The following is a 144,179-nucleotide window of genomic DNA, read 5'->3' on the forward strand; positions in this document are numbered from 1 at the left end:
AGTTGGCCAAAAATCAACTCCAAAAACTACCTTAGTATTCAAAACAGCATCTTGAACCCAAAATTTGAATATCTTCCATTTGGAATCATGGAAAAGTGCCTTCTAGGAACTTTTAGTATTTTGGAAGTAGTTTCTAACAATACTAAGTTTTCCAATTTTGGACTTTTAGAGAGTGAGTTATGATTTTTAAAAAAATGCCCCTAAATTCAATAATTCTTGGCCATTTTGTAAAATTTTCGCGCGGGAATATTTTCAAAGAAACCGGCCGTATATCAAACCAGTTCTTGGCCGGATTGTGATGTGTCACACTTCAGTTCATTTTCGATCAATCGTTTGGAAATTGATTTGCATGATTTTATACTTATTTGTTTCCATCCAACGATTTTAACGATGAAGATTAGATTTTTCTTATGATTGTTGAACCCCACTTTTAAGTCTCGATTTACAAGAAAATTTAGACTCATCCTCGCAATATTTTCTAGATTGTACATGTGTGCAATCTTCGTGATAATTGGGATTTATAAGTGATAGTTCATTATTAATTGCTCAGGCACATAAGAGGACCTTCAAGAGGATCCCACGATGGACGCTTAAACCCTCAAGAGGGCATTACTTCTTTGTTTACTTGGTGAGTGTCAAGTGTATGAGTACTTGATACATGCATAACTATTATAAATGATTGGAGATTTTGAAAATGGAGTCGAGTGTGTACTTTACCGCACTCGTTCTCATTTGAAATGAATGGAATGAAATGTATTGAATGATTGAATGAATGAAATGAATGATTGAATGATATTGAATAATTGAATGAATGAAATGGTATGCTATGGCTGCATACGTCGCTGGAGTGAATCTCCTCAATTCACAAATGTATATGGGGGATGCCCAACTCTCACTGGCTAACCTTGGACTCGAGCTGACATGGGTTTGGTTGGGCTCCTTGGTGAACCATGAGAAAACGTAAGTTTGACATAGTGAGAGGTCTTACTTGGCATACTCGAGCAGTATCGTCTCAAATAAATGAAAAGTGGGCCCGGTGTAGGGGTGTGTAATGGTGAACGGGGACATGGTAAGTGAATTTCTATGGACTATAATCTACCCGATTGACAGAGTGTCAACTCATGGAGGTTCTTGATCGTGCAAGTGGAAAATAGCTCCTGAGAGTTCCTATATCCTTGAATTGTTTCTGTTTACTCTTTTTGCTCGAATTGTCATTTACTTGAATATTATTGTTTTACTCATTAATTGGGATTGTTACTTGGACAATGTGTTTGCATGTGTATTCTTGGTCTCACGAGCAATCGCTCACCCGGTAGATTTATTTTCCTTAACAGGAAAGGACCTGGAGTGAATCTCGGAGAAACCCTCTGGATGTACTTGTGTATTAGGGTTTGGAATGCAATTGGCTGGATATTTTGGTTGTTGTATATTTTGAGATTTGATGTGTATTTTGGGAAATCCGATGTAAGAATTGGATAATCGCTGTATTTTGAACTGGTGGTGTAAGACTTGGACAGTCGGTTATAAAAGCGACTTCTTTTTAGTAGGCTTGTATCAATTGTTATATATTGTTAAACTTGAAAGTTTCCACACTTTCTTACTTTATCTTGTCGTGATGGCTAGTATGGTATTAAGATTGAATCGAATTGTCTCGAGTCCTGGCGAGAGTTAGGCAGGCTTTCTACGGATACCCTTTGGTTCGCCTTAGGGAGAAGTGGAGGCGTCACAGTTGGTATCAAAGTTTAGGTTTCAGATCTTTGTAGTATATCCTAAACTTAAAAGTTTAGGATGCCAGACTGTAGAACTGGTTGGAAAGTTAAGTGACCACTTATGGGAATGAAAATTAGAACCTAGGTTTGAATTAATAGACGATTGGGTTCTTGATCTTGTAAGAAACATGTGGGATAGTATGAGATGATCAAATCCAGTGTATTTAATATATTTGGTCACATTTAAGTTTTTAATTTTAATTATAAGTTACAGAAGGTAACGGTGGCATTGAACCGTCTCGAGAACGCATTACGGTGACCATGGCCGTGAACAGTCTAGGGGGGCTCGTTGGAGGTATAACCCAACTTGCCGAACTAGCACTTTATGTGATTTTCAAAGGACTTACTCGTGCCCAAATAATGGGGTATTAATAGTGACCGATCATCGAAAGTGCCTATCCAAGGAAACTAGGGTCAAGAGGATAATCGAGGACCGAGGACAATTGTCGATGCCCAGACTATTAGAATTTCTGAAGTGGAGACTGAGGAATTTAAGGAGCGTGGAAGAGACAAAGGCTCCTATTGAGTAGCTTCAAAAGCTGAAAACCGACTTGCAAGGGTAGTATACGGAATTAGAGATCGGACGAATAAGTCGATGGTTGGGTATGTTACATTGGTTGAACAAGTGGAGAATGACAAGATACTCGATAAGGGACATGAAATTAAAACTCCTAGTGCTGGAAATGAAATTGATCCTACGGAGGTAGTAGAGACTTTTGGCTCCGCCAATCACTAAACTAGTAATTTAAACTACTTTAATAGTGTTGCCAAAGGTTGACGGGGTGGTGCTCGCTTAAAGGCCATTGCATTTTGTATTTTGTTTTACTATGTTTCCTACCCCTTTGAAGCAATTAAACGTTACTCATGAGATGCTTGACTTTATTGCTTTATGACTTCAAATCTATGATTGGGTTGTACAAATCTGCAACTATTCCGGTGTCTTCCCTTTTATTTTCATTTTGCATGATCAAAGTGTCGCTTTTCAAGCTTCGTTTATGCACACTCATTTTATGTCATGCCTTTGTGAATGTTAAATTCATGAGCGGCTGAAAAAGTGAAAGAGGACTAAGGGCGAGGGGTTAAACAACCCAAGGTCAAGGGGATGATTAGGGAGCGACTACTGGACCGAACCGAAACTCTATAAATGAAGGAAAACAATCACGTAACTACTGCTATTGATCATACGATTGATGTCCTGGCACGGTTGGTTGAGCACTAAATCTCTAAACCAATCAACCAACCTAAGAACTAAGAAAAGTGTGAGGAATTGAGCAATTCTTGAAGTTCGTCCATCTAAACTCACGAAAAATCTATCCTCGAAATAGTGAGATTGATTTGAGAGAATACAATAAGGCACTAGTGAGAACAAGAGACTATGATTTCTTCTCGAATGACCTTGTAGATAAGTATTGAAGAGTGAATTAAGACATGAAACTTTTATATTAAGGAATAAGGTCCCCTTACCTTGTTGCGTTTGTAATTACTGATAGTAATCTCGTGGAGGCTTAAAAACTCGTCCGTATTAAGTAGAGAATAGTTAAAATTTGTATTCCGAGGTAACCTATAAGCAAAAGAATGAAAGAGTATTATGGCTCAAACTTCCATTATGAATAGCTACTTATTTGATCCTTTGATTTACCTAGCAGGTTAGCATTTGACTTGAACCAAACGGTAAGATGACATATTTGGGAGAGATGCGTAAGAAAGTGGACCTTCTTCGAAAGGAGGTAGAGTTTCAAAAGAAGTTGGCTGACTACTGGGAAGGACGGTAGAAACAAAAATATGCTGAGAAAATTGAGTTGCTAAATAAGAACGTAGAACTGGAAACGAAATACAAAGAAACTTTTCAAGCTGGTCAGGCCATTACTGCTCGTGCCACTTGTGGATACTGTGGTAAGCCCAACCACATGGAGAATGACTATCGGAAGAAATCGGGAAAGTGCTTGTATTGTGGTAGCACCAAACATCAGATTTCAAGTTACTCCAATGCCCCTAACAAAAGGAAGAAATACTCAACGGCCAATTAGGTTCGCTTCAAAACAATCGAATGCCAGATGAGAGTAATGAATACTAATGGCTGTGAAGAGGATCCAAGTAGTGGAGGTTTTACAAGTCGAGATGGTTTGACTTCACTCGAGGGATAGAGGTTATAGTTTTACCCTAAACTAGACTAGCACTTCTGGAGACTCAATCTTTTGCATAACGGAAAGTCTTTTGTTATTTTGTATCTTGGCAACTTGGTACGTTTTGCTATAATCTTGTTGTTTCCCTTTTTACTTTTGAAATGATTTGATAAATCTCTTCCAACTGGATGTACTTATTATGATTTTTATGACATATGAAAATTGATATTATGACTTACATGTATATTTAAACCTTGCCTCACACTTTTAGATTTATAATGAAACATGAACGATAGTAGATGTGATCGAGATCATACTTGAGAATATAAGCAACCCTGAGGCCTTGGAAGTGACCAGGGATCGGGACCAAAAATCGAGAATTTAGGGTTGAAGTTGGGATCCAATGTTTGATTGCCAATTTGATATATTAAAATTTTGAAATTTGGGTTAGTAAAAGGAAACATTTAATAGATTTAATGAGTTTAATGATTAAGGGACTGGATCTAATAATTGGGATGGGAGTTTGAGGCTATACATAGCCTATCGAGACTGGAACAATGTGACCATTAAGAACAACTATCTTTTGTTTTACATGGATAAAAATTCGATCAACTGTAAGGAATCGTGATACTATCCAAATTGGATTTAAAGTAGAGCTATTATCAGATGAAGATCCTAGAAATTGATGTGGTTAACACTGCTTTCAATTTAAAACATGGACACTTTGAATTTTCAGTACGCTCTTCGGGTTGACTAATGCACTAGTAGCATTTATGGACCTGATGCATTGGAGTTTAAACCGTATTTGGATTAATCTGTGGTGGCATTTATTGATGATATATCGGTATACTCTAATGTTTGAAAAGAGCATGAAAAACACCTGATGATAGTTTTACAAACTTCGAGAGGGTGCCAATTTTCGTTAAGTTTAACAACTGTGAGTTCGACTGGGAGAAATAGCCTTTCTAGGTTATACAATATCTAAAGAAGAAATTGTTACCGACTCAGATAAAGTGAAAACTGTTTAAGAGGAAACGACCAGGAAGTCCTACCGAAATTTGGAGTTCTTAGAGGCAGCCGAATATTACCGTTGGTTTGATCAAGGATTTTTCTAAGAATGCAAGACTTGACAAGTTATTTGGGATTCTAAATGTGAGGAAAAATTTTGAAAGTGAAAAATGTTTAATCAATGCACCTGTGTTAGCCTTACCGAGCGGAGGAGGTAACTTTGTGATTTATACAGATGTTTTCAAAAGGATGGTTTAGAATGTATATTAATAATGTAGCCTCTAGGAAGTTAAAATACCACGAGAGAAAGTAGCCAACTCATGATTGGAGTTAGTGGCTACAATATTTGCATTAAAGAAGTGAAGACATTACCTATATGAGGTAGACATGAGGCCGATTAAGTTGCCCTATGATTCGGAAGTTAAAATGCCAATTGGAGAAAATCAAGTTTTGATTACTAGTTGAATGAATAGAAATTGTGAAGTATAAGTTGGAAAATGTAAGTTAGTGATTGATCTGATAGGCTTAACCATGAAGGAATTGATCTGTAAGTGAATTTCGAGAACGAAATTCTCTTAAAGGGGAGAGGATGTAAGGACTCTCAAATTTTCTTATTTTAAATTCCTATTACAAACTCATTTAAATATTTATTTGGCTGTTTACTTTGAATATTTTATTCCAATCTTTTTAGACCCAATTATATGGAACCATGGCTTACATGTATTTTTAAAATGACTTGTTACCCAATTTAATTTATAAAAGCTCGTTTAGTGAGAATTTTAAATGCGCATTTGGAGATAATAATCGATTCGAGGGTACAACGAGCTTAGAAATTGAAGGCTTATACATTAGTTTTAAAATAGTTATTTTTATGTTTAAATCCTCAAGTACTAGATAGTTATACCATCGTTATAAGAATTTCTTAGAAATTTTGCGTTATCGCGCACAAATCGGAAGTGCGCGATTTCGCGCGCGCAATTATTTGAGGGATATTAGACCCTTATTTTTAAACTATTAAGAGTGAATAATAATAGTATGAATGGAAGTGCATTAAAGGTTTAGGGCACAAATGAAACAAATCCAAGAGGAAACGAGTACGAAACGCGCATGCACGTGCATTATTTTTTCTTAGTGGATTTGGAGTAATTTTGAGCCACATATTTTAAGCTTCCTTTAGAAGCCAATAACATCAGATTTCCCTCCCTCACATACACTCAAGCAGCTGAACCTCACAAGGAGAACAAGACCAGAATTTCTGCACCTTCTCTCTCTTCAATCTCTTGCCCAAATCACTTCAAAATTAATCATAACTTGCAAATTTCTTGGTGATCATCTTAAGCTAGGAGAAGAGCTGCATTTCCACAGTTTTCTTGGGCTTAAGGCGACCAAAAATTTCTGCTCTAACCATCTAAGGAGGTAAATGATAATCAACCTCTTGAATCTTGGTTTATATAAGTTGTATTGCACTTGTGAGCTCATAGATTCATATGAGTAGCTTTATATTGTTGAAAATCTTGTGAGTGGGCTATATGAAATCCCACAATAGCTTTGATGATCTGATTTGATGAGATTGGATGTTAATTGTATTGATTAAGTGTTAATTTAGTACAGCTAAGTGTTAAAAGTGAAAAGGAAATCAAATGAGGGGTTGCATGTTGAGGTGCCGGTTCTGCCCCTGCTTTGCCGCACCTGTTGGTTCAATTTTTTGTGGTTAAATTGACTTGATTTTGATATAGATATATTGTATAGATTGTGTGGAAAGTTTCCACCAAAAATCATTCAATTTGGTTGGAAAAAGTTTGAGATTTCGAAAATGTAACAAAACTGGAAACATAACCAGAGCCTCTCTGGCAGTAATTTTATTTCGGCTATAACTCTTTGCTCTAATGTCGAAATTAAGTACTGTTTGTGGCATTAGAAATTAGACATTTCCACTTTTCCAACGGTATAAATGCATGCCCTGATTCCACCTGAGTGAGCCAACCAACCTTGGAAAGTTGCCTGTTCTGTTTCTCGTCTGTACTGGAAATCCTATTTTGAGCTGTGACTTGATGCTCAAATATGAGCTAGTTGCGGAAAGAATTTTAAAATAATTCTTTCTAAAAAATTGTAGCCTTATGGATGTAGTTTTCAATTCCACTGACCACGCTCAATTCTGAGTTGAATTGAGTTATTTGTGGCCGGATTTCAAAGCTGTCTTCGTGAAAGAAAACCCTAATTCTGGACTAATTTATAGCTAATCTTGATTTGGGACTTGTTATTCGAAATCCTTGGTGTTAATCACCTACCAAATGTATTTTGGATGTTTTCTAGACTTTTTCTTCATAAATGAATCATGTTCGAGAAATTTTCATTGGCCAAATGTTTGAGAAAAGAAAAACGAAAGTGCAAGGCAGATTTGCCTTAGCAAATTATGGAACTTTAATGGTTTTGTTAACCGACTTCCCGAATGAGTTTTTGAATGAAATTTGATAGAGGAATAGCACTTATATGATAGTGTAATTATACTAAATTTGGTGCCATTCTGAGTCCATTTCAATGCTCAACTAAAGATTCAAAATCTATGTTTCAAACCTGGAAAATGGTCTAGCCGTCCTAACTTTTGGGTAACTTTGAGACGCCATATTTTGGTGCTCAAAACTCCAATTCTTGTTTTGCTTGTTTTGTTTTAAACTTTGATTATAACTCTAATTAAGTTCCAATTTTCAGAGGCTAGTTCGCATTGTGTGAATTTTACCGAATTTCCAAATTTGGCCAAAAACCAACTCCAAAAACTGCCTTAGTATTCAAAACAGCATCTTGAACTCAAAATTTGAATATCTTCTATTTGGAATCATGGAAAAGTACCTTCTAGAAACTTTTAGTACTTTGGAAGTAGTTTCCAATGGTACAAATTTTTCAATTTTGGACTTTCAGAGAATGAGTCATGATTTTTCAAAAAATGCCCCTAATTTCGATAATTCTTGGCCATTTTGTAAAATTTTCGCATGGGAACATTTTCAAAGAAGCCGGCCGTATATCAGACCAGTTCTTGGCCGGATTGTGATGTGTCATGCTTCAGTTCATCTTCGATCGATCGTTTGGAAATTGATTTGCATGATTTTATACTTACTTGTTTCCATCCAACGATTTTAACGATGAAGATTAGATTTTTCTTATGATTGTTGAACCCCACTTTTGAGTCTCGATTTACAAGAAAATTTAGGCTCATCCTCGGGATATTTTCTAGATTGTACATGTGTGCAATCTTCCGTGATAATTGGGGTTTATAAGTGATAGTTCATTATTAATTGCTCAGGCATACAAGAGGACTTTCAAGAGAATCCTACGGTGGATGCTTAAACTATCAAGAGGGCATTACTTCTTTGTTTACTTGGTGAGTGTCAAGTGTATGAGTACTTGATACATGCTTAACTGTTATAAATGATTAGAGATTTCGAAAATAGAGTCGAGTGTGTATTTTACCGCACTCGTTCTCATTTGAAATGAATGGAATGAAATGTATTGAATGATTGAATGATATTGAATAATTGAATAAATGAAATGGTATGCTATGGCTGCATACGTCGTTGGAGTGAATCTCCTCGACTCACAAATATACATCGAGGACGCTCAACTCTCACTGGCCAATTTTGGACTCGAGCCGACATGGGCTTGGTCAAGCTCCTTGGTGAACCATGAGAAAACGTAAGCTTGACCTAGCGAGAGGTCTTACTTGGCATACTCGAGCAGTATCGTCTCAAACAAATGAAAGGCGGGCTCGGTGCAGGGGTATGTAATGGTGAACGGGAACATGATAAGTGAGGTTCTACGGACTATAATCTACCTAATTGACAGAGTATCAACTCATGGAGGTTCTTGATCGTGCAAGTGAAAAATAGCTCTTGAGAGCTCCTATATCCTTGAATTGTTTCTGTTTACTCTTCTTGCTCAAATTGTCATTTACTTGAATATTATTGTTTTACTCATTAATTGGAATTTTTACTTGGACAATATGCTTGCATGTGTGTTCATGGCCTCACGAGCAATCGCTCACCCCGTAGATTTGTTTTCCTTAACAGGAAAGGACCTGGCGTGAATCTCGGAGAAACCTCTGGATGTACTTGTGTATTAGGGTTTCGAATGCAATTGGCTAGATATTTTGGCTGTTGTATATTTTGAGATTTGATGTGTATTTTGAAAAATCCAATGTAAGAATTGGATAATTGCTGTATTTTGAATTGGTGGTGTAAGATTTGGACAGTCGCTTATGGAAGCGACTTCTCTTTAGTATGCTTGTATTAATTGTTATATATTGTTAAGGTTGAAAGTTTCAGCACTTTCTTACTTTATCTTGTCGTGATGGCTAGTATGGTATTAAGATTGAATCCTGGCGAGAGTTGGGCAGGCGTTCCGCGGATACCCTTTGGTTCGCCTTAAGGAGAAATGGGGACGTCACACGCTCACTCTTGAGCTTTGGCCAAGATGAAACTGTCCTTAAGGATGATCCCAACTCAAGTATAGTTAAGCCCTTCAAACTCCTTTGAGTGTTAGATATTTTATCTATAAACATCAAGTTCCCTCAAAGTTTTCCCACCAAATTACCCAATCTTATTCTCCTAAAGTTCATTCCATCCAAATTACCCAACCTTATTCTCCTAAAGTTCATTGCTATCTATTACAACCTGAAAGTCCTTCCACAAAGCATTTCTAGGTTGTGCAACTTGGAAATCCTTATAGTTCACACAACAAAACAATTCCTTGATATAAAAGGAGACATTTGGGGGATGACAAACCTAAGGCATCTAATTACTAATACCACAACATCCTTGCCCAAGTGCCAGAAGCACTCCTCTAGCAGTGAAAACATTCAAACTCTATTTGCAGTTTCATCTTAAAGTCTTAGCATTGAAGCGTTTGAAAGGACAAAGAAACTTAAGAAACTTGGTATATGTGACAATTTAGGCACCCTTGTGATGCCCGATAGTAATTCTAGTATCTTTTAATGATCTTTGAAAACTAAACTCCCTTAAAACTTTGAAGTTATAGAGTGATAATGTGAACTCCAAGCTGCATGCCCTTCCTCCATCAAATAAATTTTTGGTGAGAATAACAAGATTGAGTCTGCAAAAGACAAGTTTAGGATAGGAAGACCATAGCCCTATACTTGGAGAGCTTTCGCATCTTGAGGTCAAGTCGAAGGACAATGCTTTTATGGGAGAGATGTGGCAGACAAAAAATGGTAATTTTCCTCTTCTCAAAGTTTTGTTCATTAATGGAGCTACAAATTTGAAATTTTGGGAGGTTAAACCCAATAGTTTCAAAGAACTCAGATGCCTTTTCCTCAAGCACTGCAACATACTTCTGCAGATTCCATCTGAATCCAAAGACTTGATGAACCTCGAGAAGATTGACCTAGAGTGCACCAACAAGGATTTAGTTTCTGTTGAATTTGTCTTTGTATCCCACATTGAAAATTTATAAAGAAATCTCTCCTTGTGGTTGTTATAGATATAGTAGGCTTAAGTAAATTTAAATGTGCTAAGGACATCAGCCCAAATGCCATATGCACTAGCCCAAAAGAGTTTTAGGGAGGCCCATGCTGTAGTTTGAAATAAGTTTTGGTTAGGCATCAAACCAAAAGAGCAAATTATATGCTTTTAGGCTGTTAAGTATTTTATGTTATTTAGTCTTTTTTGTGTTTTCAGTTTTAGGCGCCTTTGAACCTTGGAATTATTTCTTAGGTTTTGCACTCTCACTTTTGTACTCTCTTTCTATTATAGTAAATCTGCTATCCTTTCGCTCATGGACGTACGTTAGTTCAATCGAACCACATAAAATTTTGTTTTTCTCTGTTTGATTTATTTGATTTATTATTATCTTTATTGGGTTGCCAAGAATTATATTGTTCTTGTTGATCAATTTCCTGGGACTAAACCTACTAAAGTGGTATTAGAGTTTCAGGTTTTAGGTTCAGGTTTGGTTCAAATTTTTTGTTCTTGATGACAATAACAAACTATCAATATCAATTTTGAGCTTTACAAAGTGAAGAACAAATTTTTCGTTGGAGTTCAATTGGGTTTTGAAGAAGAGCCATTTGGCCCGTTGGAACTCGTTGAGAATTTTGTAAAGAAGGTGGAGCAAGATTACTATGTTCATGACTTTTAACTCGTTGGGATATATTGAACTTTTTGTGAGTTTTGGCCCGTTGGGACTTGTTGAGTCTTTTGTATCTTGGTTCGTTGGTGGCTTGTTGAAATCTGTTAGGACCCTGGTGGCTTGTTGAGATCCATTAGGACTTTTATGGAGAAGGTTGAGCGTGTTTGCTATTTATCTACTATTTATCGATGTTGGATACACATCAAGGTGGAGATTTGTTGAGTTTATCTTTATATCCCACATCAAAAGTTTACAAAGAAATCTCTCCTTGTGATTGTTATAAATATAGTGGGTTTAAGTGAATTTAAATGTACTACAAGCATTAGTTCAAGTGCCGTATTCACCAATCCAAGAGAGTTTTAGGAGGGCTCACATCCCAGTTTGAAAGGAGTTTTGGTTAGGTATCAAACCAAAAGAACAAGTTATGGGCCTTTAGGCCGTTAAGTATTTTGTGCTATTTAGACTCATTTGTGTTTTCAGTTTTAGGTGCCTTTGAGTGTTGGAATTATTTCTTAGGTTTTGTATTCTCGCTTTTGTACTCTTTTTCTATTATAGTAAATCTGCTATCCCTTCGCCCATGGACGTAGGTCAGTTTGATAGAACCATGTAAAATTTTGTGTTTCTTTGTTTGCTTCATTTGATTTGTTATTATCTTTATTGGGTAGCTAAAAATTCTATTGTTCTCGTTGGTCAATTTCTTGAGACCAAACCTAAGAGGGTTAAAGAATCAAGGCAGCAAAAGATTAAGTTCAACATTATCCTCCAGAATGGTAATTGCCAAGTAAAGATGCTATGTGGTTGCTTCTTTTGAGAGGTTAGTTAGACAGTTCTGACTTGAACTGCTGAATCTATTTCTTAATGCATCATCTTCTATGAGATTGAAAAAAAATGCATTTTCTAGGATTTCATGTTCACTGGCTTTGTTCTTCAGCTCCATAGGATGAATTATTAAAATCGAGATGCTGAAGATTCAATTCCTTTGGGTTCTTTTCTTTGTTCTACATTAATAAAGCCTATCTGCCTATCTCTTGCCAACAACATATAGCTGCTATAATCTCTTTTGATAATTTTTGTTTCTATATCTTTGATAATGTAAAACTTTCCTTTCACCAAGTGTGTTGAATAATGTACTGAATCAATTAGTTGGAAAGCTTTTAAATGAGATGGTTGGTAAGAGGAATCTTCCCTATTTATCTAGAAGGTTGAAAATTAAGGAGGTTGTTGGTAAGTATGGTTGGAAATCTTCCCTATGTATCTAGAATAATCATTTACAATTATAAATTGACCTTGTAAACTCCAAAGCAATAGAAGAGTGAAAGAAATGAAAGAAAGAAACATTTGAAACTAGTCTTGTTTCTAAATATTCTTCTCAAATTTTGACCTAATATCTAACAAAATTGGTATCAGAACCAAGGTTTCATAACCTTAGTCATCCCCTAAAACCAGAAAATTTTGAGAAATTTCTAGCTATACAAGATGGCTAATAATACTAGTGATGGTCTTCCAATTTTCATATTCTTTGGTGAGCACTATGATCATCGGTACATAAAAATGAGAACAATTTTCAAATCACAAAATTTGTGGTAATATGTAGAGAATGGCTATAGAGAACCGGAAAGTGAAGAAGGTTTTACTAATCAAGAAATAAAGGCACTCAAGAAGCATAGGAAGACGGATGTAAAAGCTCTTTCACACATCCAAAAAGGTGTGAGTTTGGATATTTTTTTCAAGAATTTTGGGAGCCGATCATGTCAAGAAAGCATGAGAGATTCTACGAAAAGAGTTTCAAGGGAATCTCAAGGTAAATAATATTACTCTTCGGACTCTTAGAAGGCATCTTGAAAATTTGATGATGAGTGATGATGAAACTATTCAAAATTACTACATAAAAATCACCGCAATTGTAAATAAAATGAAAACCTTTGGTGAAGAGATTACTGATAGCAAAATAGTTGCAAAGATTCTAGTTAGTTTGCCATCAAAATTTGATCCAATGGTGTCCATAATTGAGAAAACAAAAACTATTTCTTCAATGAGTGTTCAAGAGTTGATGGGATCCTTGAAAACTCATGAGAGAAGGTTAGCTAGACATGCCAAAATTGAAAGTGCTTTCCAATCATAATTGAATTTCAGCCCTAAGACCAATGAACGAGAGCCATCTTGTAGCTATCAAAGAGGTGGAGACTCACAAAGAGACGGTAGATATGGCCGTGGAAGAGGCAAAGGCAGAAATTCAAGAGGGAGAGGAAGAAACAACCTTCAAAGAGGCCTTAATGCTGAAATTCACAACCTTGCAGCTATTGTGGCAAGACCAATCACCTTGAGAAAAATTGTTGGTACAAAGACAAGCCAAAGCACTACTATTGCAAAAGATTTGGCCATATTAGGAAGAATTGTAGATACAAGACCAATCACCAAGCATAATTTTCACAAGACAAGCAAGGAGAAGGAAACTTATTCTATGTTTGTCACATGGCCATGAAGTCAAGAACAATATGTGGTACCTTGACAGCGGCTATAACAATCATATGACAAGAGATAAATTCGTTTTTCTTGACTTGGATGAATGTATAAAGACTGAAGTGAAGATGGAAAATCGAGTCATAGTTTAAGCACAAGGATTGGGAACAATTGGTGTCCAAACCAAGGTATGAAATTCATTCGTGATGTTTTATTTGTTCCTAATTTAGACCAAAATTTATTGAATCTTGGACAAATATCCTAAAAAAAAAAAAAAAGCCTTGGGCAGCTTCTTGAGCATAAATATGCACTTAACTTTGATGATTATGAGTGCTAAATCTATGACAAAAAGAATGGTAGACAGCTTGTGATGAAAATCCAAATGCAAATCAACCGAAGTTTCCTAATCAAATTCAATTATAGTAGAAATCAATCCTTGAAAGCACATGTCAATGAAAATTCATGGTTGTGGCACAAGAGGTTCGGCCATTTAAACTTTCATAGCCTTAAAGTGTTTCAACAAAAAGGGATGGCATATGGCTTACTAAGAATTGAGGAGAAATATGAAGTTTGTGAAGGTTATGCACTTGGCAAACAACACCGGCAACCATTTCCTAAAGGAGTTGCATGACAAGCCAAAAAGATTTTGGAACTGGTTCATATGGATATTTATGGACCTATGAAGACAACTTCTCAAGGAAGTGACAAGTATTTCATCATTTTTATTAATGATTTTCCAAGAATGACTTGGGTCTATTTCATGAAAGAAAAATCTAAAGTGTTTTCAATTTTTAAGAAGTTCAACGGTCTTGTTGAAAAACAAAGTAGCTATAACATCAAGAAGTTGAGGAGTGATTGTAGCAAGGAGTATGCATTCCAAAAATTTTGTGCAGATGAAGGTTTGAAAAGGCAGTTGACGATTGGCTACACACCACAACAAAATGGAGTCTCAGAAAGAAAAAAAAAACCGTGATGGAGATGACAAATTTTATGTTACATGACAAAGGCTTGCCAAAGGAATTTTGGGCTAAACCCATTTACACAGCTGTATATTTGCTCAATCGAAATCCTACAAAGGCAGTGTGGAATCAATCTCCAATTGAAGCATGGAATGGAAGTGTAGACACCAAAATTTTATCAATTTTTTATATTTTCTTGAATTTTTTTCTATTTAGGTGGTCATTTATTTTTATGCATTTGAATGTCTATTTTTCTTGTTTTTGTAGGATTTTTTCGTCTAAAAAAAGAGAGAGAGAAAAGAAAGAAAGAAGAAAAAAATCATAACAAAATCTACGTACACACTCCACTCGTTTCCTTTTCAACCAATACATTATTAACCCATTTTAAAACTCAATTTCCCATTCCACTTTCTTTTTATTTGGTACAAAATCCATCATTTACCAACCTAATCACACAACTCTCAACCCCTCAACTCCCTCTTTTTCTTTTCCCCTCAGGACAAGAAACAACACTGACTCACAAGAAAAAACTCTCCCTCTCTTCTCACTTTCACAACGCAGCACACCATCACACACTAACACAAAATCATTCCCTCTCCTCTCTCTCAGACACACCCACACATACAAACACTTACACAAACAATTCCACACCACAACTCTCCTCTCTCTGGACTCTCCCCCTTTCTCTCAAAAAAAAGAAGAAGAAAATGTGGAAGAAAACAGAAGAGAAGTGTTTCACTTCAAGACTTCTTTTCCTCCAAAACTTGGTCCTCACGATTGGAAGTCCCTCACCGTTTCATTGAGGTTTTTTTTCTTCTCTTGCATTCCCATTTTCATATTAAGTTATCTCTCATTGTTCAACTTTCATTTCATTTGTTTGATAGAGTGTAATGGTTGTAATTTGAATTTATGTTTCTGTTGTAAGGACATAAACTAATTGGCTTTTGTTTTCATGCACATGCTTATACGACCTTGTCCGTTTCCTTTTCTTTTGTCTTTGTTTTTTCTTTTCCCTTTTTCAGCCATGAATATTTTTTGCTTCTTTTCAGCATTCATATTGTGCATGGGTTTTGGTTGAATGGCTTTATATTTTTGGGGATTAATTCTGACTAATTGTTTGAAATGGGTTCAAAATCTATTACGCTTAACACATGTTTGAAAAAATGGCTCAATGAAAACTAAGTTAAAGAAGTGAATTTTGCATGTATATTTTTGCTAAAATAAATGCTTATAACTAGTTCATGGTCTGAAGACATTTTTTCTCAAAATTTCAAATTTTTTAGCCTTAAAAGCACGAAATATTTTTCTTCATTTAGGGTTGTTTTGCCTTGATTTATTGTTTTGTCATTTTTTTTGGATAAACTAAGGCCATAGCCGCACTCTTGAATCCATAAGGAGTGATTTTTGGTGAAGATTTGAGTGATTTTAAAAAAATTAAACCTGGTTATAATTTGCTATTTTGACCTCTTTTCTTTTTTTTTTTTTTTTTGTAAAAGCTAAGGCTGGAAATAGATTCTACGTGAAAAATCGACTGGGAAGGTGTATTTTGGTGAATTTTTGTGAACGGAGAAGTCGCTAGTGACGGCGTCACTGCCGACATCCGCTATGGTTACTGGCGAGAAGTTTGATCTAGCCAGAGAAGGAGAAGAAGAGAGAAGGGAAGAACAAGAAGAAAAAGAAAAGAAAGAAAGAAAGAAAGGGAAAAAAAAAGAGAAGAAAGAAAATGAGAGTGGGTTGGAAATTTATTTTTTCATTTGGGCTTGTGTTGTTATTTCTTATTGGGATTGTGATTGGGGTTTCTTGTTAAACCCAATATTTTCATTATATTTAAGCTTTGCAATTTTCATTGGGTTTCCTTGCTTTTTTATGGATTAGCTTGCGTTTTTTCTTTTGGATTAGAGTAGTCCAGTCCAATGTACTAAAAATGATGACCCAATTTTGTTTCTTTATATTTTACCCAAATAAGAAATCAAATTTTGTAATTTAGCTCATAATCTTTTGAGTAATTTTATTGTGGCCCAAAAATTTTAGATTTTTCATTTTGGTTCTTAATTTAATAACATTTTGGTCCTTGAACTTTATTTTTATTTAATTTTGACCTCTTAATTTTTGTAAAATTATATTTTGGCCTCAAAAACTTTCTAATTTTTACAATTTAATCCTTAATAGTTTTTTATTCCTCAATTATAATTGTTCCCTTCCTTTAGTTGTTAATTATGCTTCTCTTGCATGCATTTAAATTGTAATCTTGAGTGTTTTGAATTTATTTATATTTTTTTGAACATAATAATGTGAATCTCGTACATTTTTTATATTTTCAATTAAATTGGTGCCATGATCCTTTTGTCATTTTTGAGTATACATAAGGCATTTTTACCTCATTTAGTCACCACTTCAAAAGAGAACTACCCTTATTATCATTTAAATTTTGATTATATATTCTTATGTGCTCGTACGTACTCCTATATGTTTATATGTTTTTATATGTTTTTGTTATTTATTTATTTTAAATTTTATTTAATTATTTAATGTTCATTTGGTTAATTTTATAATTATTTGGGAGGTATTTAAAAGCCTCAAGATGCAATAGATAGGTAATGTTTTTGCAAAATACTGTAGCTAGATAGGCCAATGTAATAGATAGGATAGATAGGTTTATTTTATTATATTTTTCTATTTTAAATTGTAGTTAGTTAGGTCTCTCATTGTAATAGATAGGTTTTGTGTGCTTATGTATCTTACATGCTTATGTGTTTTGCATTTAGATATTATGTTTATATGTTATGTATTCTATATGCTCTTATGTGTTTACTTGTTATTCATACTTTACATACTTTATTATAAATAATGAATGAATGACGTCACCACACTAGTCCAACTTTAGTTATAATTTTTCCTTCTGCTTCTTTACTAGTCTAATGTTAGTGAGAATTTCTAAAAGTGGGTTTGTCCAACGCTAGGCCCTTAGGTCATCCATATGTTAGATTCATGTATTGTGTGTTATTTATTCCATTTCATGCATATTTTTTTATTTTTAGGATCTTTTCTCATTCACATGATATTTCCTCTTATATTATTCCCTTACCCTCTATATATATGAATCATATCATTTAGAATTGCATATCATTTAGGAAATTAGAAAATAAATTACTTCATTTACTTGTTTAGGTTAGAAGAGCCACTTTGCGGATATGGAAAGTAGGTGATTATAACTCTTTAACTTAAATATCCCATTTACCTTTTTATAAGAAAGAAAATTATATTATGAGTTTTTGTTTCCCATATCCATTATGTTACATTCCTGTTTCTTTGACCACTTATATCTATGTATATAATTTAATTTTCTTTTCTTTGACTCTTATCTTTGCATACTCGTGACTCCTTCAAGAAATTATTTTCAACTTCACAATTAATGGATTAGTACCCATTATATTTTGAATGGATATTTTGTTCATTTCGATATCTTATTTAAATTTAGGTTTACATCCATATATGAAACATTCGAATGCGATAAGTTTAAGGGTTATATTAGGAAAATTTTGACTAAATCTCACAACTAACTTAGACTAAATTGAAAGGGTGTCTTAGGTTTCAGCTTATCAAACCTTTGCCTTCCATTTCTTCAACTGTGATTCCTGAACTCATCTTCTCTCATTTCAAAGACCTGGAGTTGTCATAAAGGGTTTTATTTTATTTTATTTTAATTTTTGTAAAAATTATTTTGAATGATTTGGTACACTTAAACTAGATTCTAAGTGGTGACTCTCTTTTTTTTAAAACCCTTTTATACTAAATTTTGGGTTCCAAGTGTCGCATTTTTAAAGTCCCATTTTAGGCCCTTTTCACTTACTTTACTTTTAAATGAAAAAACACTTTTTTGGCAAAAACTTTTTTCATCGCGAAAAATGTGACGCGATAGAAAAGAAGCCATCAATGAAACACTTGAAAGCCTTTGGAAGCATTTGCTATGCTCAAATTCCAAAAAAAAAAAAAAAAAAAAAAAGAGGTACAAGTTTGATAAAGTAAGTGAAAAATGTAGTTGGTTATAACTCCAAGTCTAAATGTTATATATTATTTAATTTGAAACCTAACAAAATCATTTTTAGTCGAGATGTTGTATTGGATGAAAATGCTGCTTGGAATTGGGATGAGAAAAAGATTATGAAGCAGGTTGTTTGGCATCATGAAGAAGAAAGAAAATTCAACAAATGAAGAAGAAAATGGTCATGATTCAACACCAACAAGCAGTCCACCATCATCTCCAAGTTCAAGTTCAAGTTCTCCAAACTCAACTCCAAAGAAAATTAGGAGATTGAATGATTGATGCGAACATATGATCCAACGATTCATGTTCAAATCATGCAAGTCATGGATCCATTGGAGTTCACCAAATCCGAATCCCTTCCAACATTTTAGTTCATTTATATTAGTTAGCCTTGTCATTGAACTTGTTGTCGTGTGTTTAATTAATTCCAGCAATGGTTTTGATTAACTAGAGTTAGTTGGAGTTAATTGAGTCATTATTTTAATGGCGGCTAGGTCATGTGGACCAATGTTGGAGCCAAATTAGTGTTAGGTTAGTTGAGCCGAGTTAGGATTTAGAAATTAGTTAATTGTTTCCTAGTTTGATTAGGATTTTTGAATCTTTGTAACAGCTATATAAAACCTTCAAGTCCAAACGTTTTTTATGTGACCTGATGAATTAAGAAAATTCCAACAAACACTTTGTGTTTCGCGAGTCTCTTGTCCAAGAGTTTCAAATTTTTCATTTTTCAATTGATTTATCAATCTAAAATACACTAGATTATGGCGTCATTCTACCCTTCTAACACGGTCTCGAGCTATCCTTAATCGTTTAGAATCTGCTATCTCAAACTTTGATACCATAATTCTAGATCCTTGGACTTTTCTCTTATAGGTTTTGTCACGAGGTTGGCAGGGTTCGTATCAGTTGGTATCAAGAATTAGTTGAAAGGTATCAATGTTATATCCTTGTTTTCTTTAAGCTTCTATGGTTTCTTGTTTCTTCGTATTCTTGATTGTTTGTTGTTTTAGGTCTTTCCTGATTCATATCTTGTTTTCTAGTTTTGATTATTGTTAAAAAAAAATTCTTTACTGTTCATCGTACCGTAGCGATTACTGTTCATCATACTATAGTGATTACTTTTTATCGCTGCTGTTCATCCCAAAATTGCTGTTCATCCAATTCAATTTTCTGTTAGTTGTTAATTTTCTTTGTTCGTTGTTTGTGTTTTGAGTAAAAAAAAATCTATTTGTACCTAGGGTTTTTGAGTTGTTGTCATAATTTTCTTGAAGAAACCCAAAGCTATCCTCCTGTGTTCTTGTTGCAAAAGGGAAAAAGCACACTGACCTTGTAAAAGTTCTTGGAATCTGAAATCAAAACTTGGGTTTCTTCTTGATTGTTCAAAGCAACAATTTTGAAGTTCTTGAAGCTTTATTTGAGAATTCTTGAAGCTTGTTCAACCCCAAATCTGTCTTGTTCAAAACCAAGAAACCGTGGGCTGTTTGGGATAAATCTTCAAACCATTTTTTCGTCTCTTAAATTTCGGAACATACCTTCTTGAATTCTTGGGAGAATCTTGAAGAATTTCTAGGTTTTGGGGACCAAAATTTTGTTCAAAACCAAGCTGCAAATTTCCAGTCGCTAAACACCTAGTTCATCGAAATTCTTGGCTATTGTGTGTGTGTGTGTATATATATATATATAATAACACAGCCAGGATTTTAATCCATTAAGAGACTAGAATCACACCTTATTTGTGTTTTTGATAGTCTCCAATTTAGCTGAACTAAAAAAGAAAAGGAAACAGCGGCATATACTAATCCAAATCCCATTCGGATTATAAGTTGCTAAATCTGATAGCTTTTGAGCCAATTCCTTTTGGGAAAATTCATTGATTCCAGCCATATAATCCTTGTTATGTTGGGAAAAGGAGTTTAATTCCAGATTATTCCAAGAATTTCCACTGGTCACTTATTTCCTAATTGTTGCAACATGTTCAAGCGTCAGTAAATTCCTTTGCATTTGTTCTTGAGTCATAACTTTTATAGTTTTTTGAGTCATTTGTTTCAACTCATATTCTAGTAGCTCCAGACATAAATTGTCCTTAAAGTCCAGAATTTAGTGTCCAAATTCCAGCCAAGTACATTCAGGTAGGAGTTTCTAGGTTCCAAAAAAAATTATGCCAAGTTGTATCTTGTTGTTTCAGCTTCAATTTGATTTGTCTAGCCATCTATAGCTTGTTTTTGAACCCTTTTTCCGGTTTATATTCGAGTTACATGGTTCAAACACAAGTCCAAATCAGTTTTGGATTACAAGAGCCAATAGGTTTCCTAATTTGAGTCAATAGTTTCCTAATTGAGTCTTCCTTGTTCCGCGTCGTTCTTGTCTGAATTAAACACCATCTAGGCCAGGTTTTTTAGGTTCAATTTCCAGCAATAATTCATGTGTCATTTGTGTCTAAATCAGGTTCAAAACCCGCACCAAATTAGCATCAAATCAGTTCGGTCTTGACCAAATTGCTTAGAGTTTCATCGAGTCTTACTAGAGTTATTCTTCCGCAAGTGAATCTGTGAAATTTCAGCATTCTTTTTGTACTTCTGAGTCACTAAAATCAGTCCAATTGGTGTTCAAATCTCAACTCAAAGTGAACCAGATTCATATACGTCACTTCCTTGTGCGTTGTTGGCAATAAGTCATTGAACTACTTGAGAAATTTCTGATTTCTTCAAGTAAGGAAATCAATTACTTAGATATTTGCTTGATGAGATTATTAGAGTGTCTCAAACACTTGAGCGATACACGAGTGTGAGTGCATACGTGTGAGGGTGTGTTGTGAGGAAATCTTTTATTTGTTTTGCTAACCATTTTTGCAGGTTAAAGATGCCCACCAAAGGAAGTTTCCAACAAGTTGAATTTAATCTTAGTATGGAGGATATGATGGGTGAATTTAAGCAGATTTTGCATGAATCTTTTGAGCCTCTTCATAGACTCCTTAACTGAATGGTGAATAAGGATATCAAGAGGAGGGGTTCTACGCAATTTAGTTTTCCAATATCCAATCTACCTCTTCAAAGTCAGCATATTCAAGAAGAATGGAGGAGGTTCATTTGACAACTAAGCATGTAAATACATCATCCATAGGTGAAGGATTTGGGAGCATATGGGAGACTTATCAACATCTCCTACAACAAAAACTTGAGAAAGAGCAAGTTAAGCGTGGTAATGAGATTGTGAGTGCATATGAGGTAAAAGTTGAAAGAAGTGAAACAGAAAAAACTTTCAAAGAAATTGAGTGAGGAAAGGTCCACAAATGGTTCGGCCATAGTAGAAAAACAAGAGGAAAATAAACATCTATTGCAAAATCTAAGGATGTGAGGAGAGATTCTTATTGTACTAACTATCTTAACTTTGCCTTGTCTAGTGTTTCTTATTTTGTGGAGGTTAAGCAAAGTGCAATTGCATTGATCTTACATTGTTCCATTCCTACATCCATTGGAGAATTTAAGAGCTTTCAAAGAGTTTGTATCTTAAGTGTGGTACCTTGTTGCTAGCAACATATAATCAATCCCTCTTCTCGGGCTAGTTTACTTGTTGATAAGCCAAATGTTGTTTCAATGGGCGTAACTACACTTGAGATTTGTTCTAACCTTCTTTGTTATTTCGCTAATGATATTCCATCCTTTCTTAGTCAATTTTCTGGTTCCTTACCAGCTGATTATGTTGTTCAATTTGAAGATTCTCAAGCTACCTATATTGATCTTATTCTATCCATGCGAGATAGGCCATACCAACGACAACTTGTGGTGAATTTTGTAACTTTGCACAACTAGATTCGGGATTTTTCTAGTCTCATTGAGCATCACTATGAAGATCCTTATCTAGTGAATGCGAATGGTAAGTTGGTGAGTAGTTTCTACCTACGCTTTCTAATTGTGTGATTTATTGTATAGGTCCAAATTTGACATTCCATGATAAAGGCCTGATTAGAGAGCTTTGTGCTACAACCTAGAATTTCCACAAGCTTTATACGAGATGTTTCTGGTCTTGGAGGATGTCTTTGTTCAAGAGCATTATGAGGTTGTCCAAACGACATGCAACGTAGCTCGTGGCAATTCAACTACTTCCAACGCTATTGCATTTTCTCCAATCCATCGATTTATGGGCAAATCGCTTTCAAGAGGAGGGGAATGATGTGAACATAGGATCCAATGATTTATGGTCAAATCATGCAAGTGGTGGATCCATTGGAGTTCATCAAATCATCCATCGGAGTTCATCAAATCCGGATCCCTTCCAACATTTTAGTTCATTTATGTTAGTTAGCCTTGTCATTGAATCTTGTTGTTGTGTGTTTAATTAATTCCAGAAATGGTTTTGATTAACTAGAATTAGTTGGAGTTAATTGAGTCATTACTTTAATGGTTTAACCAGCTAGGATCATGTGGACCAATGTTGGAGCCGAATTAGTGTTAGGTTAGTTGAGCCAAGTTAGGATTTAGAAACTAGTTAATTGTTTCCTGGTTTGATTAGGATTTTTAAGTCTTTGTAAAGGCTATATAAAGCCTTCAAGTCCAAACGTTTTTGAAGTGACATGATGAATTAAGAAAATTCTAGCAAACACTTTGTATTTCGCGAGTTTCTTATCCAAGAGCTCCGAACTTGAATATTTGAGAGAATTCTTAAGTTTTCAATTGAATTATCAATCTAGAAAAAAGCACTAGATTGTGACGTCATGATACCCTTCTAACACGGTCTGAAGCTATCCTTGATCATTTAGAATCCACCCCCTCAAACTTCGATATTATAATTCTAGATCCTTGGGCTTGTCTCTTACAGGTTTCGTCATGAGGGTGGCGGGGTTCATATCAATGATGTTTATGCAAGTTGCAATTTTTGCATTCTTGAACCAGAAAATTTTGAAAAGCACATGTAGAAATGGATTGGAGAAAGGCAATAAAAGATGAAATTTATGCAATTGAAAAAAAACAAGACTTGGAAGCTAGTTGAAAAGCCTCAAGACAAGGAGATCATTGGTGTTAAGTGGATTTACAAAGTCAGCTGAATCCGGATGGTTCAATCCAAAAGAAAAAGTCAAGACTTGTTGCTAAGAGTTATTCACAGTAGCCTGGAATTTACTACAATGAAACATTTGCACTGGTTGTAAGATTTGACACAATTAGAACTCTCATTGTTATGGCAGCCCAAAAAGGTTGGAATCTCTACCAATTTGATGTTAAATTTGCCTTTTTGAATGAAGAATTGAAGGAAGAGGTATATGTTCAACAACCTCAAGGTCTTGTCAAAGAAGGACTAGAAGACAAAGTGTATAAGTTATAGAAAGTATTGTATGGATTAAAACAGGCTTCCAAGGGCTTGGTATAGCCAAATTGATTCTTACTTCATGGAGTTAGGATTCAAGAAGAGTAAAAGTGATCCAACCTTGTATGTGAAAACTCAAGGTAGCTCAAACATTTTCATTGTTGCTTTATATGTCGATGATTTACCTTACACCAGTAACAATAAGAAGATGATTGCTAATTTTAAGAAAGACATGATGAAAAGATATGAAATGAATGATATGGAACTGCTACATCATTTTCTTGGTATGGAGATTTATCAATATGATGATGAAACCTTTATTTGTCAAAAGAGATATACTAAAAATATTCTTGTAAAATTTGGCATGGCTGATTGTAAACCTATGGCCACACCACTTGTTGTGAGTGAAAAACTTGTCAAAGAAGATGGTGAAAAGAAAGTTGATTCTACTTTGTATAGAAATTTGGTGAGAAATTTGCTTTATCTCATAGCTAAAAGGCTGGATATCGTGTTTGTTTCAAGTTTATTATCAATGTATATGAACAATTCCAGTCAATTACATCTTGGAGCAGCCAAGAGAGTGTTAAGATACATCAAAAGGACATTCAACTCCGGCATCAAATTTAGCAAAGGTGCTACTTTAAATTTTCATGCTTATTGTGATAGTGATTGGGGTAGATGTCTTCATGATATAAGGAGCACCTCAGGCTATTGTTTTTCTCTTGGTTTTAGAGTATTTTTCTTGGGCATCAAAGGAGCAACAAAGCGTGGCACAATCATCTGCTGAAGTTGAATATCTATCCGCAAGTTTGGCATCATCACAAGCCATTTGGTTAAGGAGAATTCTTGTAGACATTTGTGAGAAGCAAAAAGAAACTACTGTGATGTTTTGTGACAACAAATTAGCAAATAACAATGTCAGAAATCCAGTTTATCATAGCAGAACTCACCATATTCCTATCAAGCACCATTTTATTCAAGATGCAATTGAAGATGGTGAAGTTGAGCTGAAATTTTGCAAGAGTGAAGACTAAGTTGCAGACCTCTTTACCAAGACATTTTCAAAAGACAAGTTCAACTATTTTCGAGAGATGCTTGGAGTTCAAGAACAACACATTAAGAGGGGAATTTGTTGAATAATGTACTGAATCAATTAGTTGGGAAGCTTGATTAATTATTTAGTAAATGAGATAGTTGGCAAGAGGAATCTTCTCTATGTATCTAGAAGGTTGGAAATTAAGGAGATTGTTGGTAAGTGTGGCTGGAAATCTTCCCTATGTATCTAGAATGATCATTTACAACTATAAATTGATCTTGTAAGCTCCAAAGCAATAGAAGAGTGAAAGATACAATTGAAACTAGTCTTGTCTCCAAATATTCTTCTTGATTCTTGGCCTAATATCCAACAAAGTGTATCCTGATGAAGTAAGGCTATAGATCCCTCAGCCAATTTAGTGCGACAAAAACAAGTGTGAGATGGCACTTGCTTCTTGCCATGAAACTCAGCTACATTAGAGTCTTATACTTTGTTCCTGTTTAGAGCTTGTGTTTTCACTTCATAAACTTGTTTACTTGTATTGTTAAACGTTAAGTTGGGTTGAATGTTGCTTTTATGTCTCTTCCCCTTGGATTAATTGGTGAAGTTGGTATAGTCTTTCTTTGGAAACAAAGAAGTGTACATAGTAGAGAAAAGTTCCAGGAGTTTTGCTTCTCTGATTAATGATATTTTCCTTTCAAAGATTCATGTGTTTGGATGACAAGCTCGTGAGGACAGATTATTTTTCACCTAGTGGTCATAGCAATCAAGTCATTATCTATTCAACTATTTTCTTTCTGAACAATTGCACTAGATATTTTGATAGTATTTCACCGTACTTTCTTGAGGCATTGTCAAAGTTAGACTTTGTAGGTAAAAAGATATCATATCATGTTTTAAGCATTGCAGATACTTTACAAATCATAATAAACGTGGACTTTGAATTCCATCTAAATTTTATGAGTGAAGCTTTACAAATCATAATAAATGTGGACTTTGAATTCCATTTAAATCTTATGAGTAAAGCAAGCAACAAGAAGAAGAGAAATATATACACATATATACTCGCAAATTGAGAGCAGACGAAGAAACTTTAAAGTGAAGGATTAAGACAAAGACGCTCTCCCTAAAACTTTTTAATGTTTGTTCATGTTAGTTAATGAGAAATTTATTAAGTGGTTTATTGTCTTTTGATGGATCATTTCTGAGAAAAGATATCAGAAAAATGCAATTGCAATTGCGAAAAATTCTGACAAGTTCAAGATTAGGTCAAAGAAACTCCTTCTCTCTTTTTTGGCGCAGATTATTGGAGGAGGGGGTTTGGGAAATAATAACTTCATGAGATGCAAATTGATTTACATTTATCATTTGAAGGAGCAATTGGACAGTTGTCGTATATAGTTGACCTTTTTCCCTGGATAGTAACTTGCCATATGTAGATGACTTTTATATCTTGAGCTTTGGACTTGATTCGTGCAATGATGTGTATTGTTTTTGTGGAGTTATATTCCCTTGCAATAGAAAAGTAGATATTCTATATCATATTGAAGAATTGCGATCCGTTAGCCGTTCCAATAATTTCCTATACCTATATAAGAAAATATCTTCCTTGTGCATTTCAACTTTAAGTTTCAACCGGCCTTTTTTGGATATTATTGTCAATTGACTGGACAAGTCAGACGTATTGAACTCATATTGTACAAGTTGTTAATGCAATGGTTGCTGTTAATATGATTATTGTAACCATGATACTTCCAATGTCATAACCGATTGTGATCTAGGCTCCTCTTATTACTTTGATGGGTTCCATAAGTGTTTCTTAATTATTTAGGGACTCACAAACAACTATCAGATACTTAACATCTCTCACTTATGTGACTTAAACGGCCACTAGTTTCAACACCCACTAACTTATTAAATAGCCTCTTAATTCCTCCATACTTGCCACCCATGTCTTTCCTCCTTCATCCCTGTTTGCTACAGATGACCTTCCTTCCTTTTCTAATCTCCCATTTGCTTTTATGATTGGGTTGAAGGTAAATATGTTGGTGCAACCACTTAATTCCTCTTAATGGCTCCAATTATTAAACAGCCACTAAATAGTGTAGTAGCTCCACGTTTCCCACCTATGGCTTTTCTTCTTCTTCCGCATTTGCTACGCATAGCCGTCCATCTTGTTCTGTTTCTCTACTTTGCTTTTATGATTGGTCGCTATTAAATATGTTGCTACCTATAGATTTTTCTCTATGATATGTTTGGTCGGCAATATGGAATTTCCTTTGAATTGAGGTGAGTTTGGTATAAAATTAATTTTCCGTTTTTCGTTTTGGCTTTTGCTTTCAAAAAAGAACTACCATGCTTTCTTGTGAAATTTCCATAACTTTCTAACTGTTTAGTGATGTTGTGTGTATTGGCAATTTATTAGTTCATTTCTGTAGATGTTCTTTAGAGTATGCTTTTCATCAAAAAGATCTAGGGATTCAAGATTTATGTTAAATAAACATTTTATCTCATCAAATGTTTCAAGATATTGGGAATTCTATAGTTCATTGTTTATTGTAAAAAGCAATTATATTTACATTCACCCTTTCCAATAATTCAAAAATAGTATCTTAGTTCTAGGGTTTCATTCAAAGTTAATTAATTTTTTTTGTCATGCAGCTTCAAACTCTTCTCATCAAGAACAAGTTTTATTGATTTCTTTTTTAAAAGGTTAGTTCATTTTCTACTTTTCTCCAAACTTGCTGGAATAAGTTGTTTTAATTTTTACAAAAAGAGTTTGTGGAATGTGTTTGCCATAGAATTCATGTTTGTTTGGAAATCTCCCTAAGTTTACAATTTATGCCTGTTTGGAAATCTCCTTTTGTTTACATTGGAATTGAGTATTATGTGCTATAGTTAAAAAATCTTTTGCTCTTTCATTGCTCATAGATTTCATGATATGTGTACCTACATGAAAGCATAAGCAATTGGTTTTGTAGTTGTTCCTTATTTTTTAACAACTACAGTTCATTCGGTAACGAAAAGTGGTTAATATTTGTAGGCTAAATCCATTATCAAATATACTACAAATAAGCTTGTGTTTTGGGATTCATTGTGTTTTAGAATTCATTCAAATTGTCCAAGTTTGTGCAAATCTCAAGTTCCAACCACTTTTGTTAGTTCACCCAACTTTTCCATAGCAGACTACTATGAATCAGAACATTGATGCTTCTAAAATATCCGACCGAAAAGTTCGGTTAATGAAAAAGCTAGACAAAGATATGCCTCTTTATCTAAGAAGCAGAAGAAATTCGACGACAAAAATTCCATGATACCTATAAAAGTAAAAAAGACAAAGACAAAGACTACTTGTACCTCCCCAATAGTATTGAGAGGAAAAGGTATAGCGTTATATATACTACATTATAATGAATATTCAGAGACCCACCTATGTCTATAATAAATTCCAACAAGTATAGCTACATACTAAACTACCTTTTCCTCTATCTTCATGCTCAGATGAAGAGCATACTAGTAAAAAGCAACTGTTATAGCAGGCTTTTCGCATTCGTGAACCTAATTGTGGTCATAAGCAGCACAGTGAGACAGGTTATTTTTGTAATCCCTTCTCATTTAGGCTATTGTAATGCCATATAGGCATAACATTTTTACAATCTATTTAGTTCTTGGAAACAAAGTCGATGGTAATCAAAGACAGAAGGAGCATGTGTCAAAATTTTCAACATATCTCAAAGGTCAACCACGTGTAATTAAAAAGATTTTTAATTCACAAATCCTTATACTATATAAGAACGAGTTTAGGACAAATATAGTTTTTGGATTTCAACCGCAAGGATGGGGCTATTTTGGGAATATGAGAGTGTTTAAAGTATAATTGGAGCATTAAGTACAAGTTATTATAGCTTTAATTTTGCTATAATTACTTATATAACCTTTCAGACATTTAAGCCTAGGGGCAGGTTTGGTAAGTGACAATGTTTGGTGCCAAGTTGCATAGTTATTAAACCCGGCCCGGCCCGGCGGTCGAACCGGTCAAACCGGTGGACCGGTCATTGGACCGGGCCGGGTTTGGAATCAGATCGTTTGTGCAAAGAGACCGTTGACTTAGTCAACGACCCGGCGGTCGAACCGGGTTAAACCGGAAACCCGGCCGGTTTTGGCCGGTTTTGTCACTAACCGGATTTTGTGGAAAAATTATATTGCTATTGTTGGAACTCGAACTTCGGACCTCTACCCCAACACTACTGCCTGCTTACCACCAAACTACTTCCAAATATGTTGATATAGTAGCTTTATTATGATATATAAATGTTTTTTCAATTCTATCTTTTTTTCTCTAAAACAAATTTATTTGGAATCTTTTAATAAAAATTTATTACCCTCCCAACTCTATAAGTTATAAAATGGATTCCAAAAATAACATATTACATAATTCATTTAAAGACAAATATTATTTTTAATAAATATTTATACTTAAAATTCATAAATAAGCTAGATAATTACACTAAATATAGATAAAATTTTACACTTGAAGTTTGGTATATTAATAAATAACTTTATATTTGATTGATTCTTATATGAATTAATTATTTTATAACAAATTAAATTAAATGAGCTTTTGTTATGGCATTATTTATTACAATTTATATCATATATCTTATATAAATAATTATGAAATATAATATTTAAATATATGTAGTGACCCACCGGTTCAACCACTCACCCACCGGTTCAACCAGTAACCCGTTGACCCACCTCCTTCGCGGGATTCCTTCCCGGGTTGGGTTTAATAACTATGCCAAGTTGAGTATTATGTACAACTGAATTAAGCTTGTGTTTTGATAGAATTACATAAAAGGCCTTTTAATTATTTATTATACTAACATCCCAACCTTCCAATTTCCTGAAGCCTTTCTCATCCGTTAAGGAATTAATTGGATGTTTAAATAATTGGATTTTAATTACAATTAATTGACCTAATTATTACCTGAACAACTATTATCATATTTATGCCCCATGTTCAGCCAATTGCCCTAAATGACCATCACCATAGTTATGCCTCCATGATCAACCGATAGCCTTTCTTCTTTTCCCGTTTCATCTCTTTGGTTTTATTATGGCTATTAAATATTTGGTGGAATGCATAACTTTTTCTTTAAATTGAGGTGAGCTCTTTGGGTTTGAGGTGATTTTTTTTTATGATTGGTTTATTCAAGAACTCCAAATAGTTTGCTTTCTAATACTTCTAATTCCCAAAAGTAACTAATTGTACTATTTTCTGGTTCTTGTATTTATGGAATAGGTTGAAGTTGGTATCAAAACCTGGCTTTGTTGCATATATCTTGAATAAGGTTAGCAATTTTATCACCTTGCTTAAAATTCATTGAATGAAGTTGTGTAGAACTAATTTTTAAAGTAGCGGAACTTATTTGTTCTTATAAATTTATTACTTATAAGTTATAGATGTTAAGTCAAAGTTTAATTAGAACAGGGTATAACATGAGGGCATTGCAAAAGCAAGCTGGAGGACGACCTTGAGGAAGTTCCTCCAATCTTGAAGAAGATTGATTTGCCTTTTGGAAGCATTGAAGCTCGCACCACATTAGATCCAACACACACATGCTTAGTTTCATATCCCATCTTCACCTCCTCAGCCAAGTGGCTAACATCAAATATTGCATTCATTAGACGTTCTGGTATGCTGTGATTTACCACCTACATGCGCCGTCACATACTAGATATCACTCAAACTAAACCATGTAAAAGCATGATGTTTTTTGACAGTTCTAGAAAGAAGGGAGTCTGAATTTCTAGAATTCCCGATGTCTTGCTGCTACGAAGTAGGAATCCAAATTCCCAAGCGAAAAAGAAAAAAAGAAAAGGGAATGATCCGGTAGTTACCATGAAGAAGCATCAGTCTTGACATCTTCTTCCAAAGTCTCAGATAGCTTGAAGATGCTAATCAGTATTGTTGAAAATAAGGTATGAAAAAATAATTATAAGGATTGAAACTTGAGGTTCTGAGGCAACACGCTTATGGGTGCGGGTGTTGCAGTAAGCATAGCAAGAAGGGATGGGATCAAGGCCTGGTGATTCTTTAGTTTAATGCTTGACAAAATTTTTGATGGTTGAATAGAACTATTATGCCATTTTATATTATGGCTAATGTATGGTTCAAGTAGTTATTTTTATTTAGTTTTTCATGTAATATGATTTGGAATTCAACTTGTGTGTATTTTAATTGGAAATTTTATCACCGTAAAATTTATTAACTTAGAATTTTATCCTTCAGTGAAACTAAAAATGAAAATTAATCATGCTATACAGTACTAAGATGTAATTTGCGCTCTATTTGCTTTCCATGTTATGATCTCGTTCTTGTATTATGCTATTTATATAATTCCAAATACAAAAAATTTACTTTTTTACTTTGACAACTCGTTTTGCGATATTATTTAACATGCTATCGAAAAGAATTTGTAGTAGAACTTGATGAGTTTAAATGTTTTAGCTACAGCACCATTTTGATTGCATTCGATTAATTCATTTACTCATAATTGTATACTGTACATTGATATATAATGTTTCTTGATTTGATTGAAACAACTATTATCCATAGTTCAAACAAGTTAATTAAGTACAGTTGCTATATTGGACACTTATACAAGTAAACATTGGAAAATATCATTAAGCAGTTTCTACCATAGCTTGCAGTTCGAATTCATATGAGCAATTTCTTTTGATTTTAGTTACCATTTTCTACAATTTCAAATTTAGAAAATATTATTTGCACCAATTTTTTATAATCAAGGTAATTTCAAATTAGATCTTTAACAATTACGCAGATTTGAACTTATTTATGAGATTATGAAGAAATGTCCCTAGCTAAAAATACCAAATCTGAATCATTTCTACAAAACTTTGAAGAGACCACTTAAGTTTCTTATCTATCTATCATTTTTGGGCATTATTATCTCTATAAGAAACATGTAATTAAGTCGCATTATACCCACCAAATTATATAAATAGTTAGTCTAAAATAAAATAATTTTAGATTAGATTGGATGCAAAGTGATTGATGGATAAACTTGACTTGATAATTCAACTTAAGCTTAAGTCGAGGGAGAAATCAGAAGCATTGATTGAGAGATCTTTCACGAATATATATATAGATTCAGGAAATGAGGGGTCCAATTGATACTTTTAAATGTTTTATCATCTTGAATAAGTTTTAGAAAAAACTTTTGGATACTTTTCAATTGCACTTTAAGCATTCTTACATTTCCAAACTACCCTTATCTTTGCGGTCGAAATTCCAACATAACTTTTGATCATAACTGATTCTTATATAGTATAAGAATAAGAATATTTCATTGCACATTATTTTATTGACTCACTATGTAACTTATAATTTTTCTGTTAAAATAACATGATAAATCATCATACTTTAGTTCTTATACTACAAAATATTAAACAATAACTATTAATTATCTTCAATCACAAGTACCAAATTCCCGCGCGTCGCGCGGTCTCTCCCTCCCTAATATCCAAAGATATATTAGAAGAGATCTACAAAATATATTAGTTAACATGCTGTGGAAAATCTAGAGGTTCTACTTCTACAGCTTGACGAGCAAAAAAGTGTCAGCATTCTGAAGAGACCCGATCTCCAGGTTTAGTTATTGTTTTATACTGCTAAGTTTAATTATTCTTTCCTCTTGTAACAAACGTTACCAACCTAGATTTCTCCTTAGCTACTAGCTAAAAGTGATCACTTTATTTTCCGATATTATAGACCAACCACCCATATGCAACTACTGCTATAGTTTCTTTCTAAAGCAATGGATGATCTAACATGTTAGTTAAAAAACTAATCACCATTGTTGATCATATAATAGTGGTGATCCCGTCAACTTTATATAAGGTGGTGAAGGGAATTGAGGCGTTATCTTCGATAAGCTTGGAAGCCGATAGATTACCAGAACAACAAAAATGCAAGCATTGCGGAGCTCAAAAATTATATTCTGAGTCTGTAAACTTCTGTTGCTCGGATGGAGAAGTAGTCTTAGAAGAGAGTAAAATGCTGGACATATTAATAGAGCTATTTACTAGTGGAACTGAAAAAGCAATTTGTTTTAGAACCTATGTAAGAACATACAACAGTACGTTCACTTTCACCTCTTTTCTAGGTCTTAAACTTTAATTGGTGTGATTTTGGATGGTTTTTGGTCTTAAACAAGTGTATTTCATAGCCCTAAAATACACTTGAACATTCTTCGATTGGCTTTCAAGTTTGTCTTTGAATTTTGTGTTTTCAGGGGCCGATTTTAGATATGTGTATGGCTCATGATTAAAGCTAAAGTGAGCACCTTATTAACCTAAGTTTTAATGATCAGACCACGACATCTTGTCTTCGTTACTTTTAGGGTTTAACGGTGGGAACGAGCATGACCCAGAGTCGAACGTTTAGCTTTGGTCTACTTTAAAAGGTGAGTGTTCCTTGCATGCGTGTGCTTTAAATGACTATGTGAAATGTTGTGAATGTTGCCGAAATGTTAAATGCTTTTCAATGATTGCTAAATGGATTTTTGATGGGCCAGTGTGTACTTTATCGTACTCGACCCAAGCAAAAGTGAATTTTCAATGATTGAATGCAACTTGTGCATGAATGTAAGCCTTTTGGCTGAACTGGGCCCTTCCTCTTCGCTGCCAATCGATTCGAGTCAGAAGCAAACTCGGTCGGGCGACTGATGACCCTGGGACAATGTTTGGTATACTCCAGTATTACTACGAAATCTGGTGGAGAACTGACCCGTGAATTCAATGCAATAAAATCAATGAATGAATGACATAAACACTGAAAGAGTTTTCACTTGCAAATATTTTCTAATGTCAGAGGGATAAGGAAAATAGTTGGCGAATAAATGAATGAATGGCTCCAAGTGAGCACGTATCCTTTTAATGAATGAATGATTGATTCTTGAATGACTACTTATTACTGTGCCAAGTGTGCAAAGTGTTAAGTGTAAATGTTCCCGTGTTTACCTGCTTGTTTGCTTGTTTGGGAATCTCACTGAGCTTTTAGCTCATCCCATTAGTTTGTTTTTCTTACAGGAGTGGAGGTTGGAGCAAGCAGCCATGAACTAGTGTATATAATCTCTTGTACTTGTACTTTTGTAGATGTGATGTATGTGGAATCTTTAGAGATGTAATCCTATGTTTTACTTTTGAATTGTAAATTAAATTTGAATTGCTGGTTGAAAATGAAACTTTTATGTTAATTTCGAGGCCTGATCGGCTATTTCGAGAACGTTAGTGAGTGAATTTTGGCGAGAGTTGAGCAGGCGATCCGCCAAATCCTTGGGTATATCCTAGGGGGAGGTGGGGTCGTTACAGGTGGTATCAGAGCCACTTCGTGTGGTCTCTACGTAGGGTGAGTTTGGACCAAGTGGTGTTATGGTCTCTATTATGTGAATGAGTAAAGGATTAAGTACTCTTCTAGAGCATAAGCTGTGAATCATGAACGTTATAAGTATAAACCCTTATCATGATACTTGGAGAAGATAGATATGTATGTCAGGTAGGAATCTCTAATATAGGTGATTTACTCATGGGACCGGTCGGCTCAAGTTATGAATTATCCTATTTTTGGATTCTTGTGCTTGAGTACCAAAGAGTTGATACTTTTATGATGGTTACGAATGAAATTGAGGTAAGTGTGGAAGATGCGATTAGGCCATCCTTATATGAATTATTTTTGGATCAAAAGAGTAGGTTGTTACCTTGGATTGGCATTACTAATGATGTATTTGAATTTGTACCTATAATTGAAACGGTTTGTACTTTGACTAATTTGAGATTCTTGTGGATGAGGTAGCACGAGTGAATGTAGCCAAGGGAGGTCAAGGGTATGCAGTCCCTAATGAACTTAATCTTGAGTCTGAAGTAGGGCAACCTACATCCCAGGGAGAAGTAGAATCAGTTGATTCGATAATGCCTAGGTCAGAGATTTGAGAATGCAGGATGTAGGTGTAGGTAACTGGGATGACAAGCCATTTCTTGTTCTACTACTGTATGTATGCTGCTAGTGACGTCTCAATACTAATGTGTATAGTATCTGTTTTGTTTTTCGCACTTGGTTTTGATCAAGTTGATATGTAAAGTATCATTGTAACCTGATGAATGAACTTGGAATGTTATAAATGTACTAAGTGCATTTCCCTATCTTTGACTATGTGATTTAAAAATATTTTTCTTTTTCTGTTATAGTCAATTTATTTTGTATATGTGTGAGAACCCGTAAAACCCTAATATTTTCCTAGGGTTTATTTCCCCTTAATTGCATGTTTTCTGCATTTTCTGGCTTAGAAATATTTTCTTAGTGGATTTTATGAGCAATTATAGTTTTAAGATGATTTTTCTAGCATTGGAGAATTTTTAGAAAATTAAGAGTAAATAGTGGACGTGGGACCCACTAGTGCGAAAAGTTCGGAAAAATTCGGCCAATAAGGTTAAGTTTCGGATACTGTGTAAAATTTATCGGGTGTTAAGGGATAAGTAGAGTATATGAAGTGATTGATGTGAGAGAGAAAAGAATGATAAGATTGCATTTAATAGAGTGACACTTGTCACTTTCTTATTGGATACCTTTTATGAAACACTATTCACCTTTTGACATTTTTTTTTTTTACTTTTGACCCAACTAAGTAAATATCCAAAAATTCACCAAAAATCACCATTTTTCTTCTCTTGTTGGCCGGCTCTCCTTAGCTCAAGAAGGAAGGGAACTTCTCCATTTTTGCAAGCTTCCATTTGGTCCAATCTACCACAAACCAAAGCTTAGAGTTGATTTCACTCCATAAAAACTTTCCTTCTAGTGTTAGTAAGTAGTTTGGTGAGATTTGGTTGAAGGCCTAAGGTGGTCAACATCCCTCTCTCTCTTGGTTCTTGGTAAGTGAAGCTTGAAACACCCTACTATCTCTAATGATGCTTATTTTGTGCTTAATGGAGGCATGAGAGGAGTAATATGTGATTTGTTTCTTGATTGGGTTTGTTTTGGTGAAGTTTTCATTTTATTGAGAATTTTCTGGTTTAATATGAAATGAAGGTTGTGGCTTTGCATGATGAATGGTAATGGTTGATAATGACTCTATGAGGTGTATTGGATAGGAAAATGCAACTAATTTTGGATTTGGATGGAAAATTGGAAAGTTAGGGTTCTTGAAGCCCCAATTCTGTCCGGTTTTAGATCACTGTGTTAGAGGCCGAATTTGACTTTGCTCAAAACATGAAAGTTGTAGGTATTGATGAGGTTGATGTGCCTGCAAAATTTCAGGTCATTTGGATTAATGTGGAATGAGATATGATGAAATTACTGTAGCTGTTCTGCTTTGGACAGAATGCGAAAACTGCGATAGTAATTGGCCATTTTGACTGGTATTGGTTTAGATTTTGGAGTTGGTGTCTTCTGATGAAATGTAGTTGGATGACTTAGCTAACTTATGCCTTTGGAATTTCGGCATTTGGACTTGTATGGACTGAGATATACCGATTACAGTTTTTTGTGTTTTGCGAACCTGTTTTAGGAATTCTGGGTTAGTATTTGGCATTTTCGACCTAGTTAAGCTAGGAACTGGATTGAGTGACCTTCTACATTGTTGTAGCCCTGTTCCATAGCTTCGAAACGGTGGGTCTTACACCCCCAACCGATATTTGTAGTGAGAGTTGTACCATTACCGCATTATGACGGCAAAATCGATTTTCTTATTAAGGCTTAAGTTAAAGCCCTTTCTTAATTTCTGGTTTACTATCATGCTTATTTGTGCATACGAAACCCTATTGGGGTTGTGTTAAGCATTGTTATATGACTCGTTATCGAGTTTCATTGCATTTGTTGCGTGATTCTAGGGCGTGACGGTAGTTCACGGCGGATTGGTGACCACGGTGTATGAAACACCACTTTCTCGCTTGGTGAGTATACTACTCACTTACTTGCTATAATGTGGCTTTGTGCTATGTGTATTTGATGCCTTGAAGGCTTAATTGGTTATTGAAAGTGATTGAGGTGAGGGTGTACTTGACCGCTCTCACCCCTTGTGATTTTCTTCATAGCTATCTACTGTTCCACTGAAATACTGCATTTGTTATATGAGATACTGAATTCCATGCATGGAAACTGAATTGGGTTGTTTGGACGGTTGTCCTACTACTTTACTGTATCACTGAGCTCAACCCTGTTTGGTAGTCAATTGAATCGAGCCGGCGAGGGCTTGGTCGTGAAGATTGAATTGCCACGGGGACTGTACTGGGGAACCTTGTGGTAATGAGACCCTTGGTTCCGGTAAACTCGAGTATTACCAAAAATATTACTGAATGGAGTGCGGGCCCGGTTGGGGTATGTTGGGTGGAAGGAATGGAAGTAAAGAGTTGTCTACGGTTTGGTATTTTAACATTGACGGAGAGTCAATGAGGTTGGTTCAAGATTGCAAGCGTGGAAATGGGCTCTTGAGAGCCGACCGTATCCTTTTACCGTTTTGCTTCATTGCTTATTTGTGCACTTTAAATGAAGGTTCATTCTTATATGACTTTGATTGCTTATTGGGTGGTATACCACTGGGCTTTGGCTCATTCCGTGTTATTTGTTTTCCTTACAGGGATATAATTGCTTTTGAAAATGGACTGGATAGTCAATTGCCATACTGAGCTTGTAAATGTCTTTTGTATAGCTCTTGAAGTGAAACCCTAATGTATAACGGGTTCATTTCCTTTTGATAGGCAAATCGAATGTGTACTCCTTAATGAATGGTTTTGGCATGCCATTATGGTTGTAAATGTTGATTTCCATTGTATATATATGCTTGGCTATGGTTTAGATAAATTTCGGCTTCCGGTTTTTTCATTTTTTTATTTTGTGTTTTGACTTGTTTGCGCGCAATGGTATGTTCCGGAACGTTTTAGATTGACGTAAACCGTACCGTTAGTCCTGGCGAGAGCTGGGCAGGCAGTCCGCTAACCCCTTTGGTTCGCCTTAGGGGAAGGTGGGGTTGTCACAATATGTGCTACATAACCTTTTGAAAAAAAGAGAGAGAGAAAGGTATGGAGAGTAGACGAAATCAAGGATGAGGGGCTAGTCGGGGATGTGGGGTTCGCCATGGACGTGGCGATAGGCAAGTACAAGAACCAAGAGAAACAAGAGACGCGGCGGCAAAACAGTAACAGGAACCAATGACTGAAATAGGGGATCAGGTAGCGACGGTCATACAACAAATGACTGATATTTTGGCACGACTAGTGGAACAACAGGGTCAGGCACCTGTTAACCAACTTAGGGACCCTGAGACAAGAGAGAATAGGGCCTTAGAGCGTTTCCAAAAGTTTTCTGCACCAAAAATTCTTGGAGGGCCTGATCCAGAGATAGCTGAGTATTGGTTAGAGGTTATGATTAATATTTTTATCACCTTGAATTATACGGAGGAAAGACAAGTGGCATTTGCCGTCTTTCAGTTTGAGGGACCGGCCAGGGTATGGTGGAATATTATTAGGACAAAATGGAAAAGAGAATAGACGGCATAGACTTGGGTTAATTTTATGAGAAAATTTAATAAGAAATACTTCCCACCTCTGATCCAAAAGAAGAGAGAGGATGATTTTATTAGGTTACGTCATGGAACCCTAAGCGTGGCCAAATATGAAACACAATTCATTAAATTGTCCAAATTTGCTCCTGAATTGGTAGCTACGGAGCAAATGAAGGTGAGGCGATTTGTACAGGGTTAAGTGTGGAAATGCAAGAGGCTTTGGCGGCTGCGCAAATTAATACATTCATAGAAACTCTTGAAAAAGCTCAAAAACTTGAAATTGTGAGGGGGCAAGTGAAGGCTTTTCATGCGAGAAAAAGGAGTACACCTACTAGTGCACTTGAGGAATCTAAGGAAAATGTAATGCCCTCCAAAGTAAGAAGAGCAGACTTTCAGCACTACTCACCATGGATATTAGGACAATTAGAAGAAGGTTCTACAAGAGGAGTTCAAATAGGAAAAGAGCAACAAGAGGGAATTTTTCGAGAAAGCCAAAAAGTGGCTCTTCGTTTGACTTGTGGATACTGTAGAAAGACAAATCATATTGAGGATGAATGCTAGATAAAGGGGCGAAAGTGTCTGATTTGTGAGAGTAGCGACCATCAAATTAACAACTACCCGAAGAAGCAACCACGAGAGAATAATGCTCAACAAGTGGATAGAACAAAATCTAGACAAACTAATGAAAGAGAGAACTGACCAAAAGTACCAGCATGGGTATATGCCTTAAACAAGCAACAAGTTCCGGAGTTATCTGAGGCGATGGAAGGTAAAAATTTCGAAAACGAAATTTCCTTAAAGGGGAGAGGGTGTGAGGACTTAAAAAATTCGTTTATATTTTCTTAAAATTCTCTTTTTATTTTGAATAAGTTAATTTATAATTCCTTTACCACTAATTTACTCCCTTCATAGTTGTATTAAATAATAGAGTTGAGAGTGTTATTTTTACTTTTAAAGTTAGAGTAAGCTAGGATTTTAGCGCATTCGTGTAGTGTGATCGATTGGTGAGGTGTGTGCACTAAATTTAGTAGATAAGAATGGATATTAAGTAAGAGGAAGCATGTGATTATAAATTGCTAAGAGTAAGTTAGTGAACCATAAGTTAAAATAAAAGTATAAGAGAGTTAAGAAAATAGGCTTGAATCGACGTGCGCCATTTGTTACCGGTAGAGAACACCACTTGACCAATACTTTATTTCCCTAATCTCCTTGTTTTTACTTCATTTTTCCTTTCCCTAATTTTTTTCTTAGGATAGCCAAAATTCTTGACTAGAAAAGAGGGGAAAAGAAGGCAAAATAAAGGAAAATTGAGGGAAAGCCAAGTGTTAGCAATTAAGGCATTCTTTGACCAATGTAACCTCTAGTAGTCATGATAGAAAGGATCATAACTAGACACCAAGAATATCTGCTAATGCTGACTAGCGCGGAGCATGTATACAAAATTAAGTTCAATTCACAGTCAAGTTTTATATTTATAAATTTTCAAATATCCCCTATGCGATTTTCTGCAAATATACTAGTTGAAATTAAATATAGGGTATTAACGGTTGAACCCACATGGAAGAATGGACAACTATCGGCACTAATAAAACTCCTCTATTATTTAGATAGTCAACAAATTGAAGAATATAAAACTACACTAAAATTGCAAGAAATAGCAAATGAAAATTCCTTAGGTCATAGTATCCCTAATTACTTATAAAAATGCAATATTTGGATCATTGAACACTACTACCTTTGCTAGCTATGGCGTAATTTCCTTATGCATATGAAACTTACTCTCGTAATGAATCAAAAATACTTATAACTAATCCATACATACTCTCGTGGTTATAAAATTAGTTACAAGTAAATTACCTATATGAAATTACATGGACCAAAGCCACAAAAATCATAGAGGAGCATCTCTACTCTTGTGAGTGTACACTTTAGGTTTAACACTTCCTTGAACTAGTATTAAATTTCAATTATTATTACAAATCTAACACCTTAAAATGATCACAATTAATAGCCAGTTAATTATGATTAGAAAAGCAAAAGTGTTAAATAATTTGCTCAAAATAATAGCATCAAATAGCCAAGAAATCAACATAATACAATCATAGAAAGTTCAACTAAAACTTAAGGCATGAAACTTTAGAAAGACATAATGAAATACAAATCCAAAACTTGCATATTAACCATACGTAAGAATTCAATACAAAAGATGAAGAGTTAGAGAAGAGAAAACCCTTGTCACATGAGTTTCATCTTCTCCTTTTTCATATACATCTTAATCCAAATCTAATCAATATAGAGGAGTGGATACCACACACATTACCACCTAAACTATACTATAGTATACTAACCTAAAACTAAAAAAGTGTAAGAGCTACATTTTTGTGGTGTATTCTTGTACTCTCCAAGCTCTCCAAAAAGAAAATACAAGCTCCTATTTATAAAGAAATCTTCAAGTGTGAACATTGGCATCAAATGTCAACATTTTTTGCTCCAAACTAAATCACATCATTATTGAAGAAATAAAATCAAGAATTATTGTTAGAATCTCATCTTTACAGCTGCAAATAAGATGCCAATCGTCCCTCAGAAGGTGTGAAAAAATGGATGTGAAAACAAGTTGCACAAGTGAAAGCCATAAAATTTGACTGGAATCCCTCCAAAATCCAGCTGGATTCCTCCCCTATTTTTTTTTTCTAATTTGTTTCTTATTCCAACTCACTCCTTGAATTCCTCCAGCAATTACTCCAAAAATCAATCGGTCTTTTTGGAGGGATTCGAGTCGACTTTCTTTTTTGACAAGTTTTTTCATTTTCTTTTTCTTGTGACTCGAACAACCCTTGAAACTCACCATCCTCATGAACTTTAGGACTCTAACCATGTTTAACACAAACTCAAGATTTTGAAAGTCTCAAGAGCGCTTAGTGGTACGATAAGAAACCTCAGGAGAGGTTCCGAAATTATCGCATTCTAGGGTAGCGTCTTCTATATTGAAAGTTCTAGAGACTACTGTCGCAATAAGGTTTGTAATAGTATAAGCCCACTGTCGCACGCTAGATTAAGGAATGAGAAAATCATTTTATGTGCCACTTTATCCTCTTTGAATAGTTGGCTGATGTTGATGCCTACACTCAATATCTAATGTTACCATGATTTTTAGTGGGGATAGTTTCAAAAACCGCCCTTGAGGGTTTTAATAATTTTACTTGGCACTTTCAAACTTTAAAAAATCCCATCTAGCTCCTCTAATTTAAAATTTTGTAATATTTAAAACCCATTTCAAAATATAATATTAAAAAATTCTTTTTGAAAGAAAGAATACAATTTCATTCCAAATTTGTCATTCTCTTGTGACTTCTTAATTGCCATTACATATCAAATTTACCTCTTATTTTTTGTAAATTGATCAATGTAGTTCTTTAATGAAAATTTAAAAGTTAAAAGTTATTAACATGATCAAAAAACTCTTTAATAATTTTTGTGCCATTGGTTCGGATAAGAAATGTTAAATTACTCAAAATTATGAATGATTTATAATACTCTTAAACATAATCCGCAATAATTTACAACCATGATAATATCTTTTAGCACCAGCTTAAAAACAATGCAAGAAAGTTTATATAATTTTTAGCACGCTGTATTTTTTTTTCAGTTTTCAAGCCGTCGATTTGAACCAAAAAAATTAGGAAATCCAAAAATATTTAAACGATTTATAGAACTTCTTAAATTAACTTAAAATTTTTTACAGTAACGAAAATATTATCTTTGTGATCTATAAAATCTTCAAATAAACTTTCAAATGTTAACTCTTTTTATTTTTTAAAAAAATACTCTATTTTTTTCCATATAGTATAAACTTTCATACTTTTTATTTTTATTTTTCATTTATTATTAATATCCTCGTGTGTTTGTAATAAAAGTAAAACAATAAAAGGGCAAATTTGGAATGAAACTATATTTGCTCTCCCAAAATGAATTTTTTAATATTATATTTTAAAATGGGTTTTAAATGATACAAAAATCTTAAAATAAGGGAGGCAAGTGAGAGTTTTAAAGTTTAAGGTGTCAAGTGTAACTGTCTAAAACCTTATGGGAGGTTTCTAAAATAATTCCTTTTAAAAGAGTTGTTGATTTTATCCTTCTCAAGTCAAGACCGCACTTGGACTTCAAAGGAACCCTCATTTTTATAGAAATTGCTCAGGCATCAAAATCGGAGTTGTGGCAATATCATTTGTCAAACAAGTTGGAGAGCAGACTGGTTGAAGCGCTGAACGATCTCTTCGGATCGGAGGGGTTACCACCACCCCTAGAATCATCTCTTGTTAGGGGCCTTTGGCCCGCCCTTGCACCAACAAAAAACAAAAAGGGTACTCATTCAAATGCAGCTAATACAGGCTTTTTGGGGGGGGGGGGGGTTGTATTAAAAATGTGAAGTTGCTGTATACACCAAATTTTTGTTAATTTTTAATATTTTTTAAAATTTTTTCTATTTAATGGATTATTTATTTTCTAACATTTTAAGGTGTATTTTTCTTATATTTGTAGGTTTGTTTTAGAAAAAAAATAAAAGAAAAACAAAATCAGTTTTTGGTTAAAACAATAAATAAAAAAAAAAGATAGTGGAGGCATCATGATGACCAACGGAACAAAAGAAGGGAAGGAGAGAAATTTTTGCAAAGAAGCTCCTGGCTCTCAACGGATGAAAGAATGAGCAACGAAGCAGAAAAATGGCAGAGAACTCCCCCACCTTTCTTTCTCAAAAAAAAAAAACACATCTCTCGGCTCTCTCCCTCACAGAACAAAAAGAAAAAATTCTCTACCTCTTGACTAAAGCTCCCAACGGAAAAAACAGAGAAAGAAAGCAGAGAAGAAGAAATTTGCAAGGGAGGCCCTCACTCCTCTTTCTCTCGGCTAGAACACAGAAAAGAAGGAGACGAAAAAATTTCCTCTCCCTCTGCTCTTTGGCTCCCTCAATTTACTATCTCCTTCTTTGGACTTCCAGAGAGCAAAAGAAGCATAAGAAGATAAAATTGCAAGAGGCCCTTAGCTTCAACGGACAGAAAGGGGGAAGAAAGACAAATTTTCTCCGACTCGCTCTCGCATCTCTCCCTCTTTCGGACAAAGGCTACGGATAGAAAACAGAGAAGGGAAGAAAAAAAAAATCAATCTCTCGGCTCTCTCTCTCAGATTCTCTCTCCCATTTTTTAACAAATAAAACACTCACTCTCAGGTAAGGGTGTAATCGAGCCGAGTCGAGCTCGAGTATAGCAATACTCGAGCTCGACTCGACTCATATACACCAAAGCTCGAGCTCGACTCGAACTCGAGCGAGCCCAAAAAATCGATACTCGAGACTCGACTCGAAAAATTTCCTTTAGGCTCGAGACTTGACTCGATACTCGAGGCTCGAAAATTTTTTTCATTTTAGGTCTTTTTACAATTATGTTATTACTTTTTTGTCATTATAGGATTTTATTATAAAGAAGGATATATTGTAAATTTCATATAACTTATACCCATAATGGTCATTTTATAATTATAATACATATATATTATTTAAATTATAAATATATTATTTAAATAACTCCGGCTCGTCGAGCTAGTCGACTCGACTCGAGTTGGGCTATTTCGACTCGAAACTCGACTCGATTTTCATTTGAGCTACTCGAAACTCGGCTCGAACTCGGTTGAGTCGTTGACCGAGCTACTCGCGAGTAGCTCGACTCGCGTACATCCCTACTCTCAGGTTTTCTCTTGGACAGGGCAAGGACAATGAAAACGGTTAAAGGCTCGTAATTTCATCAAGTTTTAGTCAAGAGACTACAATCTTCATTGAGGTATTTATTATTTTTTTCCAGCTTTTTCTTTTCTTTAATTTATTAGATTAAATACATGTTTTGATGCTCATTTGTCCCCTGATTTCGTTTGTTGTTGTTGCTATTAATGTTATTGAAGTTTTGGGATAACCCATGAATAAAAATTTTAAACAAAAGAGAATGGTTTTTATATATGCATGTTAATTGTTTAAAAAATGGAAAAAATGAATTTTAGTGGCTGTTTTGCTTTATTTTAATCTCTTTTATGTTGTTTTCTTGTCAGATAAAATCATAGTTATATTGTAGAAGTTGTAAGGAATGTTATAATATAATTTTATGATTTTTTGGTGAAAATTTGAGTGTTTGAAAAAAGTAAAACCTGGTCTGTCTTTTGTCATTTTTGATACCTTCGGGTCATTTTTTTGTAAGAAATAGCTCTGCAATTGAAATCTACTCGAAAAATCGAGTGAAAGTGTGTGTTTTGATAATTTTTGGTGATCGAAAAAATCGCCGGCAATCAGCAACGGTGGCACCGTCGGCACAGCTATTGCCGCCAACTGAATGTCGCAGGGGAAATTTGCGGCGGAAGGAAGATTCAGATGCTTTGCAATGATTAATCTGGGATTTTGCATTTTGGGCCTTCAATTTTCATATAATCTTATTGTGGCCCGAAAATATGAAAAATCGATCAATTTTCCCCCTTTAAATTTTAAATTTCTTTGGTTTGTTTAATATGATTTTTGAACAGATTATTTATGAATTTTAGGATGAAATTTAAGGTTTAATAATTTTGATAAATTTATTATTTTGATTGAGTTTGGTAAAATAATTGGAGTTTTCGGCCTGAGGTTTGTTTGTTTGGGTTTCGGTATAAAATCTGATTCATTTTCAGTTGGGTTTGTAAGAGTGGGTTTGGTTTATTTGTTTTGGGTTTTTGGCTTGGGTTGGAGGTCAAAGCCCATCTGTTTTGTTGGCTAATTTTGGGTCGAAATAAGAGATTGGCCCACTCCTTTAGCCTTGGACTTTCGGTTGGGCTAGGAAGCTTTCGGCCTAAACAAATAAGTAAAATGCCCCAAGTGGTCTGTTGGGTTAGAAGGCCAGAAACGAATTTGTACTTTAGTCCCTGTACTTTTACTTTATTTTATTTTAGCCCAAATACTTTAGGTTTATTTTAATTAGGTCCCTAATGTAATTGCAAATAGGTCCCTACACTTTTCTTTTATTTAATTTTAACCCCAAATCCGTGTGATAATTATAATTTGACCCAAAAATTTTATTAATCTTTTTAATTAGATCCTTGATAGATTTTATTTCTCAAATAGAAGTTGCTTTTCCTCTTTAATTATGAATTATGTTTCATTTGAATGTTTTAATTGATTGATTTCATGTTTATTTCATTTATTTATGATTTATTTGTCCATTGATTTGGCGCCTTAATCATTTTGTTCATTTTGGAGCCTAAATAGAGCCAATTTCATCGCCACTTAGTCACCACCTCAAGAGAGGTTACATCTTTTGTTATTTTAAATTTCTTTTATGCGCTCCAACGTGTTTTATGTGCAATTACATGTTTTGAGTGTTTTTCTTTTATTTATTATTATTATTCGTTTTTAATTTCATTTATTTAATTTTGATTATTTGAGAGGCATTTAAATGTCAAATTATAATAATTAAGTTATTATTTCATTCTTTACCCCTTTAAATTGTAGTTAGGGACCCCGAATGTAATAGTTAGGTCTTTATTCGCTTTTATTTATTTATGTGTTTGCATGCTCGTGTGCTTATATGTTTACTCGCTTTCTTAGGATTTTTGCATCTAGATATCATGCTTACATGTGTATGTGCTACGTGCTCTTATGTGTTTATTTGTTTTAATTTATTTCTTATTTGTTTTACTATGTATTATAAATGCATGACGTCACCATACTAGTCCAACGTTAGTTGTGACTTCTCCCTCAACGCTAGTAAGGATCTTTTAGAAATGGGTTAGTCCAACGTTAGACCCTTAGATTATTCATGCATTAGATTCATCTTTTGTATGATATCCAATATATTTCCATGCATATTTTATTTTTTAGAATTTTCTCATTTGCATGATATTTTCTATTATATTATCCTCTACCCTATGTGTTAATCATATCATTTAGAATTGCATTTCATTTAAGAAATTGTGGAATAAGTTAGTTCATTTGCTTGTTCATATTAGGAGAATTATTTTTGAACATAGATATGAGTGATTATAACTCTTTAGTTTAAATACCCCATTAATCCCTGTATAAGAAAATTACGTCGCGAGTTCTTGTCTCCCATATCCATTATGTTGCATTCCCTTTTTCTTTGATCGCTTATATCTATGTATATAATTTAATTCTTTCTTTTTTTTAATTTCATCATTTGCATACTCGTGACGCTTTCAAGGAATCATTTTGACCTTCGCAATCAATGCGATTGATATCAATTAAATCCTTGAGTAGATATTTTGTCCTCTTCGATATTTTATTTTTGCATCCATGTAGGAAACATCCAAACTTGATAAATTTATAGGTTAGATTAAGAAAATTTTGACTAAACCACGCAACTAACTTAGACTAGGTTGAAAGGGTGCCTTAGGTTTGAATCAATTGAACCTTTGCCTTCCCTTTCTTTAACCGTGACTCCCGAATTCATTTTTTCTTGTTTTCAAAGATCTAGAGTTGTCGAAAAGGGTTTTATTTTATTTTATTTTATTTAAAAACACTTTTTGGGTGACTTAGTACACCAAAACTTAATATCAAGTGGCGACTCCTATTTTTTCTTAAAAATCCTTTTAGACTAAATTTTGGACACAAATTGTCGCATTTTTAAAGTCCCATTTTAGGTCATTTTTTCACTTATTTTTAAATAAAATCACATCTTTTATAACACACCTTTTATTTTTCTCATCGTGAAAAATGGGGCGCGACAGTAGCTCTCGAATTGTGGTGAATTTTAAATTTGGATATAACTTTGATGCCTCCAAATCTTTATTTTCGAGGTCAAAGTTTGCAGTTACCCCCCTTTCACAAATACAAATATTTTTTTGTCAAATCACAAATACACTATATGTAGGACCAATAGTGGTATGTTCTCGGGGACAGGTAGACCCACAGACAAGTAATTGACAAATAGTCGTTATAAACTATAATTTAGAATCCTAAAAATCCCAATTCAACAACATAAAGATTAACCATGATAAAAAAACTACGGCACGTTTTATTGATTCTTAAAAGTTCTTTTTCTAAGTTTTTAATACAGCTAGGTTTTTAATACAGGAAGGAGGATTTTTAACTTATTCTTGGAAAGGTTCACAATTTCTTTCTCGGAGACATGAATCTTTTTAAGCTTTCGATTCATCTTCTCCTCCCAAAGTTTAATCAACTCAAGTTGAGATAATGTGTTTGTTGACCGCCGAAAAATGACAACACTATTGCATGTTGTTGGGTCATTTGCCACTCTAATGGTATAGCTTCCAATGTCTTCTTCTTAAATAAATACAACTACGAAGGAGACAGAATAAATTCGTAAATATACTGAACAATTTTTATCAATCTTCAACACCAGAAAATAATAATCTTTCCATCGCAAAATCTTGGTCAAGTACAAAAAAAAAAAAATTTGTGTAAAGACTAGAGGCCTTGAAAGCGAAAGATCTTCAATTTAATTTCCCTCTTCTGTTTTAACTTTACAACTTATCGCATGAGGACGTGTACTTTTCGGGCCTACCACATGGTTCTCTTTATATTGACTCAATGAGCAAGTGTTAGCGCTTTTCTTGACTGACTTGCATGTTTATGGTGTTACTTTTTTTCTGCTATTTTTTTATCCACCTTTTCTAACCTTTTCTATCCTTATAATAAAGGGTTAAATGGTCCAACCCTAGTAAAACAAAAAATGTATCTTCTTATTTAGGTTTTATTCGAAATTATTTGAAATGTTGTCAAAAAACTATCCTCAATTTGAAGTAACTACCATAAGTACTCCTTCTACATCTTAACGTTCATAAATTTCTCGACCAAATTATTGTTCTTAGTCTCAAAGAACAAGAATTTTTTTGGATAAATTACATATAATCCCCCTGTAGTTTTGCATAATGCCAAGTGACCCCACAAACATTTCAAAATAGTTACATAATCCCCTTGTGATTTTATATAAAGTGAAAAATGGATGGAATGTATAATCAATTATAGTGATAACACCACATATGTTCTAAAAGTGCGTGTCATGAAATCATAATATTCACTTAACCCCCTATGGTTTGCATAAATATTCACTTCACCTAATGTAGTTTTTAATTTATTCACATAATCTCCCAATGGATTTGTATAAGGTAATTAAGTCGTCATTTGATTTAACATTTAAATAAGGGCACTAGTAGCATTTCAACTAATAAAATTACATAGGTTATTTTCAGTTAAAATTTTAGTTTACATGAAATCATAGAGGAGTGAAGTGAATATTTTGAAATGTTAGAAAAGTTTCGTTATAATAAATGAAACCACGGGAGGCTATTAGTAATTTACTCTTTTTTTAAAAGAACTTTACACATGGCCTTTTCATACACTCTCTTAACCAATTCTTCTTGAATAAGTTGGCTAGCAGGCAAAGTATGGAATGCAATTCTTTAGGGGTTTAAATCATTTTACTTTCAGTTAAATCTTAAGGGTGTGCACTACGCAGTAGTGCATCCCTTTCATCTAGACGTGTGCTTCTATTCTTCTAGGTGTTTCTCTTCCTTTAACCTCTCATGGCCTAGTTGAACCTTTGCCTTCCCTTTCTTTAACCGTGACTCCCGAATTCATTTTTTCTTGTTTTCAAAGATTTAGAGTTGTCGAAAAGGGTTTTATTTTATTTTATTTTATTTAAAAACACTTTTTGGGTGACTTAGTACACCAAAACTTAATATCAAGTGGCGACTCCTATTTTTTCTTAAAAATCCTTTTAGACTAAATTTTGGACACAAATTGTCGCATTTTTAAAGTCCCATTTTAGGTCATTTTTTCACTTATTTTTAAATAAAATCACATCTTTTATAACACACCTTTTATTTTTCTCATCGTGAAAAATGGGGCGCGACAGTAGCTCTCGAATTGTGGTGAATTTTAAATTTGGATATAACTTTGATGCCTCCAAATCTTTATTTTCGAGGTCAAAGTTTGCAGTTACCCCCCTTTCACAAATACAAATATTTTTTTGTCAAATCACAAATACACTATATGTAGGACCAATAGTGGTATGTTCTCGGGGACAGGTAGACCCACAGACAAGTAATTGACAAATAGTCGTTATAAACTATAATTTAGAATCCTAAAAATCCCAATTCAACAACATAAAGATTAACCATGATAAAAAAACTAAGGCACGTTTTATTGATTCTTAAAAGTTCTTTTTCTAAGTTTTTAATACAGCTAGGTTTTTAATACAGGAAGGAGGATTTTTAACTTATTCTTGGAAAGGTTCACAATTTCTTTCTCGGAGACATGAATCTTTTTAAGCTTTCGATTCATCTTCTCCTCCCAAAGTTTAATCAACTCAAGTTGAGATAATGTGTTTGTTGACCGCCGAAAAATGACAACACTATTGCATGTTGTTGGGTCATTTGCCACTCTAATGGTATAGCTTCCAATGTCTTCTTCTTAAATAAATACAACTACGAAGGAGACAGAATAAATTCGTAAATATACTGAACAATTTTTATCAATCTTCAACACCAGAAAATAATAATCTTTCCATCGCAAAATCTTGGTCAAGTACAAAAAAAAAAAATTTGTGTAAAGACTAGAGGCCTTGAAAGCGAAAGATCTTCAATTTAATTTCCCTCTTCTGTTTTAACTTTACAACTTATCGCATGAGGACGTGTACTTTTCGGGCCTACCACATGGTTCTCTTTATATTGACTCAATGAGCAAGTGTTAGCGCTTTTCTTGACTGACTTGCATGTTTATGGTGTTACTTTTTTTCTGCTATTTTTTTATCCACCTTTTCTAACCTTTTCTATCCTTATAATAAAGGGTTAAATGGTCCAACCCTAGTAAAACAAAAAATGTATCTTCTTATTTAGGTTTTATTCGAAATTATTTGAAATGTTGTCAAAAAACTATCCTCAATTTGAAGTAACTACCATAAGTACTCCTTCTACATCTTAACGTTCATAAATTTCTCGACCAAATTATTGTTCTTAGTCTCAAAGAACAAGAATTTTTTTGGATAAATTACATATAATCCCCCTGTAGTTTTGCATAATGCCAAGTGACCCCACAAACATTTCAAAATAGTTACATAATCCCCTTGTGATTTTATATAAAGTGAAAAATGGATGGAATGTATAATCAATTATAGTGATAACACCACATATGTTCTAAAAGTGCGTGTCATGAAATCATAATATTCACTTAACCCCCTATGGTTTGCATAAATATTCACTTCACCTAATGTAGTTTTTAATTTATTCACATAATCTCCCAATGGATTTGTATAAGGTAATTAAGTCGTCATTTGATTTAACATTTAAATAAGGGCACTAGTAGCATTTCAACTAATAAAATTACATAGGTTATTTTCAGTTAAAATTTTAGTTTACATGAAATCATAGAGGAGTGAAGTGAATATTTTGAAATGTTAGAAAAGTTTCGTTATAATAAATGAAACCACGGGAGGCTATTAGTAATTTACTCTTTTTTTAAAAGAACTTTACACATGGTCTTTTCATACACTCTCTTAACCAATTCTTCTTGAATAAGTTGGCTAGCAGGCAAAGTATGGAATGCAATTCTTTAGGGGTTTAAATCATTTTACTTTCAGTTAAATCTTAAGGGTGTGCACTACGCAGTAGTGCATCCCTTTCATCTAGACGTGTGCTTCTATTCTTTTAGGTGTTTCTCTTCCTTTAACCTCTCATGGCCTAGTTGAGCCCTCGCCAATACAGGTTAAAAGTAGTATTTAGATGTTGTCACTTCACAAAAAAAAATGTTAGAAAAACAATAAGAAGAACAGTACCATTGGCCTCCCCACTGCCATACACGGTTATGTCCTCCTTCTCGTGGTCATGTGGATGAAGCAAGTAATTGACGGAGTATGCTCCAAAGCAATTTGCAGACACAAACGTATATGGGATCCCTTCTGCTTCAATGGCTCTCTTTATTTTCTTCTTCTTATTTAGGAATTCTTGAAAGGGAGGCAGCACAGTTCTTCGATCTTCTTCGCATCCAAAATCTGACGGTAGAAACCTCTGACCACAGGAAACCATTAAGGTCTAATTTCTTGAGCCCATTTGGATTGCAATAATTTGAGAGTTTTTGTATAATAACAACAACAACAACAACAATAATAATAATTTGATGCCTCTACATTCAAACAAGTTAAATAGACAGATACATGCATGCATATTTACCTGTGTGTGTGTCTGAGAAGTTTTGGTAGGCATCGATTAGACGAGACACATACATACCTTGTGAGTGAGACAAGTATTGGTGTGCTCGTAGCCACAGATGAAATGAGAAACTGGCGCTACCTTTATGTTACCATCAACTTTGATGGCCTCAACAACAACAACAACAACAACAACAACAACAACAACAACAATAATAATAATAATAATAATAATAATTTGATGCCTCTACATTCAAACAAGTTAAATAGACAGATACATGCATGCATATTTACTTGTGTGTGTGCCTGAGAAGTTTTGGTAGGCATCGATTAGACGAGACACATGCATACCTTGTGAGTGAGACAAGTATTGGTGTGCTCGTAGCCACAGATGAAATGAGAAACTGGCGCTACCTTTATGTTACCATCAACTTTGATGGCCTCAATAATTTTCAATTGGTCAAGAAGGACATGCTAATGCAGAAATCACAATATCAACTTCTTTAAGAACCGACACTAGTTTCTCATGCTCATCCAATTCACACTTCAACAGTAATGCAAAATTGAAGTCATACTCACCCGATATGGTTTGTGTGTATACTGCATAGAGTATATACGCATATCTATCAGAGGAGAGACATAATTCGATGCAAATGATATTGTTGCAATTACCATTTTGATTGTATAACAAAAAGGGTAAAATACACTTTACCTTCTGTGATTAATCAATTTCTCACATAAATCCTCTATAATTTCAAAGTCTAAACACAACTTCCTCATGATTTAAACTAAAATGGTAAAATGACGGAAATGATCCTTTATAATGGAACCCACAGAAATGTTGAGAGTACTTTTATTTAAAAACTAAAATAGTTAAAGTGATTAAAATATATAAATATAATATGTATGACACTGGGATTTGTATTTTACCACACAACCCCTTTATGGTTTATTGTTTATCACATAATCTCCTTATGATTTTCAAAATATATATGACCGGTATTTTACATATACGTACAAGTTAAAAAATCAAATTACACTCGTTCATTGCAAGTATACAGGTCAACTAGTAGTTTAGGGTATATATATCGGGTCGATTCCACGAGAAAGAGTGAACAATTACCGGTATTACTAAAGTTTCTCTATTATTTAGACTATCAATGAATTATAACAAATTTAACCTACTGAAATTATACAAAATAACAAATGAATGGTCCTTAGGTTATGGTATCCCTAACTACTCATGCAATTGCCATTTTTGGATCATTGAGTACTACATCTAAGCGAGTTATGGTATAATTTCCTTATGCATTTGAATCCTACTTTTGTAATGAATCAATTATACTCATAACTAATCCATACCTATTCTCATAGTTATGAAATTAGTTACAAGTTTATTTCTTCAATGAAATTATATGAAATTAACCACCAAAACCCCATAGGTGCACCTCTACTCTCATGAGTGTACTCCCCATATTTAGGACTTATTGAACGAATGTTAAATCTCAATTTTCATTGCAGAAATAACACCTTAGATAATCACAATTAATGGTACCAGATTAATCATGATTTAAAGAGCTAAAGTGCTAAATAATTTACTCAAATCATAGCAGTAATAGCCAAATAATAAGCACTAACAATCATAGAATGGTCAACCAAATCCAAGGCATAAACTTTAAAGACATATAAATAACATAAATTCCAGAACTTGTATATTAGCTAAACTTGAAATTAAGTACAAAAGATAAAGAGTTGGAAAGAAATGTAACCCTTGTCACATGAATTCATCTTCTTACCTTCTTCATCCTCCAACCTCTTCTTCATCTAACTAATAAATAAGAAAGATGAACTAACTAGTTAAAACTATCCTACACTAAAGAAATGGAAAAACTACAATTCTGCACTCTTCTAGCTTCTCCCGTATGATCCTTCCAGACCTCCCAAATGTCTCTGCATATAAACTACTCCAAAGCTCATTTTCCACTGGTCAAACTTTCCACACTTGATTCCCAAATCTGAAATTGTTAAGATAGTCAATAACAATTGTTTTTGACTTGAAGATAAGCCACCTTTCTTGCCCTTTTGTCTTCTAAAGCATGTGTACCGAATTCCCTTGCAACTTATAGCTGGAAAGTAGTATGAACACTAGAGAAATGGCTGAGCAAATTGCAGAATTTCGGCTACAAAACGCGCCTACACAAAACGTGGCTTGCAGTCGTGTTTTGTCAACTTGTGTTTTCAATTCTGTGTTTTTGGCTTCACTTCAACTGCAATTGTCTCTATGATGGAGCCCGAACTAGCTTTTGTACAAAACACAAAAGTTTTAGCTCATTGAATTAGCTTTCCAATGCTTCAAAATATAATCCAAATTGGAGCTTTGTAGACTGAGATATGACCAAAATACTAACACCTGGTCAAACCCCTGTTTTCAACTTTGGACAGCAGTGTTGAATTTTGGTATTTCGACTTTTTGACTGAGTAATAGGCTGAATTGGATTCTGATGTCTTTATACCGAATTTAGATCTATCTTTTTATCTTTAAAATGGTATAAAGATCACCTCAATCCAATATGTATAGCTTCTTTTATAGTCAAAATACGAAAATCTGTTTGAGTTGTCAAAGCTGACTTTTCTTGATTTTTTTTGTCCTCAAATTGCATTTCTTCCTTTTACACTTCATATTTTATTTTCACCACTTTAATCCATCATCAATCATCCAAATATCTTCTCAATGCATTTCATTTGATGATTGAATCATTAAACCTACAAAATATGAAGTTTTTACCATAAAAATCAATAGAAATGCAATGTTAGCCACTTTATCATAAAATGTAGATTTTTAGCAAAACCTTAGTTATTTTAGTTATAAAACTAAATAATCAAACCAAAATTAACTAATAAAACACACTAAATATACGTAAAATATATTCTTATCAAATACCCCCACACTTGAACCATTGTTTGACCTCAAGCAATGAGAAATACAACCCACAATGATCCAAAGATTTAAAATAAATATATGTGACATTTCAACTTCATTTCCTCAAAACAAAGTAAATAACTATTATGCAATCATTCAATAACCTCAAGTACTCATAACATCAAGTAAAGAAGAGCCAATTATTCTATAATTATAACAAGTTTAATTCAATTTCTCATCCTTACTCAATGTCACAAGCAAGTAACTTATATGGTCAATAAAATGCTTCCTAAACCCATGATCATCTTCTTATTTAACTTAAAGAGGGATTTATTTATATAATATAGCTAAATATTACTTAAGTTGTGAAAGTGTCTTTTTACGCGAGAATCGACATTTTTAGATGAAAATCACCGGTTACTCAACACTTCACATACTCAAGTTGCTTTGCATACTCTTAATTCAAGTACCGTTTTACGCGAAAGTCGACATTTTTAGATGAAGACACCAGGTTACTAAGTACAAGAAACATTGGAGTAGAACAAATCTTATTTTCTTTTTTCTTCTTTTTTTTTTTATTTTTTCTCCTTTTTTTTAACAGCAAAGATAATAATAATCTCCTCAAAAGAATAATCATGAGAAGAGTATTGTACTTATTGACCATATTTATCACTTAACTTATAAAATCCAATAAAGAGAAGAAATTTCATTAAATATGAAAAAAATAGGCATAATTTTCTCCATTTTACAAGATATATTTTCCTACAAATGCACAAATTATAATCACATAATAGTTATTTCCAAATTAAATGAGAAGAGAAATTTCCAAATCACATATATTTATCTCAAATGTAGAAGGAATTTGAACTACTAATTGTATGAAACTTGTTACCCCTTTGGATAAAATTGAAAAAATTTGAAACTTTTTGGGGCAAATTCGCAAATTTGGACAAGAAAAAAAATTTGAATTTAAACACAATTCCAATATTTGCAACCAACAAGTTAATCACATACAATGTATAATCTCAATTTTTCCCCCCACACTTAACATGCACATTGTCCTCAATGTGTAAAAAGGAAAATCAAGATAAAGAAAAGTAATACTTCCCTGTTGTTGTGATTGAACATGAAGCTTCAAGATCCATTGTCCATCTATCTCCCATGCTTCATGAATTCCATTTGATAACCATTAGTAATATTAACCTCAAGATGAAAAATGAAAAACAAAAGTGATAACAAAGGTCTAATAAACAAAATGGTGATCTATAACTTCAAGCCATTGTTTTGGTGATGTACCTATATAAAATACACATTAAACTACTCAAGGTACAAGAAAATATGAGGAAAACAAGAAAAAGAGAATCAAGGAACATGCATTTTTCTTAAAAAAAATGCTCATAAAACGCGACTCATCAAAACGCGCCATCAAGTTGCGTTTTGTGAAGTCGTGTTTCTTCACAAAATTTGCAGCATTGAAAACGCGACTACGTGAGAAAACGCGACTTCAAGTCGCGTATTTGAAGGCGCATTTTTGGTTTCTGAACAAGCTGGAAAACGTGACTTGGTAGAAAACGTGACTTCCTGTCGCGTTTTGAAGGCGCGTTTTCTTCAGTAAGAGTGTAGGATTAAAAACGCGGTTATGGGAAATGCGACTCCAAGGCGCATTTTTCAAGCTAGGTGCATTTTTTTCTGTGAATTTTACAGAAATTCAATTACAAATGGTACCTCAATTACTCAAAATGCATCATAGATCATTTATTTGCTAAAATACTCACTTCATGCAATGTAAAATGATCAAAACATGTATTTTAACCCATTCTAATGAATCAAAAACAATAATTACTTAAATCGAGGGGTTGAGTTCCTTGATCAAACTTCGCCTTTTTCATTTCATTTGGTCACTTTTGCTTCTATTTCCAATACTTACAAATAAAAATAACAAAATAATTCAAACATATAATTTAAACATAAAATCACACCAAAATAACATAAGGTACTAAAACATTGGATTGCTTCCCAACAAGCGCTTTTGTTTATAGTCGCTGGCTTGACTATTGAACCTCATTTTTCAAGGAGGCTTGGTTAAAGAATAATCCACTATTTTAGGTCGTGGTCGATCAATAAAAGGTGGTTTAATGACAAAAGCCACATACTCTAATGATATGAGAGATGGAAGTGACTTACTTATTTCAAGTGTTTCATAGATATTACCTTGAATATGCACCACTTGAGAACTTACCAAAGGAGATGCCATGAGAGTATCTTGGGCAGCAATACCCTTAGAACCTATACCTTCAATGCACTCCTCAAAAGGGGTGGAAAATGAGTCATTAAAACTCACTTCTTGAGGTTCAAAATTATCTCCAAAGGTACTATTATGTGAAATGAATATTTGCTCATTGAAACACAATTGAGATTCATCATTTTTATCATTTTCACATACAACATTCCTACCATTCATGCTAGGATCATTTTGCAAATTATTAGAAGAAATAACTTCACACAATGCATTCAATTGCTTATGTATTCTACCAAAGTAAGAAGCTAATTCATCTATCCTTTTCTCAATCCTATCAAAACGGTCGAAAGTCACATTAACTAATTTTTCTATAGCTAACTCCCAAGATGGCTTAGAATCATTAGCTACTCTTTCTATTGCCAACTCCCAAGATGGTTTTGATTTATATTGGACACATTCAGGCTGATAATCATAAAAATATGAAGAATTACTATAAGTACATTGATTATCCCAATCATAAGCATATGAATTACACCAATTATATTCATATTGATCAAAACAAGAATTGCAATGTCTAAATTCATCAAAATAGTCCACATTTTGTGCTTGCTTAAATATATTAGTAGCATGATAACCTTCACACAAGTCACAAATCATAAAATTAAAAGCATTAACATTCCTCTTTTGCTCAATTTCATGCATAATGGTGCCCTTTTGAACTTGTAACTTATAACATCAAATTTATCCTTTAAGCACTTCAAACCATTTTCAAAAGACATACCTTTGATAATTTCTTGGTTACCTCTATTGAAGGAGTTTTGCACTTGGTAACCATCCATTGCTGATTTTTCACTTCTCATGCATTGTCTCCCTATATTTTCTACTCTCCTTGATCCCCTAAACATGTCTTCAAAATAACTCAAAAACAAGTTTAGTCAAGAAGAATATATAACTCTAACATAAAAAAAATACAAAAACTCACAAAGACACTAAAAACAAAAATTGAGACAATAGACACAACAAACACAAGAAAAACAAGTTAAAATGTCTAAATTAATAAAGTTGCTTTTAGCACCGATATTGACAAATCTTCCCCGGTAATGGCGCCAAAAACTTGACGGGTATTTTACATATACGTACAAGTTAAGAAACCGAATTACACCCGTTCACTGCAAGTATACAGGTCAACTAGTAGTTTAGGGTATATAACGGGTCGATCCCACGAGAAAGAGTGAACAATTATCGGTATTACTAAAGCTTCTCTATTATTTAGACTATCAATGAATTATAACAAATTTAACATACTGAAATTATACAAAATAACAAATGAATGCTCCTGAGGTTATGGTATCCCTAACTACTCATGCAATTGCCATTTTTGGATCATTGAGTACTACATCAAAGATAGTTATGGTGTAATTTCCTTATGCATTTGAATCCTACTTTCGTAGTGAATCAATTATACTGTAACTAATTCATACATATTTTCATGGTTATGAAATTAGCTACAAGTCATTTCTTCAATGAAATTATATGAAATTAATCACCAAAACCCCATAGGTGCACCTCTACTCTCATGAGTGTACTCCCCATGTTTAGCACTTATTGAACTAATGTTAAATCTCAATTTTTATTGCAGAAATAACACCTTAGATAATCACAATTAATGGTACCAGATTAATCATGATTTAAAGAGTTAAAGTGCTAAATAACTTGCTCAAATCATAGCAGTCAAATAGCCAAATAATAAGCACTAATAATCATAAAAAGTTCAACTAAACCCAAGGCATAAACTTTAAAGACACATAAATAACATAAATTCCAGCTCTTGTATATTAGCTAAACTTGGAATTAAGTACAAAAGATAAAGAGTTGGAAAGAAATGCAATCCTTGTCACATGAATTCATCTCCTTGCCTTCTTTATCCTCCAATCTCTTCTTCATCTAACTAATAAATAAGAAAGATGAACTAACTAGTTAAAACTATCCTACACTAAGGAAATGGAAGAACTACATTTCAGCACTCTTCTAGCTTCTCCCGTATGATCCTTCCAGACCTCCCAAATGTCTCTGCATATAAACTATTCCAAAGCTCATTTTCCACTGGTCAAACTTTCCACACTTGATTCCCAAATCTGAAATTGTTAATACAGTCAATAACAATTGTTTTTGACTTGAAAATAAGCCACCTTTCTGGCCCTTTTGTCTTATGAAGCATGTGTACCGAATTCCCTTGCAATTTATAGCCGGAAAGTAGTCTGAACACGAGAAATGGTTGAGCAAATTACAGAATTTCGGCTACAAAACGCACCTACACCGTGTTTTGTCAACTCGAGTTTTCAATTCTGTATTTTTGGCTTCATTTCAACTGCAATTTTCTCTATGATAGAGGCCGAACTAGCTTTTGTGCAAAACACAAAGGTTTTAGCCCTTTGAATTAGCTTTTCAATGCTTCAAAAATCATCCAAATCGGAGATTTGTAGACTGAGATATGACCGAAATACTAACAACTGGTCAAACTCTTATTTTCAACTTTGGACAGCAGTGTTGAATTTTGGTATTTTGACTTTTTGACTGAGTAATCGGCTGAATTGGATTCTGATATCTTCATACTGAATTTAGATCTATCTTTTAGTTTCAAAATGGTATAAAGATTACTTCAATCCAATATGTGTAGCTCCAGATATAGTCAAAATACGAAAATGTGTCTGAGTTGTCAAAGTTGACTTTTCTTGATTTTTTTTGTCCTCAAATTGCATTTCTTCCTTTTACACTTCATATTTTATTTTCACCACTTTAATCCATTATCAATCATCCAAATATCTTCTCAATGCACTTCATTTGATGATTGAATCATTAAACCTACAAAATATGAAGTTTTTACCATAAAAATCAATAGAAATGCAATGTTAGCCACTTTATCATAAAATGTATATTTTTACCAAAATCTTAGTTATTTTAGTTATAAAACTAAATAATCAAACCAAAATTAACTACTAAAACACACTAAAAATACGTAAAATATATTCTTATCAATATACATGATCCCTAGGTGGTTAATAAATAATTTCAAACTTTACATAGGGATACTTTTGATATTTTAATTAACTCCATTATGAAATGCAAATTTCATCACTTTGACACTTTAGTCCAAATCAAGAGGGGGTCATATATAATTTTTGAAACCACAGGAGGTCATATGAAAAAGCACTAAATTACAAGGAATAAAGTTTATTTTACCCTAACAAAAATGATAGGGATAATTTCAAAACCTTGAGTTTCTGACAATTTCAGATAGTACCTTTCTATATTAAGTCAATTGTGATAATGTTCGATTTACTTTTAGAAGGTTAATTCTATAGATAATTGAGTTTGGCGGGTGCATAAAATGCATATCTTGAGAGATTAGTCCCACTATGATGAGAAAATCCTATTCTAGGTTTGCACAAACCTAGATCATATTAATAGGAATGTGAAGAGAGAATCACACTATTGAATGTCAAAATTCCAGCTACGTGCGTGGTGCCCGACGATATGCATAATCTACGGTTGTATGTGATGCAAACAATATAATGTGGAATTCTCCTTTAGTTTCCTCATCCTAGATACAGGATTCAGTTTACCCAAATCCGATTGTCGTTCTCCACTTGAACCACTTCAACCTTCCTCGTCCCCTGTTAACAAAGAAAGCATGCAAATCTATCATGTAAAAGAATATTACCTTGAATATTGTGACACCCGAAGAATAGAACTCATTAAGCAAATCTATGTTGGGGGAGGTAGGCCTGGAATATACATAAGTTGGATATCCCAAATTTGTGCTTGCCTTCACCATGTAGCTACTAATATATCCAGTCCCCTCAAAGATGAGGATTTTAGTACTCTCATTTCTTGCCATTTTCTATCTAGTATTGCTTCAATCCCCAAATTTTTTTTTCCAGAGAGATTGCTGCAGGGAGCCACAATCAGTTCCGCTAATGCTCATGTAACTTAAAAGAAGGGCTAATTTGAAAATACTGCATCGATTGCAGCTTATTTCATAGGATATGTCCAATGAAAAGACTCACATATTTCTGGATAGTGGTCCACATATCCCATGTTTGTCTTGTTAGGTTTATAATTAAAGAATTGTATCCTACATTGATTTGAGAAATGAAAAAAGGGTGGTTAATAAGTAAATAAGGGAGCGTGACCTGATAGTTTAAGTTTTTGGATCAAAGTTAGGTTTCTGACTTATATATTAGGTCTCTTTGATAGATTCTCTCGAGTTTTATCCCTAACAAATGGTATCGGTGCTTCTAGTTACGAGACTCAATTACTTATTGGTAAGTGAATTTTTCTCATAGTTGGACCGGTAAAATTTCTTCTTGGTACTGGATCAAAATGCCAAAGAAGTTTAGCTAGTGTTGGACCAGGTGCACTAGAGGTTTGGTAGGCAGTCCGGTTGATGTTAGACCAATAAGCCAAAATACTGTATCAATTCGTGTTCAAACCATAAAAATAATAAATATTTGACACCTAAGGGGCTACATTGATTGAAACTCAAATGTTAAGGACCAAAAATATAAAGTCAAAACTTTTGACTAATGCCAATTTGATTTTGATGGTTAGCTAATTAATGTGATTTGCATTAAATTGTCCTAAATTTTTTACCACAAACTTTAGGGAACTATATTTATTTGGTCAAAATATTAAGAACTAATTTGATCCCGCATGCCAAACACTGGGGATGAAATTGCATTTATTCCCTCTTTTCTGTACCTATGTCGGAATTTGCTGGACCTTGGCTCATCCAATAGCTTTTAAATCATGGAAAAAAGGGGTTGTTGATACACAAATATTGAGGAGGGAAGAAAATCACTCAATTGAAGTGTTACAAATATATCAGTTTTGTTTGATGCGTGCCAGAAGCAAATTCTAAACAAGAATGTAAGAAAAAACCACAGCATATAAGTGTCTCATTCTCTCCTCCGAAGATAACAAATTTAGGTTGCGATTTATCAAAAATAACATATGTATCTGGAGTTAGCATTGCATGTTGTACCGTTAGAAAGACAAAAAAGAGAAATTTTAACGTGCACCTAAAATCATGGGAAGCTGAAGAAGGTGGAAGCTAGGGCTTGTGCGTGTGTGTGTGTGTGTTTTTTTTTTCCCATCTTCATGATTGGAATGTAAATGTATGTGGTCAATACTTCAAACCTATTGTATCATTGAATTTATACAGGCCCAGACCCGGATGCAAATCCCAATAGATTGGAATAGAAAAATCATGCCCAACCCATATGGTCTTGGTGCCCACTGGATTTCCTGGATATTTTTATTGAAAGCTATAAATTTAAAAATTATATGGCAACAGATTAATACATGTAACAGTAAATATGGATAAAATCAGATATACATAAATCTAATCCAATAACCATTTTCCAAAAGCAAAATTAAAATTAAAAAGCATTGCAGGTAAGAACTAAGAAATGAAAGTATAATATCGATTGCTCTTACAAAAACTTCATCCACACCCAAACCCTGTCGAAGTGCAATTAAAAAAACACTCCAGGACATTATTACAAAATCTATTAAATATGATAGGATTACCCAATTTGAGATGGAAAAAGTTTATGGACAAAAAATGTTACACTTGTAAAAGTTGAATGACTAATTTGAATTAAAAAAAAGTGTTTCAAATTTCAATGACCAAAATAAGATTTTTTTTAAAAGAAAATCCATTGACTACTATGCTCTTTACCCTTTTTTTTCCCATATTTTTTTACCCGCATGATGAAGTCCAGACAGCCCCAGAAGCAAAAGTTCAAAAAAGATCAAGCATAGTTAGCAGCTAGCAGCTAGCAGCTAGCAGCACCAGTTTCCACTGTATTCGTTCCCACACAACCTTCCAAACCACCATAAAAAAATCCCACCAAAAAAATTAAAGAAGAAAATATAAAAACAAAGAAAAAAGAAAATGAAGAAGAAGAAAGAGTTGAAGAGGGAAGGAGTTTGCTCATGGAGTCATGGTTGTTGCTATCGTTGTTGCCGGAACTCATCACCAGGGAAGCACAGTATGTTTGGGTAGTAGATTATTTGGGATAATTTTGTAAAACAAAAAATTACTATAACATTTTTTTATATGATGTATAAAAGATAAAAAAATGGTTGAAAAATATATTGATGGTGCAAGCAAATAAACTTTGGCAGGTAATCTCTCTTCAAACAAGTTGAGAACTGTAACCTTTCTATTCTTCCTCGGTTTTGAATTTGATTCTAATCATATTGGAAATATAAATGTGGATTATTTTTATTTTTGTTCTATTTTTTTCTTCTTTCTTGTCTACTCATGCCCCCTTGTTAATTTTTTCAACGAATATCTTGCCGTTATTATCTGGTAACATGGATTGAATTAACAGCTATTAACATTGCTAAAATGCTATTTTATATTTATTAATTAACAGTGGACCTCAATATAGTCATGGGGCAGGGTCTGAATTTTGATTTAAATCCACAAAAAATGTGATGGGTTTGGGCAAAACTTGAACTAGTGATGGCTAACGACATGTGGGCCATACTATAATTTTTCCATTACAACCACCAAGGATCTTTTTTGTAACTAGATATTATTGCACTTTAATAGCTTAAGTTACAAAATTTTGGTGTAGTGTTTAAATCAATTGAATCCATGAATTTGCTAACTTTTTTTTGGATGAAAAGACATTTACATCCCTAAATTAATTTTTTTCTCAAAATACTCATATGCATTAAAAGGGCTCTAAAGTCATCTCAATTAGGGGTGGCAATTCCTGACACAACCCGAAAACACGATACGAACCTAACACGAAATTAATGGGTTTGGATTGAGGTTTCGGGAGTTCGGGTCAGAATCGGGTCGGACCCGATGAACCCGAAAAAAAAACAGGTCAATTTCAGGTCAACCCGTGGTGACCTGATATGACCCGATGTGACCCGTTTACGAATTAAAACTAATTTAATAAACATTAAAATTATTTTATCTAACTAAACTAAATCATTCTTTTTTTCCAAAGACATTAATTACTTAGTCCTAAATGAATTTATTTAACTTGTGTGAAGTTAAAATTATTATATTTGGACAAATAATATATTATGTTATTTTTTACTTTTATGCTGTTTTAATTTATTTTATATTTGGTTTGGGATAAAACACTTTTATGGTGTTTAATTTATTTTAGATTTGGTTTGAAATTATTTATTTAAATTTTTATTACTTGATGATGTAATTAATTTTGTGAAAATTTGATTTTATTAGAAATTACAGTGATAAATTAATAAATTAAAATTAAGTTTCGGGTCATTTCGGGTCGACCCGCCAACCCGAAATTTTTGGGTTCGTGTCAGGTATCCTGACCCGTTTCGGGTTGGCAGGTCGGGTTCGGGTCAGCAGGTTTCTTATTATACTTAAGCCTCAACCCGACCCGCCAACCCGAACCCGACCCGATTGACATCCCTAATCTCAATCCATAATATTTTACGAAATTCTTTTGGGTTTTAAGTTGATTTGCATAGTACAACAAAAATCTTGATTACCAAGGTACTAAATTACTACAAATTACAATCCACCCTTATATGGAGGGCCATCAAAGGGGTTTAAAGATTTTTTTTTAACTTTAAATAGTTGCAAAAATAGACGATCGTGGGACTATAACATTTTTTAAGGTATTTTTCGAGTTTCAAAGTGTAAAATTCTCTTAACTTTTCAAATCTGCAGTATCTAATTTTGTTCTTTAGATTTGTTCGTATCTATGTATAATTGTTATAATTTCGGCCATTAGCGTAGATTTAACGAATGACTTGTTTTTATCAACAAAAAAAGGCATCAAATAGTTGTTGGGCAAGAGAAGTGTGCTTTTGATTGTGTTATGGGCAGCAGAACACAAACTTCCAAAGTTAGAAAAAGTTAGCATGTGTCAATCTCCGTTTTTTACTTTAAACTCAAAACTTTAGTAGTGAATGTTATGATATCAGAGCTGGTGAAAATTCCATAAAGATCTGACGAATGGAAACATACAAATTTGGAATCTTCAGGCTACAAGACCAGCAGGTACGGAGAAGAATTATGACCAAGGTAAGTTCTTCTATTTTATAACAATTAACAAACTGATGCACTTTCGTGAAATATTTGAAGTTTGCTCAGATTGGAGGGGATCAAAGGTATATCATAGTCCCACGTACATGCATGTTTCATAAACTGTCATACATAAATTACAGATAATGTGTAATGGTTCAGTGCATGATGAATGTTATACGAATATTTCTGTGCTATTGCAGTTCTGAAATTTCAGTTCAGCAAGCGTCACTATTTTTGTTGTAACTGTTCCTGCACAAATGACTTTACACGTGCATGAAATTAAACTTCTTAGCTAACATTTTGAAAAGTAGATACCAATGACAGATCTAATTTCTAAATGGTCCAACGAAACTCGAGAAATTAATTTTGCAACTTTGGTAAAGTAAAATCAAGCTTAAGAACCATTTTGCATAAAATTTCGGAAAGGTGAAAGAATGACACAGAATCCTAGTTGCATAGATGACATACTATCAGAATTTCTGATGCAATATTGTCGGAAACAAAGTGGTCGAATAGATGAGGTGTTGATTGCTATGAACATTTGGTGAAAAACTCACTTGAATCCAATCCATTACTGTCCTGAAAGTATTGTTAATCTGAGGAGCAAAAGACATGGAACTTAACTTCACTGGTTGGGTATACTTTCTTTCCAAAGAAAGACAATACCAAGGAGAAAGTACATCAGAGGGAAGCTTGCAAGTCTACTTCTGAGGGTGGCTTGGGGTTCAAAAGTTTGAAAGATTGAAACAAAGCTTTGATGATCAGGCATATTTGGGATATATTTCATAAGAAGGACTGTCTGGATTATGCGGGTGCATGCTTATATACTGAAAGGCAAAAGGTTTTGGGCTATTCAACCAAGTGCCTCCTCATCTTGGAATTGGTGCAAAGTATTAAAGTTGAAACCTCTTGCCAGGAAATATATCCAAATGGTAATAGGAGAAGAGCAGAGAACACACTTGTGGTATGATTGGTGGCATCCTCTTGGACCATTACTCCAAGCGTTTCCTGATCGCATAATTCACTTGTTTAGGAGCTTTGCAGATCATGGTTCACCGTCATGGGTCGCGGTCGCATCGCGGTCTCGGGTTGTTCTACATCCATCGCAGCATATCGGTTGATTATCGGGTGGTACGCACATTATAACACATGAAAGTTTTCAAAAATTTTAAAAAAATTATTAAAATTAGAAAATACCAAAAAATGCATAATTTTAAAAAAATATCCGAGTCGACTCAAAGTTGACTCGGATATATCGGTTGATATTATGTATCACGGATTCAAATCGATCAATATCGTCTGAGTCAGAACGAGTCGTCGCGGATATGGTAATATCCATAATTCCATTACAGTTACGATACGTATCGGCTGATATGGCGAACCATGCTGCAGATGCAAAAGTATCCTCCATTATTCAAAATGGATAATGGGTTTGGCCTACTGATAGAAGATACACAGCTGAAGTAGTGCAACTAGTGAATGCTACACCGCCTTTACTTGTTCCTATGCCTGACCCAATTGATACTGCTGTATGGACAGCTGATTCTAAAGGTTGCTATACTGCTAGTTCTGCATATAAGCTGCTCACCACTCTTAGCCCTTCTGTTTCTTGAAGTAAATTGGTATGGGGAGAGAAGCATGTTCTAAGGTACTCTTTTATTCTGTGGTTGGCATGTCAAAATGGGTTATCAACAAAGGATAGCTTACTAGCATGGGGATGTCAGTATACCCTACCTCTGTTTGGTCGTGTGTACTGAGGAAATGAAAGATAAACAGAGATCCTAAAAGCTGGAGTGAGGAGCTGCAGTGGATGGTCAACCATGGCTCTCAAGGGATGTTTGCTTCTTGTATGAAACGTGTAGCTTTTGTTGCTACAGTATGCTGTTTGGAGAAGTAGGAACCAGAAGATATATAGTAGCCTTCAAATTTCTCCCTCTGCTGTCAGCAATCAAGTAATTAGAGAGATTCGCAGCATTGTGCTAGGATGGAGACCTATACCTAGGCTTCAGCAAAATCTGGAGGTATGATTGGAATTTGGAGTTTCCCTTGCTGCATTTGATCCCATTCTTTTGTAAATAATATAGTTTAGCAATAGAGTTGGATTACTGTTCAATCTGTGATATAAATTGGTATGGGAAGCCCCCAATCTTTGTGTAAACTCAACAGCTTATCAATAAAAGTATGAAGCGTACAAAAAAAAAGATTCAAAGTTCACACCCCAACTTAAAAATACAAGGAAGCAAGACTATGGAACTAAACCCAACCTCCCAACAGGAAGAAAATATGAGGTTCTAGATATGATCCAGCTGAGATTCCATGCAGAAACAAATACCTTCTCACCTTGTTCTTCTAGCACACATTTCGCCAAGAGATCTGTGGCCTTATTTTCATCGCAATACACTTGTTGAAAAGAAAATTTGACATTATCAAAGATATTGAAACAAAAACAATTCAAAGAGGTTATATAGTAGCTGAATGTTGCTGGCCAGAGCTAGGCAGATAGGCTTTATTAAGGCAGAACAGAGAAGAAAACATGAAGAAGATAGATGCTTCAGCGCCTCCTTTTTAAGAATTCATTCAAGGGAGCAGAAGACAAAAGCAGGTGAGCATGATATTCTGCAAAACAGGTTAAATTTCAGTTTCACGCACGATGATATTGCATTAAGAAATAGATTTAGTAGTGTAAGTAGAAATGTTTTACTAACCTGTAAAAGAAGCACTTACAGAACATCGTTAGTCAGCGATCACTTTTCTGGAGGATAAACACTGAGCTTAATTTGTGGCCTTGATTTTTGAATGTCCTTGGCAGATTTAACTAGCCACCTATTGGTACGCTCCAGGTCAATCCTTTCAAGGTTCTTCATGTGTTCAAAGTCGGATGGCATCTGCTCAAGAGATTTGATATGCTTGAGGATAAGCCATCTCAGTTCTGGGAGATCATCTGCTTTAACCTCCCAATTCTCTAGATCTGTGTCTCCAATGAACAAAACTTTGAGAGAACGAAAACCCCCTTTTTCTGTCTTCCACTCTACTCCCACAAAAGCTTTATCCTTTAACTTGAGAACCTCAAGAGACTGGAGCCCTCCGAGAATAGGCATATGATTATTCCATTCCAGACCGGTCTTATGCAGACTCAATCTTTTTAGGTTTTTTGGAAATTTATCTGGTTGAGGAAGGGCAAGCAGCTTGGACTCATCACTGTGTAACCTCAAATTTTCAAGGGAGCTTAGTCTGCAAAGACATTCAAACAAATCAGAATCACCATTGGTCTTCACTAGAGTGCCTAAACTCCCACTTATACCAAGCTTCTTGAGTTTCTTAGTCCTTTCAAACACTTCCTTCGTGAGACTATGAGACGAAATGGTGGACAAAGTTTGTAAGTATTCACTGCTGGAGGATTGATCATGACACTTCGGCAAGGATGCGGTGGTATTAGTATGTAGAAGCCTTAGCTTTGTCATCATCCAAATGTCTGCTTGTATATCTAGGGTTGGTTCAGTTGTGTGAACTATAAGGGCTTCCAAGTTACGTAAGCTAGACATGCTCTTGGGTAAGTTTTTGAGGTTGAAATTGATGGCAATGAACTTTAGGAGAACAAGGTTGGGTAGTTTGGTGGGGAAGCGGCCATGGAAGTTAATGTATATGGATGAAATATCAAACACTCGGAGTAATTTGAAGGGCTTAAATATACTTGAGCTGGGATCCTCGTTATACTTAGTGTCATCCTGACCAAAACTCAAGAATGATCGAACTTTATCAGCAGGTTGTCCTCCAAGAATATACTCCGAAAATTGAGCGTTAATGCAACAAAGTCGACGGCTGGAAGATGGATTGGTATTCTTGTGAATTGCTTGGAAAAGATCTTCTACTTTGGCCGTCTTCTTGCAGAAGTCACGCAGCGTGTCATGGATGCGACAAGTCTTTATCTTACCACTCAAAGTTCTCTTTCCCACAATCAATAAATTCCTATCAACCAACTCCCCGAAATATTGCTCTGCCATTCTCTCCAGACTTGCTGTCTCGTGTTGGGGAATAAACCCTTCAGCGATCCACAATTGTAACACTTTCCAGACTTGGATCTCCAAATTCTCAGGGAAGACACCAAGGTAGAGAAAACACGGTTTGACCTCGTGATGCAATTTATCATAGCTTAGTCTTATGTAACGATCAATCCGTTCCACTCTTTTTTTATCAACTAATGGAGGAACTTCATCAAGCACATCCTTCCACCAATTTGCATCTTTTGGATTGGCTTTAAGGATACCTCCTGTCACCACTATTGCTAGTGGTAGCCCATCACACTTTTCCAGAATCAACCTTTCAATGGGTTTCAGTTCCTCTGGACATTTATTTTCTTCAAAAACCTTCATCCTTAGTAATTCTTCAGCCTCTTCTGGCTTCATAAATCGCAATTGGTAGGGTTCACACTTTGGTGAAACATATTTGGCAACACGCACTTCTCGAGTAGTTATTATCACCCGACTACCATTGTTGTTGTCTGGGAAAGCACCCTTCAGATTGTCCCAATGTTCTCCCTCCCAAACATCATCCACCACAACCAAATACCTGTACTTTAATCCATCTCGGACCTTGTTAACTAAGTCTGCCTCTGACATGTTCTGATCCGAAATACTGATCTTCAATGACCTTAGGATACTAAGAAGCACTTCTTTCTTCTCGTATTTTTTGGTAACACTAACCAATATACGAGTAAGAAATTCATATTCAGTGTTTTGGTCAGTCAAGATCTTATTTGCAAGTGTCGTCTTTCCTAGGCCAAGCATGCCATGAATTGACACTACTTTTAGCTTCGACTCACTTTGTTGTGCTGCCTCGGATGTGCTCTGCTCCTCCGCCTCAGATTTGACAGCAAGAAGTTTCAATACGTCATCAGCTGCATCCTCAAAGCCAATGATTCTGTCTGCCTCTGGATAGCCTTCAAGCTAGTAGCATGAATACAAAGGAATTATCAGACAGTTGAATGCAAATGACAAGATCAAACTAACCTTTAAAAACTTATGCATCTACATAACTACTGATATGGAACATTGACCCCCAGGTCCGAGGCCTGGCATGATATCTCAAGAAAAAACTACTCAAGAAATTGCTTTGGGTTCTAAATTGCAGTAGTTAATCCTAGTCTCATGTAGTACTTTTTATTATTACTACTATTATTGTTATATTCTAGTTGCATTCGAGTTGTGAGATCATGCGAGAGAAAAGAAACCTGTGGACAAGATTTCAGATGAATCTGCGCTGGATTGCATGAGGAGGCACGCTGGATCTTGAATTGGATTAGACCTAGATTTGTTATGTGCTACTGACTCAATTCAGCCCAAAATCTGGCTCTCAAGTACTGGATTTGGGGCTGGATCTTATGGCAACCAGTGTCATAATTTCATGCTAGTTTTACGTTTTCTAGAGTTATTTGTTTCCTTTTTATCTTAGACTATTGTAGCATAAATAGGGGTTTATTGACATCAGACTTTTGGCAATTATATGAAATAAACTCCTTCGGCTGTTGGCTTTTACCATGTTTCTTAGGTTTGCTCAAAACTAGGAATCTTATTGAATATTGTATTTTGGGGAATGATCGTGTATCGCCCTTGAGGTTTGGAAGGAGTACGTTCGTGTACACCTTTCCTAGATCTACACCTTCGTTCATCATTTGTTAGTACCAAAGCAAGGTTTCTTTCAGGATGGCCATTGAAAGCTTCACAATAGCCTAGATCCCTTTGACGCTCATTGTGATCATACGGAACGTGTTCTTCATGAGCTTTCTGAAAAGCTTGAAATTTGTAATTCAAGTGCCTCTTTTTACATCTCTTGAAAATTTATGCATACACAACAATGTTGCAAATCAATAACTATTAAATTAAACTTAACCATAAGCAAGATATCAGGCAATATACAAAGCACGTTCTCTTATGTTAGTATTGTTAAAAGCTGAGTTAAAAAATTTGAATCAGCAATACTTCTCTGGCATCCACTGTAAAGTTCTGTAAGCTAAGAGTAAATTGGATCAGGTTCAGAATATCATACAATCTAATCCCTTTAACTATGAGTTACAGCAACTTGAAAGTACCTTGATTTCTAAATATTCTGAATTGCAGACTATGGAAGAGTAGTTTGTTCAAGACAAATCTAGAATCAAGTGCCTTGCTGAAGGGGATTGAAACACTTCATTTTTTAACAAGTCTGTTATTTAACATCAAGCTAGAAATAGGATTGCGACATTAATGATCAGCATGGTAAACTTTTAACTGATTATGGAGATGTCAAAAGGAAGCTATTGAGTTTTCTAAATGCCTCTTTACTGATTCTTTTCCTTTGAATGAGTATCACCATATGCTATTACAAACTGTTGCAGCTAAAATGTTGACAGATAATCAAGTGGTTCTATTAATGGCTCCAGTTACTGAGGAAGAAATCAAGAAAGCATTGTTTAGTATGAAGGAGGGTACTGCTCCAGTGTGGATGGTTAAACTGTTGATTTTTTTGTGAATAATTGGAGTCCTGTAGAAAGTAAATTTGTGGAGACTGTTCTATTTTGTTTTCAGAATCAGTATATGTAGGATCCTCTCAATTCCACCATTCTTACCTTAGTCCCTAAGGTTGAGACTCCTTTGTCTATGAAAGATTTTAGGCCCATAGCATGCTGCAATGCACTATATAAATGCTATTCAAATGTCTTAACAGAGATGTTGAAAGCTGTGTTACCAACTTTGATTAGAGCAAACCACAGTGCCATTATTAAAGATAGATCAATCACCTAGATGTGCTTTGAAGATTGACTTAATGAAGGCATATGATTCTGTCAAATGGGATTTTATTCTGAGGTGATGGAATTTATGGGGGTTTCGTGATCTTTTTAGAAGTTGGGTTTCGGAGTGCTTCACTACAGCTCAATTCTCATTAAACCTCAATTGTTCATTAGTGGGATTCTTTAAAAGTAAGAAAGAGCTTAGACAAGAGGATCCTATATCCTCTGATCTGTTTTTGCTTGTGATGAAGGTGTTTGCTGCTTTGTTGGATTTCAAAATTAAGGAATATGGTTTCGATTTTCACCCATAATGTTACAAACTGCAACTCTCCCATTTATGTTTTGCTGATGACCAGTTTATAGCTGCCCCTGATAAGTCCATGAATGTGATAAAATAGGTACTGCATAGTTTTGAAGAACTCTCTGATTTTAAGCCAAATTTGAAAAAATGTGAGGTTTTTATGACAGGTGTTTCTGAGCAAAGATGCTCGTCTATCTGCTCCTATTTGGGAATGAAAGAAGGATATCTCCCTGTGAAATACTTGGGTATTCCTCTTCTCTTTTCTCCACTAAGGGCAGTGGATTGCGATTGTTATTGAGAAACTTGCAGCCATGATTAAAAGGTGAATAACCAAAAGATTAACCTATGGTGGAAGGCTGCAATTGGTAAAATCTGTTTTATACAGCATTCAGATTTATTGCTGTTCTGTCTATACTTCTACCGGCTATCATACACAAGATTTAAAGTATCCCAGCTGCGTTCTTGTGGTCAGGGGCCGCTAATGGTAAATATTGTGCCAAGGTCTCTTGGTTGGATGTAAACCAGTAAAGGAAGGTGGGCTTGGACTTCGAAGGTTGGATGTATGGAACAAATGTCTAATCCTAAAACATCTTTGGTCAATTTATTTAAAAAAAGACATCTATGGATTAGGCGGGTTTATATGCATAAGATTAAAGATAAATCTCTTTGGGAGCTTGAAATTCCAAGAGATACTTCTTGGTGCTGGAGGAACAAAATTAGAACTTAGAGGCTTGGCAAAACCATTTATTAAATACATTGTCAGAAATGGCAAAGATTTTTTCCTGTGGCATGACTTTTGGCATCCTATAGGCATGTTTGCTAGATATGGTTTCACCTCATACTATTGCAGCTTGTGAGAGTTCTTTATCTGCTAAGTATCTTCTATTATTGTTGATGGCAAGTGGGCATGGCCTGCTGGAAGGAGGAGAAATATTGAGATTAGGAGATTGATTGAAGCACTACTCCTCTATTTCTCCCTAGAGTTCATATGTCAGATCACATGCCATGCGGTGCTTCTGGTTCCTTTATTGTGAAGCAAGTCTTTGGTGAGCTGCAAATCAATGCCACAGGTCATGCGGTATAATCTAGTATGGGGTAAGCGATCAATTCCAAGATTTTCTTTTGTGGTATATGTTGAATGTGTTTTTGTATCCCACATCGGGAGTTTAACAAAGAAATCTCTTCTTGTGGTTGTTATAAATATAGTGGATTTAAATGAGTTTAAGTGTACTAAGGCCATCAGCCCAAGTGCCATGTGCACCAGTTCAAGAGAGTTTTGGGGGCCCGCGCTCCAATCTGAGAGGAGTTTTGGTTTGGCATCAAACCAAAAAAGCAAGTCATGGGCCTTTGGGCCATTAAGCATTTAATACTATTTAGGCTTTTTTGTGTTTTCAGTTTTAGGTGTCTTTTAGACTTGGGAATTATTTCCTAAGGATTTTGTACTCTCTCTTTTGTACTCTCTTTCTGTCATAGTAAATTTGCTACCTTTTCGCCCGTGGACGTAGGTCAATTGGATCGAACCACGTAAATTTCGTGTTTCTCTGTTTGATTTATTTATTTTGTTATTGTCATTATTGAGTTGACAAGAACCCTATTGTTCTCGTTGATCAATTTCTTAGGACCAGACTTAACAAATTGGTATCAGAGCTTCAGGTTCCAAATTTAGATTCAGGTTTTGGGTCATGGTCAGATTTTGGGTTCTTGATGATAATAACAGATTTTGGGTGCTATGGAGAGTGAAAGAAAAAAAATTTCATTGGAGTTCAGTTGGATTTTGAAGAAGAGTTATTTGACCCGTTGGAACTCGTTAAGGGTTTTGAGATTAAGGTGGAGTAAGATTACTATGTTCATGATTTTTAGCCTGTTGGGATCTGTTGAACCTTTTGTGAGATTTAACCCGTTGGAACCTGTTGAGCCTTTTGCATTCTGGTTCGTTGGTGGCTCGTTGTGGTTTGTTGGGATTTTTTGTGGTTCATTGAGATCCATTGGAACTTTTATGGAGAAGGTGCAGCTTGTTTGCTATTTGTCTGTTATTTGCCGATGTTGGATACACGCCAAGGTGGAGATTTGTTGAATGTGCCCTTGTATCCCACATCGGGAGTTTAACAAAGAAATCTCTCCTTGTGGTTGTTATAAATATAGTGGATTTAAGTGAGTTTAAGTGTGCTAGGGGCACCAACCCAAGTGCCATGTACACCAGTCCAAGAGATTTTGGGGGCCCGGGGCCCCAATCTGAGAGGAGTTTTGGTTTGGCATCAAACCAAAAGAGCAAGTCACGGGCCTTTGGGCCATTAAGCATTTAGTGCTATTTAGGCTCTTTTGTGTTTTCAGTTTTAGGTGTCTTTTAGACTTGGGAATTATTTCCTAAGGATTTTGTACTCTCTCTTTTGTACTCTCTTTCTGTCATAGTAAATCTGCTACCTCTTCGCCCGTGGACGTAGGTCAATTGAATCGAACCACGTAAATTTTCGTGTTTCTCTGTTTGATTTATTTATTTTGTTATTGTCATTATTGAGTTGACAAGAACCCTATTGTTATCGTTGATCAATTTCTTGGGACCAGACCTAACAGTATAATCCAGTATGGTTATCCTACAAAGGAAGATTAGTTACAAAGACTAGACGCCTATATTGGGGGGATAATCATGGATAGTTGCTGTGTTCTATATAAACAGGTACCAGAAACTGTTAATCATCTATTTTCACATGTTCGTATGCTACAAATATTTGGTGAGCAAGTGCAGAATTTGAATTTGATATATAGAAATGCATATGCTTGGGATACTGAGTTGTCTTGGCTTAGCTTTCATTGCAAGGGGGACAGGTTTGTTGATCAAATTATCGAATTGTCTCTTGCAGTTTTTGTCTATCATATTCGGAGAGAGCGCAACAGGAGAGTTTTTTGCTAGTTGGGAGAAACCTGCTTTCGTCATCCTACAATCCATCATTCCTTAAGTTCAGCAGCAATAGCTTCTTGGAGAAAGATTAAACCAACAAAGCTTAATTGGTCTATTAGCATATCTTGGAATTTTGATCAGTGCACATTTCTGGCATGGGTTTTTGTTTCTTTACTTAGTATCATTTGGCATTGGCTGCAGTTGCTGTAAATAGATGAGAGTCGTCATTGGTAGTATAGTTAGTGCTGCTGGTTTGGCTTGTGCCAACCTTGATGAGATTTCTCGGATTTTTCATGACAGATAGTTACTAAAAAGCCTTGCCAATTAAAAATCTATAAGAATCCAGATATATATATATATATATATATATATGTATGGCTTTGATAGAATTAATTGTAAAATGAAGGCAGAATTAATTGTAAAATTGTAGTAGTAACCAATTTAAGCTTTTTGCCGCCCAAAAAAAAAAAGGAACAACTAATTTATGCTGTACGTACGTACCTGATTGTCTTTAGAAATCGCATTATTTATTTTGACCCCTTCTATCAAGACAGGGACGCAGCTCCTGTTATCACTCCGCGTTTGGTCGACCCTTTTACTCAGCTCTTGGATGGTTTTCCCGATGCTCTTAAGATCACTTAGGTGTTTTATGCTGCCAACCGCTTTACGGACGAAATTCTTTTTCTTGTACAGTGACTCTTCGACGATGTAGGTTTCAAGAACATCTTCAACTTCGTACACCCGCATCCTGATCTCCTCCGCCAGTCCCATCAGGATGTCGTCTTTGTAGTGATCTTCAGTGTACTTAACCATGAACTTATTCAAGAGACGGAGGTTTTTGGACAGATCATCGATTTTGTCGTAATTGCTGCTGATCAACTCCCGATTTTCTTTGATCAGCTGCAGCAAATATGGTATGATACTTCGTAATACAGCTCTTACAACAGCTGCTTCCATCTCTCACCAATTTTGATTTCTGTGGAAGAAAATTGGTTCTTTTGATCAATGCATATATGGAGAGGATCTAGCTAGTTGTGAAAAGTTGACTCATATGGACAATATTTTTACTGGCTAGATTGAAGCGGACTTCATCGATCAAACCGGAGAGTGCACGGCTAAGTTGTAGTCCCTCTGTCCCAGTAGCTTTGTCACTTTTGGAGAATTGTTAATTTAAGAAACACTAGTAATAAAGCACCAGTAATCGTCATCAGTAGCTTTGTCACTTTTATAATTATAATATCATAAAATATAATGATTCTTATGTATTAAAATTTATCTATAAAAATTATTTTAACAAATTTAATATTTTCATATTTTCTATTTAATTTTTTATCTTCTTTAATTAATTATCCTTAAAACCATTGGTTTAAAAAGCCAAAAAAAAAAAAGTTCACAAAATGTTATATCTACAAATTCATATAAAATCTCTAGAGAATTTTTTACAAATGATGATACATTGGGTTGTTTTCAATTTAAAATAATGGTTTTAACGATAATTAATCAAAGAAGATGAAAAATTAACATTTAAAAATATAAAGATTTGACAAAAGTATCAATATTTTGAATGATATGTATAATATTTATACTTCTAATTACTCCATTTTTTCCCATGACAAACAAATTTTGATAATACCACTAAATTGTATGATTTTTTATTAGATATATGAACAATTTTTATTTTTCTTTTAGAGTTGGATGACTTAAATTTGTATGCTAAGCAAAAGTTAATTATTTGCCAATCACTGGGGTTGGCTCAATGACCAGCGTAAGGTTTTTAGAGTTATTTCTAGTTCAGAATTTGAATCCTGTTTACGACAGTTGGGGATGGCAAGGGTGTGGGGAGGGGTAGGAGGGCAAAAAATAAAATAAAAATAATTGTCTGTTTAAAATATTGGTTGCATGCTTTACCATTATTAGTTTGAATGTTATGTAAGTCAAATTTGAAATTCTCAATATGAAGTTGTATGCACTGTTTTTTAAAAAGTGAAGTGATGTATATTCTTTGAAATTGAAATCTTTGTATTTTTTAATGTTATTTCTGTTAACAATAGAGTCTAAATGATTCACCACATATAAATTTTTTCCATGTAACTGTTCCATTTTCTAGAATTGAGATTTCATTGGCAGAGGTAATTGAGTTTTTTTAATTTTCTTTTATTTTTATTTTTTGGACAAAATCTAACTTAAAGGACAAACAATAAAGATTTTATTGTTCTAAGAGCACCTTGTTTTGGTATCAATAATAATATTTTTGAAGATTTAAAAATTTAATTAGGCTATAACTAATCAATAATTTTTAATTGAAACAAAAAACTCAAAATAGAATGCAAAACAAAACACATTGGTTTGGAGTGTTATTTTTTTTGTTGTTTTCATAATTCAAATTTAATTAAGATTACAATTTTTTTCCTAGCTACTACAATTATTGTTATTATTAAAATACAATAAATCAATTATTAGGGAGAATGTTATTTTGGACAAATAAAAAACTAAAATCAAATCATATTTAGTCTCTAATGCTTAACATTCTATCTTGTCATCACCTATTATTTCTTCTAAATCGGTAAATATGATATAATGAATTTTAATCATCATAATAAATTAAAAAGAGTATAATGTGAAACTTCAATTATTAATTAATAAGGGTATAATTGAAATAATAAAAACTAAAATCACAAGAATAGTTACACTTACACTCTAAAATACCAAGACACATGGTACTTTTTATATAGTAATGATAATATTTAGGCCTTGGTTCAATGATCACCGAGAGCCTCTTTAAAGCTCTCCTGATTTTAGCGATTCAATTCCCGTCTAATGCATCACACTAGCAGTACTATGCTTCTTATTTTTTAAAAATTCAGAAAGTGCAATAGTGCGCTTGTCTGATTTGATAGTTAACCTCCCAATCATCATACAACCCTATTTAGACTCCCTCTTTCTCATATGAGTAGAAGTAGGCTAGATAGGATTTGGTGGTTCACCTCCCAATCCTTATACAAAGCCTCTTTAGACTCCTTCTCCATAGAGTAGGAATAGGTTAGATAGTTGATGTTGTAGGAAAAAAAAAGGTTAGACTCCCTCTTTTTTTTTTTTTTTTTTTAAAACAATTATCTATTTTTTATTAGAAACAGAAATTGCCTGAGGGGGGCCTGGACCGAACCTCAGCCAGCGAACGACACATTGAAATCAAATGACTGCAAACTAACCCAAGCGACTAGGACGACGTCGCACCCGAAAGGATGGATACGACATCCTATCCAACCTATACTCTCCCCTAACTAAACGTGGCAGATCCTCCGTCCTCTCAAAGATGCTAATCTCATCCATAGATTTGCTGCACCCTTCTTTTGCCAATATGTCCGCAATTCTATTGGCTTCCCGAAAGCAATGTTGGACTTTAAAAGAAGAGGACGATGCAAGGCGAATATGCTCCAGCTCCTTATCAATGGACCATGGCCTCCTGCACTCGTTGTTTAAAACCCGTACCAAGACCAACGAGTCCGACTCCGCCAATACCTGTGTGAGACCCTGCTGGGCACATAGTCGTACACCCACTAGCATGGCTTTGGCCTCCGCTTGCATACTTGTCTTTGTGCCAAAACCCACAGAGAAGGCCAACATTAGCCGCCCCCTAGAGTCACGTATTATCCCCCCTCCTCCGCCTATTCCTGGGTTGCCCATCGAACAGCCGTCTGTGTTGAGCTTGACCCACCCTAATTGAGGCGGAATCCACTGAACTTTCGTGATTTGGAGCACGGCTCGTCTCAATTCCACCTGCTCCAAGAATAGTGGCCAAAACCTGATCTCTTGTAACTCGCCGTACTTAATCACATAAGCATCCTTCAGGTCCTGAAAGATGGCGCGACACACCCCATGCACCTCTACCGTCACCCCTTGGAAAACACTAGAATTCCTTGCCTTCCACAGGTGCCAACAAATCAACACCGGGGTTAGACTCCCTTTTATTTTTAGCATTACTATCAGAAACCTCCCTTATGATTTATGCTAATATCACTTAGCACCCTATAGATCTGAAAAATATCATGTTCCTCCCTTGAAGTGACACACTTTTCAAACTTGTTAGCCCTTTTGAGCAAAAGCAACAATATAAAGATGGAACAAAGGAGAGATGATAAGTTTTTTCCAAAAAGTCACAAGTTTCTTCTTACTTATGGTATTTGCTATTGAGATATGTTGGCATATTAAATTAAGATTAAATAATAAAATTTTTATGTTATTATTTAGTAGTAGTATTTTGGTCAAGACAAATTTTAAATAATTTTATTGGAGTCAAATTGTAGTTGTTTTAATATTTAAGAATTGATATTGTGTTATGTAATTTATTGTGATAGCCAAGACTTATTTACCAAATCATCAAAGCTATGTACAAATCTTATTATAGTCATAAGTTGAGAACAGTGAGGAGTGAAAGTTTGATAGACTTTTATCCCTCTTCTCTCATACATATTCATATATATATATATATATATATATATATATATATATATATATATATATATTGCTTCTCCATATATATTGATTTTATGAAATTTATCTCCTATAATTTTTTGATGACACTTTGGGCTCTACATCTAGTATTAGTGTGAGAACCCTCATTTTTAAAATACAATTTTTTCAAACTACATGCCTTGCACCAAGATTTAAACCACCTCTTATATGCCCTAACATTATATTTCACAATGTGTTATAACAAATCCCTTGTATTGACCCTCACTTTAAAACACAATTTTCTTATTTACATGCCTTATTATAAGATCTAGACCATTTATTATATGCCCTTATAAAATATTTTCTACATGTTACAATAATTTCCATGTATAATGTTCCATTTTATTTTACTTGAAGTAAGAATATTTTCTTGAGCTATATTAAATTAATGCACCACTTGTGTTTGTCCAAGTGTTCTTTTGTTAGTGGTAGCAAGTTATGTGAGTGATGAGAGATGTTAATCGTGTATTGGTACATTTGGAAAGTTAAGTAGACCATTAGTCAAAGATTAAGAAAGGTTTGGTTAAGAAAAGGGCCATGTGGCAAAACCTTGACCATAGACTTGTTGACTAAGGATTAAGAGACAAAATAAAAACTTAGCAAACCCTTTCTTTTCTTCTCATGTTGGCCGAATTTCAGCTCAAGGAAGAGAGTGAGAGAGAGAGCTCCCAAATCAGGTTTTCTTACCTAAACAAATCAAAGACCAAAATTCAAGAGAGGAATTTAGGGTTTGCAAGGAAGCTTTCTTTGTTTTTAGTGTTGAATCCCAACCTTGGAGCCTCTACTTGGTGGATTTCTTGGTGATTTGAACACCGTGTAAGTAAGGTAAGTACTCTTTAATTTAGGGGTTTTATGTGTTAGATCACCTACTATAAGCTCTAATCATGAATTGCAAGTTGTTGTGGTTGGAATTGGAAGTTAACCCCTTGAATTAAACAAGTAGTGGATGAATTGTTAGTATGCACACCAAGTGTTTGATGAAATGTTCAACCCTTATTCATGTATGTTTATGAGATATTGATATGCTTTAAAACCCTATATGGTCAGATGTAATACTTGGGATATGCAAAAAGTGAAAATAATGAGAAGAGTGAAAGTTGGGAAAGAATTAAGTGTGCTGACCGAAATTTGTCCAGCTTGCTGTCCGAATTTTGCCCTGATGTTTCATGCATATTTTGGCTACAAATGTGAGTGATATATGTTGGGTTATGTGTGTAGAGGTTGTCTACAAAAAATTAGCCAATTTGGTTGAGTAAATTTTGAGTTGCAAGCAAAGGGACAAAACTGGACTAGGTCCAGAAACTTTCTGTCCAGCCATGTTGTAAAGGCTATAACGTTTTGCTCACTGATCCGAATTGAGTACCGTTTGTGGCATTGGAAAATAGACTCTTAGAGCTTTAAAATGGTACCTGGCTCATGTTCTGGTTCGTCCCGAGCAATTCGTGGCAAGTCGTGGAAGTCGGCTACCCGTGCGGTACTGTTCATCCGAGGCAGTCCAGAAATTTCTTTTGGTTTCTTAATTTTGAGCCACTTATGTTGGGATTTTGGAAATGATTTCTTCTAGACAAATTTAGCCTTATGAGCCTAGTTTCCAATGCAACTGACGGAACCTAATTCCAACTTTCCCACAATGAGAAATGACCATTTTCCCGAGGCTGACCGGGCGAGATAGTTTAACCCGTAATGAAGTCTTTGAGCTTTAGTGAAACTTTTCTCTTGCCAAACTTTTATGTACATACTAGACTTATTTTCCATGAACTTTCACCGTGGTTTAGACCCTATTTGCATGCCGGATTAAGTAACTTAAGCTACTCACTTGGCCTCTTACTGAACCTATATTTTAGTAAGGAACGAATCCAATCATTAATGTTTTCACTCGTTGACCTAGGTTTGGGCAACGACGGTGATCGTAACTGAGACGTTTGACGTCGATTATTACTTTTGCTTGACAGGTGAGTGTTCCACTACCTGCTACTTGTTATGTGAAATATTTGTGTACTTGAAAGTATTGAATTGTTATTGATTGAGCCAAACACTGTTTTAATTAAAATTGAGGCGAGTGTGTACTTTATCGCACTCGACCTTCCTGGTTTTTTTTCTTTTCACTGAGCCTCTACTTACTGAATGAATTAACATGAAATGAGATATTGCTATACATGACTGTGCTTAAGTTGCGTGGATGACATTCCACCAACTACTGTTACTATTTGGGTACCCAACCTCATAGGTGAATCGGTTGTATCGAGCCAGCAAGGGCTTGGTCGAGAAGGCCGATAAACCTTGAGGACTGTTTACTGTTCACTGGAAATCGAATCTTGCTTGGAGGTCCCTGGTGAAGCATAGCCGTTGTGCTTGCTTGTTGTGTTGTCCAGCACCACTAGTGATAAAATCCTCGGCTTGATACTGTTTCATTGGAATCCTTGAGCATTGGAAACTCGGATTCCTGGTATACTCGAGTATTACCAAACTATTGTTTATGGAGTACGGGCCCGGTGGGGGGTTGTTTGGTGGACGGAGACTGGTGAAAGTGGTGTGCTACGGACCTATATACTATTACAAGTGTTGACGGAGTGTCAACAGGAGGCAATTATGTTCAAGCTCAAGTGGACCTTTGGCTTTTGAAAGCCACTCGTATCCTTGAATTGAACTGTGATTAAACTGTTATTTTACTGTACGGTGTTTAGTTGGCTATTTTGTGATTTTATGTGGCTATGTGTTTACTTGTTTACCTGGAACCTCACTGGGCTTTAGCTCACCCCATTCCCTTTTTTTTTCTTAACAGATCGGGAAGGGATTTGATCGAGGGATTTCTTAGCTTTATTTTGCCGTTCTTGCGTTGTGAGGTTGTAACTTTCGTTTAAGCAAACTTGTAAGCTTAAATTCTTAAGGGTGATTTATATTATGTAATTTTGAGTGAAGCGTGGTAAGTTGGCATGCGATGATATGTGTACTAAGCTGAATTGTTGGATTAGTGATTATGTTTGAGTTAGTGTTTCAATCCCCTGCATTGTCAAATGTTACATTCATTTCATTGATGATATTAGTACTTTGAACGACTGAGTCCTGGCGAGAGTTGGGCAGGCAGTCCGCTGATATCCTAGGGTTTGCCCTAGGGAGAGGTGGGGCTGTCATAATTAGAACCATAGGTTTGAAATATTGATTTCGAGGTTTCTATAAACATTGAAAAATTGTCCAACTATAAGATTAATCTTGGATAGTTTCCACTGTCAAAACTAGCACTTACATAAGAAGTAATGTGAAGAAGCCCCTTGATCGAGTTAGACAATAAAGTTGGTCTTGAAGTATCTAGTCAATGAAGATTGGATCATAAGATTGATCCGAAAATTATTATAAAGATAGATATTGAAGAAAAATCCTGTTGTTGAATTGTGATTATTAAAATCGTAGAATGGTGAGTTATGAACGAATTAACATCAAATTATACGACAAAAATAGTCTATCTAGATGTATGGATTATTTTAACGATAAAAGTGTTTGAAGTTGAAGCAGAAAGTGATGCTGCTAGAATTTGCAAGAAAAGATTATTGTTCATGATTGTGTTGAAGAGTGCCTAATTTAAGAGAGCCAATATTAGCATATTAATTAAGTTTACAAAATAAAGTTTCTATGTTATTATTTAGTAGTAATATTTTAGTCAAGTCAAGTTTTTAATAAATAGGTTTATTGGAGTCAAATTATGGTAGTTTTATTATTTAAGAACTGATATCGTGTTAGGTAATTTATTATACTTGATGAGATTTGTATCTCTTTTACTGTTTTCGAGAAAAGATTCGTATTGATTTTGGTTTTGTCATGTGCAAGTTTCTACTTCGCTATGCCACTGATTCTCGCAGAAAACTATCTTATGGAAAATTTCTTCAAAAGATTTTTGAGTTTTACAAAGTACCAATTCTAGGTGTTTGTCCCAAAGAAGCATCTTCTTATGCCTTTACCAAAGGATATTTTGAAAGGAAAAATCTTGTCTTTAAGGATAATCTATGGGCTTATAAGGGGGCATCATCTAGTGAACATAGGTCTAAGGCTGCACATGATCCTTCATTTGTCGCACTCACTTCCATTCATCCCAGGAAGTCTGCCACTAAGGCATCTTCCTCCTCCAATGATGAAGTGATTGAGCTCCTTCGTGAACTCAAACAGCATGTTCTTCTTCTGGAACATGGTCTAATGCTCACCATGTCCTCTGAGTATCAAATAGCCTACCTAGACAAAAAGAACCTCCTTTTCCCCCACCTGTGGTTGAGGATGTTTCACATGGCAAAGAGCCACGCCCCACTGATCTAAGTTCATCAATTCCAGACCCGAACTCATCAACTCCTGTGACTCCTCATGGCCCTTCCACATCAGATAAAGGCAAGGCACCAATTGAAGAAGCTACTGAAGATGATGAAGAAACTGAAGAGGAGGACCTCTCCCAATATCAGCTCTCTCGAAGAACACCTGGATCCACATAGTTCACCGTTTAGGACATTTGCATTTTGTTTGTCTATTCCATGTTTACTAGTGTTTGTGGTGTTCAACAATGAATATGAAGATGTTCTTTTAGTTTTTTTTTGAAGATTATGTCTGTAATGGTTATGAATATATGGATGGATGTTTAAGTATTTTGAATGATGAATGTGTGGATGTGATGAATATTTTTTTTTGTTATTGGTTCTCCGTGATATGATTGATGAATGTTTTTGTGGATGTGATTGATTACCCTTTTGTGATGACAAAAAGGGGGAGAAGGCTGGATTGGATTGATTGATGATTTAATTGAAATTGAATTGGCTGATGGATTGAATTGTAAAATGTTGGATGTTGGCTGCTTAATTGTTATATATTTGGATTATTGATTAATTCGGTTGGGTAGCCAAGTGAGGGGGAGTTTTTCAAATTTTTGCTCTATGATCCACTAAGTAAGGGGGAGTTGTTGTCAATTAAGAAAGGGGGAGTTATTGCAATCATTAAATCTCATTTCAAACCATTGTTTTGTCATCATCAAAAAGGGGGAGAATGTTATTCTTGATTTTGATGATCACAAAGTACTTTGAAATGTTTATCTAACTCTCTTCAAATATAAGTGTTTTTGCCTATCAAAAAATCAGGTACGAATATATCAAGAAATGAAAATCAACCAAAAGAAGAAGCAAAAACAGGACACTCATGTCGGACGTCCGAAAGGAATCTGTTGGACGTCCGAAAGGATAAAGAACATCAAGAAGGAAGCTCTGTCGGACGCTCATAAGGAAGCGTTGGACGTCCGGAAGGATCGGACGCACGCCTCGGACGTATATCAACCGCGTCGGACGTCTGAAATATTCCAAGATGACTTGCCAACTCTCTGCCAGCGATCGGACGCTGATGCTGTCGGACGATAAAAACGCATCGGACGTCCGAACTACAACTTGGCTGTTTTCGGACGATAGGTTCGGACGATGATTTGGTCGTCGGACGTCCGACAGCCCCAACGGCTAGCTGACTCTTCATCTGTCTTCTATCCGTTGGAAGCATTGATGAAACCCATTTTTGGTCCCCTTTAAAAACAAACTGTTCTGAACTAAGAAGGGACTTTTACACACTTTGTTTACAAGATCTCAAGAGATATTTTAGCTAGAAAATAGTCTCCAAAGCTAGATTTGTTCTCCAAGTGGTGTGAATTTCTTGTGAGCATTTCTCTTGTGGTTGAAAGTTTCATTAGTGTAGCTTTGTTGAGAGTTATCTGAGTGATTGTAAAACTTTTTAGCTTGACTAAGTGAGGCTTAGGGCAAGGAGGAAGTGCTCCTTCCATTGTACATCTAGTTGATCATCTTTCATCAAAGAGAAGTTGCTCAACCTAGTGATTGGTCTGCAAGTTTGAGGAAAGCTTGATAGACAATCGGTTTGATATTCTATCTTATTTTTTTTTGTTTAATAAAATTCTCATTGCTTATCTATACTTGTTTTTCTACTCAACATTGCTCTCTTCTTCTAATCTACTTGGTTGATCATTACTAGAAAAGAAGGTAAATTTTTATTAAAGAAAAAGTGCATAAATTTGATTAAAATTTTAATCAACCTAATTCACCCCCCTCTTAGGTTGTCTTTGGGCCTTACAGTCTGGATTTGGATCTACTTCTATTTTCTGTATTTCTCTTTTCAGATCTATCCCGAACAAACAAGTCATTGGCTTGACTTCCACTAGTTTCCCTAGTAATTTCTGATAGGTTATAATTTGTTACTAAATTTATAATTACTTTTCCCTTGATTTTTGCCAAATATCTTCTTATTTGATAGATTCTATTTATATTTGGTATTTTATACTTGTTTCAGGAGCGGGAATGAAAAGTGTTTAAATGAAGATTTTCTAGCGAAAAACATCTGATGGTTGCACGAGGGCGCGCCTAAGTTCACTGCTCAAAGCTGAAAAGTCGGGATTGATATTGGGCAATCTCTAAATCTGAATCAATTTCCTAATTTGATAGCTATCAGGACCTTCCTGATTTCGCGGGATCATTCTCAAGTGATTGGGAGAGGTTTTAGGAAATTAAATTGTGATAGAAATCTTTTTAGGAATTGGATTGGTATTAGATTACCAATCAATTACGAGAAACTAAGAAAAGGAAGCCGGATCCCGCGTGATGAAGAGTTCGGCCAACAACACATTCGGGATGAGTTCTTTTAAGAAGCTACAAAATAGGAATGGATAGTTACTCTTGTCTTTTACTTTTTCTTTTTAGCCGACTTTTACTTTTCTTTCTTAAAGGAATTTGCGGAGACAACAATTGAAGGCTTCGAACAGCTTTTTCGCATGGTTGTTCTCCATTAATGGAGGACTAACCTCCTAATTCTAGTCAAGGGGATAACTGAAGATTCGGTTCAACAATTACTGTGAGATCTAAATTATTTTAATTGCTTCCTCCATTTATTGGTATTCATATGTTTTCTGCTTTTAATTGTTGTTATAGCTATCGTGTATGATTGAATAGATGCGCAATATTTAATTATTCACGTATGCTATTATGCTAATTAGGGGTAATTGAATCCGTAATTGTTCGTTATCTCTATCTAAGTAGCAAGGGACAGTTGCTTGAGACAGTTATTGTTTGCACAGTTATTGTTTGGACAGAAAATTCAACAAGGGAAGATGTCCATACTCGTCGAGTAAATCAAGTAACTGTCTCATCAATTCAACAACAAATATCTGAATTAACTTCAGCTATTCGACAGTTGGCTGTAGGGGATTTGCAGCAAGCCAAAACATGTGGTATTTGTAAGGACACGAGCCATCTCATGGATTGGTGTCCAATGCTACAAGATGAAGGAGTTGAACAAGTAACCATGGCTGGCAACATGCAGTATGACCCTTACTCTAACACGTATACTCCGAATTGGAGAGACCATTCGAATTTCAGCTATGGAGGTAACAAGCAGCAAAATTCTTTGCCCAATAAGCAACAAGGTTTTCAGCCATGGTACTCCTCCAAATCTCAATCTCATTCATCAAAATGCTGACATGTCTTTGAAGGATATGGTCAAGGCATTAGTTGCCAACACCATGCAACTCCAGCAAAATGCCACTCAATACCAACAAAAGACGGACACAAGCATAACAAACATAGAAAATCAGTTGAGTCAGATGACTTCTACACTACATCGTTTGGAGTCTCGAGAAAAAGGCAGACTTCCATCTCAGTTTGAAGTTAATCCAAAGAATGTGAGTGCCATGACCCTCAGAAGTGGAAAAGAAATTAAAGGGCTTACGGTTCTAAAGGATAAGGGTCAAGATCAAATTCAAAAAGAGATGGAAGATGGAAGGCATGAATTGGCATCTACACTGACTGAGCAAATGGAATTCTCCAATTTATGAAGAATTGCCCTCACAGACCATCATCGATTTTAAGAAAGATGAGGATGTAATTATCCTGACAAGTGACATAGAACTGCAAGAGTCTTAAGAAAATGGATCTAAAGATGCAATTGAAAAGGAAGTTGAAGTGCAAGAAATGGAACCCCAATATCAAATTGTTCAAGTGGATGAATCAAGTGAACAATCTCCCAATACGGTGACATCTCCTCTATTCTTTAATCAATATCCTCCTGACTCTTATTGTTTAATTCCTGTTAGTGAGATTGATTTTATTATACCAGAAGATTTTGAATTTCATGATAGGAATAAGTTAGAGTTGCGATGGCAAAACATCTTGAACCAGCAAGAACGCGTGATGGAAGAGTGAGTGAAGAATTAAGACGCTTGTTGTGAGAACCCGTATTTTGTATTTTCTAGATTTTATTATTTTTCATGGCTTGTTTTCTGCATTTTCGTGCTTAGGAAAAATTTCTAGATGATTTTAAGGAGCAGATATAATTTTTAGATGATTTTTCTAGTATAGAATAGGTTTTGAGAAATTAAGAGCGTATATCGGACTTGGGACCCACTAGTGCGAAAAGTTCAGAAAAATTCGGTCAACTAGATTAAGTTTTGGATACTGGAAGTAATTTACCGGTGTGAAGAGATAATTAGAGGATGCTAAGTGGATTGGTATAAGAGAGACAAGTTAGATAAGCATTTAATAAAAGGTGACAAGTGTCACCATTTGAGTGGGTTTACCTTAAGACCACTATTTATGGTCTTACCAATTGACTAAATAAAAAAAAAAACTACCAAAATTTCTTCATTTTCTCTTCTCTTGTGGCCGGCTTTCTCTCTCAAAAAGAAAGAAAAAAACTCTTTAAGTTTTGCTTCCATTTAGCTCAAATCCATCCAACCAACTATTGAAACTTGAAATTTCTCCATAAAACCTCTTTAATTAGTGTTAGTGAGTTGATTTGTGGGGTTATTTGGAAAGCTAAGAGGACCTATTGCTCCCTCTCTCTTGTTTCTAAGGTGAGTTGTGAAGAACCGCTTTCCTTCCTCTAATGATGCTTAATTTGTGATTAGTGGTAGTATAAGGTGCAATATTATGGATTACATCTTGATTTGTGGTTGAATTAGTGAAGTTTTCTATTTATTGGTGATTTTTCTGTTTTAATATGAACATAATTGTGTGGCTATCTATGATGATTGGAAATGGTATGTAATGACTCTAGGAGGTGGAAAAAGTGATTAATTGCAACCAATTTCTGTTTGGAAGAAAAGTTGACAAGTTAGGGTTTTTGCGAAGAACATTCTGCCCAATTTTGTAGTTCCTAGTTAGAGGCCGAATTGGCCTTAGCTTAAAACATGAAAGTTGTAGGGAATGACATTTTAGAGGAGCCTGAAAAATTTCAGGTCAATCGGAGTAGTGTATAATGAGAAAAGTCGAAATTACCCTTGCTGTCCTGGTTTTATCCGAATGTAAGAATTGCGCCTGTAATTGGTTGTTTTGGCTGGAATTGCTTTGGAATTGGTTGTTGAGGTCTTCTGATAAAATGTATCCATGTTTCTAAGATTTCAAGTGGCTTTGGAATTTCTAGATTTGGACTTGTGTAGGCTGAGTTATGATGTTTACACCAGAATGCGTTTTGTGAATCTGTTTTTACGGTTTTGATGTAGTATCTTGCATTTTTGACCTGGTTGCACTCAAAACTGGGTTGAGTGACCTTCTGTAATGTTGTAGCCCTGTCTTTTAGCTTCGAAACGGTGTATCATAAACCTTCATCCGGTAATCGTGGTGCCTTTGGTACCGTTACCGCAAAAAGAGGTCAAAAACTATTTTTTTCAGGGCCAAAGCTAATTGCATTTCCGAATTTTCTGGTTTCCTCTAATGTGTGTGTATGCTTATGGATCCCTATTGGGGTCATATTTGGCATTGGATTATGACTCGTTATCGAGTCTCGTTGTACTTGTTTGCATGTTTTAGGGCGTGACGGTGGTTCACGACATTCTTGTGACGGAAGTGCCTGAAACCGCATTTGCAAGCTTGGTGAGTGTACTACTCACTTGTGTGTTAATACATGGCTTTGATACTTGAACTTGGTGCTTTGAATGTTAATTGCTTGAAGTGAAAGTGTACTTTGTCACTCTCACTTATTGTTTATCATGTTATTGGAATGTTATATGAAATGCTACATGAAATGAAAGTACATGGCTTGGTGTCGTTTGGACAAGCATCCAACGACTACAATTGTTATCCTTGAGTTCAACCCCATTGGTCGTTGATTGAATCGAGCCGGCGAGGGTTTGGTCGTGTCAATTAATGTGCCTTGGGGAAGTGTTATATGGAATCTTGTAGTATGAGAGACTCTCGATTCCGGTTTACTCGAGTAATACCAAAGTGCAAGTGTTTGAAGTTCGGGCCCGGTAGGGGAATGTTAGGTGGAAGGAATGGAAGTAAAGTGGAGTCTACGGTTGGTTATTTTTGAACATTGACGGAGAGTCAATGACGTCTGATCAAGAAATGCAAACGATGGAAAAAGGCTCTTGAGAGCCATCCGTATCCTTTTATCACCACCATTAATGTGTGCCTTTGTTTACTTTTGGTGAATTGAAATGAAAAGCTTTATGATTACATGAACTTGGTTGCTTAAGTAATAGTATCTCACTGGGCAATTAGCTCACACTGTCCCTTTTGTTTTCCTTACAGGTATATGACTACTTTTGGAATGATTCTTGCTAGTTGGTTGCCAAATGAGCTAAATGAATATCTCTTTTGTATTATATATGAAGTAGGACCCTAAATGTATCTTTAGGGCCGTTTTCACTTTAATTTGGCAAACCAAACATGTAGTAACTTTTGGATTACTTTTGTATGCCATTGTGGCTTGTAATTGTAAAATGTCAAGTGTATATGTGTTTTTAATGTTTGGTTGGGTTCTGACGGGTCGGTTACTATTCATGGCCGACTCCGGATTTCATTTTTATTTATTTTGGGTTATTTTGCCATTTTGACTTGGTTACGCGCGTTTGTAAGTTCCGGAACGCAATAGATCGCTCGAAACTGCACCATTAGTCCTGGCGAGAGCTGGGCAGGCAGTCCGCTAACCCCTTTGGTTCGCCTTTGGGGAAGGTGGGGCTGTCACACTTGTTTACTTGCTTAGTGCCATCTACTACTCCATGGAAGACCGTACCTTGTAGGTTCAAAGATTACTCTATTTACGAGGGATATCAGGACTACATAGAAGATGAAACACTGAAACGATCTACACAATTTTATCCTCCGTGAATAAACATGGCAATGTCTAGCCAAAGACATTAAAGAAAGGCGCTACTTGGGAGGCAACCCAAGGCCTTTATTTTAGTTTTCTTATGTTTTTGGAGTTTTTGTTAAGTGTGAGTTGCATTTAGTGATTTGTTACTTTTATGGCAGGAAGCTGGCAGTTAGACGTGCCCACGCTAGGTGGTCACGCCTAAGGAAGGAAGTTTTAAATTGGCGGACAGAAGACTACCCAACAGTTAGATGTGCCCACGCCAGATGGTCACGCTTAAGGAAAGCAATTTTTATCTGCGGTCAAAAGACTCTATAGTAGTTAGGCGTGCCCACGCCAAGTAGTCACGTCTAAGGAGCTCAATTTTTGAAAAATGGTCAGAAGACTCTCTAGCAGTTAGGCGTGCCCACGCCAAGTGGTCACACTTAAAGAGCTTAATTTCAATGGGTTGGTCAGAAGATTCAAGGACAGTTAGGCGTGCCCACGTCTAACGCAGTGGTTTCAAAAAAAAAGTTTCCTTTCCTTTCTTTTTCTTTTTCCTTTTCTTTTTATCTCTTTCGTTCTCTCTTTTCTTCTTTCCTCCCTTTCCTTTTTATTCCTTTCTTTTCTTTTCCAGCTGCAAGACCGCAACCAAAGGACTTCAAATTCCACTGCCACTGTTGCGTTGTTCAACCTGGGTCGTCAGTTCCGGAGTATCGCTGCTCATCGCGCATAATTCTTCGTCATCTATTGTGAGCCACCTGACATCCTTAGCTGCCGATCATTACCTTCATCGTCATCAGTTTTGCCATCGAGCTCTACATGTCTTGTGCCTCTCACCTACAGCTGTGCCACAACCCCCCTTTGATAATTAGGGAAGTTTCGTTGTCCCTTTTTGCTTTGAATTTTATTCTTTATTGCTTACATTGGGGACAATATAAGATTTAGCTGTGAGGGGAGTAGTATATTGGCATTTTATTGAAAAAGTGCAAGTGTAGGCATTTTTGTTGGAATTTTTTGTTTGACTTTGTCGAATTTTGTTCAATTTTTGCCTATCTTTGTGCATATTTGTGATTATTCCTGATAAACGATGGTTAGATGTCTCAAAATTTTCTATTGTTAAGATTTTACACTTTAAGGTGTTGAGTATGATATGGTTGAGTTTAAGGGTATCTCTTTGGTGAATATTTAAGATTTTGTGACTTTTACACTTTTTGGTTAACTTCTCTAAGTATTGTAAATATTTGTCTAACATTTTTTTTGTGCAAATTAGTTCAACTATTAATCTTAGTTCTCCATGTTTAAGAAATGAAGCGGGTTGGTGTGATTATTGATTTTAATTCAGTGATTATTTATGAATAGTATTCAGCTATACTCCGCTACTATCGTTGCCTAGTAACTGGAGGTCTTCACCATAAGTGTCGATTTTCGCGTCAAAAAACGACGATAACTATGAATATGTGATTTTTAAGCGATGATGGCTAAGTAACCGGGCTCCTTCATGTGGCCAATGTCAGAGTTCGTGTCAAAACGCTTGAATGGCTAAAAACTAAACATTCCCCCTGGAAAAAAAAAATTAATCAAGTGTGGGGATATTTTAGGAAAAAATGTGTTAATAGTGAAAAATATGGAAGTGTTTGGATGAATTGTTAACCCGCTGATTCATAAATTTTAATGTTGAGATTTGGCTTAATAATCGAACCATTTGCTTATGGATGCTGGTTGAATATTTTATATCCTTAGATTAGTTAGTCATAAATTGAAAGAGTCCTTCATCTTGAAAGCTAATTGGAGAGATATTTTTTGAAAATTGCCACTAATACTTGACATGTTTTAATTGTATCTTGGCAATAGAAGATTTGGGCAATAGCCATTGTTTGAATTTGATTGCTTGATTTGTTGTTTTCATGCTTGAGGACAGGCATGATTTAGGTGTGGGGGAAATTGATAGGTTATAATTTGTTACTAAATTATAATTATTTTTCCCTTGATTTTTGTCAAATATCTTCTTATTTGATAGATTCTACTTATATTTGGTATTTTGTGCTTATTTCAGGAGCGGGAATGAAAAGTGTTTAAATGAAGATTTTCTAGTAAAAAACATCTGATGGTTGCACGAGGGTGCACCTAAGTTCACTGCTCAAAATCGAAAAGTCGGGATTGATATTGGGCAATCTCCAAATCTGAATCAATTTCCTAATTTGATAGCTATCAGGACCTTCCTGATTTCGCGGGATCATTCTCAAGTGATTGGGAGAGGTTTTAGGAAATTAAATTGTAATAGGAATCTTTTTAGGAATTGGATTGGTATTAGATTACCAATCAATTACGAGAAAATAGGAAAAGGAAGTCGGATCCCGCGTGATGAAGAGTTCGGCCAGCAACACATTCGGGAGGAGTTCTTTTACGAAGCTACAAAATAGGAATGGATAGTTACTCTTGTCTTTTACTTTTTCTTTTTAGCCGACTTTTACTTTTCTTTCTTAAAGGAATTTGCGGAGACAACAATTGAAGGCTTCGAACAGCTTTTTCGCATGGTTGTTCTCCATTAATGGAGGACTAACCTCCTAATTCTAGTTAAGGGGATAACTGAAGATTTGGTTCAATAATTACTGTGAGATCTAAATTATTTTAACTGCTTCCTCCATTTATTGGTATTCATATGTTTTCTGTTTTTAATTGTTGTTATAGCTATCGTGTATGATTGAATAGATGTGCAATATTTAATTATTCACGTAGGCTATTGTGTTAATTAGGGGTAATTGAATCCGTAATTGTTCGTTATCTCTATCTAAGTAGCAACTGGCGTAATTGAGTTTATGTCAGGGGAAATACGATCTAGTTTAAACAAACCCTCGTAGCGTGTTTGTTAGTTAGGATTAGGCCTTTCTAATTATTAATGTAGACTAGAAATTAAATCCTACGGTCGTACTTAGGGTTGTTTTCGGGTTAGAGAAATAGTTAACGGTCGTACCTTAACTATCGAGAAATTAAGGAAATGTTGGTTGTTTATCGCGTGCATGACAATTATAACTAATCTATTAATAAATGTTGGAATTATTTGTGAATCGATGATCAGTGCATGAACTATTTTTGAAGTGTATCCTTGGTTAGAGCTCTCTTAATTATTTCTTTTAATTAATTATTTTCTGCAGTTAAATTATTTAGTTAGCTTTTAATTCTAAAACCTCCTATTTGTTTTGACTCGAAAAGAAACAAATTTCTCTCCAGTCCCTAAGGAGATGACTCTACTTGCCACTGTCTACTAGGTAGTGAATTTAGTCAGATAATTAATTCTAGTATATCGGATTAAGCAAACTCTTCGGGAACAGGGTAAATCAAGTAACCCATTGCACACCTAGAGTCCTTGTTCCAGTACTTAGAATTAATTATTGACTGCTTTTAGTGGTAGTTAGGTTTTATTTATTATTATTGCACAGGTTCGGCACCTGTCAATATCCCTATCTATCTGCTCTTTGGATTTTAATGCAGATTTAATTTTTCGATACGAAATTGTTCCCTTTCCATAAATCATAGTATCACGGAAATGCTTAAAGAATTAGGGAATGGAACACAAAAGTAATAGGGCCTGATCTTTATCATCAATTTTTGAATCTATATTCTCCAAATCCATAATAATGGAATCGAATTTATCAAGATGTAAGAGTATAGATTTACTTTCAGACATCCGAAACATATACAAACTCTGTTTCAGATATAGCCGATTCTCGACTGTCTTATTCATATACAAGATTTTCAATTTATCCCACTTAGTCTTGGCCGAAGTCTCCGTTGCTACCTCCCGTAAAACTTCATTGGAGAGATTCAAAATTATGCTGGATCTAGCCTTCTTATCCATATCGGTGAAAGCCGCATCCTTTACATCTTCTGGCTTGTTTTCTATGACGCCTCGAAAGGAGGGTTTTCATTTTATATATATATCTTTGTTGGGCGAGTGGAGGAGCGCAACGTTTAAGCTTGGAAAAGAGGAAAATATTTTGCAAAAAGTGAAAGGGCCAAATCCGGCCAGATCTTGGCCGGATTGCTTGAGGTTTTTGACAAAAAATGGTTTTCGTCTCTGGCCTGAATCCGGCCAGATTCCGGTCGGATTGTGACGTGGCACAGGTGGCCACCAACTTTGACCGCCCGTTTCCTTCTCTTTTTATACTATTTTGGCCCCAAAATATCTTCATTTTGCTCCTTGCTTGACCGGCTAGCTTGAGAGAAAAACCAAGAAAGCTCTTCATTTTTCTATCTTCAATTTTTGTCCAAATCTTGTGTTTTAACTGGTGGATTTACAAACTACTCCATACAATGGTGTATTAAGGAGGATTAAAGTTTTTGACGGAGAGATTTTTGGAAGGGAAGCTCTAAGGTGTTAGCTTTCTTGAATTTGAGGTGAGTTGTTACGAAAGTTCCCTTTTATTTTAATAATGGTATATTAGTGCTTTGTAGTGGTTGAATATATTGTTTTGTGGGAGATTTCATGGGTTGAAGGAGTTTATGGTGAATTTCTGATTTAATGGGCATTTTTCTGATTTTATATGATTATGGTTCATTGGTCTTGGAATGATAGCTTATTGTGGTATAAAATGGAGCTTGTATACGTTGGATACGATTGTTTCCGGAAAATTTCTGGTTTGTGCGAAAATTCTGGGTTTAGGGTTTAATTTGGGGGTTTTTCTTATGGTTGGCTTATAAGCTTCTAATTGGCCTTGATTGAAGGATATTGTAGCCTAATTGGATGTATTTTATTGCTTGTGAACCGTATGTGTGATTGTGGTTAATAGCTATGAGAATTGGCATTTGGTTGTAGGTTGGACAAATAAAGAAATTAAGGGAAAATGCTGTCCGATCTTTGAAAGCATTTGATTGCTTTGAATTTGTGATCTAGGGCTGGACTTAAGCAAGGCAATGATATATGATGGATGGTTCCTGAGCCGTGGTTGGTGAGTAATTCCAAAACTGTTCCAAAGTTACTTTTGAACGCTTTCTTGCATTATTTACTCAATTGCATATCATGTGTGCTTGCATGTGGGTTCATGACATGATTTGGCTTCAATGAGTTCTTGGGAAGTCTTGTACTGAACACCAATGTCTCCACCACTGTTTACTGTTCATCTAGAGCACCAACGAGCTCCCTATTACTATTTCACTGTTACGGAATCTATTTGAACGTTGGATGTTTAAGTATAATGATTTCACTGGCTCACGAGAGCAATGAACGTACATTTGATTACTGATTCATGACATCATTGAACTGAACTATTGTGAAACTAATTTGATTATTGATTTTATTGATTACTCGCTGAGCTTCTAACTCACCCCAAAACTATTTTATTCTCCTCCACAGGGCTCGAGGCAATGGAAGCATTTGTATTAGAGTTCTTCGTGTGAATGGTTGGATTATCTCCTGTACTGTGGAAGTTTTAGTTCTACCTTGTGTAATATTTGAGATTGCGATTGTACTTATATTTATGTGAGAACTGAGGACCTTAGTCTTATTCGGGAAAGTTGTATTGCTTTGATCTCTTGAGGTTTTAGTTGATGGTGCAATTGATTAGTTTCCGCTTCGCTTTTGATGCGTAAATTTATAGAATATTTGATGTATATTTGAAATTTATGTTGTAATTTATTTGAGAACTGTAGTGAATGACTGAGTCTCGGCGAGAGTTGGGCAGGCGGTCCGCCGAACCCCTTGATTCGCCTTAGGGGGAGGTGGGGCTATCACATTTTCAATTCCCTGTATTGCCAAATTAACTCCGTCTTGAACAAAAATGGCCTCCATCTTGAGTTGCCACGCGCCAAAGTTGACATTCCTGTCGATTGTTATCGTCATTGTTGCCACAAAATCTGTAATCTGAAATTTATTTCAAAAAACTGGTCAAACAAATATGCAAGTTTTGTGAGCGGGGCCCACAGGGTAAGAGGACTCCACAGGGATGAGCGGGTCCACGAGTAAACGGACCCCATAGGGTGAGTGGGCCCCACGAGATAGCAGACCCCACAGGATAAACAGGCCCACGAGATGAGCGGGTCCTACGTGATGAACCTGTCTTATAAAATATATCAACCAACTCTGATACCAGTTTGTTAGGACAGGCCCAGGAATAAACAAACTAAAGTTAGAACAAAATAAGCGGTATAACCGACCATATAATGATTAGGTAGTAGACACCAATCATATAATAATTAGACGGTAAAATCGACCATATAAAAGAGTTGTGGCATCCCAATAAAGACAAATAATAAAGCAAAATAAAAGACACCAAAATTTACGTGGTTCGGTCAAATTGACCTAGATCCACGGGCGAAGGAGGAGCAATATTTCTACGGTGAAAAAGAAATACAAAAGCCATAGGAAAGTGGTTTTTAGGTCAAAATGGCACTTACAAAAGGTTTAGGAAATATTCCTAAAGTCAAAACAAGAGAGTCTAAAATATTTGACTATAAATGGGTTAGATGACCCAAGAAACTAATAACTCATATAATACTCTCTTGAGTGGTGCATTTAAAACCTTCATAGGCCCCCCTTATTTATAGAAAACAAAGGGAGACTTTCCTTGAACTTCAGCCGATGTGGGATGAAAAAATTATGCCACAAAAAATCAACATTGTGGGCGTTGAAAAGTCAACAGGATGCCCCCAAAGGGACAATTGAAATATCTTACACTACTATTGTTATAGTTGAAAATTATGTCCTTATCTTGGGAATTTGATTCTAGACTAACTGAATAGTGGAAAGATGGTTCCTTCCACCGCATTGCCTATTGCCTTAAGCCGCATTCTGTGACTTGCGCCGCCCATCACTATACGGACTATATCCTTTTTGCTCTACGACACCTCGACCAGGTATGTTTCCAGGACATGTTCATCATCGTGTAACCGGCCACGATTTCCATTGCCAGTGCCATCAGGATTCTGCTGTCGTAGTGATTTTCAGCGTAGTCATCTAGAAAAGCATGCAACAGGCGGAGGTTGCTGGACAGCTCTTCGATTTTTCCATAATTGCCACTTATCAATGCATGATTGTCTTTGATCAACTGCAGAAGATTTGGACAAATAAAAAACTAAAATCAAATCATATTTAGTCTCTAATGCTTAACATTCTATCTTGTCATCAACTATTATTTTCTTCTAAATCGCTAGATATGATATAATGAATTTTAATCATCATAATAAATTAAAAAGAGTATAATGTGAAACTTCAATTATTAATTAATAAGAGTATAATTGAAATAATAGAAACTAAAATCACAAGAATACTTACATTTACACTCTAAAATACCAAGACACATGGTACTTTTTATATAGTAATGATAATGATTGGGCCTTGGTGATCACCGAGAGCCTCTTTAAAGCTCTCTTGATAGTAGCGGTTCAAATCCCATCTAATGCATCACACTAGAAGTACTATCCTTCTTGTTTTTTAAAAATTCAGAAAGTGCAGTAGTGCACTTGTCTGATTTGATAGTTCACCTCCCAATCCTCATACAACCCTATTTAGACTCCCTCTTCCTCATATGAGTAGAAGTAGGCTAGATAGGATTTGGTGGTTCACTTCCCAATCCTTATACAAAGCCTCTTTAGACTCCTTCTTCTCCATAGAGTAGGAATAGGTTAGATAGCTGATGTTGTAGGAAAAAAAAAGGTTAGACTCCCCCTTGTTTTTAGGATTACTATCAGAAACCTCCCTTATGATTTCTGCTAATATCACTTAGCACCCTATAGATCTGAAAAATATCATGTTCCTCCCTTGAAGTGACACACTTTTCAAACTTGTCAGCCCTTTTGAGCAAAAGTAACAATATAAAGATGGAACAAAGGAGAGATGATAAGTTTTTTCCAAAAAGTCATAAGTTTTCTTCTTACTTATGATATTTGCTATTGAGAGATGTTGGTATATTAAATTAAGATTAAAATATAAAATTTTTATGTTATTATTTAGTAGTAGTATTTTGGTCAAGACAAATTTTAAATAATTTTATTGGAGTCAAATTGTAGTTGTTTTAATATTTAAGAATTGATATTGTGTTATGTAATTTATTGTGATAGCCAAGACTTATTTACCAAATCATCTAAGCTATGTACAAATCTTATTATAGTCATAAGTTGAGAACGGTGAGGAATGAAAGTTTGATAGACTTTCAACCCTCTTCTCTCATACATATTCATATATATATATATATATATATATATATTGCTTCTCCATATATATTGATTTTATGAAATTTATCTCCTATAATTTTTTGATGACACTTTGGACTCTACATCTAGTATTAGAGCCATAGGTTTGAAAAATTGATTTCGAGGTTTCTATAAACATTGAAGAATTGTCCAACTATGAGATTAATCTTGGATAGTTTCCACTGTCAAAACTAGCACTTACATAAGAAGTAATGTAAAGAAGCCTCTTGATCGAGTTAGACAATAAAGTTGGTCCTGAAGTATCTAGTCAATGAAGATTGGATCATAAGATTGATCCGAAAATTATTATAAAGATAGATATTGAAGAAAAATCCTGTTGTTGAATTGTGATTATTAAAATCATAGAATGGTGAGTTATGAACAAATTAACATCAAATTATACGACAAAAATAGTCTATCTAGATGTATGGATTATTTTAACGATAGAAGTGTTTGAAGTTGAAGCAGAAAGTGATGCTGCTAGAATTTGCAAGAAAACATTATTGTTCATAATTGTGTTGAAGAGTGCCTAATTTAAGAGAACCAATATTAGCATATTAATTAAGTTTACAAAATAAAGTTTCTATGTTATTATTCAGTAGTAATATTTTAGTCAAGTCAAGTTTTTAATAAATAGGTTTATTGGAGTCAAATTATGGTAGTTTTATTATTTAAGAACTGATATCGTGTTAGGTAATTTATTATACTTGATGAGATTTGTTTATCAAGTCATCTTTTTTTTTTTGTTTTTTTAATTTTTTATTATTATTCTTGCTTGGCCGTCATAAGAACCTGTAGCGAGTAGCATCCCCTCACCATTCCAATCCAATGTTGTGACATCCTTGCTTTTCTCATTTGTTCTACCTTTGAAATGTTTCAACACCAAGACATTTGGAGCCCCATTTTCTACGCTACAGCTGCTTTGTCCCTCTCCTATAGACCAGATACGTGCAGTAGAGTCCCCAGACCCAGATGCAAGAAGTGAACCTGCTGGACTCCAAGCACAAGCAAAAACCGTAATATTCATAAGACAATCCGTCGAACCTTTTATCAAGTCATCTAGTTTACAAATAGGGAGTTTCATTACTGTTATTTTTTGAGAACAGTGAGGAGTGAAAGTTTGATTGATTTGTTCTTCGGTGTTATTGATATTATATTTTTTATTTGTTCCTCTACTCCCACACATATTTTTATATGTATAAATTATTTTCCCATATATATCGATTTTATGAAATTTATCTCTTATAACTTTTTGTCAGAATTTTTGGGTTCTACAAAGGCATTCTTTTCTCTGAATTCATATCCCAGTATGGTACTCCGCGTAGTATTTTCAATAGTTAGCACCAGGCAAAGCCAAGAGCAAATTGATTACCGCATTACTGTTTGAAAATTTCCTGGTTGCATGCACCCACTATAGTTGGCTGTCTATTGTTCCCGTCAATGGCACACGCAGACAAGTACAAAAGGCAACTACGGACTGAATAAATGATTTTGAGACGTCATAACACCGTTCTTAAGATGTTATTTATTCTCACTACTCGTGACATTGTCATATGCAAAATCTCTCTACTATAAGGATTTGAATCTTAGACAACTGCCCTGGATCCTTTAGCCAAACTTGACTTAAGGCTCATGCAAGTCATTTTCTGATATTGAGTGTGTTTGGATAGAGTATTATTTGAAATAATTATTATATTACCTTTTGTGATATGATGTATATAAGATAAAAAGATAGTCGGGAATATAAAAGATGAGTTGAAAAATGTGTTCTTGATGCAAGCGAAATATTATTTGAAAAATTTTAGCTATCCAATATTTCCTACACCTGCTGCCAATTAGGTAGTAGATTAAGACTAAACAAAGAAACTTTTACTTAATTATTACCCCATAGCTTATTATTACATTAAGCCGGCCTTCCTGCAGTAGCATACTTAGTACTAGCATATACCATGCAAGTGTGCAATTAGCACGAGTGACATGAGGTATTTTAAGGGTTTTTCCAAAAAACTAACTGAAGCCTGTAAATTTGGATGTGAGATTGAAAAAATAATTGCAAAATATGTTTACGAAAAAACAGTGGAATCCAAGCAAGTGGTACTGGTTTGGAGTCATCGGACACAAAGTTGCTCATCTGTTTTGGTATATAGCCAATTTTCTGTCTTGTCGGATTGTTCACTAAGACTTGGTAAAAGAGACAGAAAGATTTTAAATTCCAAGAAAGAGAAATTAAGCAATATACAATATTTGGCGAAATTTGGGATTGTTCACTAAGACGAAAGGAGTATTCAAAATTTGGCAAAACAATGCAAATGTGACAAGATTTCAAGTAAAAAACTCAAACACCTTCATGGTATCACAAATGTGGAGCAGGTTGAGCTTATTTCAAAATTTGTCAAATTAAAGGGTATATCCTCTTTATAATGTACTCTTTGAAGAATTTTTAATAAACAGGTCGGGTTTTGTGTCTAACCCCCATCATTTCCAGGTGGTTTAACAAATTTTGTCAATTGTCTTGTTTAAAGTGAATGAAATTACATACCAAATTTGTTGTAAGTGAAAATTTAGGGAAAGCCAAAAAAGTGGGAAAAATAACAAAGTTACATATAGCAAGGCATGGAAGTATCGCCACCATGATCGAGGCTGACAAACACAAACGACATTGCTACGCAGGCAAAAGGCTTCAACTGCCCTGTAAGAGAGTTGAAGCATCTCGAATTGAGATTATTGAATTTATTTCTTATTCAAATAGTAAATAATTTTTCATTTTAATAGCTTTAAAACATTTATATTATAGAAAAGATGTTTCAAAAATTGGCTGTTTAGGAAGAGAGTTTAAAGAGAATGAGATTTTCTCGTAACATAGAAAGGCAATTGCCTACTCATGACTTTAGCAGCTTCAACTATTGTGCTCAAATATGATTGTTAAAAGACTGGTGTCTAATCATCACTATCTAAGATAAACCGATAAGCTATTAGTATATCATAGATGTGCACCAAAATACTTTTTTTTTTAACTTAATATTTCCTTTTTCTAATTTTGCAGAAGCTTTTGTGCATTGAGACAAGGAGTGCAATAAGCTCAGTAGGAGCATAGCCACCGTTGTTTTTCCACCCCTATCTTGGAGAGTTTTCTGAAAATTTTGTTTTGGTTTGTCGATTGAATAGGTGAGCAGAAAACAAAAAGCAAACAAAAAAGAAAGAAAAAACAAGATGAGGGATTTGTTGGTATTATATTTTTCTTGAGTCCCAAGTTGTATATACATTAAATCAATACACATACTTTCTGTTTGAAGTCTATTAATGTGTCCCACACTCTGTATGTATGCGTTTGGAAATGCGAAAATTCCACTTCTTCTAGCGTCATTAAATATTCTTACTAGGGCGGACAAGAGCGCCAACTACTCCTTTAATTTTTATCTTATTTAATTTCTCAACTACTTGTAAACACAGTCAAATTGAAATATCTTATCGGATGCCCCCAAAGGGACAATTGAAATATCTTACACTACTATTGTTATAGTTGAAAATTATGTCCTTATCTTGGGAATGTGATTTTGGACTAACTGAATAGTGGAAAGATGGTTCTTTCCACCGCATTGCCTATTGTCTTAAGCCCCATTCTGTGACTTGCGCCGCCCATCACTATGCGGACTATACCCTTTTTGCTGTACAACGACACCTCGACCAGGTATGTTTCCAGGACATGTTCAACATCGTGTAACAGGCCACGATTCCCATTGCCAGTGCCATCAGGATTCTGCTGTCGTAGTGATTTTCAGCGTCTTCATCTAGGAAAGCATGCAACAGGCGGAGGTTGCTGGACAGCTCTTCGATTTTTCCATAATTGCCACTTATCAATGCATGATTGTCTTTGATCAACTGCAGAAGATTTGATATGATACTTTGTACTACAGCCCCTACAATGGCAGCTTCCATCTCTCATCAATTTTGATTCCTCCCCTGAAATCAAATCTAGCTAGACAATTATTCTTCTGATCAATAGAAGTGGATATGGAGGTGGGCACACTTACATAAATACTAGGTTTTTGCTGGATTGAAGTGACTCCGTTGATCATGATCAGGTATACTTGACTTGGCTCCTGCAAGTCATTTTCTAATACTATTTCCTACGACTGGTGCCAATTAAGTAGCAGATTAAGACAAAACATAGAAACATAAGTAGTACTATTGATCATCTTGTCCGGTATTATAAGATTGTTCAATTTAGACTTGGTGAGAGAGGGAGAGATTAAAACCCAAAAAAGGATATCAAGGAAAATTTTCAAAGCCAATCCTACTCCGGTTAATATATTTTTTGTTTTAACCGAATTTCACCCCTTCGATTGGAGGCCAAGGCTTAGCAACTAAAGCAAATTAAATATGAGCGATCAGGTCTGATCATCCTGGTTTCTCAAAACACTAATAAATTCTTTTTCATTTTTGGTTGTTATGCATATTTCTTGATTCATGATTACGTATACTACAAAGCCAATCAAACCTTCAAACTTTTCTTATTTTCGCTGTTCCAGCTTTTCATTTGGGTTTCTTTCGACTAACTGAGTATTAACACTAAAAACAAAATCCAGTTCATCGTTTTATTTTCTCATTCATGTGAATGATCATCATTGCTGAATTCAAAGGTCCTTAGTGTATTATCAATTTTCTTGTTTTGTATTCTTGATTGGATTCCATTTAACAACCCTGAGGAATCAAACAAAAACATTCTTGTTTATGTACGTCTACTTGGCAATAGAATAGCTGTTTCAATTAGAATAATATCACAACTGATGGAGCAAGTGAGCCATAATTATCACGAAATGTGAAAGGCCATTGGTTTATCTAATGAATATTTTGACCTATAACCTGTACTTAGCTACTTCTTTCAGTTGCCAATGTATATACGATGGCTCTAGTTGAGAAAGATCGATGTCCTCATATAAATACTAGCTAGGTTCACTAGATTAATCAACTGACTTCATTTAGCAATAGACGTATACTTGACTTGGCTCCTGCAAGTCATTTCTATTATTATTTCTCCTACAGCTGGTGCCAATTACCTGGCAGATTAAGACTAAAGCAAGAAATTTATATTCAATTATTTTCTCATGACTTGTCATAGTAAGCAGGCCTTCCCCAAGTAAAATGCTGGTATATACCCTGCGAAAATCCGGGGTTGCAATAGAGAGATTAGGTGGTTTAGGTTTAAGTGCTAATGTTAGACTCAAAAATAATTGTAAAATGTGTACGAAGTTTTCTAAAGTATGTTTATGAAAAACAATTTGGAATCCAACAAAAACATTATTGGCATCCAACAAAAACATTCAAGAAATAATATCACTATAACTATTTGCTGACAGTGCCTTATTTATTATTGGTTTTAAGGATTTAAATTGCCAACACATGTACTGCAAATGCAACTCCACTAAAAGAAAACACTGTAGTTTGTTCCAAACTAAAAATTGATAGGGTGTACATTGTAGTACATTTACATGCATAAGTTGCTAGTTAACCATGGTATTTGAACTTTATCTTGAGTAGAAACTACTTAATTTTGCTCGTATATTGTTCTAACAGGTGAAAACTCAATTGGAAAGAAAATGGAACTAAAAACGTGGTGTGAAGAAATAATAAAGAGGATAAAGTTAAGAGAAAGAGCTTTCAAAAGAACGACATGTTTCAGTATTTTGGAGATAACTTGAACTACACAAATCGGATTGAGATGATTCTTGATTTAATTTGAATCTAAGAGAATGCTCTACAACTTTTATGAGACATCAAAGTCTAGTTCTCATGTTTTCATGGTCAAAATTCCAAATTATTGAAGTACAGCTGCGTTGCGATGCTCTTACGACCAGGTCTCAGGATTTCAGGCATATCTCAGTGTATAGACCTTTAAATGACTTGATTCTTGTGGCGTTGGAAAGCATATTCAAAGGGCTACAACTTTTATGTTTTGCATTGATTGTTGCATTGATTATTTTATTGTTTAGTTAGAAAATACAACTTTTGAATTTGAATTTTGTTATTTTGTTAGAATAATTAAAGTAGAAAATTAATTTGTCCCTGTGGGTTCTACCTTGGAATACTCCAGGTAAATTATTACTACGATCGACCATGTGCGCTTGCAGTAATCCGTCGATCAAAAATCAACTATCTTAAAAACTAATGGTTGAAGTTTACATGTCAAACTTCAAAGTGTAGCTGAAACACAGCCATTTAACTGCGCAGAGCACCTTGTGGATCAGTTATCCAATTAAATGTTTAGCTATAACCAGCAGATTGCTATAGTGTACTGGCGCTTCACAATGAATAACATTTGATAGAATGGCAACGAATCATAGTGGTAATCAATTGAGAAATTGACTTCGTATAACAAGCTAAAAAAAACGATGGTAGTTCTTTTATTTATTTATTTATTTTGAGTGGGGAGGGGGTTGGGGGAAGGTAAAAGACAACAAAAAAGGGTAGTAGTTGGCAATAATTATTATAGAAAATTTATGGATCATAGTGGTAAACAGATAACCAGACCAATTAGGATTTTGCTGACGCCACGGCCAGGATTCTTTTAACACTGATGAACAATGGTCAAGTTATCAAGTGAAATTTTATTCGGTCATACTTAATTAGAAATTAATTACTAACTGATGGTAATATCCAGGTAGGGCGTAGCCATCAAGATTTGAAAACCATTAATTTGTGAGAACAATTTGATTTCCGAAAGCGATGGATATTTTGTTTATTAATTCAGTCACTCGATTTGGTTTACCAATTCAATGCCTTCCATCCAATGAATATATCCAATGACAAATTAGAACATTTGGACAAGCAAAACAGTGACTAAATTTTTATTGCGCATACATGCATGTAAATCCTAATTTGTAGGTTTCAAATTTTAAAAAGCTTTGAGAATAAAAACTCCCAATTATGTTGGCATCCGGAAAAATTTAGTGTCTCAAGAAAACCAGAGACCGGAAATAGTCCCCATGCACTCTCAACAGATTGCTCAAGAGGTTACCTAAGTAAAACGAATTCCTACAATCGTGAATTAACAAAACTTGCTACACGAAAACGTAGTATACAAAGTTTCTAGAATTACTAGACTTGATTTAGAGTACCAATAACATTTAATAGCATCGGAACCTACATTACAGTGGTCGTATTACCTAAAGGTTCTTTTGCAGCAGCCAGGGTTCTTTTCATGCCACCGATGAACAGTGGTCACGTTAAAGAGTGATGTATCCATTCTGCAATGCTAAATTACAATTGGTAGTAGTTTCTAGGGAGGGTATACCCATCGACAGTGGAAAAACTTAATCACTTCAAACTCGCTGAAAGAGACAGAGAAAGAACTTAAAACTCTTAACACCAATTATGAAGGTAAACTTTTCAAGCCAATCTTACTTCCGCCAATTATTTTTATCTTCACCAAACGCCGTCCCTTCCACTGGTCGCCAAGTCTTAGCACTAAACCAAATTTAATGCAAGTGCCACCTAGATCCATCCATCAGACCTATATAATGCGCTATATATATATATATATATATATATATATGGCAAACCCTATACATGGGAGTGGGACATCACCCCTAAATTTTATTAGTTATTTAATTTAGAAAAAAAAAAACAGAGGAGGACACCGATCTTACCTCCAAATAGTACAAAGGAAAACACTAACATGACAGAATAGAAATCAGGAGTACTGCTCCCTTTACATCATTTACTCTTGCATTTCCTAATTGATGGAAGGCCTATTTTGTCTAATCTAAAAGCCCCTCAAACAATGAGAGGAAGATCTGAAAGCTGAAGGTAGGCCGCCCTATCCAATCATTCATCACAACCTACATTGGATAAACAATTCACAACTTGGTTACCTTCCTGAAAGCAATGAAAAATTTCAACAAAATTAGATGAAAAGGTTAGAAGATGTTGAACTTCCATATAAAAACTCCAAAAACTCCAAGCACTAAAGAGTCCATTTCAATATGAATGTTTATATAACCACGAGAAATGCATAGCCTAACCCCAAAGAGGAGGGCACGCACTTCAGCTTGAATGCTAGTTACACTGCCTAAAAAAGAGGAGAATGCAAGTAGGAAATTTCCTTCACCATCCAGCAAAACTCCACCATTTCCTGCCCTTCCTGGATTACCCCTTAAGCAACAATCAGTATTAAGTTTAACCACTCCCAAAGATGGTGTCCTAGCTTAAGTAAAACCTGATTTTGAAATGAAGTGAGAGAAGCACAAAACTCTATCCATGTTGAAGAAGCAAAAGGATACCCAAGAAATTGCAACTTGAAGATAAATTAACAATATATTGAAGTTTTAGGTTGTAGATTCCACTTATGGTCCAAAAATTACAATTGAATGAGTTTTACCTCTTGTTACTACTCTTGTTTAACTAGGGATCATTTCTAACATTACCAAAATTCATTCTCATGATGTAGTGGCTTAAACTAGTTTAGCCTTTCCTATTCTCATGGTCAAGAACTAAATCTAGTCATTTAACTTCATGAAATGGTAAGAAAATCCACTTAAATGTACATCTACTCTCGTGAGTCTACTCCTTAATTTTCATTTATCTTGTTTCATCATTATTACCGATTTTCATTGAGTAACAATAACTAAAAACTTGCTATTGTGATCAAGCAACAATAAGTAATAAGTATGTGTAAATGAACAAATTAATACAAGAGGTAACAAGCACTTGTACGCTTGGGGGTTGAGTACAAAGCTACTCGGAAGACTGGGCGATATTCGGTATTGACTTCATCATTTCCAGAGTCGCAACGTCTTCTAATTTACTTGTTCGCCTTCAACATAATTCCAAGGGCAAGTGGAACAAATGAGGTGCGCACAAGTGATATCTATTTCTTGGATAAAATGGAGCATGGTTTAGGAAACATCCAAGGCATTCCATTGGGAAGCATTATCACCAACCACATGTGGACTGTGGTTCACAGTAACAACATCAAACATGCCTTCCCATATCCTCGGTTCTTGACCTTTGAGTTTCAAAGGGTTGGAGTGGATTTTTCTAATGCTATCCCTATAGGTCTCAAGAAGAAGGATGTCTTTACACTGGATTTTTGTAGGTTTATTTTGAAGAGTAAAGACATAGGTGGTCCTTCGACTCAAGGAGATGCTCAAGGAGACATTCGGCATGAGGAGGGAGCTGAAATTGAACGAATTGAAGAAGCTCAAGGGGTTGAGACAACCACCCCACTGATCTCAACTGAGCCGTCTTCCTCACGTCGTCCATCTTCACCTCAAGACACTCGAACATTTCTGAAGAAGATAATGGATAAGCTGCCTTGCGTCGAGGCTGAGGTGAAGAAGAGCCGCCAAGAGAACAAACGGAACTCCGAGCGTCTTCATCGCATTGAGACCAAGCTGGGTATTGAAGCTTCTCCGACTCCACCATCTTCACCTGACCAAGTGACTACTTGAGGGAGTGCTTGTCACCTCATGACATTGCCACTAGTTTTTCTTTTATTTTCTGTAGTATTTGTGATGTTTAATTTTTAGTGGTTTTCATTATTTCTTTTGTGTGAACTAATCCAAGTGATCTTCATCTATGTTTTTCAGATTTCTTATGGTTGGAAATTCATCACTTGACCATGGATTCTGATTATGCAAGTTCAATTGACCAGTATTTTCTTTTACTCTTTATTTATTTCCCTTTTCTCACATTGAGGACAATGTGAAGTTTAAGTGTGGGGGAGGAAAATATTGAACTTGCATTTACTTGCTAGGTGATGATATTTTGTGGATTTAAATGCTTAGAAATGTTGGAATTATGTTTGAATTATTTTCCATGTGGATAATTTGCTTAAAATTGGGTTTGTTGGCAAAGAGTTTTGTCCATTATAAGGGGAAACTCTGTCAAAATTTTTCTAAATCTTTTCCAATATTGCACTATGGCCCAAAAAAATTCTTTAATTTTTTGCATTTTATTTTAAAAAGGGCTAAATTGTTCCAACCTTAAGAGTTTAATTCTTCCAATTATTGAAACTTTATGTGTATTTTGGAAGGTTTAGTCCTCATTTAACTTGAAAATAGTTATTATGCAATTAGAATTTTTACATTTTAGAAAGTATATTTGGTAAAGTGAGGAAAATTATGCCTATAATTTTACATGTTTAATGAGATTTCTTCTCTTTACTTAATTTTGCAAGTAAGTGATTGATATAGTCGATAAAAGTTATACTCCTCCTTTGATTATTCTTATATATTTTCTAAGAGGGAATATCTATTTATTGTCCTTTCTTTTTGAAAAAGAAAAAAAACAAAGAGAGAAAAATAAAAAATAGAAAAAAGAGAAAAAAAAGTAAATAAAAATTGTTCTACTCCAATGATTCTCGTACCAAGTAACCGGGGGTTGGCATCTACAAATGTCGACATTCGCGTAAAAAGGTACTTGAATTAAGAGTATGCATAGCAACTTGAATAGGTGAAATGTTGAGTAACCGGGGATCTTCACCTAGAAGTGTCGATTTTCGTGTAAAAAGGCATTCTCACTATTTAAGTAAAAATTAGTATGAATAAATCCCTCTTAGTTATAGAATTTTGAGAAAAAGATGATTATAGTAGGAGGAAGGCTATAAATTGACTATGTGATTTGCTTATTTGTAAAATTAAGTTAGGGTAAGAGATTAAGTTTAACTTGTTGAATTTAGGGTATAATTATCTTTCCTTTACTTGATATTATGAGTATTTAGTGTAATTTGAACAATGATATAATGATTATTTTCCAAGTTTTGAGAAATTAAATTGGACAAAGTGCATATATTGTTTCACCTCTTGAATCATTGTAGTTCATTATGTGTGGTTTGCTTGAGGACAAGCAATGATTCAAGTGTGGGGGAGTTTGATAAGTGACTAATTTACGTAATAATTGTATGATATTTTATATTATTTTTAGTCACTTTAGTTATATTATTGGAAGAAAATGAATCATTTTGTGCTATAATTGATGAAAAATGCTTTTAAGTGATTAAATGAGGTTTTTATCACTTTTTAGTGGGATTTTGTGTATTTTGACAGTTTTGACATATTTTTGTATTTTGGCTATAACTTGAGTTACAATAATCGGATTGAGATGATTCTTGAACCAATTTGAATATAAGAGATAGATATACAACTTTGGTGAAGACATATGAATCCAGTTTGAAGGTTTTCAAAGTCAAAAAGCTAAATTACAGTAGCAAATTTCTACTGGTCGAAGCTGAAACAGGGCAATGAGCAGGTAAGGGTATTTCATACATTTCTCAGCCTACACAGATCTAAATGAGGTGATTCTTGATGCATTGGAAAGCTAACTCAAAGGGTTACAAGTTTCATGTTTTGGTCAAGAGCTAAATCAGCTTTTATCATCAAGAAAAGTTCAGTGGAAGTTGATGCAAAATTGGAGCAGAGCTGGAAATTGAACCAGAAGTGACCAAATGGTCACTATAGCAATCCGGCCGGAATTTGGCTGGATTTCTGGCCAGATTGTGGTCAGAAAAGGCTGCTATGTACGCGTAAAACTCAATTTCACCTCCACCAACTCACATGTGATGCTAGACATGTGAGAAACATTCCCAGCTGTAAAAGGGAGGTGTAAACCTTAAGTCTTGACCAATCTTTCATCTTTATATTGTCAAATTCATTGCAAGATTGAGAATAGAGAGAGATACGGGAGAAACTTGGAGTGCAGAGATGTAGCTCTTGCATTTTCTGAGTAGTAGTAGTAGGTTAGTATAAAGTAGAGTGTTATCCATTCTTGTTTATTAGCTAGATGAAGAAGAAGATGGAGGATGAAGAAGGCAAAGAGATGAACTCATGTGAAAAGGGTTACATTCCTTCCAAACTCTTTATCTTTTGTAGTTAATTCCAAGTTTGGTTAATATACAAGTTCTGGATTTTTTGTTCAATATGTGTCTTTGAAGTTTATGCCTTGGGTTTGGTTGAACTTTCTATAATTGTTAGTGTTTATTATTTGGTTATTTGATTGATATGATTTGAGCAAGTTATTTAGCACTTTGGCTCTTTAAATCATGATTAATCTGGTACCATTAATTGTGATTATCTAAGATGTTGTTTCTGTAATGAAAATTGAGATTTAACACTAGTTCAAAAGTGCTAAACATAGGGAGTACACTCATGAAAGTAGAGGTGCACCAATGTGATTTTTAATGATTCATTTCGTGTAATTTCACTGAAGAAATAACCTTGTAACTAATTTCATAACCATGGGAATAGGTATGGATTAGTTATAAGTATAATTGATTCACTACGAAAGTAGGATTCAAATGCATAAGGAAGTTACACCATAACTAGTCTAGATATAGTACTCAATGATCCAAATATAGCACTTGCATGAGTAGTTAGGGATACCACAACCTAAGGAGTTTTTATTTGTTATTTTGTATAATTTCAGTAGGTTAAATTTGTTATAATTCGTTGATAGTCTAAAAAATAAAGAAGCTTTAGTAATACCGGTAATTGTTCACTCTTCCCTGTGGGATCGACCCGATATATGCCCTAAACTATTAGTTGACTTGTATACTTGCAGTGAACGGGTGTAATTCGATTTTTTTTAACTTGTACGTATATGTAAAATACCCGTCAAAGGAAATAAACACATAAATCAAATATAGCACATAGCACATAAGCATAATATCTAGATGCAAAAATCCTAGGAAAGTGAGTAAACACATAAGCACACAAGCATGTAAACACATAAACAAATAAAATTGAATAAAGACTTAACTATTACATTCGGGGGTCCCTAACTACAATCTAAAGGGGTAAAGAATGAAATGAAATAATAACCTGACTATCACAATTTGGCATTTTAATGCCTCTCAAATAACCAAAAATTAAACTAAAATAAATGTACAAAATTAAAACAAATAAAGTGAATAAATAAATAAATGAAATAAAATAAAAAGTATTCAAAAAACATGCAATTGCACACATAAAATCACATAGGAGCACATAGGATCAAGTAAAATGAAAATAAAGGAGTAGAATGTACCTCTCTTAAATTGGTGATCTAATGAAATGAAAATTCTCTTATTTACCCTCCAAAAGAAAGGAAATGGTCAAGGCACCAATTTATTTGATAAACACAAAACAAATCATTTGAAATCAACTCAAGGTTCCTAAAATTTAGAAATTAAATGCCATTTAAACTAAACAAGTAGTTAAACAATTCAACTTTATCAAACAAAATGCAAATTAATGATTCAAACGTCATCACCTTAATTCACTAAATTATGGAGCATTCAAAATCTAAACTCAACAAGTTCACTTGAAATTCTATTGACAAAACTCGAGTTAACTCATAAAGATTTGCAAACATTGAGAAAATTTCAGGAGTCAAATTATTATTACAAATATTAGGGGGTGAAATCAAAGCAAAAATAAAGCCCTCAAGACCAATTAAGTTCTAATTATTTCCTAAAACCAGAAAATAACTTTGTCTAAAACATGGTTAAAACATAAAAGGATTGATTGAATTTCAAAAAGGGTAAAATTGATTGAGTTTTCCATATTCTTGTGCCATAACAGCATTACTTAGAAAACTAGGGGTTAAAGTGCAATTTTTAAAACTTTTCATGCAAAGGGCGAAGCTTTCTTCTTCCTTCGTCTGCAACTTCACAACTATGACCTATGACGTTCAGGTCATACGCAGCTAACAAAATTCAAACAAACAGCAATCTTTCGAACCAAAACAACACTTTATGCATCTTATCATCAAAACCCAACCATATATTATGCATTCCCCAGGATTCTCCAACCCAGATCACGCACAAAGACCAAAAAAAAAAAACAGTCATGAACTCCTGCACACCCAACAACTAACCTCACATGAATTCCCAAACAAAGTTCCGAAACATGTCTCAGACGAGGAATATCTTTCTTAAGATGACAAGGAATATCTCTCTCAAACTCATCAAGGATTGGCAAAAATGCAGCAAGTGATAAAAAAACCACCTTTTAACTAGCAGACATGAAGATCTAAGTGATAAAGGCAGCATAGCTACAACAACAGCCAAACAGTTCAAAATTCACATCTTATAGCCTTCGATTCTCATGCAAAATAGTGTTAACACATCCAAGAAAGAGGCTAGGATTACCTTGAAGCTTTTGTAAAGCAGGAATAAACGTGAAAATCCTCCAAGAGATCACGACAATCTGGAAACGCAGCTCAAGAAGACTTGCTGCAGAAATTTCAGCGCTGACAAAATCAGCACTTTGGGTCGCGATTTGAGAGGGTTAGAGGGATTTTTACTGAGCGATTTCTGGTATCCATAGATGGTGCAGCAAGAAAATCTCCTCAAAAGGAGGTCGGGATTTGTTGAAATAGGGTGATGAACAGAATAGATTCATCAATCCTAGCTCAACTTTCTGCAGAAAAATTTCTGCACTTTTCTCTCCTCTCTTGATCCTCAACCGTCACCTCCTCTCCACCTCTCTCTCTCTCGATTTTTTTCCTTTTTCTCCCTTTGCCTTCTTGCTTTCGTTTCTTGCCCCCGTAGCTTCCTTCCCCAGCTTTTCTTGTTTTTTCCAGATTTTCCTCTAACTCCCACCTGTCTTGCCACCTATCCCCCTTGCATGTGTTGTGCAAAAAAAAAGACACATGTCTAATGCTCCCCTAACACAGTTAGCTACCATGCATGCCCTTCGCCTATCTATCTTGCATGTATTCCATATATTTTTGTATTTTCTCTTTTTATTTTGTTTTTCAAAACAAATTTAGGGTAAATAAAATGTTAAACTCCTAATTGAAATTGCCTTACGAAAATTTCATTTTATTTGAAGAAATTGAGTTTGAAAAAACTAAGAACAAATTTTTGTGCAACTTTTCTTTTTTAGAAATTTAATGCAAAAATGTTTTAAAATGAAAAATGATAAACCTAATTTACTAAAATAAATAAACACAAACTATTATTTTGCAAATTTAGTCAACTAAAATAAAAATAAAATAGAATAAAATGAGAATAAATAAAAAATAAAGCTAAAATCAAAGTAAATAAAATTAAAAATTTGGTGTCTACACCTTGTCCCTCTTTGTCTGAGTTTCGAAGAAACTTGAGGTAAAGACGTAGACAGCAAATACTTACCTGTAACTATTCTGCTGTAAACTGAAATAGCAAACATATAAAGGTCAGTGAGATAAAAATCCGAACCTGCCATAACATCGGTCAGTGGTATAAAAACCCGAGTCTACCGTAAAATTGGTCAAAAATTGACTAGATTGTTTTAAAAATGAATAAACCGGTAAAATGGATTGGATGGAATTGATGATTTATTCAAAAATTGACTGAATTATCCTAAAAATGAATTGATCAAATAGACTGTATGTAGTGGATAACTTATCCAAAAAGAAAATGACTCAATTATCCTAGATGTTAATAAACTCGTAAAAATGGGATGGATAGAATTGATGGTTTATTTGAAAATTGACTAGATTGCCCTAAAAGTGAAAAATCTAGTAAAATGAATTATTTGAAAATTGACTAAATTGTCAACCGATTTGTGGTTTTCAAATTGTACGAATTTCGTTACAATGCATTAGTTCAAGATTTGGTCTCAATATATTTATCGTTTCAACAATGAGGAATTATGTGTGAATTTCTTCAACTTAATGTCCTTTATGCCAGGGAATTTTACCAACTATGTTAAAATAGCCAAAAGATAATTGTTAGACACTCATACTCTAATGTGCAAAAAATTGCTCTATCATCTTCGAGACTAATGTCATCATGGAAGGGACCTGATTCTACCTTACCTTGTGCACTACCCCTTTGGATGGTATAAGAAATATAAATGTGTAAGCCTCATTGGATTACATATCCGAGACATAAGGTGGCTTATTCCTATTGTGGGATTCCCTATGCGGCATTCCCTTCTAAAGTTGATGCATGATGCCAATTTATTAAAGTGAATAAATATGCAATTTGAAATAAAAACATGACCTAAGGGACCCCTCCTATGCTAGGGTGGAGTTAAAATGATGTGCAATTATTAACCTACGAATGCAATACATCGGAATTTTAAATGTGCAATAGCCTATCTAAGAGGGTAGGTTCTAAAAGGGTATCATGCCAGATCTCTTATTTTCTAGCGTTTGTAAATACAAAAGACAAGAAAACAAGGAAATGTTAGTTCAACACATAACACGTTGTGACAATTAAATGATACAAAAAGCAAAAAGAAAAATAAGGAAAGAGGGGTGGAATCCCTCCCCTCATGCCTAGTGTTCCTAGTTGGGTAAGGTTGACTCTATCTAGAGTATTTCTAATATGGATGCATGAGGTTTGGCTTATTAATACATCTAGATTCGATAAGGCTTCAGGCTTCCAAGCCTTCAGACCAAGAAGCAAAGGGTCATCAATCCAAGGCCTTTGGTCGGTGGCTTGAGTGATCCCTTAGGCATCACTATGGGTGCAGCGTAAACTATCCACCTACCTAAGGAAATCGATCATAATCCTACAAGGAGATGTGGGATGGCGCCCACGAGAAAGAATAAAAATAAGGTAAAAGTAATGCATGCACGTATGAGGTGCTTCCTTTTGAGGGGAGGAATTAAATACCATAAAATGCGGGTGAAGGTTCTAGGATGGCTACCCCCTCCCCAAGATGCAAGCGCGATGTATAAACATAAGTGAATGAAAGAAAATAAACACGTTTATTCATCACATACACCGATATCGAGATGATCGAGCGTGTTAAATGCAAGAAACGCTAAAAGAAAAAAATGCAACTTAAAATCTCCAAATGTGATATATAAAAAGGTTAGAAAAAGAAAAGAATTGATTAAATCAAATGCTCGGACTCCCTAAAGTTCCCAATGGAGTTGCCAAGCTACCGTGCCCTTTTTTTGAAAAAAAAATAAAATAAATTATGAGGATTTATAAAAATGAATTTTGATTAATTTTGATTTGAAAAAAAAAATTGAGTTTTTGATTTTTAGAAAATAAATAAAGAAGATGGGCCAAAATGATACTTAAAAGTGTGACGGTTTTGGCCCCAAAATAATAGTCTAAAAAAGGTTTTTTAAGGAAAAATAAGAGTCGCTACTTGGTATTGAGTTAACATGTACCAAGTCACCTAAAATAAATTATAAATAAAAAATAGAGAAAAACCCTTTTTAAACGATTGCAAGTCTGCGAAAATCAAGAGAAATGGGCTTGGGAATCACGATTGAAGAAAAGGGAAGGTAAGGATAAAATCCAAGGCACCCTTTCAACCTAACCAACGCTAGTTGCGTGATTTAGTCAAAATTTTTCTTAATTTAACCTAAAAACCTATCACATTTGGATGTCATTATATGAATGCAAATCTAAACCTAATTGCTATCGAAAGGGTCGAGATGTCTCTTCGAAATTTAATTGGTACAAATCGTATTAATTGCAATGGCCAAAAATGATCTTTAGAAGAGGTCACGAGTATATAAAGAATGAGACTCGAAGAAAAGAAAAGAAAATAATAATATACAAATATATATGATTTAAAGGATGCATTATAACGGGTGAGGGGAACTAATTTTCGTGATTTAGATTTTCCTTTTTATAGAGAAGATACGAGCGTGCTAAGGTTAAGGGACCATACTCGTCCATATCTCATATTTAAAAGGTACTCTTCTATCTAATCAAGCAAATGATCTAATTTAGTTCTAATTTGCTTAAATGGAATGCAAGTCTACGTATTATGTTTCGCATATAGTGATAAGGGATATACATAGGGGAAATATCATGCAAAATGATAAGGATCCTAAAAAGTAGAAAAATATGCATGAAATGTAGTGATTTGTCACGCAAACATGATCTAACGCGTGGATAGTCCCTAAGGGTCTAGCGTTGGACTAACCCATGTCTATAAGTTCTTACTAGCGTTGGACTAGTGAGAAATCGGAAAAAGGGTCCACAACTAGCATTGGACTAGTGTGGTGACGTCATGCACTTATTATAATCAAATAAATCATATAAAACATAATAAAAGAAATAAACACATAAATCCCATATAGCACATAGCACATAAGCATAATATCTGGATGCAAAGACCCTAGGAAAGCGAGTAAACACATAAGCACACAAGCATGCAAATACATAAACAAATAAAAGTGAATAAAGACCTAACTATTACATTCGGGGAGCCCTAACTACAATTTAAAGGGGTAAAGAATGAAATGAAATAATAACCTAACTATCACAATTTGGCATTTAAATGCCTCTCAAATAACCAAAAATTAAACTAAAATAAATATACAAAATTAAAACAAATAAAATGAATAAATAAATAAATTAAATAAAATAAAAAATATTCAAAAAAACATGCAATTACACACATAAAATCACATGGGAGCACATAGAATTGAGTAAAATCAAAATAAAGGAGTAGAGTGTACCTCTCTTGAATTGGTGACCTAATGAAACGAAAATTCTCTTATTTACCCTCCAAAAGAAAGGAAATGGTCAAGGCACCAATTTATTTGATAAACACAAAACAAATCATTTGAAATCAACTCAAGGTTCCTAAAATTTAGAAATTAAATGCCATTTAAACTAAACAAGTAGTTAAACAATTCAACTTTATCAAACAAAATGCAAATTAATGATTCAAACGTCATCACCTTAATTCACTAAATTATGGAGCATTCAAAATCTAAACTCAACAAGTTCACTTGAAATTCTATTGACAAAACTCGAGTTAACTCATAAAGATTTGCAAACATTGAGAAAATTTCGGGAGTCAAATTATTATTACAAATATTAGGGGGTGAAATCAAAGCAAAAATAAAGCCCTCAAGACCAATTAAGTTCTAATTATTTCCTAAAACCAGAAAATAACTTTGTCTAAAACATGGTTAAAACATAAAAGGATTGATTGAATTTCAAAAAGGGTAAAATTGATTGAGTTTTCCATATTCTTGTGCCATAACAGCATTACTTAGAAAACTAGGGGTTAAAGTGCAATTTTTGAAACTTTTCATGCAAAGGGCGAAGCTTTCTTCTTCCTTCGTCTGCAACTTCACAACTATGACCTATGACGTTCAGGTCATACGCAGCTAACAAAATTCAAACAAACAGCAATCTTACGAACCAAAACAACACTTTATGCATCTTATCATCAAAACCCAACCATATATTATGCATTCCCCAGGATTCTCCAACCCAGATCACGCACAAAGACCAAAAAAAAAACAGTCATGAACTCCTGCACACCCAACAACTAACCTCACATGAATTCCCAAACAAAGTTCCGAAACATGTCTCAGACGAGGAATATCTTTCTTAAGATGACAAGGAATATCTCTCTCAAACTCATCAAGGATTGGCAAAAATGCAGCAAGTGATAAAAAAACCACCTTTTAACTAGCAGACATGAAGATCTAAGTGATAAAGGCAGCATAGCTACAACAACAGCCAAACAGTTCAAAATTCACATCTTATAGCCTTCGATTCTCATGCAAAATAGTGTTAACACATCCAAGAAAGAGGCTAGGATTACCTTGAAGCTTTTGTAAAGCAGGAATAAACGTGAAAATCCTCCAAGAGATCACGACAATCTGGAAACGCAGCTCAAGAAGACTTGCTGCAGAAATTTCAGCGCTGACAAAATCAGCACTTTGGGTCGCGATTTGAGAGGGTTAGAGGGATTTTTGCTGAGCGATTTCTGGTATCCATAGATGGTGCAGCAAGAAAATCTCCTCAAAAGGAGGTCGGGATTTGTTGAAATAGGGTGATGAACAGAATAGATTCATCAATCCTAGCTCAACTTTCTGCAGAAAAATTTCTGCACTTTTCTCTCCTCTCTTGATCCTCAACCGTCACCTCCTCTCCACCTCTCTCTCTCGGTTTTTTTCCTTTTTCTCCCTTTGCCTTCTTGCTTTCGTTTCTTGCCCCCGCAGCTTCCTTCCCCAGCTTTTCTTGTTTTTTCCAGATTTTCCTCTAACTCCCACCTGTCTTGCCACCTATCCCCCTTGCATGTGTTGTGCAAAAAAAAAGACACATGTCTAATGCTCCCCTAACACAGTTAGCTACCATGCATGCCCTTCGCCTATCTATCTTGCATGTATTCCATATATTTTTGTATTTTCTCTTTTTATTTTGTTTTTCAAAACAAATTTAGGGTAAATAAAATGTTAAACTCCTAATTGAAATTGCCTTACGAAAATTTCATTTTATTTGAAGAAATTGAGTTTGAAAAAACTAAGAACAAATTTTTGTGCAACTTTTCTTTTTTAGAAATTTAATGCAAAAATGTTTTAAAATGAAAAATGATAAACCTAATTTACTAAAATAAATAAACACAAACTATTATTTTGCAAATTTAGTCAACTAAAATAAAAATAAAATAGAATAAAATGAGAATAAATAAAAAATAAAGCTAAAATCAAAGTAAATAAAATTAAAAATTTGGTGTCTACACCTTGTCCCTCTTTGTCTGAGTTTCGAAGAAACTTGAGGTAAAGACGTAGACAGCAAATACTTACCTGTAACTATTCTGCTGTAAACTGAAACAGCAAACATATAAAGGTCAGTGAGATAAAAATCCGAACCTGCCATAACATCGGTCAGTGGTATAAAAACCCGAGCCTACCGTAAAATTGGTCAGTGGGATAAAACTTGAGCCTGCCATAATATCGGTCAGTGGGATAAAAATCCGAGCCTGCCGTAAAGTTGGTCAATGAGATAAAACCCGAACCTGCTATAACATCGGTTAGTGGGATAAAATCCGAGTCTGCCGTAAAGTTGGTCAGTGGAATGAAAACCCGAGTCTGCCAAGGTTGGTGGGATAAAACCCAATCCCAACAAGATAAAAATAGTCAGTGGAATAAAGCCGAAACCTGCTGAGGTTTGTAGGATAAAACCCAAACCCAACAAGATAAAAGCGATCAGTGGGATAAAACCTCAAACCTGTCGAGGTTGGTGGGATAAAATTCAAACCCAACAAGATAAAAGCGGTTAGTGAGATAAAATCCAAATCTGATGAGGTTGGAAAATTATTGTAGAATGCTTTTTGTAAAACTTTGAAGATTTTGATGGAGACAAATAACTCTTCTAAAAAATTTGCCCTAGTGTGATGTTATTGGACTTGCAAAAAGGAATAATCATAATGACAAGATATTGCCACCACCATCCGATCAACCCCTTCTTCAAGAAATATGTAAACATGAGTACTTGAACGTTCTTCTCTGCTATAGCAAAAATTCAACTTTGCTCTGCGAACTACATCAACTCTTCTTAACTTCCAATGCTAATCAAATATGACATTTGGTATCCAGATACTTTCAATAATCACAGGGATTGCCATTTGATAATTCCAAAGAGATAGATGAGACCATGAAATACAAGAAAGAATATCCTACTTACACAAAAATGATGAAAATTCTAGTAACATGAAAACAACCATTTACTTTTATTGAAAGAAAATTGACTTTAAAGAAATGAACTTGTACACTCAAAAGTTTATTTTGATGAACCAAAATACTTTGATTCTCAAACTAAATGCCACATTTGGCCCTTTGGATATCGTTCCTCCGAAATTCAATACTTGGCAATAGAACCACAATGTAAAGAGAAATTTCAATGAACTGAGTCACCAACCCTTCAAATCCAAGCTCATTTTTTCTCATAAAATCCTACCTTAGCGCCTTTTCGGGTTTTCACTAAGGCTACCCCCACCTTTTTTATTTTCTTTTTCTCAATTTTCTTTTTCTTGTTCTCTTTTTCAAATGTGCCCTTTCGAGTTTTCACCTGATGAATAGATTCTGCCGATAGCCTTTATCAATTCAGAAATGTGTTTTATGAAATAATGGCATCAGTGTGACAATCTTTCCCTTGCAAAATTGGTGAAAGGTGTATTGACATCGTTTGTCATGTGATTAGAAAATTTCCTGAAAGAGCTGATGCAAAGAACGGAAGTCAGGACTTGCAGTTTTTCATAATGTGGTCAGGTGAGGTGTTAAGAAAAGGTTAAGATTTGAAGGCAGATTTTATAAATGTTTAAATCGCTCGATGTCGTATCTTCATATTAACCCTATTTAGAATTAAACTAAAATTGTCCAATTTATTCTCAACTGAGGTTCTTTTCTTTAATTTTTCTTTCCCTTTGTTCGTTTAACACTTTTCACCTCTTGAGCCTTTTCTTTCCTTTTTTTTTTTCTTTTCAACTCAATTTTCCCCCAGTATGGGGTTTGCGATTCTCAGGGGTTGGCAAACGAAATAATTTATTCTAAAGATTCAAAAGGGATAATTAGGGATAGAATGTTTAAATGGAAAGAAAGAAGGCCTGACTTTCATTCCATTCTTCGTATGAACCCTGAAAGGAAACTTTCATTTATCAGATAAATAATTTCTTACACATATCCGAATTGATCGGTTGAGGGAAAACTTGTCCATCCATTTCTGCTAGAACAAGTGCTCCACAAGGCAATACCTTCTTGAGAATAAAAGGGCCCTGCCAATTTGGTGCAAACTTGCCTTTGGCTTCCTCTTGCATTGGCAAAATCCATTTCAACACTTTGTTCTCTTCTTTGAACAATCGCGGTTTGATCTTCTTGTTGTAAGCACTAGCCATTCTCTTTTGATAGCACTGACCATGACAAATGGCATTTAATCTTTTCTCATCAATCAAAAACAATTGTTCATGACGTTGTTCCAATCAGATTCATCCAGCTTGGTCTCCATTAGTATGCGCAATGAAAGAATCTCGATTTCCGTGTCAATATTAATGATTTCTCTTTCCTCTAGGTTCGATTTAGATTTCTCTTCATATTGTTCAAAATTCTTTAACAAAGACTCAGATTCTTCCTTGTTATCGCTCTCGTTTTGAATTTCTGATTCCATAATTTCGAATTCGTGAGGGATATCGAGATTGCATTCATCAAATTCCGGAATAATGATATCCAAAGGGTCAATGTGCTTTATTTTTGGCCTTCTAAAAAAAGAATGAGATAGATACAATAATGTATAAGTACAACAATTGGAACATGAACACTATGTACTTCATTGGATTTCAAATAAAGGACAAAATGTTATAATACACTACTTAACAAAAGATATGCTACTTTAACATAATTGTTGTATTGAAAAGACATTTGATTCCAAACTATTTACAAAACTGAAAGGCAAAAGATGATCAACGCGAATGATTTCTTTCATAGTTCTCAACCAAAGGCAATCACTTAGATTTACCAAAATTTCCTTCGAGAAGGAATGTGATTTGCAGTTCAATTTTGGATAGTTCCTTCAAGTACAAAAGGCTTCTGGACTATTCTGATTACTTCATTCTCCTCCACAATGTATTTGACAAGCTCCTTAAAACTCTTCATCAGTGGTAATGGCCCCTAAAGTAATTTTATGTTCAGGAAGAGGGTTCTTGCTTACATTTGGCCCTGATTCACTTTTTTTTTCCCTTAAAATTATGTCCCCAGCATCAAATCATGTCTTGGATCTTATGTTTTAGCGCCCGACAATTGCCGGTAAAGTGGCCAGAACTTCCAGAGTGATATGCACAAATGGTTTGAGAATCATAACCAGCAGGAATGCCCTAGGGTAGGTTTGAGGAGGCACCACGCCAATTTTACCAACAGCCTTAAGTTGCTCATATAATTGGTCGAGAGGTTAGCCCAAATTGGTAAAGGTACGGTATTGGATTAGATTTTGAATTTCATTGGTTTAAGGATAATTATAGGTTTGGTTGTTTGGCAGAACAGGTCTTGGATTAAAGTAAGTCGAGGTCGAGTTTGCAAACTTGGTCGAGAAATCTGGAAAGGTGGTGTAGGTATTTTTGTGTAGTCGGTTCAGGGGTGAGGATGGTTGACAGTAGTGTAATAGACAGAACGGGGGTTTGGATAATAAGGGTAGGGGAATGAGTAGGTGGATCAATTCTGAAATCTGGGTCTAGTCGGGGGGCCTTGATCCCAAACAAAAGTATTCTCTCCTTCCTTCTTATTAAACTAAGGTTTCTTGCCACTACCACTCTGACCTTGCAAAGCTTCCAGTTGTATTTTCAAGGTCGACACATTGACTATCTTTCCTGCTTTGACAAATTCGTCAAATTCTTCTAACTTGTTTACAATAGCTGCAAATGAGCATCTAGTCATTCAAAAAATTTCCTCAAAATAAGGCGGGTCATAAGCTTTGATCAATGTTCGAACAATTTCATCCTCGGACATCGGGGGTTCCGTTTTAGCAGCTAGCTTCCTCCAATGCTTGGCATACATCTTATGATCCTCCGACGGTTTCCTCTTGGTCCTCTCAAGCGTGGTTCTCGTTGGTGCAAGTTCGTAATTGTACTCATATTGTCTTACAAAAGCGGTTGACAAATTCACCCATGTCCTTATCTCATTAGGCTTCAAATTAGAATACCAATTCAGTGCATCGCCTTCTAAACTTTTGGAAAATAATAGAACTGGCAAATTCTAGTCATCTATTGGCTTTCCTAATTTGTTTGCAAACATTAGGAGATGTGTCTTAGGATTGCCTGTTCCATCATACTTGCTAAATTTGGGTGCTTTAAAACCCACAGGCAGTTGCATATCAGGAAACAGGCACAATTCGTTATAGTCCAAACCTCCTTGTTTACTCAAATCTTGACTCTTCCTCATGAATTGGTCAAACCGATCCAACCTCTTTAACAAAATCTTATCAATTGGCGTAGAGGATTCTCCTACTTCAACTTTTCCTTATACAGCAGTGTCTAGTATGAATGGTTCAGCAGTAGAATAATAATATGGTCCTTGAGGTTCAAGTGGCATATTCAGACTGACAGGTGGATAATTTTGAGGAGCTTGCATATGAGAAGGATTGATTTGGATATTGGGTGCATAGGTATGTGGTAGGCCATGAGTAGGATAGGTGAAAGCTTCCTCAGGTGGATGTGGAGCAAAAAGGTTTTGACTATGGGATATGGATAGTGGTTGAAGTTCAAGTTGACTAGCAGGTAAAGACTCCTGTTGAATACCGCTACTGCTACCAGCAACTAACTGATCAATCACGCGCTATTGTGCGGTCATCTCAATGCTTAGCTCAGTGAATTTGTTCAATACTTCTCTCAATTGAACTCCCAGATTTGCAAGGTCAGTTGTTGGCGTTGTTGCAGACCTATCGGATGATCCGGATTGTATACTCATGTTTATACTATTTCTCAAAACTCGGCTACGTGATCGTGTAATGATGGGGTTTCTTCGCGTAACTATGTTTGCAATTACCTGAAAATTTAGGAAAAACCCTTTTAGATTTCCCTCTTGATTAACTGTTGACAAAAAGAAAGAAAAAGAAAAAAGACACCAGTTAGTAAAAATTAAAGTAATTCGGATGCATATCCTATTGGAGAGCCCTTTTTATACCAAGAGTAGGCCTAGAATGAGCATGCAATCCTCTAGGGTAGGCACTATACAATACCTGATGAATTTGATCAACTTACTGATATTTAAGTGAAAAGCAATTTAAAAAATTTGGCCTGTCGGAGTGACAAGAGACATTTGTCCTAACAAAATGAGGACAGTCCGATTGGATTGATTACTTTGAGTAACACATAAAGTGATGTGTGAAAGAGCCTACTCTTGAAAGGATTGCAATGCTTCGACTAGTCTATTTAGTAAACCTCAAATCAAAACCCTAAAAGAGAATAAATGAGTCAAATGGATCGGATAAAATTGATGATTTATCCAAAATTGACTAGATCACCTTAAAAATGGGTAAACTAGTCAAATGAATTGAATGAGATTGATGATTTATTCAAAATTGACTGGATAGCCCTAAAAATGGGTAAACTGATCAAATGAATTGAATGAAATTGATGATTTATTCAAAATTGACCGGATTGTCCTAAAAATGAGTAAACTGGTCAAATGAATTGAATGAAATGAATTGATCAAATAGAATGGATGGAGTGATGATGATTTATTCAAAAATTGACTAGATTGTTTTAAAAATGAATAAATCGGTAAAATGGATTGGATGGAATTGATGATTTATTCAAAAATTGACTGAATTATCCTAAAAATGAATTGATCAAATAGATTGTATGTAGTGGATAACTTATCCAAAAAGAAAATGACTCAATTATCCTAGATGTTAATAAACTCGTAAAAATGGGATGGATAGAATTGATGGTTTATTTGAAAATTGACTAGATTGCCCTAAAAGTGAAAAATCTAGTAAAATGAATTATTTGAAAATTGACTAAATTGTCAACCGATTTGTGGTTTTCAAATTGTACGAATTTCGTTACAATGCATTAGTTCAAGATTTGGTCTCAATATATTTATCGTTTCAACAATGAGGAATTATGTGTGAATTTCTTCAACTTAATGTCCTTTATGCCAGGGAATTTTACCAACTATGTTAAAATAGCCAAAAGATAATTGTTAGACACTCATACTCTAATGTGCAAAAAATTGCTCTATCATCTTCGAGACTAATGTCATCATGGAAGGGACCTGATTCTACCTTACCTTGTGCACTACCCCTTTGGATGGTACAAGAAATATAAATGTGTAAGCCTCATTGGATTACATATCCGAGACATATGGTGGCTTATTCCTATTGTGGGATTCCCTATGCGGCATTCCCTTCTAAAGTTGATGCATGATGCCAATTTATTAAAGTGAATAAATATGCAATTTGAAATAAAAACATGACCTAAGGGACCCCTCCTATGCTAGGGTGGAGTTAAAATGATGTGCAATTATTAACTTACGAATGCAATACATCGGAATTTTAAATGTGCAATAGCCTATCTAAGAGGGTAGGTTCTAAAAGGGTATCATGCCAGATCTCTTATTTTCTAGCGTTTGTAAATACAAAAGACAAGAAAACAAGGAAATGTTAGTTCAACACATAACACGTTGTGACAATTAAATGATACAAAAAGCAAAAAGAAAAATAAGGAAAGAGGGGTGGAATCCCTCCCCTCATGCCTAGTGTTCCTAGTTGGGTAAGGTTGACTCTATCTAGAGTATTTCTAATATGGATGCATGAGGTTTGGCTTATTAATGCATCTAGATTCGATAAGGCTTCAGGCTTCTAAGCCTTCAGACCAAGAAGCAAAGGGTCATCAATCCAAGGCCTTTGGTCGGTGGCTTGAGTGATCCCTTAGGCATCACTATGGGTGCAGCGTAAACTATCCACCTACCTAAGGAAATCGATCCTAATCCTACAAGGAGATGTGGGATGGCGCCCACGAGAAAGAATAAAAATAAGGTAAAAGTAATGCATGCACGTATGAGGTGCTTCCTTTTGAGGGGAGGAATTAAATACCATAAAATGCGGGTGAAGGTTCTAGGATGGCTACCCCCTCCCCAAGATGCAAGCGCGATGTATAAACATAAGTGAATGAAAGAAAATAAACACGTTTATTCATCACATACACCGATATCGAGATGATCGAGCGTGTTAAATGCAAGAAACGCTAAAAGAAAAAAATGCAACTTAAAATCTCCAAATGTGATATATAAAAAGGTTAGAAAAAGAAAAGAATTGATTAAATCAAATGCTCGGACTCCCTAAAGTTCCCAATGGAGTTGCCAAGCTACCGTGCCCTTTTTTTGAAAAAAAAATAAAATAAATTATGAGGATTTATAAAAATGAATTTTGATTAATTTTGATTTGAAAAAAAAAATTGAGTTTTTGATTTTTAGAAAATAAATAAAGAAGATGGGCCAAAATGATACTTAAAAGTGTGACGGTTTTGGCCCCAAAATAATAGTCTAAAAAAGGTTTTTTAAGGAAAAATAAGAGTCGCTACTTGGTATTGAGTTAACATGTACCAAGTCACCTAAAATAAATTATAAATAAAAAATAGAGAAAAACCCTTTTTAAACGATTGCAAGTCTGCGAAAATCAAGAGAAATGGGCTTGGGAATCACGATTGAAGAAAAGGGAAGGTAAGGATAAAATCCAAGGCACCCTTTCAACCTAACCAACGCTAGTTGCGTGATTTAGTCAAAATTTTTCTTAATTTAACCTAAAAACCTATCACATTTGGATGTCATTATATGAATGCAAATCTAAACCTAATTGCTATCGAAAGGGTCGAGATGTCTCTTCGAAATTTAATTGGTACAAATCGTATTAATTGCAATGGCCAAAAATGATCTTTAGAAGAGGTCACGAGTATATAAAGAATGAGACTCGAAGAAAAGAAAAGAAAATAATAATATACAAATATATATGATTTAAAGGATGCATTATAACGGGTGAGGGGAACTAATTTTCGTGATTTAGATTTTCCTTTTTATAGAGAAGATACGAGCGTGCTAAGGTTAAGGGACCATACTCGTCCATATCTCATATTTAAAAGGTACTCTTCTATCTAATCAAGCAAATGATCTAATTTAGTTCTAATTTGCTTAAATGGAATGCAAGTCTACGTATTATCTTTCGCATATAGTGATAAGGGATATACATAGGGGAAATATCATGCAAAATGATAAGGATCCTAAAAAGTAGAAAAATATGCATGAAATGTAGTGATTTGTCACGCAAACATGATCTAACGCGTGGATAGTCCCTAAGGGTCTAGCGTTGGACTAACCCATGTCTATAAGTTCTTACTAGCGTTGGACTAGTGAGAAATCGGAAAAAGGGTCCACAACTAGCATTGGACTAGTGTGGTGACGTCATGCACTTATTATAATCAAATAAATCATATAAAACATAATAAAAGAAATAAACACATAAATCCCATATAGCACATAGCACATAAGCATAATATCTGGATGCAAAGACCCTAGGAAAGCGAGTAAACACATAAGCACACAAGCATGCAAATACATAAACAAATAAAAGTGAATAAAGACCTAACTATTACATTCGGGGAGCCCTAACTACAATTTAAAGGGGTAAAGAATGAAATGAAATAATAACCTAACTATCACAATTTGGCATTTAAATGCCTCTCAAATAACCAAAAATTAAACTAAAATAAATATACAAAATTAAAACAAATAAAATGAATAAATAAATAAATTAAATAAAATAAAAAATATTCAAAAAAACATGCAATTACACACATAAAATCACATGGGAGCACATAGAATTGAGTAAAATCAAAATAAAGGAGTAGAGTGTACCTCTCTTGAATTGGTGACCTAATGAAACGAAAATTCTCTTATTTACCCTCCAAAAGAAAGGAAATGGTCAAGGCACCAATTTATTTGATAAACACAAAACAAATCATTTGAAATCAACTCAAGGTTCCTAAAATTTAGAAATTAAATGCCATTTAAACTAAACAAGTAGTTAAACAATTCAACTTTATCAAACAAAATGCAAATTAATGATTCAAACGTCATCACCTTAATTCACTAAATTATGGAGCATTCAAAATCTAAACTCAACAAGTTCACTTGAAATTCTATTGACAAAACTCGAGTTAACTCATAAAGATTTGCAAACATTGAGAAAATTTCGGGAGTCAAATTATTATTACAAATATTAGGGGGTGAAATCAAAGCAAAAATAAAGCCCTCAAGACCAATTAAGTTCTAATTATTTCCTAAAACCAGAAAATAACTTTGTCTAAAACATGGTTAAAACATAAAAGGATTGATTGAATTTCAAAAAGGGTAAAATTGATTGAGTTTTCCATATTCTTGTGCCATAACAGCATTACTTAGAAAACTAGGGGTTAAAGTGCAATTTTTGAAACTTTTCATGCAAAGGGCGAAGCTTTCTTCTTCCTTCGTCTGCAACTTCACAACTATGACCTATGACGTTCAGGTCATACGCAGCTAACAAAATTCAAACAAACAGCAATCTTACGAACCAAAACAACACTTTATGCATCTTATCATCAAAACCCAACCATATATTATGCATTCCCCAGGATTCTCCAACCCAGATCACGCACAAAGACCAAAAAAAAAACAGTCATGAACTCCTGCACACCCAACAACTAACCTCACATGAATTCCCAAACAAAGTTCCGAAACATGTCTCAGACGAGGAATATCTTTCTTAAGATGACAAGGAATATCTCTCTCAAACTCATCAAGGATTGGCAAAAATGCAGCAAGTGATAAAAAAACCACCTTTTAACTAGCAGACATGAAGATCTAAGTGATAAAGGCAGCATAGCTACAACAACAGCCAAACAGTTCAAAATTCACATCTTATAGCCTTCGATTCTCATGCAAAATAGTGTTAACACATCCAAGAAAGAGGCTAGGATTACCTTGAAGCTTTTGTAAAGCAGGAATAAACGTGAAAATCCTCCAAGAGATCACGACAATCTGGAAACGCAGCTCAAGAAGACTTGCTGCAGAAATTTCAGCGCTGACAAAATCAGCACTTTGGGTCGCGATTTGAGAGGGTTAGAGGGATTTTTGCTGAGCGATTTCTGGTATCCATAGATGGTGCAGCAAGAAAATCTCCTCAAAAGGAGGTCGGGATTTGTTGAAATAGGGTGATGAACAGAATAGATTCATCAATCCTAGCTCAACTTTCTGCAGAAAAATTTCTGCACTTTTCTCTCCTCTCTTGATCCTCAACCGTCACCTCCTCTCCACCTCTCTCTCTCGGTTTTTTTCCTTTTTCTCCCTTTGCCTTCTTGCTTTCGTTTCTTGCCCCCGCAGCTTCCTTCCCCAGCTTTTCTTGTTTTTTCCAGATTTTCCTCTAACTCCCACCTGTCTTGCCACCTATCCCCCTTGCATGTGTTGTGCAAAAAAAAAGACACATGTCTAATGCTCCCCTAACACAGTTAGCTACCATGCATGCCCTTCGCCTATCTATCTTGCATGTATTCCATATATTTTTGTATTTTCTCTTTTTATTTTGTTTTTCAAAACAAATTTAGGGTAAATAAAATGTTAAACTCCTAATTGAAATTGCCTTACGAAAATTTCATTTTATTTGAAGAAATTGAGTTTGAAAAAACTAAGAACAAATTTTTGTGCAACTTTTCTTTTTTAGAAATTTAATGCAAAAATGTTTTAAAATGAAAAATGATAAACCTAATTTACTAAAATAAATAAACACAAACTATTATTTTGCAAATTTAGTCAACTAAAATAAAAATAAAATAGAATAAAATGAGAATAAATAAAAAATAAAGCTAAAATCAAAGTAAATAAAATTAAAAATTTGGTGTCTACACCTTGTCCCTCTTTGTCTGAGTTTCGAAGAAACTTGAGGTAAAGACGTAGACAGCAAATACTTACCTGTAACTATTCTGCTGTAAACTGAAACAGCAAACATATAAAGGTCAGTGAGATAAAAATCCGAACCTGCCATAACATCGGTCAGTGGTATAAAAACCCGAGCCTACCGTAAAATTGGTCAGTGGGATAAAACTTGAGCCTGCCATAATATCGGTCAGTGGGATAAAAATCCGAGCCTGCCGTAAAGTTGGTCAATGAGATAAAACCCGAACCTGCTATAACATCGGTTAGTGGGATAAAATCCGAGTCTGCCGTAAAGTTGGTCAGTGGAATGAAAACCCGAGTCTGCCAAGGTTGGTGGGATAAAACCCAATCCCAACAAGATAAAAATAGTCAGTGGAATAAAGCCGAAACCTGCTGAGGTTTGTAGGATAAAACCCAAACCCAACAAGATAAAAGCGATCAGTGGGATAAAACCTCAAACCTGTCGAGGTTGGTGGGATAAAATTCAAACCCAACAAGATAAAAGCGGTTAGTGAGATAAAATCCAAATCTGATGAGGTTGGAAAATTATTGTAGAATGCTTTTTGTAAAACTTTGAAGATTTTGATGGAGACAAATAACTCTTCTAAAAAATTTGCCCTAGTGTGATGTTATTGGACTTGCAAAAAGGAATAATCATAATGACAAGATATTGCCACCACCATCCGATCAACCCCTTCTTCAAGAAATATGTAAACATGAGTACTTGAACGTTCTTCTCTGCTATAGCAAAAATTCAACTTTGCTCTGCGAACTACATCAACTCTTCTTAACTTCCAATGCTAATCAAATATGACATTTGGTATCCAGATACTTTCAATAATCACAGGGATTGCCATTTGATAATTCCAAAGAGATAGATGAGACCATGAAATACAAGAAAGAATATCCTACTTACACAAAAATGATGAAAATTCTAGTAACATGAAAACAACCATTTACTTTTATTGAAAGAAAATTGACTTTAAAGAAATGAACTTGTACACTCAAAAGTTTATTTTGATGAACCAAAATACTTTGATTCTCAAACTAAATGCCACATTTGGCCCTTTGGATATCGTTCCTCCGAAATTCAATACTTGGCAATAGAACCACAATGTAAAGAGAAATTTCAATGAACTGAGTCACCAACCCTTCAAATCCAAGCTCATTTTTTCTCATAAAATCCTACCTTAGCGCCTTTTCGGGTTTTCACTAAGGCTACCCCCACCTTTTTTATTTTCTTTTTCTCAATTTTCTTTTTCTTGTTCTCTTTTTCAAATGTGCCCTTTCGAGTTTTCACCTGATGAATAGATTCTGCCGATAGCCTTTATCAATTCAGAAATGTGTTTTATGAAATAATGGCATCAGTGTGACAATCTTTCCCTTGCAAAATTGGTGAAAGGTGTATTGACATCGTTTGTCATGTGATTAGAAAATTTCCTGAAAGAGCTGATGCAAAGAACGGAAGTCAGGACTTGCAGTTTTTCATAATGTGGTCAGGTGAGGTGTTAAGAAAAGGTTAAGATTTGAAGGCAGATTTTATAAATGTTTAAATCGCTCGATGTCGTATCTTCATATTAACCCTATTTAGAATTAAACTAAAATTGTCCAATTTATTCTCAACTGAGGTTCTTTTCTTTAATTTTTCTTTCCCTTTGTTCGTTTAACACTTTTCACCTCTTGAGCCTTTTCTTTCCTTTTTTTTTTTCTTTTCAACTCAATTTTCCCCCAGTATGGGGTTTGCGATTCTCAGGGGTTGGCAAACGAAATAATTTATTCTAAAGATTCAAAAGGGATAATTAGGGATAGAATGTTTAAATGGAAAGAAAGAAGGCCTGACTTTCATTCCATTCTTCGTATGAACCCTGAAAGGAAACTTTCATTTATCAGATAAATAATTTCTTACACATATCCGAATTGATCGGTTGAGGGAAAACTTGTCCATCCATTTCTGCTAGAACAAGTGCTCCACAAGGCAATACCTTCTTGAGAATAAAAGGGCCTTGCCAATTTGGTGCAAACTTGCCTTTGGCTTCCTCTTGCATTGGCAAAATCCATTTCAACACTTTGTTCTCTTCTTCGAACAATCGCGGTTTGGTCTTCTTGTTGTAAGCACTAGCCATTCTCTTTTGATAGCACTGACCATGACAAATGGCATTTAATCTTTTCTCATCAATCAAAAACAATTGTTCATGACGTTGTTCCAATCAGATTCATCCAGCTTGGTCTCAATTAGTATGCGCAATGAAAGAATCTCGATCTCAGTGTCAATATTAATGATTTCTCTTTCCTCTAGGTTCGATTTAGATTTCTCTTCATATTGTTCAAAATTCTTTGCATCACCTTAACTCACTAAATTGTGGAGCATTCAAAATCTAAACTCAACAAGTTCACTTGAAATTCTATTAACAAAACTCGAGTTAACTCATAAAGATTTGCAAACATTGAGAAAATTTCGGGAGTCAAATTATTATTACAAATATTAGGGGGTGAAATCAGAGCTATTCAGTAGCTTCAAGACAGTTAGTGAATTTTGATAAATCAACAGTATACTTTCGTAGAAACATCCCAATGGCAAATAGAGCAGCAATTTTTTATGAGCTGGGGAACTTAAAGGAGGCAGCTAATGAAAGATAACTGGGGCTACCAATGGCAATAGTAAGGACAAAGAACCAAGTGTTTTGTTACATCAAAAGTGCAGTCAACAAAAAGCTAAAAGGCTGGACAAACAAAATGCTGAGTTTGGTTGGGAAAGAAGTGCTCATAAAGTCAGTCATACTGGCGATGTCGAACTATGCCATGGCATGTTTCAAATTGCCCAAAGGACTATGTAAGGATATTTACAAGAGTATAGCCAACTTCTGGTGGGGCAGTAACTAGTAGGAAAGGAAACTACACTGGATTAGTTGGAAGAAGCTAGCTGATGTCAAAGGAAAAGGTGGACTAGAGTTCAGGGATTTAGAAGCTTTTAATAAAGCTTTACTTGCTAAGCAACTTTGGAGAATCATTTGTTCCCCAAATTTGCTTATGAGTAAAGTGATCAAAGGCAAATATTTAAGAGATTTTACATCCCTGGATACCCACCCTCCCAACTCAGCTTCTTGGTCATGGAGAAGTATTCATAGTGCATGGAGCTTGATTGAAGAAGGACTATGGAAGAGAGTGGGGGATGGAAAACAGGTGAACATATGGAAGGACAAATGGGTGATAGGATTGAAAACAGGAAGAATTTCAACTCTATGCCCCCCAAACTGCCAAATACAAACAGTAAGCCAGTTGATACGAGAAGGAAGATGGAATGAGGACATACTGCAGCAAGTTTTCAACCAAAAAGACAGGGAGCTAATAGCTAGCATGCCTCTCAGTCTGTTTAAAAGACAAGATAGATTTTTTTGGTGTTTTGTGAAATCTGAAATCTTCACAGTCAAAACAGGTTATGCAAAAGCTATGCAGGCAAGCAGTAAAGTCAAAAGAAGATAGAAGCTGAAGGAGGAAACAAGCTGGGAAATTAGGAAATATAGCATCTGGAAACAATTTTGAAACCTGAATTTAAAGCACAAACTCAAACACTTCATCTGGAAATGCTTGCAGAATGGAATAGTTGTTAAAAAGGCTCTTTATAAAAGAACTGGTAAAGGGGACAATATCTGTACAATTTGCGGGGAAAAAGTAGAAATAGTAGAACACATGTTTTTCAAGTGCCCAAGAGCGCAAATAGTATGGAAACTAGCACCGGTTAGATGGGAGGAGCTAAGAGATTTACAAAGTAATATGTGGAGATGGTGGGAGGCTGTAGCTCAGACAGGATCAAAGGAAAATGGGAGGGAGCATATCAGCTTGACAACAAACATCCTATGGCAGATTTGGAAAGCAAGGAACAAGGTGTTGTTTGAATAGCAAAGAGGTGAAGCAAGAGATATAATTCTGAGAGCACAACAAGAATGGCTCGAATTTGAAGAGGTGATGCAGCAGGAAGGAGCTACCAAATAGAAAGGAATGCATCAAAATCAGAAGGAACAGGTAAAGGTACCATCATTAGAAGGAGTCATATGAATCAGCACAGATGCAGCTCTTAATGCAAGGATGATCAGAACTAGAAAAGAAATAGTTGCAAGGCACTGGACAAGCAAGATTCTAAGAGCAAAGGGAGTGGTAGAAAGAAAGAAGGGTGAAACTCTAATGGAGGAAACATTAACCATTAGATTATCTCTCCAAATGGCACGTGAAACAGGTTGGAGGAAGATAGCTATCCTATCAGATTGCAAGACTGCCACAGATTACATCAGATGCAACAATGTGCAAGATGGGATTCTAGCAACCATCCTGGAAGACACATTGAGGATCTAACACTCGATTTTGATTATTGCACAATATCTTGGGTTCCTAGAACATCTAATATAGCAAGTCATAGGCTAGCACTTTTTGCATCAAAGCTAATTAATGACATAGATTGGGTAAGTGACTTCCCAAGTTGGTTGATAGAAGCAAATAGGATAGATGAAAGGGTTGTAGCCCCCTTTTGTAATTAATCCTTATATTATCAAGTGTTAATATATATAAAGATATTGCTGTTTGTTGAAAAAAAATCAAAGCAAAAATAAAGCCCTCAAGACCAATTAAGTTCTAATTATTTCCTAAAATTGGCAAATAACTTTGTCTAAAACATGGTTAAATCATCAAAGGAAAAAAAATCAGAGCAAAAATAAAGCCCTCAAGACCAATTAAGTTCTAATTATTTCCTAAAATCGGAAAATAACTTTGTCTAAAACATGGTTAAAACATAAAAGGATTGATTGAATTTCAAAAAGGGTAAAATTGATTGAGTTTTCCATATTCTTGAGCCATAGCAGCATTACTTAGAAAACTAGGGGTTAAAGTGCAATTTTTGAAACTTTTCATGCAAAGGGTCGAAGCTTTCTTCTTCCTTCGTCTGCAACTTCACAACTATGACATTCAGGTCATACGCAACTAACAAAATTCAAACAAACAGCAATCTTTCGAACCAAAATAACACTTTATGCATCTTATCATCAAAACCCAACCATATATTATGCATTCCCTAGGATTCTCCAACCCAGATCACGCACAAAGACAAAAAAAAAAAAAAAAAAAAAAGTCATGAACTCCCGCACACCCAACAACTAACCTCACTTGAATTCCCAAACAAAGTTCCGAAACATGTCTCAGACGAGGAATATCTTTCTTAAGATGACAAGGAATATCTCTCTCAAACTCATCAAGGATTGGCAAAAATGCAGCAAGTGATGAAAAACCACTTTTTAACTAGCAGACATGAATATCTAAATGATAAAGGCAGCATAGCTACAACAACACCCAAACAGTTCAAAATTCATATCTTATAGCCTTCGATTCTCATGCAAAATAGTGTTAACTGATAGGGTGCATCTTAGTGGGTATTTTGGGCATTATTGCACAATGAATTGACTAAATATTCTCATTAATTGGGTGGATTCTACTGATATTTTGTTTTGATGCTAATTGCAGGAATGGATGCTAAAAAGTGCTTTAATTCAACTTTTAGAAGATTCATCGTATGTGGGGCCCGCTTGAGAAGCTGAAGAAATCTAATTGTAATAGATTTTATTTTATTATATTTTGAGGGAGTCTTGTTTTAATTTTGAGAAAATAACAATTTCTTAAAAAGGGAAAAAAATCCCTTCCTTGAACTGGGGACCACAGTCGAGGGAGAATTTAGTATTCTCGCGTGGCTTAGGTTTTGGGGGGTCTGGCTTTCTGGGATTGGGGGGCCGCATCTTTGTAGAGAAAAAAGAAAGGCAACAGAGACAGAGGGCCACCATTCTTGACTTCTGTATTTTACTTTTCCATCTTTGGTTGACTTGGAACAATTGTTATTCTCCAGAGAAGTGAATTGAGAAATCTAGCAAGAATTTGTTCTCGTATGTTTGTTTTGTGAGGGACCATTATGGGCCACCATTGTTGACCATTTGGCACTTACTTTACTCTTTCATTTTGACCGAATCAATGGAGAGGGCATCAGACAATTTCCTTGCTTTGTGAAAAACAACTGAGGATCGATTCCTCTAGCTCTTTTCTAACTCTTTCGGTTGACTGATTCTCAACGCAAGAATTGGCGGCCCCTGTCAACTGCGTTCGCATGGCCTGTTCAGTAATGGGGAACTAAACCCCTAATTCTAGTCAAGGGGGCAACTGACGATTTGGTTCGGCAATCACTGTGAGATCTAAATCGTTTTTAATTATTTTCTTCATTAATTGATATTCATATGTTCCCTGATTTTAATTGTTATAGTCTTGGGTATGATTGATTAGTGCGCAATAATTAATTATTCACATAGACTATTTTGCTATATAGGGGTAATTGAATCCGTAATTGTTCGTTATCTCTATCTTAGTAGCAACTGGCATAATTGGATTTGTGTCAGGAGAATATTTGATCTAATTTAAACAAACCCTCGTAGCGTGTTTGTTAGTTAGGATTGGGCCTTTCTAATTATTAATGCAACCTAGAAATTAAATCCTACGGTCGTACCTGAAGTTGTTTTTGGGTTAGAGAAATAGCTAACGGTCGTACCTTAACTATCGATAAATTAAAGAAAGGTTGGTTGTTTATCGCGTGCATGACAACTATAACTAATCTATCAATAAATGTTGGGATTATTTTTGCATCAATGATCAGTGCATGAACCATTTATGAAGTATACTCTTGGCTAGAGTTTCTCCTTAATTATTTCTCTTAATTAATTATTTTCTGCATTTAATTTGTTTAGTTGGCATTTGATACCAAAACCCCCCATTAATCTTGATTTGAAAAGAAACAAAATATCTTGCTAGTCCCTGAGGAGACGACCCTGCTTACCACTGTCTACTAGTTAGGGAATTCAGTTAAATAATTAATTCAGCTATATCGGATTAAGCAAACTTTTCAGGAACAGGGTGAATCAAGTAACCCATTGCATACCTAGAGTCCCTGCTCCAGTACTCGAATTGATTACTGACTGTTTCAGGTGGTAGTTAGGATTTATTTATTATTATTGCACAGGTTCGGCACCTGTCAATTTTTTGGCGCCGTTGCCGGGGTCTGGCATCTATTTATTGTTTCTTTTTTAATTCAGTTTTTTTTATTATTATTTTATTATATATTTTTTATTTTTTTCCCCTTTTCCTTTCTTTTTCTCTTGGTATTTTTGCTAGTTTATGCCCCGTTCGTCTCGCACAGGTGAATTGGTATACGATCCTGAGGTTGAGAAGGCAGCGCGCGTAGGCGAAAGCAAGAGACCAAGAGACGAAAAGAGGGGCACATATTTTCTGCAAACGAGTCAATAGAAGACGAATTTAGCATGGCCAACACCTAGACATTAAGGGAGTTGGCTACCCCAGAGCTGACTCATTAGCCCTTGTGCATCACGTTCCCAACTCTGGCGGAGAATACCTCATTCGAGTTGAAATCGGGGTTGATTTACCTCCTACCTTCGTTCCATGGTCTTCCTGGTGAAGAACCCCACAAACATGTCAAGCAATTCGAAATAGTTTGCTCTAGCATGAAACCTCCCGGGGTCACTGAGGAGCAAATAAGACTTAGAGCTTTCTCATTCTCTCTCAAGGATGCAGCGAAGGATTGGCTATACTACCTACCTGCAGGTAGTATCACCACGTGGGCACAATTGAAAAAGAAATTCCTGGAAAAATTCTTCCCAGCATCCCGGGCTGCTAGTTTAAGAAAGGAAATATGCAGCATCAAGCAGTACTCCGGAGAGTCATTGTACGATTATTGGGAAAGGTTCAACAAGTTGTGCACTAGATGCCCAGAGCATCAGATTAGTGAACAACTGTTGATCCAGTACTTCTATGAGGGGCTCCAGTCAACTGACAGGAGTATCATTGACGCTGCGAGTGGAGAAGCCCTGGCGAACAAGACACCGATGGAAGCGTGGGAGCTTATTGAAGCCATGGCAGAGAACTCTCAGCAGTTCGGCTTCCGTGAAAGCAATCCTACCCGTAGAGTCAATGAGGCAGAGACGTCATCCATCCAGCAGCAATTGTCAGAGTTGACGTCTGCTGTCAGGCAATTGGCCATGAGGGACACGCCGCGAGGAAAAGTTTGTGGAATCTGCACGAGTATGGAACACTGTACGGATACGTGCCCCATTCTGCAAGAGGTAGGGGCGAAACAGGTAAATATGGCCAGACGCGTGCCCGCGCCCTGCAGGCAGTATGACCCGTATTCCAACACGTACAACCCGGATTGGAGGGACCATCTCAATCTCAGTTATGGGAACAGACAACAAAGTTCATTCCCGAATCGTCCACCAGGATTCCACCAGCCTTGGCAACCAAAATCTCAACCCTCATCCTCCAATTCAGGAAGCTCATTGGAGGACCTAGTCAAAAGCCTGGCCACGACTACTACTCTGTTTCATCAGGAGATCAGACCCTTGGCAGCAAATACCGCGCAGCTCCAGCAGGACACTAAAGCGGACAAGAAGGACCAAGAAACTCGAATAAGCCAACTGGCAACTGCCATTAACAGCTTGAAGTCCCACGTTTATGGGAAACTGTCATCGCAATCCGAGGTAAATCATAGAAATATAAGTGCCATAACGCTGAGGAGTGGCAAGGAACTGGAAGGACCCAAAGTGAAAAATTCAAAAAGCAAAAGTGAGGAGGAGATAGAAAAGGAAATTGAGGAGGAAGGACGTGTTCGTGAGGATCCTAAGGTAACCTCCACCTCTCCACTCACTACTAACTCTAACTTACCCCCTTTTCCTTGCAGGTTGGAAAAGATAAAGAAGGTAGAGAAGAAAAAAGAGCTCTTGGATGTGTTTTGAAAAGTGGAGATCAACATTCCCCTGTTGGATGCAATCAAGCAGATACCGAAATATGTTAAATTTTTGAAGGACTTGTGCACCCATAAGAGGAAGCTAAGGGGAGATGAACGAGTGGCGGTGGGAGAGAACGTGTCAGCTATACTTCAAAGGAAACTCCCACCAAAATGTGGAGACCCAAGTATGTTCACCATCCCCTGCAAGATAGGAGGTACCCCAATTAGGAAAGCAATGTTGGATTTGGGGGCGTCAATTAATGTTATGCCTAAGACAATCTATGTTTCTCTTAATCTTGGCCCATTAAAGGGCACAGGCATTATAATCCAACTTGCAGACCGTACCAATGCTTATCCAGAGGGGTTAGTTGAAGATGTTTTGGTACAGGTCAATGAGTTAGTTTTTCCTGCAGACTTCTATGTCTTGGATATGGGAGATGAAAAGGCATTAAATCCGTCACCTATTTTGCTAGGTAGACCATTTTTAAGCACTGTTAGGACGAAAATAGATGTGAATGAGGGTACTTTGTCGATGGAGTTTGATGGTGAAATTGTAAATTTTAATATATTTGATGCGATGAAATACCCAAATGAGGCTAACTCTGTTTTTGCTTTGAGCATTATTGAACCTCTTGTACAGGACACATTTGAATTGAATAGGGGCGATGCACTGGAAGTGGCGTTGGCCAAATATCTCGAGTTGGGAGCAACTCTTGCTGTAGAAATAAGTGATGAGCTATACCGTGCAGTTGAAACACTGCATTCGCTCCCACCACTCTCCCCAAGGTATGGGCTTACTTCTCTCTTTGTACCAGAAACTTAGGCAAAATTGTTGCCTTCTATTGTGCAGGCTCTTGAGTTGGAGCTCAAGCCTCTCCCGAAGCACTTGAAGTATGCATTTCTCGGAGACAATGTGACGTTATCAGTCATCATATCTGCTCACCTGTCACCAAGACAAGAAGATGACCTTATTCGTCTTCTTCGAGACCATAAAGAACCGATTGGGTGGAGCGTATCAGATATCAAGGGAATTAGCCCATCTTTATGCATGCATCGGATCCGGCTTGAGGAGGATGCAAAACCAGTGAGGCAGGCGCAACGGAGATTGAACCCACTGATGATGGAAGTGGTGAAGAAGGAGATACTTAAACTCCTAGAAGTGGGGATCATCTTCGCCATCTCAGATAGTCCTTGGGTGAACCCAGTGCAAGTAGTCCCGAAAAAAGCGGGAGTAACCGTTGAAGAGAACCAAGAGGGTGAGATGGTTCCGGTGAGGAAACCCACAGGATGGCGCCAGTGCATTGACTATCGGCGTCTGAATGCTGTGACAAAGAAGGACCACTTCCCTCTACCTTTTATTGATCAGATGATAGAGAGGTTAGCTGGTCGTGTCTATTACTATTTTTTTGATGGTTTCTCAAGTTATTTCCAGATCGCGATAGCACCAGAGGACCAGGAAAAAACTACATTCACCTGCCCCTTTGGTACTTTTGCCTATCGGAGGATGCCCTTCGGCCTGTGTAATGCTCCAGCGACTTTTCAAAGGTGCATGTTAAGTATCTTTTCCGAATATGTAGAAAAGATTATTGAGGTGTTTATGGATGATTTTAGTGTTTATAGAGATAGTTTTGATGAATGTCTGGATAATTTAGCTTTAATTTTGAAAAAGTGCATTGAGGCAAATTTAGTTTTAAATTGGGAAAAGTGTCATTTCATGGTGAATCATGGCATTGTTTTAGGGCATGTAGTGTCGGCCAGAGGTAGACAAGGCAAAAGTCGATATTATTTCTGCTTTACCTTACCCCGCAAGTGTGCGGGAGGTGGCTCCTTTTTGGGTCATGCAGGGTTCTACAGGATATTCATCAAAGATTTCTCCAAAATTGGAGCGCCCCTGTTCAAACTGTTGCAAAAAGATGTAGCATATGACTTTACCGAGGAGTGCAAGGTGGCATTTGACAGGTTGAGGGAGTCATTGACATCGCCACCTGTTATCCAACCTCCAGATTGGAGCCTCCCATTTGAGATAATGTGTGACGCGAGTGATTATGCAGTGGGAGCGGTGCTGGGGCAACGGATTGGCAGAGCTGCACATGCAATCTACTATGCATCAAAGGCGTTGAATGGAGCTCAGTTCAACTACTCTACAACAGAGAAAGAATTGCTAGCTGTGATTTTTGCATTAGAAAAATTTAGACCTTATTTGTTAGGTGAAAAAGTAATAATTTTTTCTGATCATGCAGCCTTGAGATATTTGATGACAAAAAAGGATGCTAAACCAAGGCTTATCAGATGGATCCTGCTCCTTCAAGAGTTCAACTTGGAGATTAAAGATAAGAGTGGGACAGAAAATTTAGTCGCTGATCACTTGAGCCACTTGCTTGCTCATAAGGAGGAGCCACCATTGAGGGAGGCATTTCCAGAGGAGCAACTACTTGCCATTAACTCGTCTACACCCTGGTATGCTGATATAGTAAATTTCTTGGTGACTAAACAATTGCCTGCAGGATGGCCAAAGGCTAAGAGAGACAAGTTGAAGAGTGATGCTAAATATTACATCTGGGACGACCCGTACCTGTGGAGACAATGTTCAGATCAAATTCTAAGAAGATGTGTAAGTGCAGGTGAATTCCACTCTATTTTAAATTTCTGTCATTCATTTGCATGTGGAGGGCATTTTGGGCCCAAGCGAACAGCTCGCAAAGTGTTAGAAAGTGGCTTTTACTGGCCTACCATTTTTAAAGATTCGTATTTATTTTACAAATCCTGTGATAGGTGTCAAAGGGTGGGGAATATTTTTCGTAGGGACCAAATGCCTCAAATCCCCATGTTGTTTGTTGAAATTTTTGATGTTTTGGGGATAGATTTTATGGGTCCTTTTCCCTCATCTTTTGGGTTCCTATACATTCTACTTGTGGTTGATTATGTTTCTAAATGGGTGGAGGCCAAGACCACCCGTACTAATGATTTTAGAGTGGTTGCAGAGTTCTTAAAATCTAATATCTTCGTCCGTTTTGGAATGCCAAGAGCTGTGGTAAGTGATAGGGGGACACATTTTTGTAATAAGACTATCACTGTCCTGTTCCGAAAATATGGCGTGCTCCACAAGGTATCCACTCCGTATCACCCGCAGGCGAACGGTCAAGCCGAAGTGTCAAACAGGGAAATCAAATCAATCTTGGAGAAAATGGTGCGCCCAGATAGGAAGGATTGGAGTTTAAAGTTAGAAGATGCACTGTGGGCATACCGCACTGCGTATAAGACGCCGATTGGGATGTCTCCGTATAGACTTGTCTTCGGTAAGGCTTGCCATCTTCCCGTGGAGTTCGAACACAAGGCGTTTTGGGCAGTGAAGTAGTGTAACATGGGATTAGACGAAGCAGGGGTCCAAAGGAAATTGCAGCTGCAAGAGTTAGAGGAGATAAGAAATGAAGCGTAAGAGAATGCCACGATCTATAAGGAAAAGAGTAAAATCTTTCATGATCAGCAGGTTTCCAGAAAATTTTTTGAAGTTGGGCAAAAAGTCCTCTTGTATCACTCGAGGCTTAAACTCTTTCCTGGTAAGTTACGTTCTTGTTGGATTGGTCCATTTGTCGTTTCTAATGTGTTTCATTATGGCACAGTGGAGATCCAAAGTTTAAAAACGGAGAAAAAGTTCGTGGTGAATGGCCATCGTCTCAAGCCTTATTATGAGGGGTTCTCTATTGAAGAAATAGAAGTTGTACACCTCCAGAATCCACTTTATCTTGCTTGAGGGTTTTGGCTATGTCTAGCCAAAGACATTAAAGAAAAGCGCTACTTGGGAGGCAACCCAAGACTATTTGTTTCAGTTTTCATGCATTTTTTAAGTTTAAGTTAAGTGTTAGTGTCAATTAATAGTTTGATGTTTGGTGACAGGAAATTAGCAGTTAGACGCGCCCACGCCAGGTGGTCACGCCTGAGAGAAAGAAATTTTCGTTCAGGATCTGCGGACTCTATAGCAGTTAGACGTGCCCACGCCAGGTGGTCACGCCTGAGGGAAAGAAATTCTCGTTCAGGATCTGCGGACTCTATAGCAGTTGAGCTTGCCCACGCCTAAGACAGGAGTCCCTCGTAAAAAAAAAAAAAAGAAAAGATGAAATTACCCTTATTCAAAGAGGAAGAAATATATTTCAAAGGACCTGTAGCCCTACTTCCCTTCTTTCTTTTTTTTTTTTCTTTCTTTCTTTCTTTTCTTTCTTCTTTTTCCTTCTTTTCTTTCTTTTTCTTCTTCCCTGCACGCCGCACGGCCGCCGCGTCTCACTTGCTGTCCGCCGCACCTCACCTTGCAGCCCGCCAGCGCCACACGTCTGCCGCCGCTCCCTGCTGTTCGCCGCCCCCTCCAGCTCCGCGTTATACTCCAGATCGCCGCACGCCGCCAGCCGCGCAGCTGCACGCCAGTGGCCAGGCGAGCTCAGAGAGAGCTCCAGCCCAGACGCGACCAGAGCAGCAGCCGCACTCGAGGGCCACAGCCGCGCGCACAGCTCGCGTCGTCAGCGCTCCTCCGTGAGCGACCACCAGCGCAGGCCACATGTGTTGCCAGCGACAGCTCCACCGCGCCTTCCTGTCACGCGCATCCCTCCTCGACCTGAAAATTTTTCTCCGGTGATATTTCTCTTTAATTTACTGTCACTAATTAGCTGAGGCCAGATTATTAGTTCTAATTAGCTGAGGACAGATTTTTAAATTGTTAGCTGCGGCCAGACATTTTTGTGGTTGATTTGAGTGCTGTGATATCATCTGTGGTTGGTTGACGACTATTTGTCCAATTTTGGTAATTGATTTTTGGGCTGTTTAGTTTCTATTTGTTCAATTGTTGATGTTTGGAGCTGTGTTCGGGGACCCCTTACTTTGTTGATTAACCACCACTCCATTTTACCCATCTTCACCTTGTCTTTGCCCTCTTTTCCAATCCCCAATGACCAAACCCAAAACTAAAGGCAAGAACAAGTCATCCACATCCACCCCACAGCCTACAGTCCCCTTGAGTGGACCTGCCCCATCGACTGGTCCGGGAGGACCTCGGACCCGTCTTGGGCGGAATAGGGAGGTTAATATCTCCTCTCCGGCCCACTTTAGCGGCAATTTGACTTTCACCCGGGCTGCCGACAAGGAGCGGTATGCCTCGGCTTGCACAAGGAAGATAATTCCTTGTAAATACATCCATGGCTCTACACTTGATATGCTAAACCTGAGGGATGAGGTCACGCAGCACTTGACTGACGTAGGTTGGACTCGCTATGCTTCTATCAATCTACCTGCTTTTACTGAACTCACGTGGGAATTCTATGCTACTTTCGAATTTAATATTCCTGATGAATTCTCCGTTACCACTCCTGGGGTAGTGAGATTTCGATTAATGGGTAGAGAGTTCAACCAATCTATCACTGAATTTAATTTGGCTCTTGGATTTATTGATGTTCCCTACGCCCAGAGTGAGGAGTATATGCACAGTGTGTGCGAGTAAACGGAGCCATTTTTCTCTCATTACATTGGTTATTGGCGAGATTTGTCGGTTGACCGACACTGCTATGACCCCAGTCAGTCTAAGGTTTCTTATCTTAAGAGCGCCGCCTACCGTTATTTACATAGATTCATGACCTATAGT

General features: G+C 35.4%; 1 protein-coding gene, 2 long non-coding RNA genes and 1 pseudogene across 3 annotated transcripts; 1 reads left to right on the plus strand and 3 right to left on the minus strand.

Moving 5' to 3' along the window:
* Positions 1-30,317: 30,317 nt before the first annotated feature.
* LOC113713935 (eugenol synthase 1-like) lies at positions 30,318-60,669 on the minus strand (annotated as a pseudogene).
* A 6,299-nt stretch (positions 60,670-66,968) lies between these two features.
* On the minus strand, positions 66,969-75,960 carry LOC140015642 (putative late blight resistance protein homolog R1A-3). Its single transcript, XM_072068371.1, has 3 exons — positions 75,328-75,960; positions 67,572-69,809; positions 66,969-67,482 (listed from the first exon to the last, which is right to left on the minus strand). The coding sequence occupies exons 1-2, from the start codon at positions 75,781-75,783 to the stop codon at positions 67,611-67,613; spliced, it is 2,655 nt and encodes an 884-aa protein (XP_071924472.1). The 5' UTR covers positions 75,784-75,960; the 3' UTR covers positions 66,969-67,482; positions 67,572-67,610.
* Positions 75,961-79,971: 4,011 nt separating this feature from the next.
* Positions 79,972-83,968, plus strand: LOC140016220 (uncharacterized). Its single transcript, XR_011822563.1, has 3 exons — positions 79,972-80,163; positions 81,227-81,290; positions 82,121-83,968. It is a non-coding gene; the product is annotated as an uncharacterized lncRNA (long non-coding RNA).
* A 21,716-nt stretch (positions 83,969-105,684) lies between these two features.
* LOC140016140 (uncharacterized) lies at positions 105,685-119,109 on the minus strand. Its single transcript, XR_011822494.1, has 2 exons — positions 107,323-119,109; positions 105,685-106,448 (listed from the first exon to the last, which is right to left on the minus strand). It is a non-coding gene; the product is annotated as an uncharacterized lncRNA (long non-coding RNA).
* Between the last annotated feature and the right edge of the window lie 25,070 nt (positions 119,110-144,179).

The sequence above is a fragment of the Coffea arabica genome, chromosome 10c (genome assembly GCF_036785885.1).
Source record: "Coffea arabica cultivar ET-39 chromosome 10c, Coffea Arabica ET-39 HiFi, whole genome shotgun sequence".
NCBI classification, from domain to species: Eukaryota; Viridiplantae; Streptophyta; class Magnoliopsida; order Gentianales; family Rubiaceae; genus Coffea; species Coffea arabica.

Coding starts and splice junctions, on each gene's coding strand:
- LOC140015642 (XM_072068371.1), bottom strand. CDS start 75,783: ATGGAAGCAGCTGTTGTAAGAGCTGTATTACGAAGTATCATACCATAT. Junction 69,810..75,327: donor CGATTTCTAAAGACAATCAG/GTACGTACGTAC, acceptor TCATGCTACTAG/CTTGAAGGCTATCCAGAGGC.